This window comes from Sorex araneus, chromosome 3 (assembly GCF_027595985.1).
Source record: "Sorex araneus isolate mSorAra2 chromosome 3, mSorAra2.pri, whole genome shotgun sequence".
In the NCBI taxonomy this organism is placed as follows: domain Eukaryota; kingdom Metazoa; phylum Chordata; class Mammalia; order Eulipotyphla; family Soricidae; genus Sorex; species Sorex araneus.
Window position 1 is genome coordinate 18,035,402 of NC_073304.1, and position 144,179 is coordinate 18,179,580.

Genomic DNA, 144,179 nt, shown 5'->3' on the forward strand with positions numbered 1-144,179 from the left:
TCCTTCCTTCCTTCCTTCCTTCCTTCCTTCCTTCCTTCCTTCCTTCCTTCCTTCCTTCCTTTCTTCCTTTCTTTCTTTCTTCCTTTCTTCCCTTCCTTCCTTCCTTCCTTCCTTCCTTCCTTCCTTCCTTCCTTCCTTCCTTCCTTCCTCCCTCCCTCCCTCCCTCCCTCCCCCTCTTTCTTTCTTTCTTTCTTTCTTTCTTTCTTTCTTTCTTTCTTTCTTTCTTTCTTTCTTTCTTTCTTTCTTTCTTTCTTTCTTTCTTTCTTTCTTTCTTTCTTTCTTTCTTTCTTTCTTTCTTTCCTTCCTTCCTTCCTTCCTTCCTTCCTTCCTTCCTTCCTTCCTTCCTTCCTTCTTTCTTTCTTTCTTTCTTTCTTTCTTTCTTTCTTTCCTTTCTTTCTTTCTTCATTTCTTTCTGCATTTCTTTCTTTCCACATTTCTTTCCATCTTTTTGTCTTTCTTTCCTTCTTTCTCTCTTTCCTTCATATTCATTTTTCAAAAGCACCATTTTTATTCAGGGCTTACTCCTGGCTCTGCACTCAGGAAGCAATCCTGGCAGATTCAGGGGACCATATGGAATGCTGGGAACCAAACCTGGGTCAGCTGCATGCAAGAAAAGCTCCTACTAATTGTATCATCTTTCTGACCTGACCGTTTATCTTTATTTATAAATATATTCAGTTAATTACCCACTACCTAATTCTCCAAACCAATTTATTTTCAAAAACTATCATTTGCTTTTTTGGGTTTTGAATAAAAGGTCCACACATTTTCCCTAAAAATTTAAACACATCAACAGTTTATGCTACATAAAATATATAAATATTAATCGGGGAAGGAGAGAATAAGACAAGTGACATAAGCAGTATTAAAACCATTCTGTGTATTTTAAAAAATAAATCATTTTGCATTCTTCGGAACAATCCTGCTGAGGTAAGGGAATATGGAAAATTAGTAAAGAAATATTGTGAGGCCCAGCAAACAGAAAATGTAGAGGGAAAATGAACCTTTGAATTTAAGGTCCATAGTTTCCCTTAGCTGCCACCCAGATGAATATTCAGTCATTCAATAATCACTCTATTCAATGAGAAGAGGACATTGTCCTGAAGGTTTTATTGCAGTGATTGATTCTAGTGCTTCTGCACAAAATTCAAATGGTTTGGTAAGAAATTGACCTTGTGTATGGATTTCCTTTTTATCCTGTTGAATAAATAGGAGGTTTGAATTACATCATTTATTAGTGTTTAGTTAAAATCACTTGGCAAAAAAAAAATATTTTATTAGATCATCTCTGATAATGCAAAAAATATTTTATTAGATCATCTCTGATAATGCAACTGAAATATAAGTTGAAATTTGAAATACAGAATATTATCATTTTGGCAAGAGACATACATAGAGAGTAGGGTAGGGTTCTTGTCTTGTATACTTGCCCAGATTCAATGTCTGGCACCTCTTTAGTCTTCCAAACCCCATCAGAAATGATCCTTGACCATCAGTAATGTGGCCCACCCCCAAAAAACAATCAAATATTTTAAAATTAGCATATTATACTTTGATTCTCCAAATCTATAGTGGATCATGTATAAAAAAAATTCTCTTTCTTCTGTTCATGAACTTTTCATTTTCTACAAATAAAAATAAAAAGTAAAGAAATAAGATATTGTTTATAATGATTTACAAACATATTGCTTAAGAGATAGTAAGAAAAAAATGGAATACATATGACACCAATGGTGATGTTACAAAGAATGTTCACAATATTGAGCAACATGGAAGACAAGTTGATCTGTGGCTATGCTCAGGGATCACTCCTGACTGTGCTCAGGGGATCATACGTACTCCTGGGGAGCACTCCTGTTCAACTTCATGCAAGGCAAGCATCCTAACTCCTTTACGATCTCTCTGGCTCCAAAAATAAGTGGAAAAACTATAATACATCTTGATCCTTAAGTTATATAGGAATATAAAGGGGTTAGGAATCTGTATGAGATAGAATAGCCCAACTAAAGTTGATGAAATAATTAATTTAGGAGATTATCAGTCATATATATTCTATTCCTCTAACCAATTAAAAGTTCTGGGTACTCAGAGAGGTAAAAATGAGAAGAAACATGGAATTGGGCACACTCATGTTATATTTTGATAACAGTTACTGAAAATTTGTAAGTTTGTTAACAGCATATCCAGGAAAATGTGAAATGAAGATTATCCTTACTTTAAATTCTAATGTTAGCACCATGTGGGGATACAAGCAATGTTTGGTGATATATCTGTTTTGTTTTGGCATAAGGTTATAATCAGAGTCAATCATTCAACACCATTCATTGTAAACAGACTTCAGCATTGATTGTTAATAACAACAGCTAGTATTACCATGGTGTTACAACTATAACTATGATGTTATCTGATCATAACACAGTATTTCTTTTCTTTCCCACTCTTTGTTTCTTTTGATGGGAGAAGGGCACACCCCACGGTATTTGTGGCTTACTCATAGCTCTGTGTTCGGGGATTACTCCTGGAAGCCTCCAAGAATTATAGAGAATGCCAAAATTGAACCCAGGTCAGCTTTGTGTTAAAACAAGAGCCCTAACTCTTACCTTATATCTCCAGCACATAACTAGATATTTCAAAATTCATTAAGTATTTCATTCTCAGTCTTGACTAGTAATTCATTTTTTCACTCTTTTAATAAGTATTCAACCTATTCTATGGCAGCAACTAGGTAGACCTCAATTAACACAACTTATTAGAATTCTAAGACAAAGAATTAATCATAAGAAAAATATCATGAATACTGAAGCAATGAAATGATTGACTTATATTTAAACTTTCTGTAAAAATTTATTTATTTTGTTTGATGGTCCACACCCAACAATGCATAAGAAGTGCTTCTGGCTTCACACTTAGGAATTTCTTCTGGCAGTGCTCAGGGTACCACATAGAATGCCATGGTATGAACCCAGGGTCAGCATGTAAGAAAAGCAACTGTAGTGCTATCCCTCTGGCCCCAAAAAAACATTCTTGTATGATTATAAAGGAACATACATGACATGCTCTATGATAGTGAGCTTTCTTCAAAATGTTACAACAGCTAGGATAGAGAAGCTAGGATACAAAAGTTAAGATACAAAAGGTGGGATCAAAAAGTTAGAATAGAGAAGGACCACTATAACAAAGATAGTTGGAAATGATGACTCTGGACAGAAACTGAGTACTGAAAGTAGATATCACTGTATCACTGTCATCCCATTGTTAATATATTTGCTCAAGCGTGTGCCAGTAATGTCTTCGTTTGTCCCTATTGCGTGCTAGTGCAGCCCGATGGCGTCTACTTGCTCCAGGAACACAAAGAGCATGTTGTTGTTACTGTTTTTGGCATATCAAATTTGTCATGAGTAGCTTTCCAGGCTCTGCTGTATGGGGAAAAACAAACAAACAAACAAACAAATTAATAAAGAGGTGTGTGGCTGCAAATGTGGCTGCGCACTCCAGGAAAAATTGCATCACTCTCTTCTGGGAGCTTTGTTTTATAGTCTCTGGTTCTTGGCCGTTGATGAGATTATATGGCACCAGGGAAAATTTGTGGCTGTGACTGCCAAGATACTGGAAAACTGGGGATCTGGGTGGAGAAGGCCCAGTTCCGATCCGAGTAGGCTTGGAGATCTCAGCCACGTGTCCCGCACACCTGGGTTTCTCTGTATAGTAGGTAAAGAAATACATATGATAACCTTTTGGTACCTATATTGCAAACCATAATGCGCAAAAGTAAAGACAGAGAAAATGAGAGAGAGAAAAAGGAAAGACAGAGTGAGAGAGAGAAAGAAAAGTGCTTGCCATAGAGGCAGACTAATGTGGGGGGATGGCAGGTGGGAAAATGGGGACATTCGTGATGGGTAATGTATACTGGTGAAGGGATGAATGTTGGAACATTGTATGACTGAAACTCAATCATGAACAACTTTGTTACTTTGTATCTCACTGTGATTGAATTAAAATATGTGTGTTCATGTACACAGCACCACCAACCTCCACACATATGTTACAAAAGCATTATTTGCAGGGAGAAATGTCTTTACTACTACTTTCTAGGACTGTCTCATTCTTCTTGGCAAATTTTCTCTAAAATATTGACAATATATTCTGTAGCCATACTTTCCTTTCCTATCCTAGTTTATTCCAATTTGATATTTTTCTCCTTGAATTCCACATATGGTCCCTGAGTACAGCCAGTAGTAATCCCTGATCACAAAGCTAAGTACTCACGCAGTATAGGATCTTAATAATATCAATCTCTCTCTAAGTTATTAACATATCTTTTATAGGAAACTCTTAGCAAAAAGTGTCTTTGTCCTTTCTCAAAATCTTGATAGGTTCAAAACCTTTAATTTGGCACATAAATTCCATTAAGATCATCCTTCAGCGTCTGTCACTCAACTTGAAGAGTTCATAATCATTCAACTAAGAAAGAGGATAGAAAAATCTCTTCTCAAGGCTTCTTTCTCCCTTTTATCCAATACAGATCATTAATCAAAAAAAGCTTATTCCATTTTGGCTTTGTTTGCTGGGGAGAGAAGAAATCATCTTAAAAGTTAAACTTCATAATTCCTTACTTGCACTACTTCTCCCAGTCTTTGTGAGAGGATGAAATTTGTCTCAAAACACTTTTGTATTATTTCACTTAAAATTTGTACAATTTGTATTCAATTGTACAAATTTTGAACTCACTGACTTGAATCAAATTTTAGCTTTACACTGGTATAAAAACTGAAGACATTCTTCTCTGATATTTTCTCATTGGGCTGTTTTTGTAGCATATATTTTCAATCTTGTGACACAGTTATTTTCTTATCCCTATTACATTTCCAAAGATTGGAACTATTTTAAACAATATTCTATTAATTCTTCCAAGTTAATCCTTACCGAGCTCAAATTCAAATTCTATCTCTTCAAATGAATGGAAGGTCTTTGCCTGAAATTTTATTTCCTTAGAGTATAATACAAATACTTCTGAGAAGTATAACTACATTGACAACTTTTATGTAGAGTTTGAAATGTATTTACACGCAAACGTCTAGGTTGAATAAAATCTAATTTACTTTTTAGAGGTCTTAGAATTGTGCTATGAAAATTAATAGCCCATGAAAATTAAAAGATCCAAGCATCTGCATGTTCTTTACTTGTTTATATTAATCCCTATTTTAATGGAAGGGTTGGCTTGCAGTTTTACCTCCTCTTCTTAGACTTGAGACTCATTTCTCATGTACTGTTGTACAAAACATTAAAACATGTTCCTGAGAATTCTATGTTCAGACAAAGAACTACTGATTTTGCCTATAATGTCCAGTCATGACTAATATTTTGTCATCTCTTATTCATTTTAAGTAGAATGAATAAACACAAAAATTTTATAGTTATTGTATGTAGTACTGATGTAGCACTGTAACACCGTTGTCCCATTGTTCATTGATTTGCTCGAGTGGGCACCAGTAACGTCTCCATTGTGAGACTTGTTGTCACTGTTTTTGGCATATTTGCTAATCTGAACTTTTTATTTATTTGCTTTATAAAGAATAGCCTCACCCACCTCACCATAAATTTGCAAATAAAATGTTTTATATGGAAACTGTAATTAAATATTAATTTATATAAACCATATATTTACTACCGAGCTAAAATTTATCTCAATACTTAAAAAATTAATTATTTTATATTTTCAGTATACTTTACTTAACATATTATTGTTATTAGTTTAAATTATAAATTGACTTTGGAAAGACATGGTTATAGAAAGTTCAGCTGATAAAAATATTCAACTCATAAGAGTTTACTAAGGATGACTGGTAAAACTAAAAGCTAAAAAATTAAAGGCTAAAAAATAGTACAGTGGGTAGGGGTTTTGCCTTGCATGATACCAATCCGGGTTCAATATCTAGCCTAAGCCCACCAGGAGTGCTCCCTGAGCACAGAACCAGATAAGCCTTCAATACTGCTGGGGTGGCCAAAAAACAAAAACTTAAAAAATTTCTTAAATCTATTTTTTATCTACATAAAAGTGTAATCCTTAAAAAATAATATCTATGTTTAAACTCAAAGTGATTGCCATGATGAAATTAATTTAATTAATTAATTAAAATTAAATTAATTTTATTTGAAAGAGTAAGATGGCAAAATGACAACTAAATTTAGAGGTAGCACATCTCTACTTATATAAAAACTTTATATTATTAGTTCTGCTATAAAGAATATTTCACTGGGGACTTTAAAGATGAGAAATTAACGAAGATGCAGATCTGACAATACAATGGAAACATGTAAGAGAATAAAAGTTGTATTTTATATCTTTTCCTGGGGGATATTCTAATTTTTTTTAAGAGTGACAACCTCATTACATATGACAATGTGTTATCAATAATGGGATTCTCAGCAATGTTTCAACTGTGAAGTTCTTCTGAAATACTTTGAAAATGAGGACATGTTATTCACATCCTGTATCTTGGGCAATGCAGCAATGCTAGTATGTTGTAATGACTAGCTCTCAAGAATGCTTTCCATATGAATTTCCTAGGAAGAACTCATTTTTGAATTCTTGCTTTACAGAGTCTTATAAGTTCACTCCTTATCAAAAACTATCTACAGCTGACTCATATTTGTCTACTCTTTAATATTCAAAGTCTGTCTTTTCTGTCTCAACTTACACACGCACACATGCACACACACACACACACATAGAGCCACTGTTAAGTAGCAGTGATGTTTATTTTTTAATTTCATTTTTTGAACTATTCAAAATACATATTGTGGTTTTTAAAAAAAGTCTGTGTTTATTTATTTATTTATTTATTTATTGCCACACACAGTGGTGTGTAGGGGTTACTCTTAGATCTATCTTCATGAATAACTGAGAGGTGTTCAGGAGACCAAAGAGGATGCCTGAGCTCAAACCTGAGTAAATAACTTGAAGACAAATACACTACCCAGTGTAATATCTCTCCAGCCCCACTTTGTAGTCCTTGTGTTTGATGAAACATAAATTTTGATTTTAATTTTATAAATATTAATATACAAATTTTATCAAAAATATGTAAATTAATAGAAGGTTAATACTGAATTTAAACTTATGAAACCAACTTTTCTCTTAAATTTTGAGGATAACACCAAAATGATGGGTTTTTAAAATATGTTTTCACTGTTTACATATAAAATATATTTTATATCACCTTAACAAACATAATTATTACCATAATCATATTTTACATGTGGAATAATGTGACTTTGATCTAAAGACTTGTTAGTAAGCAATGTTTCTCAATGAACAGAGATATAACTTCTCTTCTAGCCAATAATCTGGTCAGGGATCACTGTATCACTGTCATCCCGTTGTTCATCGATTTGCTCGAGCGAGTGCCAATAACGTCTCCATTCATCCCTGTCGAGTGCTAGTGTAGACCAATGGCATATTAGGGCCTCTTTCAGGGTAAGGGGAACGAGGATCATCTTTGTTACTGTTTTTGGCATATCGAGTATGCCACGGGGAGCTTGCCAGGCTCTGCCATGTGGGTGAGATACTCTAGATAGCTTGCTGGGCTTTCCGAGAGTGACAGAGACTTTTGGAGTGGCCTCTAATCGCCTTTACATGTGTTTCCAGTCTACCTAATATAAGCTTTTGGTCGACTGACATGTTATAACGATCTGCACACTGACAAACATGCACCTGCCTGCATCTCTGGGCAGCAACTGGGGCATCCGCAGCCTCAGGTCAGGGAATAGGAACCTGATTATCAATGGAAGCATGTAACTAAAATCTAATACTCTGAAATTGTTTAAAATTTACCAAATTGACTGAGTATTTACTACATTCTCTACTGAAGTAACTAATTGTCCCTCTTGAATGAAAGAAAATACATTTTAACAGCCAATAATTCTCCAAACTAGTTCTTCTTAGAAAGGCTAACCATTCTTGGCTGGTGCAACCTGGTGGGTTGCTAATTAATAGCTAGTCATTAACTGCACTGCATTCCCCAGCAAAGAGTTTTATGATTTCTTCCCTTGATTGTTTGTATATAAATATCACCTGCCTTGTAACAAGCACTACTTGAAAACAGTGTTGCCTGATGTTAATTTCTTAACATAAAAGGAAAATAAGCAAATCTAAGGCATACCTTTATCCCAGAGGCCTAGATGGAAGTAAATACAGATTTAGGATATAAACACAAAGAAAAATCCTTGCAGTGACCCAGATGTTTTGCTAATGCCTATCATGATACTGCTATGCCACACTGACCTTTCTGACTCTGCTCTTTACTTTTCTGAAAAGGTCAAATCTTTCTTCTTCTTTGGACTCAATCAGAGATCACTAGGAACAAAGGATAAGGATTGAGAATTGCGATGACTAATTTTCTGTCTAGTATGGTTACAAGATAGTTATTATCTCTTGGTTTGAAGGTAGGATATTTTTTTCTTTTTAGGTCACACCTGGAGATGCACAGGGGTTACTCCTGGCTCTACAGTCAGGAATTACTCCTGGCAGTGCTGAGGGACCATATGGGATACTGGGAATCGAACCCAGGTTGGCTTCATGCAAGGCAAACGACCTACCCGCTGTGCTATCACTCCAGCCCCAAAGGTAGGGTATTTTTGAAAGGGAATAGCTTTTTAATCCAGTAGATTGAGCTATGAGGTCCCTTTCACCTACATGGTTAGGTAACACACACCTAATCTATAGGCACTGAGATGAATATAAGCACTGTGTTACACTGTATCACTGTCTTCCCGTTGCTCATCAATTTGCTCGAGTGGGCGCCAGTAATGTCTCATTTGTCCCTGTCGTGTTCAGGGTCAGGGGAATGAGGCCCATTATTGTTACTGTTTTTGGCATATTGAATATGCCACAGGTAGCTTGCCAGGCTCTGCCATGTGAAATGAATATAATAACAATATAAAGAGGAATTTTTTCTCTTAATTGGAAAATGGATCATTTTTGTATTTGTTTATCAAAGTTCCTAGTAAGTATGTCTCAGACTCTTGGATTTATCCCAGGAGACACTGGTTGCCAGGATATTGATTTGTACTGGGGTGTTAGTTGTCATGCAATGTTTGGAGCGCATAAGTGTATCAGAGAAAAAATTAAAAAAAGCAGAAATCAGAGCAGGGGCAGGGTGGAACGCAGGGTGGAACAGTTGGAAGAAAGTAGAGGATGAGATTTTTGTGAGCTTGTGATATTTGAGCAAAGAAAACAAAAAATCAAAAAGTAAACTATATAGGAAACTGTGAGAATAAAGTGCAGGACAGCAGAGGAAACTGCCTATTGCAGAAAGCATTAGGGATATTGGAAGACAGAATTGGCAAAGGAAGTGATTGTCGGTGACACACAGCAGAAGAGATTGAAGAAGTGAGATGTGCTGATTAAGTAAGGCGCGGTTGGAAGTCAAGGGAAGAACTTTGCCTTCAACCAGAAATATAATACACATCTGACAAAGGGATTTGTAGTAAGCAGATTCAGATGTTAGAAATATGGTCTTGATTTATTCAGATCAGACAATAGGCAAGTTAGGAGGCCCTTGCAACATCTCAGGGAATTGCTGGTACCCAGATGAAAGCAGAAGGGAAGGTGGCAGTGGAGTGTTGAAATGTTTGTTAAAAGTAAAACCATTAGCATTTTCTGAAGCACTGAAAATGAGCTGCAAAAGCAAACAAATCAAGGAAAGCCCGAAGTTCTTTTTATGATCATACCGTTAGATAAAGGCATGTGTTTTGAAGATTGAAGTCAACTATATTGTTGATGTGCTACAATCAACTGATCATGAAATTTTCATCTTGTAAGTAACACAGACTAGCTTAATGAGATTCAAATTCTATTAATGAGTACCATGAAAATAAACTTACTTTAACACCTGCCAAAGAAATTTGCTATTAACAAAAAAGCTGTGAAGAAAATAAAATCTTAATCATCCTGATTATTAAATAGGCTAAAAGCAGCAGTGCTTTGGAGCTCACCAACACTGGAGAGGGTGGAGTGTGGGTATTTCTTTTCAATTTACTTTCTTCCTATAAGTGGAACTGTTGGCCAGCCTGAGGATGTTCATATCCCACAGAAGTCATTGCATGCTAAAAACTCTATTTCACTTTTTTGCTTTTCTGCCCCAACTGGCTGCTGAACTCATTCACTGTGAAGGATGGAGCAGCGAGAGATTTTAATGTCGACTTTAAAATAATTAAACAGAGCATTGTGTTTACTCCGTGCTTTCTCAAACTAAAGAGTTTTGTCATTATTTGTATTACACTTGACCTTTTACTAATAAAAATAATTGCATCCTTCAAGTCATTTTCATTAACATGTCCATAAACTAATCTGATGTGCAATAGATAGCAGGGAGAGGTAAGAAACTAATCTGATGTGCAGTAGATAGCAGGAAGAGGTAAGTTGGAGCAGAATTTTCTTTAAAATGTCAGGGACTTGGAAAAATAAATAAATAAAATTGCAGGATCTTGAATATTGCTACACTGTGATACCTTATTGCAAGTTTTATCGAACAGTTTTCTCATCAATGTGAAAATGAATTAAGCTGGAGAAGTCTTATCCCATGGTTTCCCTTAATAAATGATGATTCTTTCTGTTCTTTTACTCCCCAGTGGCTTTCTTCAGTAGCAGTGGTTTGGCTCCAAAATAATTTAACTAGCTTTCTCATCATAAATTATTTAATATTTTTATCTTTGCTCTCTGCTTAATTCTTAAGTCAACTACATTGATACATATGATATAAAATGCACCCATAAAAGTATAGATCTATCCTTTTAAAATCTATACTTTTATAGATAGATAGATAGACTCCAGCTACAATCCTTAAAATTTATTCATGCCTTTGCAGTTATTAAATTCTGTACTGCAAAACATAGCCACTGATGAGCTTTCTATAACTACAAAACACTTTCAACTTCAGAACTTTCATACAAATTAAATTGAAAGTGGTGGTCTTAAACATGGTAGCCTCTCAGTATCTATATTGCAAACCATAATGCCCAAAAGTAGGGAGAGAGAAAGGGGGAAATTGTCTGCCATAGAGGCAGGGAGGTTTGGGAGGTAGAAGTGGATACTGGGGACTTTGGTGGTAGAAAATGTGCACTTGTGGAGGGATGGGTGTTCGATCACTGTATGACTGAAACTCAAACATGAAAGCTTTGAAACTGTATCTCACAGTGATTCAATTAAAAAGAAAGAGTATGTGGTATTCCCTATTTGATGTTCATCAGTGAAAAAGTTATAATTGTTCCATCTTCACCCTAAACCTAGGTATTTAAAAGTTAATTTTTAAATTTTAATTTGAATCAATGTCATTGTTGTATCTCATTGTTGTTTTAAGGATCCTTTTCCAAAGAACAAATGATAGTAAATATTTTGCATGTGTAGTGATGTTTATTGGTGCTTCTAAAGAATTGTTATTAGAGATGCCTCAGAAATTTGTATCAGGTAGGGCATCCTTTGCCTTGAAATCAGTCGATCAGGGTTTAGTCCCTGGAATCTCATATGATGCTCCTGAGGACTGCCAGGAATAATTCCTGAGCTCACAGTCAGGGAATACTCCTGGGCATTGGATGTGCTCCCTCTTCCCTAAAACCAACCAATAAAACAAATTGTCATTTGGCCATAGGGATATTACAAAAATTAAAGCACTTTCCTTGCTTGATGCTAACCCAAGGTCAGTCCTTAACACCTCACATGGACCTCTGGGTACCACTAGGAATAACCCCCGTGAAAAAGTGATCAATAGCATTTCTAGGATTGATCCCCAAACCCAAGCACCTCCCTCCCCACAAGAAAATAATTGCCATTTCATCTAACCTTGGTTTTATTTTCTAATTTTATTTTTCTTCTAGATTAATAATTTAATCTGGAAATTTTCTCTTTTTTAAGTTTCTCCTCAAATAGTTTCTTTTCTCTTTTTTCTATTACATTTGTTAACATGTCAATTTTATGGTTTAAGATGTGATGTTTTGCAAATGCCAGTAGATTGAAAGATATCTAATAATGTCACTTATATAGTTTATTTTTTTGCTCTTGTTATTTTGGAAATATTTACTAGAAAATTCTGAAAAAGTTTTATTTTTTTATCAGATCCCCTTTATCTCAGAATGTCATTAGGTATGTATGCATTTTAATAATATTTTTTGTATATTTGTTTGTTTGGGGTCCAAACCCATATGTACTTGTTCCTAACTCTGTTATCAGGGATCATTCCAGGCTGAGCTTGGGGGACTATATGTATTGCAGTGGAATGAATTCCAGTTTGTCATATACAAGTCAAATGCCTTACCTATTGTACAATCTGTTTCCTACTTTCTATATGCATTGACACTTTCATAACTATGAAGCATACTTGTTTGCTTCTTATATTTATATTTAAGATGTATTTTTACTTTGTTAACGTGAATCATCTTTCTTCAATGTACTGCCTATGTAGGATATATATGCTGCTATTTTCCATTGATTTGGCTTTTATACCTAAAATGTTTCTCTTTTGGAGAGCATGCAGTCAATGCCGAATTTGTATTTAATCTATCATCCACTGCATTTTGATTAGATAGTGATGAAATTTTATTTTATTTAGTTAGCTAGTTCATTAGTTATTGTCTTTGGGTCACACCTGGCTGTGCTTAGGCCTTACTCCTGGGATAATTACGTGTTCTGTGATAATTTATGGAGTGGCTTCTCTGGTATAATGTGGGGTGACAGGGATTGAAGCCAGGTTGGGCACATCAAGGCATGATCCCTACCCACTATACTATCTTTCCAGCTCCTGAATGTTGTCAGAATTTAATAAACACTGTCATGGTGTAGTCTTTTAGCATCTTCTTTGTTTAGCCAAGTAGCCTGCAAGGACATTACATTGACTCCAGCTTTTCATGTAAGTACAGAGTTAGGAGCAAATTTTTATTTTCCAGTGGTTCTTATTGTAAAATAATATGACACGGTACAGCTTTCTAGAACCTGAATCTCTATGTGATCCTAGACAGAACCACTGTGGGGCTTACCAACACCTCTGATCTGGGGCTTTGAGTTGATGAAGCTAGTCCTACCTTTGGAGTCCCAAACATAACGTTTATGAAACCTAGTCAAGGATTTACTGTCTCTCTGCTCTGCCTTCACATTCCTTCGTGTGTGTTTCAATGAGGTATTCTAAAAACTTCCTGCGAGGCCTGTCAGTAATAAAATCCCCCCTTTCAATTTTTCTTGTGAGCTGTGGTTGAACTCCAGCTCATCATCTGGTAACAAAACCATACATTTATTTAATCTCTCCGCATTTAATAACAATTTTTGATACTACAATACTTACACTTGCATTTTTTTTTGCCTTTTGGGTCACACCTGGTGATGTACAGGGGGTACTCCTGGCTCTGTACTCAGGAATTACTCCTGGCAGTGCTCAGAGGACCATATGGGATGCTAGAGATCAAACCCGGGTCGGCCGCGTGCAAGGCAAACCCCCTACCCACTGTGCTATCGCTTCAGCCCCTGCTTACATTTGCATTTAAAACATATCTTTTCACTGATTCTTGTATTCCAATATATTTACTATTAGATATTTCTTCTCTATTCCATTATTCCATATAAATTATCTTTAATTTATAGATTATAACTATATTTTAATTATTTTAATGTATGAAATTAAATCACATAATTTAAGGACTTAGGAATTATACATATGTATGTATATTATATTCTTGTTACTGATTCCGCTTTCTTAGAGTTAATATTTAAATTACTTTTCAAAAATATTAATCTTTGGAGCAGCTATAGTTTGTGCCACTGGTATTTGTGCTATGAATATTTCCATAGAATTTTAGATTTTTTCTTCCAACAGATACTAATATTTAAAGGCATTTAATCAAAAATGAGTAAACAGGGTCTGGAGTGATAATACAGTGGGTAGGGTGTTTGTATTGCATACGGCCAATCTGGAGTCAATTCCCAGAATCACATGTGGTCACCCAAGCACCCCCAGGAGTAATTCCTGAGTGCAAAGCCAGGAGTAACCCCTGTACATCACCAGTTGTGACCCTAAAGACAAAAAATAAACAAACAAAAGCTAGTAAACACTTGGTAAAAAGTGTAATGTTTATACACATATATACCCTTTCCAAGAATCTTTGTTACTTTCTGATATTCAACTTCCCTTCTGTTGTCATGTTCTACTTTTAATTTTTCTTTTAAGCATTTATATCTGACTTCTAACTCTAAGCTTTTGCTTATTTGAAACTTGCCAGATATAGAATTCTAGTTAGCAGCTCTTTATTTGGAATTTTATTATTTGAATATATTGTTTTGATATTTTGACCTTCATAATTCTCTTTCTATTTGCAACTTGTCAAAAATAAACTCTTCTCTGGCTTATGTCATTTTTGGATACTTTCCATTTCCTTTAATAGTTGGTTTCTAAAATTAATCCAGTTCCTATAATTATTATCTGTAGGAGTTTGAACAGCCACTTTACCCTGAAACGATTACCAATTATCAGATAGTTTAATCATGAATATAAATCCCTAGTTTATGCCAACATATAGATGACACTTCAGGTGTTAAAAAATGCAGAAAACCTGAGAAAATCCTGCACTATAAATTCAGTTCAAATTTTAGATATAAAAATAATCTGCTTCACAACACATATTTTTAAGCTTAGACAGAGCCTTTAGACTATGATAACATGCTCTGCTGCTTTTAATTTCTCCTTAAAGCCAAGAGATATTCATTTTATATGTGCTTTTCAAGCTCAGTATATATTTCACTGATGAGGGCAAAGAAGTGGAGACAACAGATGAAGCTTTATGCAGAAAAAGTCCGTATTTGGGAATATCTTTCAAGATATTTTAAACTGTTCCTTCCTCTAGAATTAGACTATTCTTGTGTTTAAAGTTCAAAGGCTAGCCCTGAATTGGTAACAAGGTAAATCTTGCATTTGCCTCTGGAAATTGAAGTGCATATCTATTGACAAAATGGAACTTTATGACTTTGACAAGGGGATGAGAAAAATGACGCTTGAATAAAAGCAACAGTGGGAATGAGCAAAGGCGATTTGCTCCATAAAGCCTTTGAAACACTCTGATGAAAGGCCTTACTCTAAGTGCATCAAAACAAAACCTGACAGTAGTGGTAAGAGCTATTATCCTGAAGTTACTGTAATTTGTGGGGTTGAAATGATAGCATTACCTCAGCGTATCAAAGGCTGAGGGGAAACAGTGTAAAGATAAATAGTTAAAAGCATTTTTTAACACAAGCATATTTATTCTCCATAAAATGAGTCAGATCGATGACCTATTCTTGATTTGACCTTGTTGCAAACATCTCCATGACCTTGTGAAATTCAAAGGATACATTTCTTAAGGATTTGTAAGAAAAATATTGATTCTCTCTTTTTGTCCTTTTTTCTTACTCTACTTTAATTAAGGTATTAACACCTTTGAAACCTTGTCATTTGAAAACATTTTCTATCTAATGTGTATGTTAGAGCCACTATTGAATACCTAGTAAAACCTACCCTTTGGATCAAAACATTTCAGTTTTGATGTTGACACTGTTCTATGTATTAAGCTGATATTAAGTATAGGTGTGCAATAAATTCGTTTTTAATACCCTTCCTCTGGTTTCGGTGCATGCCTTGCTGGACTTTCATCTGTGTGGGAACTCCGGGTGGTAGCTTAAAACACTTACGGTGAATTTATTACCTTCATGATCAGAGCCAAACAGGGACCTAAATAAACAGTGTCTGGGTTAATAGGTCTTTTGAAACAGCCTGTTTTCTCAAATGATATTAATGGGTCAAAGCACGAGTAAAGTAGATAAAGCATTTTTGCCTTGCACGCAGCCAAGCCAAGTTCGATCCCCTGGAATTTGTATGGTCCCCTGAGACTGCCAGGAGTAACTCCTGAGTGCAGAGCTAGGAGTAACCCCTGCCAAGTATGATCACAAAAGCCAAATAATAATAATTAATATATACATATTACTGAAGGATCTGAGAAAAAGTCATAATCAGTGAAGATTATGGGGACCTTGGGGGACAGATTTATTATAATTGTAGAAATGATGAAAAAAATTGAAGCTCTAAAAACTCTCCCACAGAATTATATTGGATTAAGAAGCATTTTATAAATTCATTCTTTGAAATAGAGTGGTAATGTGTACATGTGATAAATACATAGTCTTATATGGTATGTGTGCTATTTTTATATCTGTATCTTATCTCTAATCATTCCAAGAGTTTAAATGAAAGAATACATACCTTTTCTTCCAAATACTATTTTATACTATAAAAACATTAGAGGTGATTGTAAAAACTAATGATTTCAGAGCCAAAGATAGAAAAGTTCAAGATTTAAAAATATCTGTCAAATATATTCACAGAATGGTGAATAGAGCACCAAAGAAGAAGAGTTGTATCGTGAAAAAGAACAGTAAAAGGACATTCTGTTTTCTGGGCCAATCCAAGCAACAAAATATATTGATGGACATTATGGATTGTGGTCTGATGTTGAGGTCTTTAGTCCATTTTGATCTGATTTTTGTGCATGGTGTCAGGTCGAGGTCTAAGCCCATTCTTTTGTATGTGGTTGTCCAGTTATGCCAGCACCATTTGTTGAAGAGTCTTTCTTTGCTCCACTTCACAGTTCTTGACCCCTTATCAAAGATAAGATGATCATATATTTGGGGTTGTGTGTTGGGATATTCCACTCTGTTCCATTGGTCTGCGGCTCTGCCTTTGTTCCAGTACCATGCTGTTTTAATTGTACCGCTTTGTAGTAAAGTTTAAGGATGGGGAGAGTGATGCCTCCCATCATCTTTTTCCCAAGAATTTTTTTAGCTATCCATGGGTGTTTATTTTTCCATATGAATTTCAAGATTGCTTGATCCATTTCTCTGAATAATGTCATAGGTATCCTTATAGGGATTGTGTTGAATCTGTATAATGCTTTGGGGAGTATTGCCATTTTGACAATGTAGATTCTCCCTATTCATGAGCAGGGGATATGTTTCCATTTCCTCGTGTCCTCTTTTATTTCATGGAGTAGCATTTTATAGTTTTCTTTTTAGAGGTCCTTTACTTCCTTGGTTAAGCTGATTCCGAGGTATTTGATTTTCTGGGGCACAATTGTGAACGGGATTGCTTTTTTCATATCTCTTTCCTCTGTATCATTGTTTGCATATAGAAAGGCCATGGTTTTTTGGGTATTGATTTTGTAGCCTGCATCTTACGGTACAGGTCAATTGTTTCTAAGAGTTTCTTAGTAGAGCTTCTAGGCTTCTCTAGTAGAGTATCATATTATCTGCAAATAGTGAGAGTTTGATTTCTTCCTTTCCTAGCCGAATGCCCTTAATATTTTTTTCTTGCCTAATGACTATTGCTAGTACTTCCAGTACTATATTGAAGAGAACTGGTGAGAGTGGGCATCCTTTTCTTGTTTCCGAGAAGGTCGGCAAAACCCTCCACGATATCGAAGCTAAAGGTATCTTCAAAGATGACACAGAACTAAGAAATCAAGTAAAAACAGAGTTAAACAAATGGGACTACATTGATCTAAGAAGCTTCTGCACCACAAAAGACACAGGGACCAGAATACAGAGGTAATCTACAGAATGGGAAAGGATATTCACCCAATACCCATCCGATAAAGGATTGATATCAAGGTATACAAAGCACTGGTTGAACTCTACAAGAAGAAAACATCCAACCCCATCAGAAAATGGACCGAAGAAATGAACAGAAACTTTTCAAGAAAGAGATATGAATGGCTAAAAGGTACGTGAAAAAATGTTCTGCATCACTAATCATCAGGGATATGCAGATCAAAACTACTATGAGATACCACCTCACACCACAGAGAATGGCACACATCCAAAAGAACAAAATCAACCACTGTTGGAGAGGATGTGGAGAGAAAGGGACCCTTCTACACTGCTGGTGGGAATGCTGACTGGTCCAGCCCCTTTGGAAAACAATATGGACGATTCTCAAAAAATTAGAAATTGAGCTTCCATTTGATCCAGCAATACCACTTATGGGAATATATCCTGGAGAAACAAAAAAGTATAGTCGAAATGACATTTGCACTTATATGTTCATTGCAGCACTGTTTACAATAGCCAGAATCTGGAAAAAAACCCGAATGCCCGAGAACAGATGACTAGTTAAAGAAACTTTGGTATATATATATATATATATATATATATATATATATATATATATATATATATATACAATGGAATACTATGCAGCTGTTAGAAAAGATGAAGTCATGAACTTTGCATATAAGTGGATTAACATGGAAAGTATCATGCTAAGTGAAATGATCCAGAAAGAGAGGGACAGGCATAGAAAGATTGCACTCATCTGTGGAATATAAAACAACAGAGTAGGAGACTAATACCCAAGAATAGTAGTATATAATACCAGGAGGTTGGCTTTATAGCTTGGAAGCTTGCTGGCCTCACACGCTAAGGAAAAGTCATCCCAAATAGAGAAGGGAACACCAAGTAAAATGTGATTGGAGATCCTACACGGGGAGGGATATGCGTGTTGAAAGTAGACTAGAGACTGAACACGATGGCCACTCAGTGCCCCTGCTGCAAACCACAACACCCAAAAGGAGAGAGAGAGAACAAATTGGAATGCCCCACCAAAGAGGCGGGGTGGCGCGGTGGGGATGGGATCCAGGGGTGTGAGGGATACTGGTTTCATTGGTGGTGGAGAATGGACACTGGTGGAGGGATGGGCTCTCGAACATTGCATGAGGGAAAAACAAGGACGAAAAGATGTGAATCTGTAACTGTACCCTCACTGTGACTCACTACAAAAAAATAAAAAATAAAAAAAACAACAAAAAATATATTGATGGTAGTAAAATATCAGTTTATTCAAAAAATGAATAAAAAACTTAGTTCTATAATAAAATATATTATGGCCTTGAACCGAATATTGACTAATAGCTGTAGAAGGTTTGAAGGAACTGAATATCATCTGTCAACTATATTAATATCACCAGTTAGCATCAAGAACAATGAAAGAAATATAAGCATGAATAGTACTTATATGGTCTCAAAATAACTCAAAAATTTTAGGAGCCCCAAACCTTGATGGAATCAGAGTAACATTGTCTTTAGTGTGTGAAAAGTGGATATATTTCCCTTAGGATGAAAAGTAATGTCTCATATCTTGCATAGACCACTACCAAACATAAATTGCATTTTGCAATCTTTGGGGGATTATCCATTTCTTTACTGATTTCATTAAAGTACTGTGGTTTACAAAGTCATTCAGAGTTGTTGAGTTTTAGGCATACAATGTTTAAGCACCAGTGCCACCACCAGTGTCCACTTTTGTCCACGAGTATCCCCAGGTTCATTCCCACTGTACCCCCCCACCCCAACCCACCCCATAAGACTTTGACAGACCCAGTTTTGAATTCAGCTCTTGTATTTGAATCTTGTTTTCAGTGTTGCTGATTCTGTGTTTGAATCTAGCTCTGGCACTCCTCCACTTCACTGGTGTACCAGGGGTCCTTGAACCCTGCCTCTCATTACTTTTATCCATTTCTTCTAGCTACTTCCCTCAATTTCTTTCCCTCATTCATATTTGGGGGAGTTTGGAGGCAATATAGGCTGTTCATCTTTATATAATTTAGGTTCAAATATTGTTTTTATAAATTATTTCTTTACTACTTTTGTGTTTTAGTCAATCTTTTAGAGAATAATGTAAATTGTATGTTGGTAAATAAAAAATAAACTTTTAGTCAAATTTTCAAAGTACCAAATTTTGCTACATAATCATTCCAGATATTATGCCAAGTTGTCTCACCAAAATGTGAGATGTGATCAATATGTCAAATTTCTTTTTGACCTCTATAATTTAAAAATAATTTACTGCTGGGTCCAGAGCAATGGTGCAAAGGGCAAGGAGTTTGCCTTGTACGCGGCCTACTTGTGTTTTATCCCTGGCACTCCATATGGTCCCCCAATTCCTGTCAGGAGTAATCCCTGAGCTCAGAGTAAGGAGTAAGTCCTGAGCACCATAGGATGTGGCACAAAAAGCAAAATAATAACAATGTTAATATTTTATTTTGAACATCTTAGATATTAACTCTTTGACAGACAAGTGATGAGAAAATATTTTCTCCCAGTCTGTTGAGAGAATCTCTTTATTATAATTGTTTCTTATGCAGTGTAGACGTTTCTTAATTTGATGTAGTAACATTATTTATCTTAGTTTCCATTTGCTTGGCCGATGGCATCGAATTACAAAAGATGTCTCTAGATTCAATGTCATAAAAGATGCTACCTATTTTTTTAATAAATTTCATGAATTCAAGTCTGATAGAAAGGTCTTTAATTTTGAATTAACTTTTGTGATTGGTATGGAATAGGTGTCTGAACTTTTTTCTTCTTTTTTTTTTTTAATGTGACTGATCAGTTTTGTCAGCATAATATGCAGAAAAGGCTTCTTGCTCCATTTTATACTTTGTTCCTTTGTCAAAAAGTGTAGGATAATATTGGGTTTGTCCTTTCAGCCTTGCCATAGGGAACTTAGTTTACATTAAAGCTATGTCCTTTCTGTGTACAGGAAGACAGTTAATATTATGCTTTCTAACTTGGGAGCTGATTGACTCCAATAATATTTACTCCTGGGCAACTTCTTTCTTGACTCAGCTGCCCTTAAGTTCCTAGCACCCCAAAACCAGGGTCCCAATGAGGGACGGAATAGACTCAGGGCAAGCTGTGAGCTACCCTGGCATCAACATGGGCCAGGCCAAAGCACCACAATACTCAGTTATAAGTTGCGAGCACGGTCATAGACAAATGCTGTTATGATTCAAAAGTAACGAGGAGACTAAGACCCTACCTACAGGTTAGGAAGACTAACCTGGCCTGAGGACTGTGGTCTGGAATATATAGTGAGATGACTTTAGGAAGAACCAAACTTTAAGTTTGATATATCTCCTACTGTGCTCATACAGAATGACATTGCTAGAAATATTAGAAGTAGATTTACTACAACCAAATTAGTGAATTACTAGCAGAGGAAAGAAAAAAGCAACACACCCTAGATGAGATCCTGCCCTTAAGCAGATCTCCTAGTAATCTGGAGTAATTTCCTTAGATGAGATTTTATCCTTGAGTTAATCTCCTGAATGTGTGGCCTTACTTCTCTTTGTTGATTTGTTACAGTTCAACCCACTTTTGTATTACCACCTTATGTGATTGCTATATAAACTAAGACTATAAGAGAGGGGGTCAGAGTCAGGAGTAAGGGCCAGAGTCAGAAGTAGGGGTCAGAGTCAGAAGTAAGAGTCAGAGTCAGAAGTGAGACCTAGTGGAGCTCCTGAGATAGAAGCATAAGGGCTCCAGGGAGAGAAGCAGAAGGGCTTGGGAAAGAGATTAGGAGAGAGATAGGAAGAGACCAGAGGAGAGATGGCAGAGACAGAGTCAGAGAGACAGACAGAAGAGAGCACAGCGGCACACACAGAAGCAGAGCAAAGAGGAGGAGCCATCCTGATCCAGTCCATATATAGTGGCTCAAGAGCACTGAATGCGAGTGGCAAGAGAAAGAGAGAGAGAGCCGCCCCACAAGCTTGCGAACACACACATCATCGCACCCTTTCTATGAATGCACGTTTATATTTTTTTACAATATACATGTGTGTATATATATACATAGATGTATATATATATATATAAGGATATATCTCTAGGTTTTTAATTATATTCCATTTGTCTAAGGGTAAGTTCTTATTGCATTATCATATTACCTTGACCACCAATGCTTAACAAACAATTCAAAGTTGTGAAAAAGGAGCCTCTTATCTTTTTTCCTTGAGTTTTTTTGTAATTTGGGGGGATATGGGAAGCAGCATTTTTTCAGCAGCATTTTTTTTCTATGAAAAAATGTAACTAGTATATTTATAGGAACTTCATTGAATATGTATATTGCTTTGGGCAAGATTGCCATTTTAAATGATCAAATTCAAATTATCAAATTCAATTAATACTTCCCATCTTTGAATGGGAAAAAGGGGGTATTTTTCCATGCCCTTATGTCTTCCTTATGTTATTCTCTTATGTTTTTCCTTATGTTAACCATTTCCTTATGTTATTTTTTAACAGTAAAAATTAGTTTTCTTTACGTTGTCTATTATGTTTTTTGTTAAGCTAATTCCCAGGTACTTGATTTTTTTTTGAGATTCACTTTTAATGGAATTATTTATTTTCTTTATCACTCTTCTATTTTATTGTGCGTATAGGATTACCATAGATATCTGTCAGTCAGTTTTGTAACCTACTACATTACTGTACAAGTTTATTGTTTATAGGAGTTGTTATGTGGAATCAATAAGAAAATAAAAAGCAAGCAGCCCCATCAAAAAATGAGTAGTGATGAAAAGAAAGTTCTTCAGAAGGAAACCTGCACATGGTCAATATGTACATAAAACAATGTTCTAAATCATGGACTATCAGAGAAATGCAAATGAAAAGCACAACAAAATGTCACCTAACACCAGTAAGACTGACACACATCAAGAAGAATAAAAACTAACGGTGGAATACAGAGAGAAAGGAGCCTTCATCCATAGGTAATCAGGATGTACCTTAACTGCCTCCATCTTTTTGGAAAACAGTATGGATATCCTCCAAAATATCAAGAAACAGAGCTTCTATATGTCCAGTAAATTCACTTTTAAACATACCCAAAAGACCCCAAATTCTAATCAGAAAAGATATATGCTCTCTTATGTTCATTTCAGGAATGTTTAAATAGTCAAAATCTGCAAACAACCAGTGTCCAAGAACAAAGGATTAAAAATTGACATTGGCACATTAGGTGGGAGAGACTATATGAGCAGAGAAGGTTCTTGCTTTCCATGAGACCAACCTGGGTTCTCTTCCTGACATCCACTATGGTTACCCAAGAACTCTCTGGAGTGATCCTTGTGTGCAGAGCCAGGGCTAAGCGCTGAACCCTGTAGGGTTGGCCTACAAATTAAGACAAACAAACAAAAAACACTACAGTATATATCCACATTTAAATACTATAAAATGGAGTATCAGTTATAAGGGAAGATAAAATCACGCAAGTTTTTACTACTTGAATGTTACTAGAAGGTATCATAATGAAGGCAACCAGAAATGAAGGGCAGATAGAGAATCATATCCGTCATATGTGGGATACAAAAATGAAGTATACAGAGGAAATAATGAATGTACAAAGGCAACTGAACCTGAGACATCATCTACAGAACTAAGCGGGGAGAGGGTTGTATATAGGGTGGGAAATTCATTTACGGGAACTCTGAAAATAATTGTGGAAAGAAATGAGCACCCTGATTGGAAGATGTTGGGTTGGAGTGTTATATGACTGGAACACTATCCTTAACATATTGCAAATCATAGTGACTAAAATAAAAATTCTAATAATTACTTTTTACAAAACTGTCTTGGAGCAAGGTTATGATGAACTGAATATGTGCATATATTAAATACTCCAAATCAAAATATATCATTTATTTATGGCAGTTTATAGAATGTTTTTCTGTCTGAAAAAATAAGTTGCTGGGCTAGAGCAATAGCACAGCGGGTAGGGCTTTTGCCTTGCACGCGGCCGACCCGGGTTCGAATTTCAGCATCCCATATGGTCCCCTGAGCACCGCCAGGGGTAATTCCTGAGTGCAGAGCCAGGAGTAACCCCTGTGAATTGCCAGGTGTGACCCAAAAAGCAAAAAAAAAAAAATTAAAAATTAAAAAAATAAGTTGCTCATGAGTTCTTATTAGTGCATTATAGCGAAAATACATTTGAGAAAATTTGTTATTGTGTTGCAAAGTGGGGCTCATCAAAATTTAAAGATTTTTAATCTTTTAAATTTAAAGATTATCTGCTGCTATCTTTTCTTATCTGAACATGCCATCCTCAGTGTCACTCATATAAAATATATTGCATTTATTATTCTGGCACATGGATCATCTTCAGATCCACATAGTATACTAAATTTTTTCATTTTCTTGAAGTTCTTGGTGACTGTTTTATGTGATGTAAGGTCCCAACTCTTAGTCACCCAAGAACAGACACTTAATATTTCCACGGGGTGTCAGTTTATTTTTGTCCACTCATTGTCCAGAAATGGCACAACTGACCTGTAAAAGGCTTGTTTACATGCACTGGCAATGCATGTGTGCTCTTTTCTATACATATTGCAATGAATGTGTGCACCTGTGCAAATTCTAGTCTTGGTGCTAACAGTGCCTAAGAAGATAAATATGAATGCACATCTATAATGTCACTGGTGCTTTGTTTACTTTTTAAGCAGTGTGATAAAGAGAATTATGTGATTTGACAATTATACAATGGAAGGTCATAAACCAACCTTTGGACTGGAAAAGGAGGGTGTGACACTTGTGCAGTGACATTCATTAAGAGGTAAAGAGATGGTGGTTCATAGAAATGTTAAATTTTAGTGCTTTGCACATGCAATCTTCAATGTGGCAAGGCAATCTTATTTTAATATATTTTCAATAAATGCCATTTGTAGGGTATTGTTTTCTTATGTGGAACATTAGAATACAGAAATGGCTCAGAATATGGCATCTCTGTTCCTATGTGTTTCTTGATGCAGGTGTGGTGATAGTGGATCCCTGTGTTGGTCCATGACTCTCAGGTTCTTTACTATTTTTGAGAATGAAAATATTCAGTAATAAAAGTGCTTAGACTTAGAGTTTGAAAGTAGAAAAGTAATTGGAATGTAGAGTAGAAAAGAAAAGGAACTCCCCAAATGAGGAAAAATTTAGTGTAGACCTAAATTAACTATGGCTTTTTTGGTGCAGTTTTTATAGGAAAATTGGATCTTTGTTCTAATGGAAAATGCAGAGAAGTTAAAGATAAGTGTTTTTGTGTAGGTCCTTTTAAATGAAAATTGTGCATTTTTAGCATTTCTTGTCTTTCAGGGAAATGTTCTAGAGAATACAAGGATCAGAACAGTCTGGCCCTAGGACTTAGAGACATTTATCTTAGAGTCCCCTTGAGTCTAAACTCTGTGGCAGAATTTTATGAAGTTGGACAATTGCGAACTTCCAAATTATCAGAAAAGGCCCAGAGATTCACAGGAAACTGAAACATGTAGGGTAGCGTCAATCAAAAATAAGACTGCTCATAGAAGCTGGCAAGGAAAAACTGAGATTTCCTCTTCCATTCTCACCATGTCTGGGATCCACTAAACTACTCTGTATAGAACAGACACACAGCTACACCAATAATAATAGTGGGGTCAGTTTTTTGTTCATTAAAAAAAAAGAGAAAATTATAGCATGAAATTTAGAGAAGTTAAAAGAAAAAAAAAACGTAAGGAAAAAAAGCCGGGACCAGATTGGACAGCTGGTTGGCTTGCATTTGACCAACCTGAGTTTGATAACAGGCATCCCCTATAGTCCGTATATGATTCCTGAGTGCAGAGCCAGGACTAACTCCAGAGCATCACCAAGTGTGCTGCACCCCGTCCCCCCAAAAACAAAACAAGACAAAACAAAAAACAATTACTGCTCACACTGCTGTTGTTAGGTCCACATGCCCAGAGATGGACACTTTGAATCCTACATACGCAATTCCACCACTGTCCCAGGGCCCTGGGGATTTCTTATCTCTGAATCCCAGGCACCCTCCACAAAAGACCACTGGACCTTGGCCGCAGCCAATGGACCCAAACTGGCAGAAACAGGATCTGGTCTGAGTTAACTATGCATCCCTCCCCCTGCCCTGGGCCTCCTTTCTGTACCTTAGTGTAAACCCCTTCTAAAATATAAGCTAGGGCAATCTTCGTGAGCCCCTCTGGAGACCTGTGAGGTGCCCCCAGAAGCACTCTTTTTCCAATCAACCCCATTTCAGCCTCATTCTCCATTTGGACTCTTTCTTCCTTTCCATGAGCCCAGTTCTAATACTTTCAGTTCTAATACTCACTTTTCTTATACCCAGAAGTTTGTAATATATTAGCATATTTGGTCCTATTTATCCCATTAGGTTTAAGTAAACTGAGCACACCCAATGAAGGGCCAAAGAGCAGTTTTGCCCCAAAGTTTAAGGGCTGTTTTAGACCCCCAAGCCCCAAACCCTAAAGTCAAGTATTATCTTCTTTTGCTCTTTTCCCCTTACTTCGTTTTGGTTTGCTGATAAGGTAGAACATGTCTCAGGGAGTCACTCCCTAAGGGGTTTTACTCATCTTTTAAGCATCATAAACTAGTCCAACCCCATTCTGTCTTCCCTTTTGTATTTCTTTATCAAACCCTCCACTTGAGGTCATAGACAGACAGGAGGGTTGTTTTGAGGACTAGGTCTCCAGCATCCTCTGGCTCACTTTTTGTCACTAACAGTCACATCACTCTGTCCCTAGTTTGAATGACCCTTGAACAGCAGTGAAATTGGACCTATATTTTTATACTGTTATGCTGTGTCACACTCAACTTAAGTTTTGTATTTTGATTTTGTTTATAATTTGCCTACAGATGCATGTTTGTATTTATTTCAGAGAAAGTAACCTTTCCCCAGAGAGGAAGAAGCTTCTCATCAGGCAAATTGCCCTACTGCTGTAAACCTGAGAATTCCAGCTTGATTATCTTAAAGTTTCATTTTTGGAAGAGAATGAAACTTTTTGGAAGTTGCAAGTAGTTATTAAATTTTGGTAGGATTTGGCATGAATAAACCCATTTAAGCCATTTGTGTCTTCTAAAAAGATAGCTATTTTTGCCTCAATTAATAAACACATGGATATTGATGCTTTTCAGTTTGTCTATACTGTTGATTCAATATCTATCACTTTCAGCTCAGTATGACCCTATTGACCAGAACCAGATAAAATTTCTCTGAAAGAGAAACTCAGATATTTGTGGTGTTTGGAGAATAGATTGGTGTAAACTCCAAGTGCATTTATAGGAGATCAGAACACAGATAGATAGATGGATAGATAGATACACAAATTTTTAAACCAAGTGTGCATAGTGTAGTATATAATTTAATACATTAGTAAAATTATACAGCATGTAAATTGATGCATTAATAAAAATATTAATAAAATTAAAACGTAGCATTTTACTAAAATTACCAAAAATATATATATATGCCCAGAGGAATAGCATAGTAGCTTGCAAGCGTGTGGTTACCTGTTCAATCTTCAGTTGCCCAGGCTTGTGTCATCTTTGTGTTATCCTTGAAAAGACTGAAAGGTAAAGGTACTGACTGGATAAAGGGGCTTTATTAACAGTGAATCAACTTAAGTTGAGAAGAAGGTTCACCAACATAGCCTGGAAAAATCATCTCCAAAGGCAGAGAGTTAGACGGTCTGCTTTCGTATGTCCAACAGAGACTAGAGTGAAGTAACAGATTAGACATATTCTAGGGTTTGTTTGTATGTGCGTATGTGTTTTTTAGGAAACTAGTACATATTCATGAGGGATGATGTGGAGCGCATGCAATTAAGGAACATAATGAACATACAGAAAATGGTAGAGAAATGTCATCAGAAATACGTTTAGTAGGGTAATGAAGAACAAGGGTACTAGAGGTCGAAAGAGATCCCACAGCTGTCTCATCTGGCAGCACTAAACAATCTTGATTCAAACTCATCTTTTAAATACGTATTTATAGGACAATATTTATTGAAAATATTTCTCTTACAAATAAGTTTTAGAACAATAATTGCTCTTTTAAGGATTAAAAACAGATCAAATTGATCTTTTTTGGATTTTGTTTTGTGGCCATACCCCATGATGCTCAGGGGTTACACCTGGTACTTAGGGTATTTAGGAATTACTCCTGGTGGTGCTCCAGGGATCATATCGAGGATTCTGTGTATCAAATCTGGGAGCCCTGGATGTAAGGTAAGTGCCCTACCCTGGGTACCAGATTCAGGCGCCAAACCGATTTTTGTTTAAGAGAAAGTAAGTGCATTTTGCCTGAGCTCCTCCACGTTCTTAAGACAGCACTTTGATCTAACCAGAGTTAGTAGAATCCAATCTGTGTGGGTTCCTGATAAGCTCAGAGAGTTTAAAGAAGGGGTGATGTCAAAAATACGGCTGCTCATCTGTCTGAGTATCCCCCATACTTCACATGGTAAGTCAGATTGTTTTTTGTCATCAACCCTGTTAATAAACAATTTAGATACAATTCCCTGGGTTGTACTGAATGCCTTTTTTCCCCTTTCCAGATGTTGCACAGGCAGACGCTGTGCTATTACTCTCTTCGCTGTGGCTGGTCTTTATGACTATGAAAACTGTCTTTTAAATTCATTTTAATGGACAAACATATCATGTATGGATTTTGTCTGATGAAAAGCACATGTCAAAACATTGAATAAGACGATTTCCATGAGTTTTCTAACTATTATTTTATAGACTGTAATGTTCCCATAAAAAACAACATGTTTAAATGTGTTATCACTTCATAGTGAGGAATCACAAGGACTGGTGAGCTTTTGAGTGAACATCATGGGGTATTCTACCAGCGTAACATTTGTGACCTGCATGCTTCGACTCAGAGTACCGTCTCTTCTGAGCACCTGTGCAAACATGGCAACCATAGGCATGAAAATATCTCAGAGCACCAGAGCTGAGAATATGAGTAATATTATGAGAAATGTTTTGTGAGCAGCACAGAAAAGGAAAAAAATTGGCAAGTACCAAGACTCATGTGAGCAGTAACAACAGTAAAGAGAAGGGGGAAGAGAAGAAGAAATTAGGATTACAGGGTTGGAGAGTTAGTAGAGTAGATAGGGTGCTTGCCTTGTGTGGAGCTAACCTGGGTTAGAGGCCAGCATCCCATATAGTCCACCAAGCACTGCTGATTGCATTAATACAAAGTGCTCAACCTAGCTAAACAAAAAATTCTCATAAAAGTTACAAAGAAAAGGGTTGACAAGGCAGCTGGAGGGCAGTATACCCCGAAGCTGCTAAAATTCCCAATGCACCAATTTTCCCTTCTTATCTACAAATATACTGCATATGAAAGCCATCTCTTCTGTTGCTAATCTTCAAGCCATGCCCTTTGTTTTACCATGCATGCTCAATTTTCTTATATTTGTTCAGCTCTATATTTTCTGCTGGTGCATCCCTCCCGTTCTTATTTAAGTCAAGGAAAGATGATTGATAGCCAGCTCTAGGAAGTAAGTGTGGTTATTCTAGCACTAAGCATCCCACTAAGCCTCTTCTTTATAACTTTTTATTCTCTCTCTCAGCACAGTTCTCTCTAAAATGGAGGGTAATTTGCCTTGTGGCTATTAGAATGTGAGCAACTGAGATGGCCCTTTCACTTCTGCTTTTCAGATGACTTGCCTCTGGTCAACATTCAAAAGCTACTCAGAATAATCGTCAGCTATCTAAAAACATTTCTTTCCTAGCCAGGACGGTTTGGTTTGTTCTCCTCGCAGTAATACCAGTGAGCAGTGATACAAAACAGCTGTGAAAATCTTCCCTCAGTAGTTCAGGTGATGGAGAAGGTCAAAGTGAATACATGTTGGTGTTTTTTTTAGATGCACAGTTACATATTGTCTTGTATTTGGAACACGGGCCTTCCTGTTAAAAAGATAAACTGGTTAGAGCATAACAGAAAAATATCTAGAATTCACTGATGCACAATTCCTACTTCAACACCCACCCTGAGATGTTTCTGCTAGCCCCATCAGAGACATGCGACATGACCCATAGAAGCCAGTGAACACAGGTGCTTTAGGTAAATGGGACTCTGTCAGTTGGACTTGTAGTTCTGTGTATACAAAGAAAAAATAAAGAATGGCAGCATTTCTATTCACTCTACTCAGCAAAATACATTTTGAGAAACTTACACTCATCATAATATTTCCAATGGGGAGAAGTGACTCACTTTCATTTGTCTTTGTTGTTTAATTTTTCGCACTGGTAAATAACTTGAAATACTCATCTTCCTTTACTTGCCCCTGGTTTGGATTAACAGCAAAAACGATGGCTTCTGAAGACAATAGAGTCACCTTCCGCCCCATAATGATTCTTTTCTCCAAGATGCCACTTGTGTCTGGCAATTTCTGCCATGTGTATCTGCGTACCTCTTCAGCTGTGCCCTTGTCAGCATTTCCTCTCACTTTTCATCTGAATCACATTGAACATCTGCCCTCTGATGATCAGATGTGGCGATTAGCTTCTCATGGGCGCCTACTTCACCAGTCTCCCTGGCACTGAGCGCACATTGCGACTGGCATTAATATTGATGGCCTTCGTGTTACCAGCCCCTCGCTCCCCTCGCAGCAGTCTGTCCTCATTTCTCCCCACTTCCCCAGTAGTGATGATTGTCACCATGGCTGCTCATCAGACTTCCTTGGTCGTTAAGTTAAAATTGGCAGCCACGGCACCTGCAGTGCGATCTGTAGCTGTTACCTCGAACCGTTACATAAGCCAGAATCAAATCATTTAGCTGATGGGAGTCTTACCTGCTGCTAGAGACTTCAGCAGGAAACCCTCTGTAGCAATGCACAGGGGATTCTAAATACATGAATTAGGGACAGGGGCATTTTTCATATGGACTTAGACCATTGTCCCAGAAGTCATATCAATGTGGTTTTCATTGCAGAATTGGCTATGATGCTTTGGAAATTCAAACACACACATACACACACATTTGTCATTCTAAGAGGAAAAAGAATTCCTACTTCTATTTTCATGGGCTTTGAACTTACAATTAAAGAAAGCAAATTCTACAGATTTAATCACACAGTCTCTTGCTAAGAACTGATTAATATTAGGTTTGGGTTTTCATAATAATACTTCTTTGACAAAACTGATCCTTTGTCTTTGATCAAGACTGATCAGAAATGTATAGATATTTCTAAAAAGAAATATCTATATATTTTTTAGAATTCTGGAAAATTTTATCCCAGAATAGTATTTTGCCACATAGGTTTACTCCATTCCTCTCAGAGAGCCTGGCAAGCTACGGAGAGTATCCTGCCCACATGGCAGAGCCTGGCAAGCTACCCATGGTATATTCGATATGCCAAAACTAGTAACAACAATAGGCCTCATTCCCCTGACCCTGGAATAACCCCAATATGGCAGCGTTAAGGATGATGAAGAAGGAGAGGCTGAAAAATATCAGGGCCAAGCTAGGATGCCAAAATAAAGAGGGGCTAAAATGACTGTTTGCACTTTTAACACTCATACACTGGCATCAGAAGCATCCATCGAAGATCTGATGGTGCAAGCACAGAAGATCAAGTACGACATCATTGGATTGATCAAGACGAGAAGGCATCAAACACATCATGCCATTTTCAACACTGGAGAACTGTCCCTCAGAACATGCGACATCAGAGGCGTCCATAGTGTTGGTATCCTTGTCAACACGAACTTGGTCTTGAACAGTGATTCATTCAAATGCATAAGAACCTTAATCAGATGCTTATGTTTGAATAGATGTGGCTCTTGCTGGCAGTTTCTATCTTTGTCATCTATACACCAGTATCCAATTACACTGGAGAAGAAATTGAGAAGTTCTACATAAAGCTGGAGAAGTTATATAAAGAAGACTACTCCTTCTACAAGGACATTGTTGGTGATTATAATGCCAAGATAGGACCTAGAAGGTCACCCGAAGAATTCTAACTCGGGACCCACAGCCTAGAAGGGAACAAACAGGGTGAGAGACTGTCTGAGTTCATCATGTTGATCAAGACCATCCATGGTAACTCGCAGTTCCAGAAGGCTGAGTCTAAACGCTGGACATGGGAGTCTCCTAGTGGACAGTTCCACAATGAAATTGACCACATCATATTCAATGGACAATTTTGCCTGACTGATGTTGCTGTTGACCCAAAACTCCAAACAGGATCAGACCACCATCTCCTTCATGCGAAATTCTACTTCACGAGGTGGGGAGAAAGGGCTGCAAAGGTTAAGAGGACTTCGAGAATGACCACCAACTGGGAGCTCTTTGGCACAGCAATATGGGAAGATGCCATCATTGACAACATTGACAAGAAATATGATCAACTGGTTCAGCACCTCCCTGATTATGCGAGGAATGAAGAGAGAGAGCCACAAAAAGTCACCTGTCTTCCAAAACTCTCGAGCTTATTCGCCAACTTGGTCTGGCGTGAGCCTGAGGCAATCACAAGTTAATGTCTGAGCTCACAAAGCTGTGCAGAAAATCGATAAAGGAAGACCTCAAAAAAAGAAGAGCAGCAGAGCCAGCTGATGCAGCAGAAGCTGGGAAAAGTATTCTCAACACCTGCTTGTCCTTTGCCAACTATAAGACCAAGATACTGCCCTCTGACATCCTGATGGATCTATCACATCTCCCAGAAGGGCAACAGAAAAGATTATCCACGACTTCTACTCGTATCTCTTTTATTGCCACATCCACCTGCCCACATAACAAATTCTGCAGGATGTGTATGTTGTTCCCAGCATTCTCCCTTCTGAAATCCAACCAACCATTTTGTCGGAAAAGCATGTGACCCAGACAAGGTCAGACCCGAACACCTAAGAATCTGCCACCAGTATTCATCAATACACTGGCTCGGCTCTTCACACACTACCTGTCTGACTGCAAGGTTCTGTCGCAATGGAAAGCCAGCAGGACCATTCTGTTGTACCAGAAGGGAGACATCCATGACATCAGCAACTATAGCCCAATCTGGCTGTTGTCCGTGTCTACAAGTTATTCACTCGAATCATCCTGAATAGGCTTGGCAGAACACTAGACAAAGGACATCCATGTGAGCAAGCCAGGTTCCAAAAAGGATTCAGCACAATAGACTATATGCACACGGTGACCAAGCTCATTGAGGTTTTGCGAGAGTTCAAGATGCAGCTCTGTCTAATGTTCATTGATTTTAAGAAGGTCTTTGATTCTGTTGAGACTAAAGTGGTCACTGAAGCCCCGTCAAACAGGGTGTTCAAACCCAATACATCAGGATCCTCCCTGAGCTCTATTACGGATTCACCACTCAGATCTCACCATTCTACAAGGAAGTGATCATTGATGTAAAGAGAGGGGTTTGGCAGGATGACACCATTTCACCGAAACTCTTCAGTGCCACCCTCAAGAACATCATGTGATGACTTGAATGGGAAGGAATTGGAGTGAAGATAGATGGTCAGCAACAACACCACCTCCACTTCCCTGATGTCATCGTTCTCATAACACCAAATGTCAGCCAAGTGGCACGAATGCTGGCCGACTTCAACCGTGAGTGTGGCAAGGTCAGACTGCAGCTGAATCTCATGAAGACAATGTTCATGAGAAATAAACTAGTTTCTAATGTTCCATTTGCCCTCAACAGCACAAACATCTCCGAATGCAGCAGTTATGTGTACCTAGGTCGAGAACTTAACATGACAAACAACCTGGCACCTGAAATGCACAGGAGGAAGAGAGCAGTATGAAATGCCTTCAAGAGCATTGAATAAGTGGATAAGAGGAAGAAGAACCTCCCACTTGGGGCACATCTTTTTGACTCCACCAATCTTCCAGCACTAATATACGTTTCAGAGACCTGAGCCCTATGAAAACAGGATGAAAACGCTATTCGAGTCTCCCAAAGAGGAATCGAAAGAGCTATGCTTGGAGTATCAGGTTTCACTCAAGTGAGAGAAGGAATCCTGAGTTCTGACCTCCATCAATGATCAAGAATCAGGGATGTTTGTCTCAATTGCCAAGGCATTAAAAATCAGATGGGCCAGACACATAAAAGACCACGTGGCCGCCCACCTATGAGATAGTCAGACTTCTTCGACAAGACCCTGAATGAATGGCTTGAGACTCCTCTTGTTCCTGGACAGAGCAGGCACCATTGGACCACACTATCATGTGACAGGGACAAATGGAGATGCTACTAGTACCCGCTCATGCAAGTTGGCAAACAATGGGATGACAAGTTATACAAACGAAGATTTACTTGATTTTCTCTCTTGTTCAGTATTTTAAATCTGTTAAGCTTGGATGAGTATGTAAATGCTAATAAACTTATTTAATGAAATAATATAAAAGTAATATGAATAAAACATCTAGCACTATTAACAACTATATAGGCTTTAGTTGTGGTCATACTGGTTTCTGTAGGGCTCATAACCACATCCCTACTTCTATCTTTATCCAGTTCTGATATGATTGCCAGAGTGAGACACAAATTGGGTCATAGTCAGTTTCTACATGGACAACTTTATCAACTCCCTGTAACTTTAAGGATAAAACTATTATCTTTAACATACTACGTATTGTTTCATGCAAAGACCTTCAGCTTTTTCTCTCCCAAAACTCATTCTGGCTAGAGAAACGATTTTGAAGTGCCCAGATCTCCCCAGGTTTGCCTGGGTCCTGACCCCTGTAGCTATGACTTTCTGTGATATCATAGGGATAACATTCATTATCCCAGCTTAGATATTGACTGCCCCAACTAATTTTTTCTGATTCTACCCTATCCAGTGTTCAATATCCCCACCCTTGAGCAATTCTGCTTTACTTTTTACTATTTTAATTGAATTACCTTGAGATAAAGTGACAAAGCCCTTCATGATCAGGTTTCAGTTAAACAATGTTCCAACACCCATCCCTCTACCAGTGTACATTTCCCACCACAATGTCCTGTTTCCCTCCCACCACCCTACTACTCCCAAGTTTGCCTCTCTTTTGACTCACATGGGCTATTCTTTGTTTCCATTAAAGACCATCCTTGAAATATTCTTTGTGGAATTCTCTATTTTGTTTTACCTTATAGTATTTGAAGTCAACTTAATAGCAAATAATGTTGGAGTGATAGTACAGCAGATAGGATGTTTGCTTTGCATGCAGTTGACCCGGTTTGATTCCCAGCATCCCACATGTCCCCTGAACACCTCCAGGAGTGATTCCTGAATGCAGAGCCAGGAATAAACCTCGTGCATCGCTGGGTATGACCCAGCCCCCCTCCCCCCAAAAAAGCAAATGATATTGCATATGAATGGTTTAATTAATTAAATATTCAAATGTGTAGTATACATTATCCCTATTACAAATTGACGATGTGCAATGTAGAGATCGGGTTAGGGAAATGTACAGCTGTTAGGGTGCTTACCTTGCAGGAGGCTGACCCATTTCAATCCCTGGCACCAGTTATGGTTTCTTGAACCTATCAGTAGCGACCCTTGAGCACAGGGCTATGAATAAGTCTTGAGCACAGCTGGGTGTGGTCCAAAAACAAATAAAAATGGTAAAAAGCTCCTCTTTGTTGACTAAAATTCTAAAACTGTTTGTTTGGAATATGAAAATTTCTGAAAATTGCTTCAAGCTTTGATTTGCTATTTTGATAATTTATTGAAGACATTGTAAGTTTGAGCTTGTTTACCTGCTTTGCAAGTATAGCTCACTCATTAAACAAATAAAGATATCTGAAAAATTAAGATATTGCTCTTTTGATTTCCCAAAAACAAAGAGTAAAGATAACATTAATCAAATAATGGCTGGGGGCATAACATTCTATGTATTGTGCCCAAAGCAAGTGTTAGATGCTTACTTCTTTACAGCCAAGAATCTGCTTTTATCTATTGCTGAAAATGTGTTTTGTGCTACTAGCAATTTATATCATATTGTCTTAGGAATATCATTTTCAAGGGAGAAAGAAAGAAATAATGTCTCATAACCACCTAAAATAATTTTTGTGCATCAATATAAGAAGTTTTAATGTTTGTCAATGTGATGAATGATAAATATCTTTAATCTGAAGTTTGTCTTATTTCTGTCAAGCTTATAATCACCAAAGGGATACTCTCTTATTTTTTACTAACTTAGCTACTGACTTTCTTTTTAATATATTTGTAGACTACGCTGATAAATATCTACCATGGCAACCTAGGATTCAATCTTGTATTTATTTACTTCTGGTTAAACATCACCTGCTTAGAATATGGATCAGCTCTACATTAAATTTAAAACTTTTTTTTTTAATTTAGAAATAGGATTAGGGTAAGGAGTATGCAGGAAAAATGTGGATTAGTGTTTCCTCTAGGCAAGCGAGGTTTCAAGCTGAGATGAACCATGTGTGAGTCAGTGAAGTTGTCTAGATAGTGACTCTGAAGTGAAGATTTCCTGAGAGTCAGTCCTCACAATATTCTTGACTAAAAACAGCTCTCCATCTCTGTGAACCACAAGATGATCTTCTTTTTCAGAGCATGCAACATTTTTAGTTTAGATTTCATAAGTTTGTTTCCTAGCACATCATATACCAAGGGGAATGTTAAATAACCATTATCTTTAAAAATATATATTAACGAATCACTGTGAGGTACAAACATCTGTGCTCATGTTTCAGTCACACTATGATCGAGTACCCATCCCTCCACCAGTGCCCATTTCCACCACCAATGTTCCCAGTATCCCTCCCCCCATCCCTTCCTCCCCTGCCCCAACTCAGTGGCAGGCATTCCCTTTACTCTCTCTCTCCTTTTCGATGTTATGGTTTGCAATACAGGTATTAAGAGACCATCATGAATAACTATTATTTTAATGTTACCTGTAACAGTGTGGTCTTTTTAGGTATGCCATGCCATAGCAATAACTCATATGGGCATTTTTAATTTAGTTGTTTGCTTATATATTTATTTGTGTTTGTAGTCCTAGAAATCAAGTCTAGTGCTTGATCCATGTCATTCATGCCCATCACCACTCAGTGAAAGCTCTGGTATTCATCTGAGCACATTTTTTAAAGAATAAAATAATTGGGGCTAGAGCTATAGTACAGTGCATAGAAAGGACACTTGCCTTGCATGCAGCCAACATGGTTTTGATTCCTGGCCTCCCATGTGGTCTCGGGGCACCACTAGGAGTAACTCCTGAGTGCATATGTAAGAGTAACTTCTGAGCGTTATCGGCTGTGGTCCCCATAGAACAACCACAAAATTAACTAGTTAAAAATTAAATAAAATGATCCAAATAGATGGTACAGTGTGTAAGATGATTGTCTTGAGTGCAGCCTATCCAAATTTGGATAGGTTCCCCAGCAATCATATGATCCCCTGAGCTCAGCTAGGAGTGATTCCATAGTACAGAGCCAGAAGTAATCCCTGAACATCACCAAGTCTGACCTACAAATCAATCAATCAATCAATCAGTCAGTCAAGTTCAACAGGATTTATTGTCCAAGAATCAAAGGGTTTTTTACTCCAAAAAATTAGAAATATTCCTCTATGATATTGTTGTTTTATTTGTATTGTATTTTCTTTTACTATCGTTTTAAGCCTGGCAAGCTCCCTGTGGTGTATTCAATATGCCAAATGCAGTAGCAATAACGGATCTCATTATCCTGACCCTGAAACAGCTTCAAATTCTGCACCATTTGGAAGAACAAGTAAGGAGACGATGCTAGGATCTCAGGGCTAGAACGAATAGAGATGTCACTGGCACCCATTCGAACAAATCGATGAACAACAGGATGACAGTAATACAGTGACAGTGATCTTTTTTAATATAAGAGATTTAATAAAGAATAAATTAGTTAAACAACCTCAAAAGTAGATATTATGTACTGTTCATTTATAATGTGTCATTTTATATCACAAATAATACATAACTATTACGTATTCTACTAATATATAAGATATCATTTTATTAGTTTGCTCTAAAGTATTATAAGTTGACTACTACTTTAATTTTATATTTGAGTAAATTAAACTTTATATTAGTTGATTATTCAAGTAGATAGCAGTCTATTTGGTTGAGGAAGTAGACAAAGTCTATCAAGACTTCTAGAATTTACACATATGCAATCTAGTAAACAAGAGAGATCGATTTATTTCCCACCTTAAATTTTTGGAGGAAGTACTTCATTTTGTCCACCTGGATCAGAAATATATTTTGATAATCACCTGCACTGTATATTCTTGCTCATATTATTTCTTTCTAGTACTCCAAATATGACTAATTAAATTTTTACTTTATGTTGGATTACCTGATAATCAAATGTGCCTTACATGTTTTTTACTATGTTCATACTAAATATGAGATGCTTCTCATGTTATTTACTTCGAATTTACTCATTCTCTTTATTTTTTAAAATTTATCTTTATTTAACTATAAAATTGCAATTCTTTAAGTTTTCCTTCTGAAAGTTTTAGATATAATTCTAAATTTGGATACTTTAAAAGCTTATGTTGTAGTAATTATGAAGTTTCACAGACACTTTCAGAAATGTAGAGTGGTCACATGTGCCTTTCATCTCATTTCCTTAGAGGTTTCATTTTGTGTAGCTATACAGACAATTGAAAAACCAGAAAACTGACTATGGGAAGTGTATAGTTCTGTGTCATTCTACACATATGTAAATTTACATAACTACAATTGAATAATCGTGCTAAAGAGCTTAAATGAGCTAAAATCCCTTAAATTTCTTCCTATCAAACTTTAAGTAACAATATTAATTTCTTATCATAGTCTAATAGGTCTTTTGTTATTTCTTTCTCATCTCCTCACACATATTTTTTCTCCTAGCATCCATCTACCACTTAGCATTTAACTACAGTAGCTTCATATACTGCTTGTATATAGCAAGGTGGTTATATATGCCCTCTCAAGGAGAGGACCACCATGACAGTTTGAGTGGACCATAAAAGGATGGAATTTCTCTAGCTAAAGAGTTGAGCTTTTTGGGGCTGGAGTGATAGCACAGCGGGTGGGGCGTTTGCCTTGCACGCGGCCGACCTGGGTTTGATTCCCAGCATCCCATATGGTCCCCTGAGCACAGCCAACGGTAATTCCTGAGTGCAGAGCCAGGAGTGACCCCTGAGCATCACTGGGTGTGACCAAAAAAGCAAAAAAAAAAAAAAAGAGTTAAGCTTTCCAGAGAAAGTCAGTTTTGAATTCATGATGTCTGATAATTTTTCTTTAACTTATGTCTTCAAATTTTGTCACAAGTTCCTGCTCATAGTGAATTTGTTTTTTGCCTTGATCCTTGAGGACATAACCCACCCTTTGAGTCATTATGAAAGGAATTAAATTTAGCACTCTAATGTTCATTCAGATTTTCTGCCTTCCAGCTGCCCACTCTTCTCCCAATGCATTATCTCTTTCCACTAATTTTCGTTCAATATTGAAACTCACTTAGCATTTGGAAAAAAAAACAGAAGATCTTCTCCCTGGTATCTGCTCCTTCTTCAACAACACCTACGTGGTGTGGTGGAACATGAGTATCTTCGTCTACTACCTGATCTTAGGCTGGAGCAATAGCACAGCGGTAGAGCGTTCGCCTTTCAGTCTTTGGACCCGTGTTGGATTACTCCGCCCCACTCAGAGAGCCTGGCAAGCTACCGAAAGGGTCGCGCTTACACGGCAGAGCCTGGTAAGCTACCCGTGCATATTGGATATGCCAAAAAAAAAACCCAGTAACAATAAGTCTCACAATGAGCGACGTTACTGGTGCCCGCTCGAACAAATCGATGAACAACGGGATGATAGTGACAGTCACAGTGACTACCTGATCTTAAAAGAGAGATGTTCCAATTTTCTGCCTTCTAGAAGACCTCAAATTTGACACTTATTCTGTGTGCACAATCCAGCTGGTACCAGTGGACAAGGTAACTCCTGGGGACAGTCACTAATTTAAGTTGGCATTGCTTTCCTGGTTTTATGACCTCTTCTAATTTATTCTCTATTCTGTCTTACCCTCTCCCCAATTTATCATTTTATGTCTTTTGTGTGCATATAGGAGGACAATTCAGTATCTTTCATAACATTCAATTTTATAACGAACATTAGATATATTTTAAACCAGGGGGCCAGAGTGATGGTCCAAAGGGTAGAGCAATTGACTTGCATTCTGCCAACCCAGGTTGCATTCTGCCACCCCGTAGCATCCCATCGAGTCCCCTGAGCCCTTCCAGGAATGATTCCTGAGTGCAGAGCCAGGAGTGAGCCCTGAGTATCACTTTGTGTGGCCCTAAAACGAAAACAAACAAAGATGTACTTTCAATATTTAAAATCAGAGAGGTTGAAGATCACTTTAAATTCAGACAACTAAACAACAATTAAAGTGCTAAGATGATCACCACAGAATTAGTTATAGGAGATTAAATGTGGAAGCAACCCCAAATAGAAATATAGATGGATAAACAATGGCTAGCCCACTTGAGCCATTTCAATGTTTTCAAAAATAAACTTTCTAGAATGTTTATTTACAAATATAAGCATTATACAGCAAAAATGAAAATTGTAGGATATAAACATATGTTGCTATCTCAAATTAGAACACTCACAGACGGAAGCATATTACATGTGAACAGCATTTTCTAGTCTGGTGGTCAGAATATTGTTGATTTTATCTTGACTGTCTATCCTTCTTGCTATATAAAATAATAAAACTTATTTAACTTGTCTAAGCAGCATAATTTTGCTAACAAACTCAGAATAATTCTGCAACAAAAAGTTGTTGATTACACAGAAAACTGATACTATACCAGGGGATGGAGTGGTAGCAGAGCAACCACCTGGGTTGATCCCTGGCATCCATATGGTTCCCCAAATCCCACGATGAGTATTTTCTGAGCAAAGAGCTTAGAGTAAACTCTGAGCACCACAAGGTGTGGCCCCCCAAAACAAATATGAAAACAAAAGCTGATACCATATCTGGAAAGACCCTAGTAACAAACAGTACATTTCTTGTCTTAATCTTTGCTTCTGTATTTAAATTTTAAACAAATTAAGAATACGTTAACTCTGTTTACTATCATGTAAAAGAATACAGTTATTATAACAAAATTAATATTTTAAACTTAAATATTACAACAATGACTTCAAAGAACAAAATTAATTTGGGGTTTCCAAATTTCAGTCTTGTTACCTGATCCAGATGAAGAACTGTACTGGGTTATGAGTCTAAAACTGATATATATTCATGTAATATATGAAGGTAAGAAATACTAGGTTTCCTGGTAGAACTTTGCAAGAGGAAAAAGCCACAACAAATAATTGGGTGGAACAATAAGCAAAACTCCATCAAAGAAAGAGAAAGTCAAAAAACACTTGGGGGGGCTGGAGTGATAGCACAGCGGGTAGGGCATTTGCCTTGCACGCTGCCGACCCGGGTTCAAATCCCAGCATCCCATATGGTCCCCTGAGCACAGCCAGGGGTGATTCCTGAGTGCATGAGCCAGGAGTGACCCCTGTGCATTGCTGGGTGTGACCCAAAAAGCAAAAAAAAAAAAAACAAAAAAACACTTGGGAGAAAAAATGCTCTACATCACTTGTCACTAGAGAAATGCAAATCAGAACAAGATACCGTTTCACATCAACAAGATAGACACACAAAAAATAAATAGGTGCTGACATGGGTATGGGGGAAAAGAAACCTTCATTTACTGCAGATGGAATGCCAACTGAACGAGCCTCTTGGGAAAACAACATGCATGTCTTAAAAGAACTAGATATTGAGCTCCCATGTGAACCAGCAATTCCAGTTTTGTCATCTCCCCCAAGAGAAAAAAAAAATCAGAAAAGATATTTGCAACTATATATTCTTTGCAATACTTCTCACAATAGCCCAAATCTGGAAACAACCAAAGTATACAGGGAAAGATGGCTGTGTTAAAAACAAAACCAAAAACAAACAAACAAAACTATAGGACGTCTACACAATGGAATACTACTCAGCTACAAGAAAAGATAAAAACCATGGCATTTCCATTTACGTAGCTGGCTCTGAAGAGTATCTTGCTTAATAAAGTTAGTGAGAATAAGAGGAATAGATACAAAATGATCTCTCTCATACACAAAATATAAATAAACATAATAGGGGTATAAAAAATTACCAAAAAGAAAACAGAAACTGAAAACTTATCTTGGACAAGAAGCTACCACAGGAGAGGGAGGTGGGAAATTAAGGTAAGAAGAAGACACTGGGATGAAGGTGGAGAGAAATAGTATGGGGAGGGTGTGCAGAAGATTATGTTATTCTGAAAATCTATGGTTATCAATGTAGCAATATTCTAAACCACAGAACCCCTCATGACCCCCCAATAAAAAAATAAAGAGAAATACTGGCTTTTATATTTAGTTCCAAATATAATTAAATGAACATAATTTAATCCTTTATTTTAAATGCTGGCTTTTATATTTAATTTCGAATGTGAACTCTAGTACTGTATTTTAAATGCTTTTTACATCTAAAAGTGTGTTTTGTGCTTATAATCTCTGGTAACTAATGATCACAGTGGAAACTACTAAACAGCAAATTGCTATGGATTATTTTTGATTTGTATGGACTTAACTAACAGAGGTCATCAGATTCTTTTGTTTCTTCAATTATTGTCTCCCCCATTTTTATCAGCTATGCTAAGGCGTCATTGACAATTTCTACTTTAATATAGAAGAAATATATAAAAATAAGCTGCAGAATGCAACTAATTTACTTTCAATGCATTCTCTCTATGAGGTAATATTGCTGATACCCTGCCTTTTTGCTTATCCCTTTTGTGTAATGCATGATGCCAGACTATTTTTCACTTTGATTTGTGTGTCTGAAAAGATCAGCAAAACGTTGGGAGTTAGAAGTCAGCCTTTCATACTGATTTTTCCAAGCACAGCAACATAAACACTATCAAAGTAAAATCTAGAGATTCAGCATAGGTCCTAATATAATCAAATACAGAAGATGTTTCTGCGCCTAAAACCTAACATGATGCACAACATACTTTAAAATTTGCCTACCAAACCCACTGCCCTTGTAAATGAGCATGTCCAGTATGTATTAAAGAATGAGCAAGTACCAGGGCTGGAGCAATAGCACACTGGGGATGGTGTTTGCCTTGCACGTGGCCAAGCCGGGTTTGATTCCCAGAATCCCATATGGTCCAACGAGCACTGCCAGAAGTAATTCCTGACTGCAGAGTGAGAAGCAACCCCTGTGAATTGCCGGGTGTGACCCCCCACCCCCCCAAAATGAGCAAGTATCAAATTAGAATTTTTAACTTTGGAAAAATGACAACCAAATCACCAGATAGAAAAAAAATATCATCTGGGCTGGACAGATGGTACCCATAGGTAGGTCAACTGCCTTGCATATACATGATCTGGGTTCAATCTTAAGTGCCACACACATGGTCCCCTGAGCACTGCTATGAGTGACTCCTGAGCATAGGAAGTGAAGTAATTCCTGGGCAGTGCCATGAGTGATCTCTGAGTACAGAACAAGGAATAAGTCCTGAGCATCACCAAATGTGGCCCCAAGAGGAAAAAAAAGATTAAAATAAAATGAAAGGAAAAAAGGAAGAAAAAATAACACCCGAAACAATAGGCTAATTCAGTTCAGTCTTAAATTAGAATTCACTTTATCCTTTTTTAAATGAGAAAATGTGTCAAAATATAGTCCAAATAATTTCCTTAATTTCAAATACTTAACAAATGCTAAGTGTTTATTCCCTTTCACCATTCTATATTATCTTCATCCCCCTCAAAGCCCCCAAAGCTGAGAATTTTGCACAAAGGCGCCATATTGAAATATATTTCTGATCACTGCATCATTGTATCACTGTCATCTCGTTGATCATCAATTTGCTCGAGTAGGCACCAGGAACGTCTCCATTGTGAGACTTCTTTTTTTCTTTATTTTTAAAATTTTATTGAATCACCGTGAGATAGTTACAGGCTTTCATGTTTGGGTTACAGTCTCGCAATGATCAAACACCCATTCCTCCACCAGTGCAGATTCCCCACCACCAATATCCCAGGTATACCCCCCCTTTCCCACCCTCCCCCTGCCTCCATGGTAGACAATATTCTCCATACTCTCTTCTTGTTACTGTTTTGGACATACTGAACGAATACACCATGGGTAGCTTGCCAGGCTCTGCTATGGGAACGAGATACTCTCAGTAGCTTGCTGAGAATATTTCTGCACTTCTTCAAGTGAATTTCTTAACATTACCTTAACCTGGAAACTCATATTTTTCATTTTAAATATTATTTACCAAACCCTAGAGTTAGAGAGAAAATACTTAATGCAGCCTTCTCCAACTACTTTATTTGGATTAGATTTCAGAAACCTGTGACTCAATTCTAGACTCATTTTCTTGGGCAATGAATTCCTTTAACTTTACTGCACTGTAGCACAGAACTATCGTCCCATTGTTCATCCAGTTGTTCATCGATTTGCTCGAGTGGGCACCTTTGTGAGACTTGTTGTTACTGTTTTTGGCATACCAAATATGCCACGGGTAGCTTGCCAGGCTCTGCCATGAGGGTGGGATACTCTCAGTAGCTTGCTGGGTTCTCCAAAAGGGATGTAGGAATTGAATCCGGGTCTGTACATGAAATAAAATTAATATTTTTTTTGAAATGGCAGAGATATTTATTGCCTCTCAAATACATTAAGAGCATTAAGAGTAGGTATCATTATTTTTAGATACCTTTTAATTACATTGTCAAGCAAAATTATTTGTATTTAACCCTGTGTTTTGGGGGATTCTCAAATCAAGTTTTGTAGGATTGCAAAAGCTAACTTTTAAAATATACTTGCTATCTTTTCAATTTTTTACCTTATATTTGTGCAATTAATTGCAAAATGAGGAATCATTGAGGCATTAAAAATTTATTATGTCATTTTAAATTAGACTAAGAGATTGGGAGAATAAAAGTGATTTGTATAGTGAGAAATTTATAAAAGCACATCAAAACATTTGTCTTGCCTGCTGTCTTCTTTCTGCAAAATGAAAATGTGGGGATGGATGGATTGATAAAAAAATAAATTCTGACATACTACGTCTTCAAGTATTATAAATAGATATTTAATTCAAGTGTGATTACTTTTTGAAATAGCATTAATGTCTAATTCACACAGCACTGCATGTTTAAATATTCTTATTTATCTTTTTAGTGTTGTAGTTGTTATGGAGAGTGCATATTCCTGGCTCTATACTCAAAGGTCGTTCTTGGTGATACTCAGAGTGATATAGTAGGAGATGAAGTGGAGCACCAGGTCACTTTAAATCTCCACCCATGGGACACGTAGCCAATCAGAATGGACAATGAGGTGCTGTGGATGGGATATAGCAGCAGATAAAAGGAAGCCCCAAGCTCTCTCCCTCTCTCTCTCTCTCTCTCTCTCTCTCTCTCTCTCTCTCTCTCTCTCTCTCTCCCCTCCCTCTCCCTCCTCCTCACTCTTTCTCTCTTTCCATTCTCCCTCTCCTCTATTCTCTCTCCTACTCCTCTCCCTCTCTCTCCCTTTTTATTCTCTCTCATTCTCTATCTCTCCATGTCTGTCTCTTTGTCTCTATTTCTCTGTATCTTACTGTCTGTCTCTCTCGCGTGCAACACTCTTTCTCCTCTCTCTATTTCTCCCTCTTCCTCTCCTCTATTCTGTCTCCTACTCTCCCTTTCTCTCTCTCTCTCCCTTTCTATTTTCTCTTTTTCTCTGTCTTTCTCTCCATTTCTGTCTCTGTTTCTGTTTGTCTCTGCCCTCTGTCTCTGTTTCTCTGTCTCTAATTTCTGTCTCTTCCCTCTCTCTTTCTCCCTCTCCCTCTCCTCTGTTCTCTCTCCTACTGCCCCTCTCTTTCTCCTTTTCTATTCTTTCTTTCTCTGTCTCTCCATCTCTGTCTCTTTTTTTCTGTTTTTTCCCTCTGTCTCCATGTCTGTCTCTGTCTCCATCTGTCTCTTTGTCTCCCTGTCTCTGTCTGTCTCTCTGTCTCTCTGACAGTCCAACATTCTCTGATCTCTCTGCTCTCTCTGGTAGGGCTGTGCTTCCTAAAAACACGGCCCAGTACAAGCTGGCCGCATACTGCATAGGCCCAGACAGAGGCAGAATCCAGGCAGGGCTCAGATGCCTGTAACTTTCAGTTTAGGGTAGGGCTTGGTCGCCCAGGTAGTGAAAAGGTGCAGGAGTCTCACCCAGGTGCCCATGGCCTCCAGGACAGGACCAAAGGAACTGCTGAGACCCAGTTGGGAGGCCCAACAATGGGTACAGACGACAGGGACTCCACGCATGTGGCTGTGGCCAGAGGCAAAGGGGAGCACAGAGAGAGACGTCCAGTGACAAGACCTGCCACGGTTCCAGGGAGTCAATAGGCTGAGTCGGCCCAGATAGGGACCTCTTTGGGACAGGATTTGTGATATCCTCACAGATAACGGAGAAGCCTGGCCATCTGGGGAGAGAGCCGGGCCCATCTACTTTGTCTGCACAATAAACTCTAACCTTTAAAGAGTTGTGCATGCAAATGTTTCGTACAATTCTTGAGAACCCCAGTTCAGGAAAATTGTCTTTTGCTCTCACAAGGGACCCGTAGGAGGAGCCAGGAATTGAATCAGATTCAGCTACCTGCAAGGCAAGAACCTTTACCACGGTGTCATTTCTGACCCGTGAACTGCATTTTTATAAATTCTTTTTTGTTTTGATGATTTTTTATCATTCATTTGTAGTCTTTAGTGATTCAGTTTTGAAGTTTTCCAGGTATTTACATCATATAATTTTTAGAACATAGCAAATAGGTACAAATGAGACTTTTAAGGAAAAATTTTTAAATGGAGAAGAAATCACCAGTATTGCCACGAGTTCCCCAACTACTGAGTCAGACTAGCCTCTGAATGTTACCAGACATGGTCAGGGACAAAATATAAGAAATAAAAAGTGAATTAAAAATGATAAATGCATAATTTTCTACTCAAACATCATAGCTTGTTGTTTACACAAAATAGATGTGGAACAACAACTATATCGTGTTGGGATGACCTTTAATTTGGTGTCGATTTATTTATTTGTCCATGGAATCCAAATCATTTTGAAGCTTGGCTTATGCAAAGAATTTGATGGCTAAAGAATGTCAGAAAAAATGGGCTGTGGGACTGGAGCGATAGCACAGCGGGTAGGGCGTTTGCCTTGCACGCAGCTGACCCGGGTTCGATTCCTAGCATTCCATATGGTCTCCTGAGCACCGCCAGTAGTAATTCCTAAGTGTAAAGCCAGGAGTAACCCCTGAACTTCTCTGGATGTGACCCAAAAAGCAAAAAGCAAAAACAAAAAAAAAGAAAAAGGGGCTGGAGCAATAGCACAGCAGGTAGGACATTTGCCTTGCACGGGACAGACTCAGGTTCGATTCTCAGCATCCCATAAAGTGCCCCAAGCAGTGCTGGGAGTAATTCCTGAGTGCAAGAACCAGGAGTAACCTCTGTGCATTGTTGGGTGCTACCCAAAAACCAAAAAAAAAGGAATATCAGAAAAAGAGTCTGACATTTTATTTTTCTTAAAATAACTATTTTAGTGTATCTGGTTAAAATTTCAGTTAACGTTATCTCACAAAACTCAGCTTTCAGACGCAATAGTAGAGACTTCAACACCGCACTGTCTCCTCTGGACAGATCAAGAAGATTAAAACTCACCAAGGAAATACCGGATTTGAAGGAAGAAATAGAAGAGAGAGGGCTAATAGATCTATACAGGGCTTTATATCCCCCACATTCTTTTCCAGTGCACATGGGACATTTTCCAGAATAGACCATGCGCTGGGCCACACAGCATACCTCAACAGAATCAACAAGATAGACATTGTACCAGCTATCTTTTCAGACCATGATGCACTGAAGATAAAACTTAATCATGGACAGATGCAGAAAACCAAATCAAACACCTGGAAATTAAATAGCTCGATATTGAACAATGAGTGGGTCAGGAAGAAAATCAAGGAAGAAATCAAAAGGTACCTAGAAACAAATGAGAATGAAGACACGAGCTACCAGAATCTGTGGGACGCAGCTAAAGCCGTTTTAAGGGAAAAACTTATAGCTCTGCAAGTATAACTCAGGAAGGAAGAAAGGGCCCACATAAATAACTTGACTTCATGGCTAAATATTTTAGAAAAGAACCAACAAAAGGAGCCCAAACCAGGCAGAAGGAAAGAGATAATAAAACTTAGAGCAAAAATTAACAACATGGAAACCCAAAAGACAATCCGAAAGATCAATGAAACCAAGAGCTGATTCTTCGAGAAAATAAACAAGATTGATAAACCACTAGCAAGACTCACAAAGAGAGAGAGAGAACCCTTATAAGCCGAATCAGAAATGAAAAGTGAGACATCACAACAGAAACCAATGAAATTCAAAAGATCATCAGAGACTACTTTGAAAATCTCTATGCCACGAAATAAGAGAATCTAGAAGAAATGGATAAATTCCTTGACTCCTATAATCTCCCAAGGCTGAACCAAGAAGACCTGGAGTACCTGAATAGTCCAATTAACATCAAGGAAATTGCAATGGTAATCAAAAATCTTCCCAAGAACAAAAGCCCAGGTCCAGAGGGATTCACTAGCAAGTTCTTCCAAACATTTAAAGAGGACATTTTGCCAGTCTTTCTCAAGCTTTTCCAGGAAATTGAAGAAACAGAAACTCTCCCAAACAGTTTCTATGAGGCTCATATCTCCCTAATACCAAAAGCAAACAAAGACACCACACACAAAAAAAAGAAAACTACAGGCCAATATCCCTTATGAACACAGATGTGAAGATTCTCAACAAAATATTAGCAAATAGAATTCAACAACTCATCAAAAAGATCATACAATATGACCAAGTGGGATTCATCCCGGGGATGCAAGGATGGTTTAACATCCAGAAATCAATCAACATAATCCATCATATCAACAAAAGAAAAGATAAAAATCATATAATCATATCAATAGATGCAGAGAAAGCATTTGACAAGATCCAGCATCCGTTTATGATGAAAACACTCGCCAAAATGGGTATAGAAGGGACCTTCCTCAATATAGTCAAAGCCACTTATCACAAGCCTATGGCAAGCATTGTCCTCAATGGGGAAAAACTAAGAGCCTTCCCTCTGAGAACAGGGACTAGACAAGGATGCCCACTTTCTCCAATTCTGTTTAATATAGTACTGGAAGTTCTTGCAATAGCGATTAGGCAAGAAAAAGTTATTAAGGGCATTCAGGTAGGAAAGGAAGAAATCAAGCTCTCACTATTTGCAGATGATATGATACTATACCTAGAGAACCCTAAAACCTCTACCAAGAAACTCCTAGAAACAATAGACTCGTATAGTAAAGTTGTAGGCTATAGAATCAATACCCAAAAGTCCATGGCTTACCTATATGCAAATAATGAGAGAGAAGAAAGTGACCTGAGAAAAGCAATCCCGTTCACAATTGTGCCTCAAAAAATCAAGTACCTCGGAATCAGTTTAACAAAGGAGGTAAAGGATTGTACAATGAAAACTATAAAACACAACTTCAGGAAATAAAAGAGGACACGAGGAAATGGAAAGACATCCCCTGCTCATGGATTGGAAGAATTAATATTGTCAAAATGGCAATTCTCCCCAAAGTATTGTACAAATTCAATGTGATCCCTATAGGGATACCCTTGACATTCTTGACATTCTTCAAAGAAATGGAGCAAGCGCTCCTGAAATTCGTATGGAACAATTAGCCCCCACGAATAGCTAAAGCAATCCTTGGGAAAAAGAAAATGGGAGGAATCAACCTCCCCAACTTCCAACTCTACTACAGAGTGGTAGTCATTAAAACAGCATGGTACTGGAACAAAGGCAGAGCTGCAGACCAATGGAACAGTGTTGAATACTCTGACATACACCCCCAAATATATGATCATCTAATCTTTGGTAAGGGAGCAAGAAATGTGAAGTGGAGCAAGGAAAGCATGTTTAACAAATTGTGCTGGCAAAACTGGATGGCTACATGCAAAAAAGTGGACTTAGACCTCCATCTATCACCATGTACAAAAATCAGATCAAAATGGATTAAAGACCTCAACATCAGACCAGAATCCCTAAGGTACATTGAAGATAAGGTCGGCAAAACCCTCCACGACATTGAAGCCAAAGGTATCTTCAAACCTGACATGCCACTGGCCAAGCAAGTGAAAACAGAGATAAATAAATGGGACTATCTCAAACTAAGAAGCTTCTGCACCTCAAGAGAAACAGTGACCAAAGTACAAAGACAATCTACAGAATGGGAAAGGATATTTACACAGTACCAATCTGATAAAGGTTTGATAACAAGGATATACAATGCACTGGTTGAACTCCACAAGAAGAAAACTGCCAACCCGATCAAAAAATGGGGTGATGAAATGAAGAGAAAGTTTTCCAAAGAAGAAACCGGAATGGCTGTGAGGCACATGAGAAAGTGTTCCACATCACTAATCATCAGGGAGATGCAGATCAAAACAACCATGAGATATCATCTCACACCACAGAGACTGGCCCACATCCCCAAAAACAAAAGCAACCGGTGTTGGCGTGGATGTGGGGAGAAAGGGACTCTCCTTCACTGCTGGTGGGAATGCCGACTGGTTCAGCCCTTTTGGAAAACAATATGGACGATTCTCAAAAAGTTAGAAATTGAGCTCCCCTTTGACCCAGCAATACCACTCCTGGGAATATATCCCGGAGAGGCAAAAAGGTATAGTAGAGATGACATCTGCATTTCCATGTTCATTGCCGCTCTGTTTACAATAGCCACAATATGGAAAAAAACCAGAGTGCCCGAAAACAGATGATTGGCTAAAGAAACTCTGGTATATTTACACAATGGAATACTATGTAGCTGTCAGAAAACATGAAGTCATGAAATTTGCATATAAGTGGATCAACATGGAAAGTATCATGCTGAGTGAAATGAGTCAGAAAGAAAGAGACAAATATAGAAAGATTGCACTCATATGTGGAATATAAAGTAGCTGAGAGGTACAAGCTTACAATGTTGCGATTCCTGGCAGACATTTCTCTGCACTTAGTTACTAAAATACTAAAATACAGAAATCCAAAACTATGCTGCTGCTAATGCGGCCTCCTGACCTCATATCTCTTCATTCTCAGCAATGAAAACAAATTACCAAATGCTTTCTTTTCAGCAGATCGACTTTAGGGGGAAGAAACTCCAAATCAATAATAGTGAATTTTTTTGTTGAAATATTGAATGTAATCAAAGTAAAGTGAAAGTAAAGTGAAATTTACCAGTTACACATGCGGGGTTGGGGGCTGGGGAGGTGGGGGGAAGGGGGGAGGTATATCGTGATTCTTGGTGGTGGAATATGTGCGCTGGTGAAGGGATGTGGGTGTTTGAGCATTGTATAACTGAAACTTAAACCTAAAAGCTTTGTAACTTTCCACATGGTGAATCAATAAAAGAATTTAAAAAAAATAAATAAAATAAAAATAATTGTTAGTATTAAAACAAAAAAACTCAGCTTTCAGAATGGTTAATGCAAGACTAAAATGTTTTTTTTTTTTTTGGTTTTGTTTTGGGGGCCACACCCAGCAATGCTCAAGGCTTACTCTTGTCTTTGTGCTCATGAAACAATCCTAGGGAATGTTGAGGACCATCTGAGGGATAGGGGACAAAATACTGGTGGGCTGCACACAAAGAAAGCACCCTACCCACTGCACTACCTCTCTATATCTCCAGCGTGAGGAGGAAGTTGTCAGAGAAACCCTAACAGGCTTTCTTCTGGAAAGCTTATTTTTCTCAGAAATCCTTATATATATGGATTCTCCTTTGTCCTTCCATGCCAGAACTCTGCCTGCTCTCCTTTATGAAATGAAAGGCCTAGGTTTTACTCACCATTTATTTACTTACAATAAACATGAATAGACTTATCTCAATAAGGAAGTATCTCCCTGTCTTTACTCTTTCTCCCTACCCTTTTTCTATGTCTCACTGGACATATTTAGACTATTCTAAACGTTAAAAAAATTACATATAAGATGGATGTAATAGAAAGTATAAATAAACTTGGCAGTTTCAACAGCTATACCTATGTATAAGGCCCAGGGTAATTACTACCTTATGTCTTTAGTGAAAGTATCTGATATCCTGTACTCTATACATTTTTATAGTGAGAACTATTTTAAGAGAGCCAAATGTTATAGTTGTAAATCTTATGTTATTTCTGAATAATAATAACAATAATGCATTTGCCGCTAGCTCATAACTCCCATAAACACTGGGATTTTCTTTTTGCTTGAATACTAATGATATAAGCAACCTATTGGGAGAAGTGGGATGGCAGTTATATAGCATCAGTGCATGGCCAGAAAACCATGTTGTAAAAGCTAGAATTTTCAAGCTTACCTCTTAAAATCAGAGGAGACAAGAGGAGTTGGAGATTAAATTCAATTACTACTGTCAATGATAAATTTGACAAAGCATTTCTTTAATAAGATTCAAGTTTTTTCTTGGTTGCAAATGCACCAATTTGTTAGACATCTAGCACGTCCCATTATGCCTTGGAAACTGTTATTTCTCACATCATCTTAGGCATCAATTCCACTTGGCTATTCCTCAATTTTTTCCTTTATCAGTTAAACTATTTATGGAGTAAAATGATTTTATGTGAGGCATTTCAACAAGTTGTCAAAACTGTGTGTAAATAACCCCAAATTTCTCACTTGTTGATTAAATGTGTGAATACAGCCCCATGATTTTGGAACCAACACTTCTTATTGGTGACTGTCTTATGAGACACACTTAATCTGAATAACTCTAAATAGTTTCAGGATTTGAATGAGTTGTTTAATAACTTACTGGTATTGGAAAATTGGAGAATTGATTTCTCACCTAAGAAGAAGCTCATATACCTCTGATTTCACTTTCATAGGATAGAATAGAGATCTTTTATTGCACTTCCTGATCTTTATAACTTTGTGGTACAATCAAGGGGGGGGCATATATAATTTATGAGCATTTGGAAACTTTGAAAGTCTCTTACATTGTATGGAAAATATATTGGGGATCTAATCTAGCACCCAAGACATTTTGTCAAGAACTTCACAGAATAAGAACTCTTCTCATGCTAAGCTTTCGTATTTATTATCATCTGCTGAGAGAAAGGATTATAAGATTTAACCTTATGTCAAAATAACAAACATTACCTTGGTGTAGAAAAACACTATGTCTGAACCAACCTATTTCTTAGTATTCTAAGAGAATTTTATTAAATTAATATTGTAACATTTAGGGATACTATGATGCTATCTTTAGTGGATTATAACGCAAAAAGACCAGCAATGGCCAATTCAGAACACAAATATCACAAGTTCATGGATAAAAAAATACATTATTATCAAATTAATTGTTTTCTGACTAATGGTGTTAATGACTGACAGGATCCTTAGCATTCTGCAAAGTTTTACCTCCTTCCAAATATTTAGTTACATTTCCAAGGTGCATTTTGAGTATTTTGTGTTGTTTTAGCAGATATTGTATCTATCTTTTGGGATATCATAAATTCTCTTGTTGGTCTATTGATTCAGAAATTCCTTGGTGGATTCACTGCTGTTGTTTTTTCTATTCTTTTCTTGTTTTGTTTTGTTTTATTTTTTATTTATTTTTTATTTATTTGTTTTTCTTGAATCACCATGTGGAAAGTTAGAAAGCTTTCAGGCTTAAGTCTCAGTTACACAATGCTCGAACACCCATCCCTTCACCAGTGCACATATTCCACCACCAAGAACCACAATAAACCTCCCCCCTCCCCCCAGCCCCCAACCATGCCTCTGTAGCTGATAAATTTCACTTTAATTTCTCTTTACTTTGATTACATTCAATATTTCAACAAAGAACTCACTGTTATTGTTTGGAGTTTCTACCCCAAAGTCGGACCTGCTGGAAAGGAAGCATTTTATAATTTGTTTTCCATTGATGAGAATGAAGAGATATGAGGTCGTGTAGCCACAATAGTGGCCGCGAGGTTTTGGATTTCTGTATTTTAGTATTTTAGTAACGAAGTCCAAAGAAATTTCTGCCAGAAGTTGCATCATTGCTAGCTCGTACCTCTCTGCTACTATATATTACACATATGAGTGCAATCTTTCTTTGTCTGTCTCTTTCTTTCTGACTCATTTCACTCAACATGATAGTTTCCATATAAGTTGATCCACTTATATGCAAATTTCATTACTTCATATTTTCTAACAGCTGCATAGTATTCCATTGTGTAGATGTACCAAAGTTTCTTTAACCAGTCGTCTGTTTTTGGGCATTCCTGTTTTTTCCAGATTGTGGCTATTATAAACAGTGCTGCAATGAACATAGAAATGCAAATGTCATTTCTACTTTACCTTTTTGCCTCTCCGGGATATATCGCCAGGACTTGTATTGCTGGTTCAAATGGGAGCTCAATTTCTAATTTTTTGAGAATTGTCCATATTGTTTTCCAAAAGGGCTGAACAAGTCGGCATTCCCACCAGCAGTGAAGAAGAGTCCCTTTCTCCTCACATCCATGCCTACACCAGTCACTTTTGTTTTTTTGGATGTGGGCCAGTCTCTGTGGTGTAAGATGGTATATCATTGTTGTTTTGATCTGAATCTCCCTGATGATTAGTGATGTTGAGCATTTTCTCATGAGCCTCTTAGCCATTTGGATTTCGTCTTTGGGGAAGTTTCTGTTCATTTCATCACCCCATTTTTTGATCAGGTCGCCAGTTTTCTTCTTGTGGAGTTCAACCAGTGCCTTGTATATCTTTGATGTCAACCCCTTATTGGATGGGTATTGGGTAAATATCCTTTCCCATTCTATAAGCTGTCTTTGTACTTTGGTCACTGTATCTTTTGAGGTGCAGAAGTTTCTTAGTTTAATGTAGTCCCATTTATTTATCTCTGTTTTCACTTGCTTGGCCAGTGGCATGTCAGGTTTGAAGATACCGTCAGCTACAATGTCGTGGAGTGTTTTGCCAAACTTGTCTGCAATGTACCTTATGGATACTGGTTTGATGTTGAGGTCTTTAATCCATTTTGATCTGACTTTTGAACATGGTGATACGTGGAGATCTGAGTCCATTTTTTTGCATATGGCTGTCCAGTTTTGCCAGCACAATTTGTTAAACATGCTTTCCTTGCTCCACTTCACATTTCTTGCTCCCTTACCAAAGATTAGATGATCATATATGTGGGGGTGTATGTCAGAGTATTCAACACTGTTCCATAGGTCTGCAGCCCAGCCTTTGTTCAAGTACTATGCTGTTTTAATGACTACCACTTTGTAGTAGAGTTTAAAGTTGGGGAGGTTGATTCCTCCCATTTTCTTTTTCCCAAGGATTGCTTTAGCTATTCGTGGGGCCTTATTGTTCCATACGAATTTCAGGAGTGCTGCTCCATTTCTTTGAAGAATGTCAAGGGTATCCTTATAGCGATTGCATTGCATTTGTTAAATGCTTTGGGGAGTATTGCCATTTTGATAATATTAATTCTTCCAATCCATGAGTAGGGGATATCTTTCCATTTCCTCGTGTCCTCTTTCATTTCCTGAAGTAGTATTTTGTAGTTTTCATTATACAAGTCCTTTACCTCCTTAGTTAAGTTGATTTCGAGGTATTTTATCATTTGTGGCAGAGTTGTGAACAGGATTGCTTTTCTCATGTCACTTTCTAATCTCTCATTATTTGCGTACAGGAAAGCCATGGACTTTTGGGTGTTGATTTTATACCCTGCAACGTTACAATACAAGTCTATAGTTTCTAAGAGTTTTTTGGTAGAGGTTTTAGAGTTCTCTAAGTATAACATCATATCATTTGCAAATAGTGAGAGTTTGATTTCTTCCTCTACTACCTAAATGCCCTTAATACCTTTTTCTTGCCAAACTGCTATTGCAAGAACTTCCAGTACTATATTGAACAGGAGAGGAGAGAGTGGGCAACCTTGTCTCATCCCTGACCTCAGGGGGAAGGCTCTTAGTTTTTCCCCATTGAGCATGATGCTTGCTGTATGCTTGTAGTAGATGGCTTGGACTATATTGATGAAAGTCCCTTCTATACGCATTTTGGTGAGAGTTTTCATCATAAATGGGTGCTGAATCTTTTCAAATGCTTTCTCTGCATCTATTGATATGATCATATGGTTCTTATCTTTTCTTTTGTTAATATGATGGATTATGTTGATTGATTTCCGAACATTAAACCGTCCTTGCATCCCCGGGATGAATCCCACTTGGTGGTGTTGTATGATCTTTTTGATGAGTTGTTGAATTCTGTTTGCTAATATTTTTTTTAGAATATTTGAATCCATCTTCATCAGGAATATTGGCCTGTAGTTTTCTTTTTTTTTGTGGTGTCTTTGTCTGCTTTTGGTATTAGGGAGATATGAACCTCGTAGAAACTGTTTGGGAGGGTTTCTACTTTTTCAATTTCTTGGAAAATCATGAAAAGAACTGGCAACAGGTCCTCTTTAAATGTTTGGAAGAATACGCTAGTGAATCCATCTGGACCTGGGCTTTTGTTTTGGGGAAGACTTTTGATAACAGTTTCAATTTCCTTGATATTAATAGGACTGTTCAGGTATTCCTGGTCTTTTTGGTTCAGCCTTGGGAGGTTGTAGGAATCCAGGAATTTATCCATTTCTGCTAGGTTCTCTTGTTTCGTGGCATAAAGCTTTTCAAAGTAGTCTCTGATAATCTTTTGAATTTCATTGGTTTCTGTTGTGATGTCCCCGTTTTCATTTCTGATTCTGTTTATAAGAGTTGTCTCTCTCTCTTTCTTTGTGAGTCTTGCTAATGGTTTATCGATCTTGTTTACTTTCTTGAAGAACCAGCTCTTGGTTTCATTGATCTTTCTGATTGTCTTTTGGTTTTCCATGTCATTGATTTCTGCTCTAAGTTTTATTATTTTTTTTTTCTTCTGCCTGGTTTGGGCTCCTTTTGTTGGTCCTTTTCTAAAATATTTAGCCATGAAGTCAAGTTATTTATGTGGGCCCTTTCTTCCTTCCTGAGGAATGCTTGCTTTTTTTCTATTCTTAATTTTTTTTTTTTTACTTTTTGTTGTTGTTGTTGTATCACCATGAGCTACAGTTACAAAACTTTCATGTTTGAGTTTCAGTCATACAATGATCAAACATCTGTCCCTCCACCAGTGTGCACTTTCCACCACCAATGTCCCCAGTATTCCCCCGCATCCCACCCCTTCCCCTACATATATGGCAGACAATCTCCCTTTTAATCTCTCTCTACTTATGGGCATTATGATTTGCAATACAGATATTGAGAGGCCATCACGTTTGGTCCTTTATCTACTGTTAGCACACATCTCCCATCTGGAGCGATGCCTCCAACCATTCTTAACTAAGCAGATAACTCTCTTATGTTACTGCGACTATGTGTGATATCATCTACAACTTTCCCACTAAACCTATTGACTACTCAAATCATCAAAGCTGTATGTTGCTCCATGATAGTGCAAGGGACACAGCAAAATTCCTGTATGTTTAATATGATCACGTGAACAAAGAATAATTGAATCTTGGTCACAATGTTTTTCTGTTTAATCTAAGCACTCAAACAATTTCTACTCAGTTACAGTTTTACACTATCTGAACATAGGACAAAAAGGTAATTTTCCAAGATCCATCAGGCTAGACTCAGAAACCCTTTCCACCACAGTAAAGGACCGTTTCTTTACTCCTTAACTTTTGTAGAATGAACATCTCAAGGTCAGTGTGATCATTATTCTCTCTTATGTACAACCAGTGTTTGTTTTTAATTTGAGACTGGTAAATAAAGCTTTAATGGGATTTTAATGGCATGTTGGACACACTTCAGTGTCCAGAGATGCAGCATCATATTCAGGAATGTCATTATCTAGATTAATTATCAATAGTGGACAGTTATCATTAGAGCAGTGTGAAATAAGAGGTTATAAATGAAATTTGCCAGGCACAGAGACCAGAAGAAAACATTTGATTTTCAATGTCTAAACTCTTCTGTGATGTGTGAATTTTGTTATTGTTCTTTCTGAACAGCTGCATAATATAAAGCTAGAGAGGGATTTAAAATTGTATAATTTATAAGGTCAAGTTACTCTCCTTAAATTGTTGGGTAATCTGTTTGTGAGGTAAAGGAAGAATACACACTTTTCAGTGCATACTTTTTTCAGAATTCTATTATGCTCCGACAAAATAGTTGAAGTGTGTTTTGACAGACTATTTGCTATTTACTGTTTGCAATATCCACTCAGGTTAATTTGATATCAATGTGTAAAAAGTACTCAGTACACTCAAGAAGAAAACAATTTTGAATAGGAAATTATTTTATTCCTCTATCAATGGTTTTCACACTCTATAACATAATGTATATAATATTTTCCTAATTATTAATCTTTGATTTATATAATTAGCATAATTCTGTAGCTTTTAACATAATATTGCATGGCATGTTTGGAACAAAAAACTATATTGTGTTTATTTTGAAATGAAAGTTTGAAAACAAATCTATGTATCCAATTTTATGGAACCTAAGCATCACAACAACATATAATAAATATAATGCATTTTATTATTGAGAAATTCAGGTTCCATAAAATTGCATGGGTATTGCATTAGTATTACATTAAACAGAGAAGCAGTGTCTAAATCATAACTTCCAGTATCAGTGCTGAAGAGTGAAATAATGCCCTGTCTTTGAGGACATTTTAGAGGGCAATTATACTCAACATCTGTAGTTTTAACAATGTACATTACTCATTTGAAGGGATGACATTGAGAATGGCTTTGACCAAGTTTAATCACTGGCAATGCCAAGTATGCCTTCTTTGTTTTATGACAAAAAGTGATCATTAAGTGAACCCTGATTTCAAATATGTAAAAAGTCAAAGGAAAACCAAGAGCACCCGAGAATGATTTGAATAGTTTTCTCAATCCTAGATACATTCCTTATTATTATTTGAACCTATTATTTTAGTGTTTCTAGGTCTCTAACTTTTAATTCTTGAAATAAATATAACAAATGTACTCTTTACAATATATTATTGCAAATATGGGTTAAAATTATTTCTCAGAGTAGATATAAAACTTATTTGATTAACAAGGAAATTGCAAACTACTGCCAGGCTGTCTTCACTGGAGCTCCCTAGGAGGGGTGTGGGTTGAGTTTCCCTCCCCAACCCAAGCAGATCCCTGTAGCCAAAAACCTCCAGAACCTACCCATAGCCATACTCAAGGCCACTCTCCACATGGTCAAACAAGCCTCACCCATGAAGGAACCAACAGAGGAACCCAGGTATGTGGGACTCATGGCTGAGATCCCTAAGCCTACTTGGATTAGGACTGGGTCTCCTCCACTCATATCCCTTGTTTTCCAGTAGCTTGGCAGTCACACCCACAACTCCCTCCCCTCCCCCACCCCACACTATGTAATCTCATCAAAGACCAAGATCCAGAGACTATAAAAAAAAGCTTCCAGAAGAGAGCGAGAGCGACACAATTTTTCTTGGAGTGTGCAGCTCCATTCATAGCTGTGCGACCTCTTTATATTTATTTATCTATCTATCTATCTATCTATCTATCTATCTATCTATCTATCTATCTATCTATCTATCTATTTATTTATTTTTTTATTCATTCGCCCCTCTCAGAGAGCCCAGCAAGCTACTGAGAGTATCTCTCTGGCACGGCAGAACCTGGAAACTTCTGTGGTGTATTCGATATGCCAAAAGTAGTAACAATAAGTCTTACAATGGAGATGTTACTGGTGCCTGCTCGAGCAAATCAATGAGCAACGGGATGACAGTGATACAGAGATTTATTTATTTATTTATTTATTTATTTATTTATTTATGTATTTATTTATTTATTTATTTGTCCACATGTAGAGCCTGGTAAGTTACCCGTGATGTATTTGATATGCCAAAAACAGTGACAACATCGTCTTCGTGTTCCTGGTGTGAACAGACACCATTGGGCTCTACTAGCACGCGACAGGGACAAATGAAGACGTTACTGGTGACTGATTGAGCAAATCGATGAACAACAGGATGACAGTGATACAGTGAACAAGGTAATATAATAGTCTCTTTCATTTCCATCTCCTTCATTTCCTCATCCCACAGATACAGTAAGTATACAGCTACATATAGAGCACTATTCTTTAAGAGGAATTTAGTACTAGCTGGCTAAATGATTTCTATATTCAGGGAGATAGTAGAACAATAAAAAATGCTCCAAAACAAAGGTAATTCAGAATAGGTCTCCTATGGAAAGTATGGTGTATGTGTGTGTATGTGTGTGTGTGCATGTGTAGGTGTGTGCTTATTGGTTGTGGGGGCACACTGAGACAATAGTGGTGGGAGCAGACACGCTGCTGCAAAGTGTATAATAATAAATTGTTTTATGGAAGCAACTTATCATTAACAGTACTCCAAATCACAGTGCCTAAAATTCATTTTCAAATGAAACAAAAATGCACATCTGCCGTAAGCTCTATATAGATCACATTGTCATCTAATCAAAACCAAAAGCCCCAACTTTTCACCTATCATGAGAGTGTTTAGACAACACATTATTCACTCCATCTTCATGTTTCCTTTCCAAGAGATGAGTCCCCCAAACACCCAGCCTTGAACATTAGTGGAACTTACAGTCATGAATCCTACAGAGTACAGGAAAGAAAGATATTTCCTAACAGGTACATGAAAGTATTTTGGTCTATGCCCTATGATCATAAACACTGATAAAATTCATTTTTATATGTCCTGTTAATTCATCACAAAGAATCATGAACAAATAGTAAAGATAAATGAGTCTTTTCAATAATTGTTTCTGATAAATGGGTTATAATGATAATGGGCCCCTATGTTATATCATAGACAAAGGTTAACTAAAAATTGATTTAACACTTGAATTTAAAACCCAGTGCTGTTAAATTCTTAGTTGGGTGTCAGGTACTGGAGTGTTTTTGAGGAGCTTCTTGAAACTGGTCTTGGGAATACATTTTTTTTTCCCATTTAACACTAAAAGCAAAGACAGTAAAGGTAAAATGAAATCAATAATCACAATAATTTGAATTGATTTAAATGATAATGCTTCTGTGTAGCAAAGAAAATCATCAAAAGCCAAAGAACAGTCTACCTGTTCTATTATAAAAAGTATTTGCAATCCACAGATAGAATAAAAAAATTAATTTATCATTCAAAATATGCCAATATTATATACAATTTTCTAACAAAATATTTTAATAGATCATTAATGTTAAACATGAGTTCAATAAACATTCTTTAAAAAATATACATATGACCAACAAATACATGGAAAGTTCTTCAATATTACTAATCAGGAACATTAAAATTAAAACCACAGTTAAATATATTTTTGTATAGTTATTTTGCCACAAAAAGGATGCATGACAAGTGGTGAGAATGTACTTAGTAGACCATTTATGAGTTTTGGGGTTGCAATAGATTGGTACAACCATAATGGATATTAATACAGAGGTGATTCAAGAACAAAAAATAGATCAAACCACCACATGATCCCACCATCTCACTTTTGGTCATGTATCCAAGGGAATTGAAATTAGTATCTCACAAAGATAGATGCACTTCTATATTTTTGCAGCATTATCCACAATATCTAAATTATGAAAATAAACTTAGTGTACATTCCTACATAAAAACATTATGAAAATGTATTTGACATATAATGGACTCAGCCTTATAAAAATAATAGTAAAATAGGGCCACATATAAAGCTCAATGAAATGAGTGCCTGTAGGTATGTTTTGTAGGCAGGAGACAGGGATTAACCCTCAGCACCACATGTTTCCCTGATCACAGACAGATGTGCCCTTCAGCAAAACAAAAATTCCCCGTTTGCAATAGCAGGATGAACTTACTGGACTGTATGGTAAGTGAAGAAAATTAGGCCAAAAAAAAAAAAAAGGTGACTGCATGCTACTTGTGGAATTTTAAAATTTTAAAGTGGACTTTACAGAAAGAAAGAGAAAAATTGTTTGCCATTGGTTTAGGAGTCAGAGAAGTAGGAAGAAGTAGTCAAGGAGTAACACATTTTTGCTTATATGAAGCTAAATTCATAACATACTTAATATGTTTGATTGAAATGTTTATTTTAAATTTGATAAAAATAGAATTTAAATGTTATCATCATCATCATCATCATCATCATCATCATCATCATCATCATCATCATCCCGTTGATCATTGTTTTCTTGAGCAGTCTCAGTAACCTCTCCATTCGTCCTGTCCCTGAGATTTTAGAAGACTCTCTCTACTTGGCCTTCCCAACGGTGCCTCTTTCAGGGTCAGGGGAATGAAACCAGCTTGTTACTGGCTTTGGCATATGAATACACCATGGGAAGCTTGCGAGCCTCTCCCATGTAGGCAGAAAACTCTCAGTAGCTTGCCAGTTTCTCCCAGAGGGAGAAGTAGGTTAAAAGATATCACTTCTTGGAGCTTGCTTTTAAGTCTCTGGATGTTGGCCATTGATGAGATTACACACATCTGGGTTCCTCTGCTGGTACCTTCATGCGTAAGGCCTATCTGAACATTTGGAGAGGGGTCTTGAGCATGGCTGTGGCTAGGTTCCGGAGGTCTTTGGGTGCCAGGAGCTTTACTCGGAGCGGGGAGGGAAGCTGGAGCCCATCCCCTCTGGGGGTCCCGGGGAAGACAGTCAAGCGCGCGGGCAAGAGACTCTTGTTCTGATAAAAGTGGTAATAATGAAAGCAACAATAGTAAAAGAACGTAAAATGTGAAGTGAAGACTATTCCTTTTACGTTGTATGCATATCTTAAATCTGTAAACATCCCAGAATTTTGTTTCTACAGTATGCCTCAAAAAAATTGAAAGGGAGCAATAGTGGGCCAGCTTTAAGTTGAAACTACATCAAGTACTATACTAAATGGAGTTTTCCTAACTATTTTACAATTTGCTCAGAAGCTTACAGTTTGTGACCTTAGACAAACTGTTGTAACATCAATAATGTAGAAACAATATGTGAGAATGAATTTCCTCCTACAGGTTTCGGTTAAACTCTGCACCTTAATAAAGCTCTTGTGCTTTTTTGTGCTTTCAGTTCTAACTAAAGGAATCCCTATTCCATAATATATCCACCTTGATACGGGATCTCTATCACAGAAAATATGACTTTACTTGACAATATTTATATCATAAATATTGCAGTTAGTTAAAGGTTCCAGCCATCCTACTGACAATTTTGTGCAATTCAGGGTAACATAACATATATAACATAAGGTGAAAATAAATATATAGTTTATATGTGTATAGTAACTTCACTTTTTTGTATCCCAGCAGTAATTGTAGGGTAGAAAGAATGATAAAACTGCATGTTTTAAGTTTAATGTATAACATATTTATCTGATGGTAAAGCATATTTGCATGATACATATTCTAAAGAAACTTAAATTAACATTAAGCTATATGATTTTCTCAGTGACTTTTTAAAGAGTTTCTTTCTGCAGTTGGTATTATGTTATATAAAGTCCCTGTAAATTTTAATATTTAAGTTTAAGGCTATAGATCATTGAATAAAGTGCCAAGAAAATTAAGTGTAACCAACTAGCAAAATGCTGCAAGTGAATTTGAAGTTCTCTAGAGAACATGTCAGTCAGCGATGTGCTTTCAGCTGAGCTCAAGTTTTCTGCCTAAGCACTTCATAAGAAGAGTTACTGGGATCCCTTATATTACGAAATTATAGCTCTTCTTTGATGAAAGAGAAAATCTGGTGGGTTGATGAAACCAACTCATTCAACAAATTATATTTTAAGTATCTTATAAAAGTATAAGCACGACAGAGCTTGGCAAGCTTCTCGTGCTGTATTTGATATGCCTAAAACAGTAACAACAACGAGTCTCATTCCCCTGGCCCTGAAAGAGCCTCTAATATGGCACCATTAGGAATGACGAGTGAGGAGAGGCTGCTAAGTTTTCAGGGCTGGACGATTGGAGACGTTACTGGTGCTTGCTTGAGTAAATGGATGAACAACGGGATGACAGTGATACAGTGATAAAAGTATAAAGATATACAGAATGTATGTAAAATTGATACTAGATTCATCCTGTCTGATATAGAAACTTTGGCTCAAAATGGAAAATTAAAAATAATTTGTGAATACACATTTGTCTTTAGTTGGCTATTTAGATTTTATCAGAGCCTCAGAAGGAATTTGGGATATAAGAAGAATCATACTACTGACATAATTTCAATTACTTTGAAATAATGGCTCTCACTAACTATGTAACTAACTCTTACATACCTTCATAAAATTCATTGCATTTATGAGAAAACTGAAGAAAATATCAAACAATAATAAGTTGTAGATTCAAATGAGCCAGACATGTCTTTGTCAGAGAAGAACTATGCATTATAGCAGAAAATTCTGATATGGCAAAAGAGCTTTGGGTGGGGAATAAAAAAATACTCTTGAGTTTAGTTATTCTTAAATCTAAACTTTGGGAATTTCAACAGCTTTTCTGAATAAAAATATATATTCAGTTCATGGATTTTTCAGGATAAATTATAGAAAATCCAGTCTAATTTGAATTTCAGATAAAGAAGTGTCGTAAGTACCAAATATTTCATGAGACATACATGCACTAAAATATATCTTTTTTATGTTTCTGAAATTTAAATTAAATAGGAAGTCCTGTATCTTACATGACCACACTACCTACTATTATGAAGAATAAGGACTGAAAGCATCAGAAGGTGATTTTCCATTTCTTCCAAGAATTTACAATCAAGGTTTAAAAGAGACAAGAAGTACACATGAAACATGTTACGAAAATATTGACCATTGAAGTGGGTTGGTGATGACTCAAAGTCTTTTTCTCCCCAGAGTCCCCATCTTCTTCTTATTACATATACATTCTACAAATTGGGTACATATGTTGTCTTAGTAAAATGTAGGACAATCCCTATCTTCCATTGTCTAATTTGTTGATTGAAAAAATATGAAGAGGATCAAGAGTCTGCTTAAAGTGGATCTGTCAGAATCCCCCTATAGTTTAAAAAGATCAAAGGTTTCTCTGAAAACAGCAGTCATAAAATTTAGAAAGGCATATAGCAAGTGTCTCCAAATCATGATTCAGTGGCTATCAGAGAGCATGTGTTCTTCACTTAGAAATTCAAGGTTCAATGTACATATATCTAAAAGAAAAAATTAGAGACAGTATGGCAAGAAATGTATTTATTTAAATTATAAATTAATCCAAATTAGAAAATACAAAGGGTTCTCTCATCAAATGGAATCTCCCTTGATCACATTTTAAAATTAGTGCCAGGTTTACTATTTTTTATGTGCACATATCTGATGAAATTTGAATTATTTCTCTATATAGGTACTGTGAGCATTGGTTAATAGATTTGTAGTTAGCCAAAAGAGATTTTACCCCATCTTCAAGTCAGATAAACATAATCTCATTTGGCTGTAGAAACTATCATCAATCAGGAATAAACAACTCTAGATGAAGACAATTTGAACTAATTTTAAGAGGAATATTACCTTTAAGATGTATTGCTATTGCTTGAGAAACATGTACAAAGGTGGTTTAGAAAAGATAAAAGAAAAAGTTGATGCAGTATGCAAATTCTCTATTAACGAAATGCAGATTATACAAGAATGAGTAGAATATTTGAATATTCAAATATTTTAATATTTCAAATACTGCTGTTTAAAAGTTTAACATATTATAAATTTTCAGCATCAAGATACAAGTTATACTATGGTAATAATCTTCAACATGCAATGACAATATGAAAAAAAATACCATTTCACTGGGGCTGGAGCGATAGCACAGTGGTTGGGCGTTTGCCTTTCACGCGCCTGACCCAAGTTAGATTCCTCTGCCCCTCTCGGAGAGCCCAGCAAGCTACCGAGAGTATCGAGCCCGTGTGGCAAGCTACCCGTATTGGATATGCCAAAAATAGTAACAATAAGTCTCTCAATGAGAGTTACTGGTGCCCACTCAAACAAGTTGATGAGCAATGGGATGACAGTTACCATTCCACTCTCAGATCAACTGTGACTCTCTTAATCTCTCCATAGTCATTTTAAGTCAAAACTGTTAGAGTCATCATCTTTATTGTCATCTGTGAGTTTCAAAGGAAAAAGCATCATGGGGTGCGCAGAATTCAAGAGTTCTATGGCCGAAAGCCACCTCTCCAGTCTGGCCCATGGCAGCTATGGACAAGGAAGAAGCAAGGGGACGGAGAAACTGGGAGCAGGCTGCCCGGTAGACAGTTTATTTCTCTCTCCTTCCCAGAGTAGTTCCACTTTTCCCTCACAGCATGATCGTAGTCATAGTTTTGGTCGTAGTCCCAGTGATCACAATTCCAGCATCCTAGTCTCCTCGCAGACCTCCAAGTCCTCTCCTTCATTATTTCCTCCCTAATTTCACCATAGTCCTATAGTCCTCTCCTTCCATTCATTGTTGTCATCTCTTTCTTCGTCTAATCCCCAAAGATCTCAAGGTCCCAAAGTCCCAAAGTCTCAGTTCATTATCTCCTCCCAAGCCGTTGACGTTCTAGTCTCCTCTTACCCCTTACAGCATAGTTATAGAGAAATCCTGAAGGATGGGGATACACAAAGTTGGCGTTAAACATTGTAATAACAACAAACAGATGTAAAATCACTCCGTCAGGAGATTAACTCAAGGACAAAAATCTCATCTAAGTGTTCAGCACTCCAGATAACTTGGAGTAAGGGCAGGATTCCATCTAGGGTATATTGCTTTCTCCTTTTCTCAGTGAGTCACTGTCACTGTCACTGTCACTGTCATCCCATTGTTTGTCGATTTACTCGAGCAGGCACCAGTAATGTCTCTATTCCTCCCAGCCCTGAGATTTTAGCAGTCTCCCCTTACTCATCTTTCCCAACGATTGGGAGCTCTTTCAGGGCCAGGAGAATGAGATTTATCGTTACTGTTTTTGGCATATCGAATATGCCACAGGTAGCTTACCAGGCTCTATCTGTGATTTGTTGCCTACTGTCTGAACTCCATCAAATACGGTGTGGTAATTATGGAAAATGGGTAGGAAGTGTGTGCGGCTGTGTGGTCCTGGAGCATGGCCGTGGTTGGGTAGTGGAGGTTGGCTGCCAGGGCTGTGTCTCTTGGATCCTCAGCTAGTAATCCATTTAAACAGTCATTGTAAATTTACTTAAAGTATTTCTGGTTTTTTTTTTATGAACACAGTAAGATATATATTAAGCTTAAAGATAGGCTCTTCCTGGGGACATCTCGCTATATATTCCAGACCACAGTCCTCAGACCAGGTTAGTCTTTTCTAACCCCAGCAGGGTTCTTATTCTTTTTTTTGGGGGGGGGGGTCATGACAGAGTTCGTACCTTGATCATGCTCTTAACTTATTATATGTCTGGCATTTAGCTTGTCTCCTTTCGATGCCAGCGTAGTTTTTAGCTTGCCCTGGGTCTATACCTCATTGTTACCCTGCTTTTGGAGTGCTAGGAACTAAGGGAAACTGAGGCTTAAGTAAAGTAAATATGGATGCCCAGAAGTAAATATTATTTTGCAGTCAACTCTCATTTTACAAAGGATAGCATGTACTATCTTGCTCTGTCTATACAAAAAGGACATTGTTAAACTATGCAAATGACATAAAGGAAAGTGAAAAGCAACATAGGCTTATTAGTGCCTCAGGAATTGGAATTGGGTGTGCCTCAGGGGCACTGTTGTGGGAGTAGCTCAGTAAACCTAAGCTCTATGTGGGAGGATCAAAGACAGCCCAATGTTCTCCAACAGTCATTGGTAGCAAACAAGAAGGAAAATTAAATTATTCTCTAAAAATAAATCTTAGGCTTCATTGTGATCTGGTTTCACCCATTATTTTTCTCAAAATTTAACCCTTAATTATAAGTGCTATACAGCTTCAGGAAGTCAGAGAGACAAGATACTAAGCCTAAAGTTAGAAAATGGAGAATATTTAGTTAACAATATTAAGAACAAATAGAATAATCATTATGGTCTCAGCTTTTAGGGACAGTGTTAGATAGGCTAAGCAGGCCAAAAACCAAACACACAGTGGGCAGAGTCAGTACATAAACCTATTGTGAATCACAAATGCTACATGTTTAGAAACATGTATAGAAAATAATGTTAAAGTGACTGAAATAAAAAAACAGCATCTTCTCTGTCATAAACATATATTCTAATCATATATATATCAATCATATATATGTATATGTATGTATGTATATATGTATACATACATACATATATATATATACATATATATATAGGAACTAGTCCTTTCAGGTGTAGAACAATGATCACCACAGACACAATTACTGCCTCAAAACAGATTCAGAATACTAAAATATTGAATCTCTGACATAGACAAGTGTTAGAAAATCCAAATCTATATAATAAGAGTAAATATGAAGGCTGCATGCATTCATATCTATGAAGAAAAATCATGTATAGAAAAAAGATAAATAAAATCTCCCAGATTTTGATATTAGAATGATGAACAAAACAGTACAAGAATAGAAAAGATAGTGAATAAAAAGAAATCCTGTGCATATGTTTTAATCCAAACATGAGCACACACAATAATGCTGATTTAAATATATTTAAGTGGTTTACTGCATTTCAGAAGAAACAAAGGAGCAGTCCTGAGTATGCAGGATTCAATACAGTGCATCGCTCACAAACAAAAGCTTATTTTGTGCCAATCACACACACCATCAAAAGAAACTGTTCAAAAATAAAGCACGATGATGAAACGGTAAATAAATCTAAGGAGAACTCTTTGAATATTATATTATTTAGAAACTCTAGCATATAGTTACTTTAGTATGTTCTATGTCCCTATATTAATTGACAATATCAATATGTCAACAACTTCCACTCTGAAAAATTCTTTATAGTTCAGCAATAGAGACCAGAGCAATAGTACAGTGGGCTGGGTTATTGCTTTGCACATGGCACACCTGCGTTCTAGCCTCAGCATCCCATATGGTCTTCCAGGAATTGTCTAAGGTACTTTCTGAGTGCAGAGCCAGGGTAACCTCTAAGCATTACAGGGTAAGACCCCAAAACTCCACCATCCCCACACAAAATGGCTGTTGAAGTGATCCCTATGTGGTCCACTTTCTAGGCACTTAAAAATATCCCAGCTAAAGTAATGCCCAACGTAATAGCAACATTTTTGTTTTTGCTAATCACTGCATTTTCTTTATAATAAATACTTCATAAATTGCAAAAAAATTATGGAAAAGTACTGAAAAATTAACAAACTGATCCCATTTTTTCTTTTTTAGAATGACTTGTTTACTTAAAATATAAACCAGTTAATACCAAAGAGAAAGCTGAAATATGCAGAAAAACTAGTCTCAAATTAGGACTCCATGAGGGAATGCAATGTTTTAAGGGGAGCAGAGGATGCCTTGATAAACCTTGGCCTCAGAGTATAGAGAGGAGAAGGAAAGAAAGAGCAGAGAGGAGAGGAGGAAAGACAGATGAGAACTAAAGAGGAGGGAGGTCTGGAGATTAAGGTACAGGGAGTATTAAGGAATGATACAGCCAAATATCCAAGCCATAAGGTCAACAGTACTGATATCAAGAGACCCAAACTTTATCAACCAATGTGGTCTGTATTTAGACAAAAATTTTATAGATAAAGAGTCTAGCTTTTGAGGGAAGCATATTATGTGGGGAGAAGTTCTTGTAAATACTCCAATAGTGAAAATAATTTGTCTATTCTGTGTAAATCAAATTAGGGGAAAGATAATCTTATTCAGCGAGGTAGGAAATTATTGTTATTATTATTATTATTATTATTACTATTATTATTTTGCTTTGGGGGGTCACACTCAGCAATAGACAGGGTTTACTCCTGGCTCTGCACTCAGGAATTACTCCTGACAGTGCTCAGGGGACAATGTGGGATGCTGGAAATCAAACCTGGGTCGGCTGCATGCAAGGCAAATGCCCTACATGATGTGCTATCATTCCAGCCCCAAAAAATTATTTTAAAAAATAAAAATCTTACATTTTACAAGTTATAAAAAGGAAATAAGAGATTTATTTTTGGAGGTTCTGGCCATTGGCAATGAGATAAAATCTTTTTTATTTGCTTGTTTTGTTTTGTTTTTGTTTTGGGGCCACACCTGATGGTGCTAAATACTTACTCCTAGTTGTGCACTCAGGGAGGACTTCTGCCAGAGCTCCAGGGATCATATCGGGTGCTAGGGATTAAACCAGGGTTGGTGGCATGGAAGGCAAGTGCCCTGTCCACTGTATCAATGTTGGGGAGGAGAAGTGGCCGAGGCACACTTTTAAAGAAATTATTGTATTCAAATTTGCTTCTAACACAGGCAATGTTTTATAAAGCAATTCTAAAAAAGGTGATGCTTTATAAAGCAATTCTAACAAAGGCCATATTTTATAAAGCAATTTTATACTAAGGAAGCATTACTGTTTACTAGAACAGAATACTTATTTTTTCTTTTATCAAAAAAAGGAGAATTTTGTGAAGAAAAGAAATTCAATGGGATTGAGGAATGGAAGCATGAAAATCAAATGAAGTTGATGGTTAGTATCTAGTATCACAGATATATTTTACACCCTTTCTAAGAATATCTAGTCTTAAGAAGTTTGAGATGACAGTAATACTAGATGTTTAATAGACCAAGGGAATCTCTTTTAAGAATGTGCACTGTCATTTTTATTCAATCAAGCTTAATATTTACAAGTCAAGTACAATCTGTGAGATGTCAGGATTCAGGGTCAGGTCATTAAAAACTCTGGTAGCATGGTGGTGCATTTATTGAGACATAAATTCATGTTTTACTGGCACTGCCACAAAGGAATCAGAAAGAATACTGTGGGAATGCTATCCATAATCTGGGGAGAAAGACTTTTTTTTTGTTTCTATTTAAAAGCCTCTTAAACTTGTTTGTCTCCTTTTCCTTTATTCAATAAAAATATTGGCCTTATCTATTCTAAAATTTAAGGATTTTTGTAAAAAAAATGTAATTAATTCTCCCCTATATTTTGAAAGGCAAAGACAGGAGGTTATATTCAAAATTTTTCAAAGGAGGAGAGAGACAAGACAGAGATCAGGGATGAAACTTATTCTAGTCTATAGAGTATTTCAGACCAAAGAGTCTACAAGTAGAATTTCCTAGTTTCCATTTTAAGTCCAGGAAGATGATACAGAAATAACAGTGCTCAAACTGTGATAAGATTATTGGTTTCTTATAAAATAAGAGTGGCCACCTGTATCACCTGTATCACCTGTCGTCCAGTTGCTCATCAATTTGCTCGAGCAGGCACCAGTAACGTCTCCATTCGTCCCTGCCCCATGCTAGTGTAGTCCAATGGCATCTGCTCACTCCAGGAACATGAAGACTCTCAAACCGTTCATTCAGGGTCTTGATGAAGAAGTTTGACCAACATGTAGGTGGGAAGTCAGGTGTTCTTTTTTCATCCCATGGAATCCAGTCGGCAACAGCTCTAGTCCAGTGGTCATCTCCAAATCTCATTACTTGTCTGGCCCATCTGATTTTCAGTGCCTTGGAAAACAAGACAGTGTCCCTAATTCTTGGTAGTCAATGGAGGTCGGAACTCCAGATTCCTTCTCTCACTTGAGTGAAACGTGATATTCCAAGCATAGCTCTTTTGATTCCTCTTTGGGAGACCCAAATAGTGTTCTCATCTTGTTTTATTAGGGTCCAGGTCTCTGAGGTGCATGTTAGTGCAGGAAGAATCATGGAGTGGAAAAGATGTGCCCGGAGCCAGAGTTTCTTTGTTCTCTTAACAACTTCTTCAACGCTCTTGAAGGCATTCAACTTCGCTCTCTTTCTCCTGCGCAGTTTTGGCACCAAGTCGTTCCTCATGTTGAGTTCTCGACCCAGGTACACATAGCTGCTTCATTCAAAGATGTTAATTCTATTGAGAGCAAATGGAATATCAGGAACTAGTTCGTTTCTCATGAATATTGTCTTCATGAGATTCAGCTGCAGTCTGACCTTTCTAACCTCACGATCAAAGTCGGCCAAAATTTGTGCTGCTTGGCTAATGTTTGGTGTTATGAAAATGATGTCATGAGATAAACGGAGGTGATGTCGTTGCTGACCATCTAATTTCACTCCCATTCCTTCCCATTCCAGTTGTTGCATGACGTTCTCGAGGGTGGCACTGAAGAGTTTCAGTGAAATTATGTCTCCCTGCCGAACCCCTCACTTTATGTCAATGATCACTTCCTTGTGGAATGATGAGATCCTGGTGGTGAATCTGTAATATAGCTCACAGAGCATCCTGATGTACTGAGTATGAACGCCCTGTTTGGTTAGGGCTTCAATGACCGCTTCAGTCTCAACAGAATCAAAGTCTTCTTTAAATCTATGAACGTTAAACAGCGGCATCTTGAAGTCTTGCGAAACCTCATTAAGCTTGGTCAATGTGTGGATATGGTCGATGGTGCTGAATCCTTTTCAGAACCCGGCTTGCTCACATGGTTGTCCTTCATCTAGTGTTCTGCCAATCCTATTCAGGATGACTCCGTGAACAACTTGTATATGACAGACAACAGGTAGATCGAACGTTAATTGCCAATGTCGTGGATGTACAACAAGAGTAGCCACAAAAAAGTCAAAATACAGCAGGTATAATAGTCTGGGATAAACTGCAATGATAATCATTCAACAGTCTTTGTTTTTACAACAAATATTCATAACAAATTCATTCTACATGGTATTGGTTCCTATTTCAAACTGTTCCTACAGTTAGTCAGAAATGTAGACCTGAGCATCTTCTCATAATTTGATTGTTCATATTTATTGAAAGGGAGGAAAAGAGGGAGGTGAGAATTAACACGTCCTCTGCTTTGCATCAGCCACATATCAGGCCTGGTCATTTTGCTCACAGTTCTTTGGACAGAATCTGTCATATGTACTTATTTTCAAGGGAAGAATGATAGTTCCAGGATGAAATATCCTTAATACAGCCGAATATTTGCTGAGCATTACTGTCTCTATTACAGATACCTGAAAGAAAGGAGCACAGTTCATATATTTTTAGGGTCCATAAGCATACTCAAAGAGGACTAAAGAGCAGGCATCTGACCAATTGTTCCATAGTCTAACATGAAATGATGCCTCTGAACATTTCATTCTGCATGAATTGTCTGGGAAATTTGCAGCATCTGGAGTATTTAATAACTCCAATTAAAAAATATTGGCATGGAACAAAACAAGAGACTGAAAGCCTAATAATTTTAATTATAGCATATCATGTATATGCAATATAATATAATATAAATTATCAAATATTAATATAAAGTAATATATAATTATGTATATTACCTATGTGAACTGCTAGAGTAATTTACAATTATTTCTGTTAAATAAAGCCACATAAGTTCCTATAAAACAAAACAAAAATTTTCAAATGTTTACCTCTGCTATCTGAATATCTAACATTTAAATCCAGAAGAAATAGTCTTCTGTTTATCAAAATATTCTATTAATAGCATCATCATCATCATCATCATCATAATTAAAATTAATAAATGCCTATGCAATATGTGAATACTAGAATGTTAAAGAATTTGTAATTTATTCTTCTTTTGTTATAAGATGATGCTTCCAGGAAGAATTAGGTAGGCAGAGAATCTAGTAAAATCTTCTTGAATGTGTTAATAAGAACTCATAAATTAATGCAAAAAATATTTTCTGAGAGCAAAGTTGTTAGCTATATAAGTTTTTATACAATTGTTCCTGGTATTGCTCCATTAGGTAAAGCCAACTGAGATATCCAATATTGTTGGATAGATTATGATTATTTTTCATAATTTATTTGTGAGTTAAGAGAAAAATTTTCCTGAACACTTTATCTTTTGTTGCAGACCAAAAATGATACATTCAGACAAATAAGAAATACTCTGAAAACCCTTTCATAGTTTTCTGGAATTCTTCCTCTTGAGTTTTATCAGATCTAGCTCATCTTAGAAGATGTCTTTTAAAAATGTCTCTGGGGGTATTTTATTAATGCTGATTTTTTTGAGTGAAACTCCATACTGGAAAGTGATCTGAATTAAGTTAATCTGATTTAATAATCTGATTCTTGGTCTTGACTAAAAGGTATTGTGAAGAATTTACATTATTTCTTTCATTAGTTCATTTTTAATCTTTTTAAATTATTTGAACTATTGTTTAGAAAAAGCATTTATTCTTCTTTCTGTACTTACTGTCTTCAATATTAGAGAAGTTACAATTAGAATTTAATGGAACTTTCTGAATCTTTCTCATCTTCCAGAATGCAGCTTCAATGCCACTTATTCAGGAAAATATCCTTAATATTTCCAAATATGATGATTATATTACCTACTCAAATAACACCCTACACTTTTCATTGATATGTCCATTGCTATTAAGGTTATTTACTTAAAGTTATTTTCACCTCACCAACTTGAATGGGAAGGCATATAAAGTGTGCCTATTGTGCTCATTGCTATAGTTTTAGTAGCTGGTATAATACATAAGAAAGATGTGAGCATAGTAATTTCACTGTTTTTTTTATGTTTGGGTCACACCTGGCAATGCACAGGGGTTACTTCACTCTGCACTCAGGAATTACTCCTGGCAGTGCTTGAGGGACTATATGGGATGCTGGGAATCGAACCTGTGTTGACTGCGTGCAAGACAAATGCCCTACCCGCTGTGTGTTGCTCCAGCTCTCACTTTTTTCTTATAGTCATGGCTAAAAGACTATGTTTCCAGAAAATTAAGACTAACTTGTTTAGTCCCTAAAATTATCCAGAAATCTGTTTTTTTTTTCTAGATGGAGGTTGGGGGTGTTCATACTGGCAGGTAATCAGAGACCATGCCTGGCGGTACCAAGCAGGTTTGTAGACACAGATGCATGCAAGGCAATCACCTTAACTTCTGTCTGAGCTCTCCAACCTAATGGCTGATTTATTATTATAATTTAATTTGCTCCTGTAACCAAAATTTGAATCAGATATCTTTATGATTAGCTTTAATTCATTTTTACAAGTAGAAATTTATTTAGTTTTACGCTGTGTATTCCACCAAAAATAGTATAGAATATGCTAATATTTACAAAATTGGCTTATTAACTTCAGACTGTCCTCTCTAGATTATAAGAAATATGGGAGATAAAGTAGAGAAAATTATATAATTTTAAAATTGTTAAAATTATCAGCCAGAGAGAGTACAATGCATAAAGCACATGCCTTGCATATATATATATATATATATATATATATATATACGTATAAATATATATGTGTGAGTGTGTGTCTACTGAGAATAGTTTGAAAAAACGTTAGAACAATATTCAAATATATGCTTCAATGTCTTCTGATTAAAACTTTATTAAATACCTCATTTGCTAGTACAAATACCATATTTTTACCTCTATCACCACCTTTATTTTACCACATAGCACATATTACTGCATTACATACACAAATTTAAATATTTTATTTTATTATTTCAATATACCATACATCCTATAGAGGAGGGATTTCTGGCTCATTTTTTAAACTTTTACACTATGTAATGTCATAATCTAAAATTTTTCATAAACATAATGGATATACAGTTTGTGAAAATCAAGAAAAGATTAAAACCAACAGTTTTGGAAGATAGATATCCATTGGGAAAACAGAAGCCAGGATACCGAAAAATAAACATCACTTCCATTGATGGGAGGCAAAGATGAGTGAATTTATGTGTGTCCCAATTTGGACTGATAACAGGGGTCAAAATAACCCAAATATCTGTCTTCATAAAGATTGTCTAGCCAAAAATTTGTAGCTTTAAAAACCATCCATCGTACAACAACAAAAATGTAGCTGATGTCCATTTAGTAAGACAGTGATTCTCATCATATATATATATATATATATATGTATGTGTGTGTGTGTATGTATGTGTGTATGTGAGAGAGGGTCATCAATTATGCATCTTGCAGCTGCCACTCAGAAGCTGGCGGTTACAAAATACCAATTTTTTAAAAAATAAATCCATTTTCTGTTTCTTTAATAGTTGTTGTCCTCAAGGGTCCAAGTATATTATGTGCATAGAAGAAGAGAATATATATCATAAAGCAAAAAAAAAAAAAAAGAAGAAGAAACAACATGGATCTTCCCCAACCCTATAAAAATCTTAAGATTTAGAAACTATAAAATCCAATCCAAAATCCCTATGGGCAAAAAAGAAAGTATTCATCGAATAATAACATGAATAACTACCCAAACGTAACTGAATAAAACAATGTTATATTTCAGAACCACTGAACTGCCGACATAAGTGATGATTATGTATATCAGTGGAAAAACATATACTACGCAGAGATTGTATTTAAAACAACTAAAATTTTTCTCAATGCTGCAGACATAGCACAGGGGCTCGTCTTAACCATGGCACCGCAGAGCTCCCCAGCGACACTGGATGTGGACCTTGAAGGTCTGGAGCACTGCCTTGCGAGATGCTTGCTCCCTGGCAGGATCAGGAATGGCCGCAGGTCCCCTGAGACTGCTTAGATTCTCAGCCACCCCCTCACCCTTTAAAATTTAATATTACATTGGAAAGTTAAATATGTCTAAACCCTATGGCCCAGAAATTATATATACATTTATATATCCTATATAAGATGGTTGGCACATGTAAGAGTATTAAGTGTATCAACAAGCTGTCATGCTACCCAATCATTACAGGCAGATTGATCTCTGATCTCTGGACTGAATACCCTGGCCTTCTCAGCTCTCTTCTGTGATAGGCTCAACAGCTGCCTCTCCCTCCCCCCCAACTGAGATCCTCCAACCACAGAAATGGCCCAGAGCCAGAGTTCCTGGAGGATGCTGTAATATGACACCTTCAACTTACACAGTACTAACAACTCAATAAGAGCACAACAAATTTGATGGGAAAGGTAAGTAGAAACCCATCCAGCTCAGTGAGCAAGAAGAATAACACAGAAGGTTTAACCGGAACTGACTAGCTCAGTAAATTCCCAAACACTTTTATAACACCATTGTGAGATATAACAATTACCACAAATGGACCTTTATTGATCTATTTTCTGATCATTCCTTTTGCCATCTTGTTGTAACAAGCAATAGGAGGTAATTTTGTTTGTGTCTGCTAACGGGCAGGCTTTGGGGAGTGGTGGGAAAGTGGGGATATTAGTGGGGAGAAAGTCACACCAGTTGGATTGGTGATGGAACTTTGGACTCGTGAAACAATTATATCGCAAACAACTTGTTAACCACATTTTTTTAAGTGAAAAAAAAACAAAAAAATATTTAGTGTAGCATGACTTAATTTATACATAACTGGAAATAGGCTAAATTTTCATGTGGAAGAATTGCTTACATAAATATTGGTATATTTATATAACAGAATCATGTTTAGCAGTAGAAGCTAATACTCAACAGCTACATGTGAGAGTATGTTATTTCTCTAACATAAAATAAAAATTGGATTTTGTAAGATTCAGTTATAATATTGAAGAATGTTCCTAAAATCATTTGCAGTGGAGAAAACTGATATTTATGAGGAAAACTCAGACAATTTTGATGTCAAGTGCAAAGAGGGACCCAAAGGGATAATGAAATGTTCACTAAAAGAGCAGATACTTCAGCTAATTTTCCATCGATGGGAATGTGATTAGAGAGTAGTTGATGGAAGGAAGATAGATGAGTTGTGGTGATATTCCAGGAAAAAAGCAGAAACATTTGCAATGGAATGGGGGGAATTAAGAATTAATAGGGGAATTGAATAATAGTTCAAGGATGGCAGAGAAGTTTGCGGTGGGAGATGAACCAACTGGATGCTTCTACAACATTGATATTCTGTTCACCTGGTATCTATTCTGTTCACCTGGTATTTCTCTTTCGCTGCTGAATCAACAGCTGCTGATTTCAGCTTAACAAGAAAATTCTAGTGAACAAAAAAGAATGCTCAACATTTGGGAAGGAAGGGCCTCCCCATGTAGCCTGGTGCATGAAAGACTAATGAAAAAGAGGTAGCAAGGCACTAACTCAAACAAAGCCTTGGACTTCTGATATTTTAAAGGACATACAGAAAAGACTTTAATGGGTACTTTTTTTCTTTTTTTCTTCCTTATTTTTTTTTAGTTAACCCATCCCTGCACCAGCGCCCTGAGTACTTGAAATGTGAAGTAGCCAGAATGTTTTGTGATGGGAGTACTCCAAAAAAAAAAAAAAAAAGAACTAAACAAACCAAATGCAAACATGGGCATAAATAACATCAGATTGATATTAATGAAGTAATACCTTTTGCCCACTAAGGAATCTGCTAAATCAGTTTTTAAGTTTTTTCTAAATAAAAGAAATTAACATTTTATAATTGATGTTGGAGTATGCCTTTAATTAGCATCATTAGTCAAATTTCCTTTTGATTTTTTGTCTTTTCTAATTAATTATTCATACATATACTCTTGGAATTGTCCAATGGTTATCAATTATTCACCAACTAGATTTTAGTCCTGAAAACAGGTGTTGGATTCGTAGGTACCATTTCATATTGAAATTTGAATAAATGACTCTATGAAAATTAAAACAAAAGCATCTTGTAGGGGCTGGAACGATAGTACAGCAGGTAGGGTACCTATCTTTAATGCAGCCAAACCTGCTTCCATCCCTGGCATCTCATATAGCCCCCTGAGCACTGCCAGGAGTAATTCTTCAGTGCAGAGTATGCCCTGAGCACTGATAGGTATGGCCCCCAAACCACTAAGCAAACAAAAAGAAAATAAACAGTAGAGGTGCCTGAGTCAATATACTATAAGGTCTTTCTTCATCAGAACGTGCAGAACAATCAAATGATCAGTCTTGTAAAATGCAGGTGTCCCATTTCTTCTACTTGTTGATATTTCAGGTTTATTTTCTTGTTGAGTGAAAACAGAAATATTGAGTATGTAGAGTCTAGTAACTCAAGAAGGCACAATTATTAAATTCTAAAACCCTCTGGCATTTAGTAATTTGGAAGCATTCATGTAAAGAATGGTAAATGAATAGGTAAAGTCTGGGTTTAAAATCATGAATCATTAAACATAATAATGCCAAGGAGAACTAAATTCTAATATAATCAAAGTGTATATTACAAATTTGCTGCCTGGGGGCTTCCTCTTTTTCAATCAATCAAAAGCTTATATTTAATTGAATTTGCAAATTATTGCTCAAAATTTGCTAGAGGGTCTATATATTAAGTAAAATTATGAAATAACTGTATTTATGGGTCAGAAATGGTAATGTATCAGCAACTTTCAGTGGTTCAACCTAACATCTAGGTTATATACTGGCCATCAGTCTTGAATCAAAAGAAAATCTTACCTTAGAAGTTGCAGTAGTTTCATTAGCATATGAGGAATTTTCTATTGTGATTGATATAAGATATTCTTCCTAGCCACTTAGTTATATCTTTCCCTGTGGTCAGATGTTGAATTACTATCTCTACATAAAAGAAATGACCTGCATAGACCAAAATGGTGTGGTTAAAAAAACTTGAGTATGAAACCAAATAAATCTTACAAATAACTTCTTTAGTATTAACTAAACATTTCAATTGGGCAAGTTATTTAAATCATTTGAACCCCACTTGTCTCTTCTATAGACTAAACATTATATGCCAATCATGGCTTCTATGCAGATGAAATAAAATATGGAATTAAATATTTAACAGTGCACATCATATTGTGATTCTAAATTTTGTATTCACTCTATATTTTGGTATTCTTTTTTGCAATGAATACAAGCAATAGAATCTGTAACATGGTTTAAATACCAATTTGAATTTACATATATAAAGTGTACAGGAAAAGACCAATCACATGGTTAATGTCGTATGTAAGGATTTACTTGTACAACAATAATAATTACTTATATTATGGTATCAGTATTAATGCCTTTATAATTAATATTATTATGCTGTGATTGCTATTATATAAAATACTTGTTTCTTACCCTTAATCAGTAGTTTGCACTTAGCTGACAAAATATCTCAGAAACTTTTAACTATTATTTGTTTCTGAAATGAATCTATGAGTATAGACATATGCATGAATTTTTCTGCATTTGTGTAAAGAACGTTTTATAGGTCTTTGTGATTCTTGGTAGGAGTTATATCTCTATCTTTGACTTTACAAAAATATAACTGAAAATGCCATTTTTCTCTTGAGAAACCAATACTCTATGCAACATTTTTGAATGCAATTTGAACACATTATTTAGGCAACAACTCTTCATTTATTTGGTAATATAAAGCACTGGACCCAATAGCAAATGAAAAATTTTATCACAATCATTTAATTTGGGAATTGGAATTGGTAAAGGGTCTTAGAAATCCATGGAACGTCTGAAACAGTTTAACAAATCAGGATACTGAAGCTTAGAGAGATTGGAATGGCTCTGTTTCTGAAAGAAACCTAGAGATAAACATTCTCTGAATAAATTTTTCAGACACCGTAGAGCAACGCATAAAAGGCTATTTGCTTGCTTAAGATTGCTTTCTGGTAAACCTATCTAAGAATACAAAACTTTTTAATTATTATATAACTCCTATAAGAAAAAGTACTTTATAGTACATAGAAAATCTTCTTAACATTCCTTAAATATTCTCTGTGATTTTTACTGCAGCATTCTAGAACCAAGTTTAATTTCTTTTCTTTTTTTTTAATCATAAGATCTTCTATGAGCTTATCTAAATTTAGAGAAGTAATTAGAAGGAGAGATTGTATGAAAAATTGTTCTTGTTCTCATCAAAATCAGTCTAGAGTATGCACTGCTACAAAATTCTGCTTATAAAATGATGTTGCTGCAAACCTATCCTCTACAGTAAAGTCATTTTAATGCATTTCTGTTCTGTCTTTAATAGTCTTAGTAACAGCGATATCTTACACTATTCATAGTGTCAAAATCTAGTGGACATTTCACTATCAGTTTCACTTGGCTAGGTATAGACACAGAATTCACCTAAAATGCTATATGGCATTTTTAAGGTCTAAGTAATTTTAGTCAGCTTCTTGTTTGTCCTCTTCCCATTTTAACACCCTTGACTGAATTTATGGATTCTTTCAAACACATAGTCATATTGATGTTCATCAGGTTTAATAAGAAAGCTATTTTCAAGGTTGTAAACTTAATTTATTGTGGAGTAATGGTCACTGTCATTAATATTTTCCATGCTTAATATCACTGATTTTATTGCTCCAAACTTAGTTTGCAATAAAAGAATAATGCTGACAGATATTTGTCTGTCTGCTTATACATGTTTGTGAGATTGTACCTGCAGGAATGTATATGTGAAACTCATTGTTTCCAATATATAACCAGGTTTTGGTGAAAAATATAAGATCGAGATAAGAATTTTTTCACACCTTTATATTATTTATCTTCATCAGTGACATTATTAATAACATAATTCAATGACAATCCTGGAAAATGTCTTTGCTACTTTTATTTCAGCACAGGGAGAAGTTTGCGAGTTACAAATGAATGTTTGACTACATAAAGTCTCAAAGATTTTTCTTATGTTTCTTTGTGTTTGTGTGGAGTATGTTTATAAAGTATAGACTAAAAGCATTGTTATATTTTTATTAAACAAGCTGAAGTTAACATAAAAAGCAATGAGAAAAATTATTCTTTTGTCTACAATTTAGACCCATATCAATTAAGGTATTGGGTGAACAAATATAAATAGAGATGTAGTAAAATGATTCTCATTTAAATGTAAATATATTAATCCCTGAGTGCTTTAATTGGAAGAAAATTGATTCTATAGAGTACAGACAAACTGTTAGTTTACCTACTGGACATGGATATATCTAATTAAAGAATTCTGACAGAAAAAGAATATACTTAAAATGTAAATATGCTAAGGAATAAGGAATAACCCGGCCCACCCGGGTTGGAGTCCCAACATCCCATCTGGCCCCCCGAGCACCACTTGTATCACTTGTATCACTTGTCATCCTGCTGGTCTTCCATTTGCTTGAGCGGGCGCCAGTAACATCTCCATTTTTTTCCTGCCACATGCTAGTGTAGCGCAATGGCATCTGCTCGCTCCAGGAACAAGAGGGTTTTGATGAAGAAGTCTGACCATCTCGATGGTGGGCAGCCACACGGTCTTTTGACTCCCGTGGAATCAGTTGGTAACAGCTCTAGTCCAAGCACCATCAGGAGTAATTCCTGAGTGTATGAGCCAGGAGTATCCCCTGTGCATTGCTGGGTGACCCAAAAAACAAAAACAAAGAGAGAGAGAGAAAGCGAGATTGAGAGAGAGACTAGATTCATGGAGATTCCTAGAAGCAAGTTATTTTGGATTAAAGATACACAAAAACCAAGATTCACTAATCTTGAAGCAGTATGGATTTCCATTGATAATATTTAACATTCACTAATCTTGAGGTAGTAGGGATTTTAATTAATAATTAGTAATTTTAAACATTCTTTTAGTTTATATACATCTTAAAAAGAAACCATACTAAGAAAATATGATGTTTCAAGAGAAAGGTAGAATTGTTCTTGGTGAAATGGAAGTGTAGGGCCCTCCTTCAATTTTCCTTCCAGGCTAACCTTAAAATCTTTACAAGGGAATCTCAAAGCAGCCAGTGTGAAAAGCATACATCTAGACCAATGTAGTCATCTTAGTGTTGAAGAAAGTAAGTACAGTAAAGATTAAGTGTTTGGTTAAGGTCAGGTATAGAAACTAAACCAAAACTAAATCCCTTGTCTTTGAAGAAAACCATAGTCCTGCTTCTAGGAAACTTTATTCAAAGCTTCAATTCTATGTAGTCTTCTCATGCTCCCTTAAGATTCTGGGGGAGACTGTGAAACTTTATTTTATGCTGTTCTTAGCCTATTAGGAAACAAGGTTTTGACTAGATTGGTCTTTGGAGTTCTTATGTTAACTAGATAGTGTCCAGCAATCCATCAGGGAGTGAGTGAGAGAGAGAGCGAGAGAGAGGGAAGGAGAGAGAGAGAGAGAAAGGGGGGAGGGAGAGAGAGAGAGGAAGGGAGGGAGGGAGGGAGGGAGAGAGAGGGCGAGAGCTAAAAACGAGATTTTTTAAGATCTGCAAATTTGATGCCGCCAACAGGTCAACCTGTACCTATGGGGCGAGTGCATCAGAATGTTGATGGTGCCTTCAGACTTACAGATAACCTGAAATTGCTGCTGTGCCTTTGGCCAGACCCCAACAACTTGGGGCCAAGTTTACCAAGAAATTAAATGGCCAAAATTTAGGTATGTGGGAGATACACCCACAAACCACCTCTGACTCAGCTATATAAGCTCACAGCCTCTGCCACTCTCGGAGAGCCTGGCAAGCTACCCTTGATGTATTCCATATACCAAGAATAGTAACAGCACGTGCTCTTCATGTTCCTGGAGCGAGCAGACGCCATTGGGCTACACTAGCATGCAACAGGGATGAATAGAGACATTACTGGTGCCTGCTCGAGCAATCCATGAGCAACAAGATAATAAAATTATTATTCATTTTTTTTTACTTGGAACCATATAAATATCATAAAGGGAAGACACCTGACATTTTTATCCAAAATGTCTTTGTTGTTAGATAAGCTTCTAAAGATACCCATTGCATTCTTCATTTTCTACTGAAGATTTGAAAATGCTGTTGGAGAATTACTCCAACAGGGGAATTTTCAAAGTTATTATTTTTCAGCACTGTACTAAGTTGTACCAACTTCCAAGACAGTCTTTATTTTCAGTTTACTCTTGTGAAAATATACTAAATAGTAGCACTGCACTGCAGCACTGTCGTCTCGTTGTTCATCAATTTGCTCGAGCGGGCACCAGTAATGTTTCCATTGTGAGACTTGTTGACACTGTTTTTGGCATATTGAATACATCACGGGTAGCTTGCCAGGCTCTGCCATGTGGGTAGAAAACTCTAGGTAGCTTTCCGAGTTCTCCGAGAGGGACGGAGGAATCGAATCTGGGTCAGCCTCGTGCAAGGCAAACACCCCACCTGCTGTGCTATTGCTCCAGTCATATTAAATAGTACAATATAATAATGTACTTTCACGTCACAAATACAATGCTTCCTTCTAAGTCTAATAGGGTTAAATTTACATTGTAAAATTCTCTATATTTCATTGTCATTTCTTAATTTTTTGGCATTTTCTTACTTCATACATTATAATAACTAGACTTAAAAATCCTATTTTTCCCAAAAGGTGAAGGTAAGAGTATTTGTCCCTTTATACAGGGTCTAAAATATTGATATTATATTTTCACCATGCCAAATACTTACATATCTATACAAAGTGTGGCATGAATATTAAATGGTAAAGATTATTAATTTATTAATAGTTTTCCTAAAATTATGTAAATATCTCAAATCAGCATACCCACAGAGACTTTTATTACGTAACTCACCTTCATTAAAACTCACTAGGAAACATATTTTAATCAAAATAAAGTATCTCACATTTGTACAATTGGTACTTTTCATTAGTTCTTATTTCAGTGATATGAAGCAACTACTATCATCTTCAAAACAGCTATTTTATAAGATTTTAGAGCTTCTAATGTGGGTTTGCATCTAATTTCAAGAATGAGGTAAATGTTGGTCATTTATATTTTTATGCCATGCCAATTATGTTGTGATTTGTACCAAGACTGTCATCCAGCATGACAAAGCACCTGCTACTACCTATTTTCACTCCTATAAAAGTGCCTGACTGTGAAGTTGCTAAAGATCACATTATATATAAGTTCTGCAGATGAAAAGGCCAGTGGAAAGCTGTAAACTGAAAGGTCATACCTGATGTGACTCAGAATAAAAATAGTTCAGTTGTTGTTAATTAAGTTATCACCCATCTTGTGAAATCTACATGCACTTTGAAGATGATTTCAGTGTTGCTTCTCACCAAAGGAAAAGGTTTAATCTGCTCTGAATAAGTCGTTAGCATGTTGTCTGACTTAAACCTGAACTCCATTTACTTATTCTGTGATTCAGACACATAGGTTTATATAAGAAATTAGTTGTGCCTCTTTTTAATATATAAGACATTAGTACCCCATAACATTTCTGGGTAAGATTAAAAGTCTAAGTATTCTTTGGCACGGTAAAAATGTTCCTGGAAATTATTTTGCCATTTATAATTTTCTTTTGATTGTTTTAGCAAAGGTGTGTTCAATCTTATGGATAATAATGTACTAACTCGGTTTTTGTGACATTTTTGTAAAAATTACAAAAATTTCTAAATGAGGGTCAGGGATATTTTTACTATAATTACTTGTGGAAGATTCCATCAAAAAGAGTAAAAAGAAACTTTTCTCTCAATGAAAATATATATACCAATAGTTTTATAATAATGCCATATGTATTATGGTAAAAAAGGTGGCAGATGTAAGTTTTAAAGATCTTAGTAGCCATATTTAAGAATATAGTACAAAAATAATTCAGTTTAATTGAAGAATTTTTGTAATTTATTGTATCCAGTGTGTTATCATTTTCCATATTGTACTAAATCTCTTTTGAAATGCTCAAACAATATATTTGTCCAGTTGTTATCTTATTAAATAATGTACTACTGCATGAAAGTTGTAATTATTTGTACCCATATTGAAATGAAAAACATTTCACAAAACACCCAAATCTTCACTGAAATTTATATATTGTATATTACTTATCTAGAAAGCTACCTAAAATTATAAAACAGTATGAACAGTGATGTGAATAAATGACCCCGCCATAAAAATTTTAAGTTTATAAAGACTAAACTCAGATGTGCATGGATTTATTAATCTATCTCGCATGTGTAACATTTAAAATCTAATCAAGTGTTTCAAACACTGGAAGTCCAGTATACAGAAACTCAGACTGCTGCCTGCAAAAGGCCCCGCAGAGTTTTTTTCTTGAAGCAGTTCACATTGCATATATTGGTTTGTACTCTTCTTGCTTGATTTTATACAAAACATATAGTTTTTAAACCATTTGATTGATTCCTGGGTGTTGATAAATGCAAGACATTAGCATGGTTCCAACACTCTCTAGAAGATAGTCCAAGAGTAGCAGTATTCCCCGAGGTCTACATATCCCATTAATCAATATCTAAGGCAGCAGAGAAACAACTCTAAGGTAAAAGAACTAAATCCCTTTATTATAAATCCATTCCTCAACAGGATCTTTTCAGCAGACTGTTAATTTGAAATTCAGGGAAGAAATAAAAAATTGCATCTTGTCATGTAGCTTGAGATAAATGGATGTGAGCCCTAGCCTCATCGCCCTGGGACCTTACTCTCCTTTATTTCAGTGACCTTCTGGGATAATTATGGTCACCATTTACAGAGTTTATTGATTAAGTAATTAATAAATGATGATAAACCCAGGCACTTTTAAGTATATGCATCTCAGGAGCAATAACGGAACAGCAGAGCAGGTGTTGAATGCTAACCTGGTACCTGTATAATAGCAAAGCCAGAAGAAACTGCAGACAGCATGATTATTCCAATATCTGGTATACACTGGAAAAAATTGGAAGCATCCAAGCCTTTACTCTCAGCTGCCCATGGTTTGCAACATTCTAAAACAGGTTCTCGAAGATATTTCAAATAGTGACTAATCACAAGTGGAAGACTGAAAAATATCAGCCTTCAACATATTTTCACACAAAATGTCTACGTTTTTTCTTTATTCCCTTTATTGTTCTAAATAAGTTGTTGCAAATTGACAAATTGTTGGAAATCTCTTTTCTTCTGAATATTCCCAAAGAAAACCATTAACCTTTTTAAATTAAAAAAGGTATTGAGGTAGCATTATCTAACACAACATTCGCTTTTTAAATAAAAAAACAATAATGAGGTAAAATTATTTTACACAGCTATGTTTTAGGAGTACAGTTTCACACCTCTTCAAAATAGATTAACACAATAAAACTATAGCATGTGGCCAATATACCTCCATTACAGTCCAGCGGAGGCCCTTTCACTTTAATTCTCCCATTTTTGGCTCCCTGACCCTGTATTCAAACTCAGATCTGCAGTCTGAGTTCAAGAATTTGTTTTCTTTAATTTTTATATGTTTCCTTGTTTTGCTTCTTTTAATCTCACATATGAAGGAGATCACCGAGGGTAGGGTGTTTGCTTTGCACAAGGCTGACCCAGGTTCAATTCCTCCGTCCCTCTCAGAGAGCCCGGCAAGCGACCGAGAGTATCCTGCTTGCTACCAGAGGCATAATCCAAAAACAGTAACAAGAAGTATCCTGCTTGCTATGAGAGGCAAGCTACCAGAGGCATAATCCAAAAACAGTAACAAGAAGTCTCACAATGGAGATGTTACTGGTGCCCGCTTGAGCAAATTGATGAACGAACTACAGTGCTACAGTGCTATGAAGGAGATCATCTGATATTTGTCATCGTTCTGATTTATTCCATTTAACATGACCACCCTCCAATTTCATACTCATTGCTTGCCAAAGGCAAGATTTTATCTTTTCTAGTGGCAAAGTAGGATTCCATTATTTGTTTATAGAATGTCTTTACTTCTTTGTTTTTGCACACTTTTCTTGTTTCCATACATTAATTATAGTAAATAGCCCTCCAATGAGGCTAGGTTTTAATTAGGCTTTATTTTTTTTTTTTTATACTTGGGAGACATATATGGTACAATTGTTAGATACTATGATAGGTTTGCTTAAATATTTTGAGACACTCCCATACTATTTTTCAGAGACTTGAATTAACTACCACATTACCTTGAACACACTGGGTCTCATGTGATCTCACTAGCTAAACTCAGTCTGATAAGTACTTGAATGGAAGTAAAATACAATTAGAGAAGGTTTTTCTAATTTAAATTTAAAGAGGAAATGGTAAGATTTTAAAAAAATACGTTAGAAAATTTACTTAAGTGGATATTTTGGTATTTATATGCAGATAGTAAAAATTATGTAAGTGTTAAAGAGGAAATGCTAAGACTTAAAAAATGCTTTAGAAAATTTACTTAAGTGGATATTTTGGTATTTATATGCAGATAGTAAAAACTATGTAAGTTTAAGAAGCAGTATATGTGTTTAATATTTTTACGGTTCACTGTAATATTGCTTTATTGCAGAAATGTATAAGTTAAACAGTTTCCTGTTGAAGAACCTGGATAGAACTAAAACAGAAGTATATATTTAAAACAATCTCTTACAACTCAGACATATGTATTTATTACTATACACATTTCATCTGGGTCACAAAATTTTATTTGGATGAATATCCTTATATTACATACACAAACGAACCAAAAAGCATAATATCTTAGCAACCGGCAATTTTGATATACTATATGTTATTGGGTTTTAAGTACTTACATAAAGGCACCACAAATCTTTATGAAATCAGAAATTATTATCAGTTAGTTCTTTGTTTTTAGTCTTCAAAATTCTTGATCCATTTTTATTTGGCTTTTTAGCGTTCACTTAAATTTGGAAAACTAAAAGCTCAGAGACCAGTGTGGACAGCAGAAGCATGACTAACATTTGCTTCAGTCATGCAGAGAATAAAGAAGCAGAACTGTGAACAATTGACCCTGTCAGGGAATGGGGCCCTGGAACATGGTCTCTATGTCCCATTACTATTCATAGATGCTTACTATAGTTATAAAATATTTCACCCTTACAGAAAATTCAGGAGACAAAGACAACCACAGGCAATAAACTGTCCATCCAGGTCATTATTATATCTTAATATGTTTGATATATTGGCTTCAAACTTTTTTATCCTGATTTTTGGTTCCAGTGTTTGGTTTTTGGTGTTTGGGTTTGGATGCCATATCTAACAGTACTTGGGAGCAGTACTCTGAGTTTGGGGTTTACTACAGTTGGTGCTTGGGAAACCAATAGGTCATGGGGATAAGAGCAGGCATTCCTCATGAAAAACATAATTTGTACGAGTCTCCAGACCTAGTTTTATACTTCTTAAATGAAATATTGCTGTGAATTTCTGAGTATTATTTCCTAGACACATTTCTCACTCTAGTCCTAAAAATAGATCTGCTACTTTTAATTTGCTCTTTTGTAATCTATGAATGCATTTGTACAAATAACCATATTACTTGCATGTCTTAGAAATTTTTATAAATGGCCCTTCTAAATTTTTATGAATAGTCTGTGTTTCCAGATCATTCCACAAGTTGCTTATTTTCTATTTACATTGTTTTATAATTTTATATAAATTTATTCTCACGGTTCCTGCTCAGTAATGTTAGTTGCCTATTTGAGTTGCACTTCATAAACATTTCATAATATTTATATATTATCTAATTCCTGGTAAGTAGACTTTTTCTTAATGTAGGAGTACTGCTATTTATTCAGTCACTGATTAAGCTAATTGAGCTTGGCATGAAGTTCACTAGTAGAGATTTTGTGATCTTTTAAAAGTATTTCAAGTAACATTAAAATGAGAATTCTACTAACCCACTTGTTTAAGAGAACCAGAGCTCTTTGTACAGATTTTGCAGATTTTTTTATATCATTATCTACTTTTTGACTTTTTTATCTTTATAATATTTATATCCAATGGTGATGAGGAAGAAGCAGGCATTCCTGGTTTATTGGTATTGGCTTTAGTGTATATTCCAACTATTTGGTGCTTACACTAAGATTGACTGTATGAAAGAACCACCAGGAACATTCATAAGTATTCATAATTCATAATACTTGCGTGACATCAGTATTGCAAATACTTGGTAAATTATATAACTCTTACACAAACTTACCAGTTATGTTGACTTTATTATTTTATAGTCTCTGGATCTTGGCCGTTGATGAGATTGCATGGCATGGGGACAGTTTGTGAGTGTGACTGCCAAGCTCCTGGAAAACTGGGGAGCTGGATGGAGGAGGCCCAGTACCAATCTGAGCAGGCTTGGAGATCTCAGCCACGAGTCCCGCATACCTGGGTTCCTCTGTTAACTCCCTCGTAGGTTAATCTTGTCTGAGTGTGTGGAGAGTGGCCTTGAGCATGGCTGTGGCTGGGTTCTGGAGATTTTCGGCTGCTGGGGTTCTGCTTAGGGCAGGGAGGGAAAATCAACCCGCCCTGCTCTGAGATTAAGACAGCCTGGTGAGGAGATTCTGCCATGGTATAATTAGTTTTAAATAATTATTATCTCAGGACTGTATCGATAGCACAATGAGTAGGGAGTTTGCCTTGCACTCAGCTGACATGGGTTTGATAGCTAGCATCCCATATGGTCCCCTGAGCACCACCATGGGTAATTCTTGAGTGCAAAGCCAAGAGTGATCCCTGTGCGTCACTGGGTATGACTCAAAAAGAAAAGAAATAGTTATCTCTTGACATAATAGTTTTCCCTGAAAGATTATATTTTCTAGTTCCACCAAAGTCACTCCTGCCCATCAATAGCTCTCCTCCAAGAAAGCTGAAAGCAAACTCTGTATGAAAGCCTCCAAGGCCAGCTAGGATGAGTGTGTTTTGTCTAATCACTCCAAACACAAAATTATATTTCCTACATAGAATCCTGAGTCAGAGAGGGAAGATTATAAATCAGGAAATTTATAACAACCCCAAAATGTCATTTAGAGAGAAAAATAGATATGGATACTGGTAGACTGGAAGACTGCTTCATCAGCGGAGCGGAGAAGGCAGATGGAATAGAGAAGGGATCACTAAGAAAATGATGGCTGGAGGAACCAGTTGGGATGGGAGATGCATGCCGAAAGTAGATAATGGAACAAACATGATGACCTCTCAGTGTCTGTGTTGCAAGTCACAATGCCCAAAAGTAGAGAGAGAGTGTGGGGAATATTGTCTGCCATGGAGGAAGGGGGAAGGTAGAAAAGTGGGGGGTACACCCGGGATATTGGTGGTGGGGAATGTGCACTGGTGGAAGGATGGGTGCTTGTTCATTTTGTAATTACAACCCAAACATGAAAGCTTGTAACTGTCTCACAGTGATTCAATATTTTTTAAAAAATTTATTTATTGAGTATACCAAAGTATTGTATTCGTACAGAAGTAGCTGTTTTCACTTTAGATTTTCTTTCTTCCCTTGGTTTTGTGCTCCTGAGCATGTAATGATTTTGTGTTTGTCCATGTGGCTCCTGAATCTTTTCTATTGCCTAACATTTTGATAACAGATTTTGATTCCCGGCCCAATGTTCACATTAGAAATACTGAGATGTGTTCAGAGGCAATAGGCAGCTATGCTCAGGATCCAAAGAGCATATTGTCTCTTGTTCTACTCATTAAGCCTATTTTTTCCACACAAATGTGAACCTCAATCCATGAGATATAGCCCTTTGTTCTACTAGTCTGTGTACTCTGAACACTCGGAACAGTAGTACATTATGTACATGGAACAAATGTTCCAACTTCGTAAATAATCAGAGACGAGACTATTTTCCTCAGAAAAGACGTTATCAACCTTCTATTTTCCAACCACATTTCCATCTGTGGAGCCAAACTCTCTGATGTGTGCAAAGTGCCCGTGGAACTCAGCGGGATAAAGCTTCTGTTGCCTTGTAGCAATTTTCAATTCTTCCTGAAGTTCTTCAAAGCTAGACAATTCAACTGCAACTCCCACAGCTTCATTCCTCTCTGGATTTTGTGTTCTTTAAACTATGCTTGTTTTGGTAGTTTTGCTTTCTCTTTCTAAATACTCCCCACCATTCAAATATGTTTATGAAAGGGCAACTTTTGAAAGCATATATGGGCTACAATGACAATGAATAGCAATTGAATTCTCTTTTAATTTCTTTTTAAGGCTGTGTTCCCACCACTCCGATTTTATGTCTTTATTTTTCTCCTGTATTCACTGCAGATGAGAAAGGAGCTTTTCTAGTTTTGCAAGCTTCATAACTCACGTATTTAGCTGTCTTAGCTATATTTAATAAGACTTTTTTTTTCATATGAGGGATCTACTAGTTTTGCTTGGGAGACGGTTAGATTCTGGTTCTGTGAAACAGGGAAAGGCAGTGTAAACTTCAGTCAAGTTTATCCATAAATCAGAACTGCATTAACTAGGCTTCCTCCTAAGACACTAGGCAAACATATCTGTGTACTAAATATAAATATTCAACCAAAGAAAACTCAATCTTGCTATCTGAGGAAACTTTATTACTCTAATTAGTAGTGCCAGTTTTGTTTATCTTTTCAATTCCTCTCTAGTTTTTTTTTTTTCCTCTTCTCTCCCTTCTCCCCATTCCTGTGTGTGTAAAAACTAAAACAAAACAAAACAAAACTCATTGGTGTAATTGTGACTGAGAGAGTATTTAACCTAGTTAGGGCTGACCTTTATTCCTAGATTTCACATTATTATTATTATTATTATTATTATTATTGCTTTTCGGGTCACACCCAGCAATGCTCAGGGGTTACTCCTGGCTCTGCATTCAGGAATTACTCCTGGTGGTTCTTGGGGACCATATGGGATGCCAGGAATGGAACCCAGGTTGGCCACGTGCAAGGCAAACACGCTACCTGCTGTGCTATCATTCCAGCCCCAAGATTTCACATTATTTAAGAATACCTTTCAGGGAGCTGGGGCAATAGCACAGCGGATAGGGCATTTGCTTTGCATGCAGCCGACCCGGGTTCGATTCCCAGCATTCCATATGGTCCTCTGAGCACCACCATGAGTAATTTCTGAGTGTAGAGCCAGGAGTAATGCCTGTCCATCGCCAGGTGTGACCCAAAAAGAAAAAAAAAAGAATATCTTTCGGACCAGAGAGATAACACAGGTTATAGGGCACTTGTCTTGCATGCAGAACAAAAGGTTGGATGAGTGGCATGCCATGCGGTCCCCCAAGCCAGGAAAGTGTTCCCTGAGCACAGAACCAGGAATAGTCTCTGAGTAACTATGGGTGTGCCCAAAAATAAAAGTAGAAAGAAAATAAAATAAAGGAGAAGAAAGAAAGAAAGAAAGAAAGAAAGAAAGAAAGAAAGAAAGAAAGAAAGAAAGAAAGAAAGAAAGAAAGAAAGAAAGAAAGAAAGAAAGAAAGAAAGAAAGAAAGAAAGAAAGAAAGAAAGAAAGGAAGGAGAAAGAAGAATGAAGGAGGGAAGGAAGGAAGGAGGGAAGGAAGTGAGGAAGTGAGGAGGAAGGAAGGAAGGAAGGAAGGAAGGAAGGAAGGAAGGAAGGAAGGAAGGAAGGAAGGAAGGAAGGAAGGAAGGAAGGAAGGAAGGAAGGAAGGAAGGAAGGAAGGAAGGAAGAGAGAAAGAGAGAGACAAGCCTTTTTGGCTGTCCTATCTAAGTTAGATGACACAGTTCTCTCAAAGAACCTTTATAGAACTTAGGAGATTTGATGGCACAGCGCATCCTATCCTTTGATGATCATTGTCATATCTCTTTAAAACAGAAAAGAAACATATTCTGTGTATTTGATAGCCCCTTTTCCATAATTCACTCTTGAATAAACTTCATCTTCAAGATTCCTCCTTTCTTCTCTCTTAGACACTTCTGTGATTTCTTTACTTCTCAATCCCTCACACGGAATCTCAATCACCTGACTGAACTAGGCATTGAGGGCAATGTGAAAATCTGAATACATGTGAGATTTTTACATTTCTAAACGATTACCTAGGATTTACATATTGGCAATGCACATGTTTCAAGCCATTGGCACTGGAAATCATTCCACATGGAGTGCCATGTCCCAGGAGTCTGGCTAAATCCCTCTTTTGCTCATTCCACCCACCGCCTATTTAAGATGGCATCTGGCAGCACAATTGTATTTTATTATTCAGAGTAGATTAGCTCTTGATGGTATTGCACCTACCTCATCCTCCAGGCAGTAACTGACACATCAGGGGCTGTAGATTGTTTGTTTCAGTTCTCTGCTCCCTCTCAGCCCACCGAAGCCTCCCAACATAAAAAAAAAAATGACTCCTTTTCTGCATTTTCTTTCAGGGCACATTCTTAGCCTGACATTCCCCAATCTAGTTCAGCTGAGCAGAAGGGAGGTAGTGTAAGGATTTATGATCCTCCAGTCAAAATAATGGAAGGACTGTCTTTTCAATTATATGCATTAATTAAATTAAAGATGAGCATTACTTCTAATGAAAAACTGGGTTCTAACACTAATGGCAAGGTTAGTTTCTTCAGTGTGGCCTACATTCTTCTCTTAAATTCTTCATTTACTAGAGGTGGGACTTTCACTGGTGCCAATAGAATTTTTTTTCCCTATAGAAAAGTAGGAATGTGGCGTTAGGAACTTAATCATTTTTATGACAAAATTTGTGTTTTATTGAATATAAATAGGTAGGCCTCGTTATGTTAGCAATTTTATAGTACTTAAATACCAATAATTATTCAAACAGATTTATTGAAGTTTAATGGCAATGTAATAATAATGTCGGTATGTTTTATATGCAATAGTTGTTACACCTCATTAAACAGGTTGGTAAATGATCCATTGCTGTTTAATTAACATGCAATGACTGTGTTATTAAATCTTAAACTGTAAATTAAATCCTGATTTGAGACACTTAATTTTAAAGTGTGATTGAAAACTTCTTTGGGCATGAACCTCCAGAGTCCCTTTTATTTGCCACGGTTCCTTCCTGCCCTACGCATATCCCACACTACACCATGGAACTGGAAAATGGCTGCACTTAATTTGCTTGGTTAATTTCTTTTTCCTTAATGGTCAAAGGCATTCTATTCTAGTAGGTGAGCAAACTGTGAGTGAAGAATGCATTTTATTCTAAATCCAATGTCTCACACATGGAAGATCACTTTAAAATATTTAGGGAAAGAAATCACCTTACAACCATCCACTCATTTATTCATAGCAAGATATATTGCAAGTTGAGCAAGCTTTATTCATCTCTGTACATGCAGAATACTCCATGATGCCACTAGGAGTTACAACCAGCTGGGTGGAGCTTTTTAAACCTTGCTGAACAAATTGACATTACAAAGAACAGCCTGGGTCAGAGTCATTTCTCTAGTTTTTATAGTAAGAAACAAGCCATGTCAAGTTGTATAGGTATTTCAGAAATTAACTGATGAGCTCTATTAGATATTATGCTAGAGTTTTCGTGATAGTGACCCAAAGAATAACATATATTTTCTATCTAATATTTTGCATGCAAACTCCTTGGAGTTTTTTATCTTATAACATACAAATAGGTTTATCATATTAGAATGTATAATCTATGCATCTTTCCTCCAATGCTAATCGATATTTTTAATAGATAAGGTTGTTTTTCCAAAATCTGTAGATATACTTAGAGTGCTAGAAAATATAAAAATTTAGACTTTGGTATTTCACAATATTTTAGGGAAGATTTTCAGGCCATGCTAGGCTGTGCTTTGGACTTACTCCTAGTCCTGAGCTAATGGATAATGCCTGGCAGTGCTCTAGGGGCCATATAGGTTGGCAGGTAATGAATTAATCCATGTTCTCCATGTGCAAGGTAGCCTCCTACCACTATACTCTCTGTCTGGTCTCATTTGAAATATTTTAAAAGATTTTTGTCAGCCGATTTATATATATATGCATATATATATAGGATTATAGATGTTTATTCTGAATCTGTAGTTATAAAATTTAAACTAATAAAAATAATAATTGAAATATTTTGTAGAGAAACACAATAGAAACAAAAAACCAAAAATTTTATCCTGAAATCTTGAAAACTTTAAAGTAAATTGTTTCCCGAATTTTACCTTGATTAAAACTTCATGCTCACATACTTACGTCTGCTTCTGAAAAACTTTGTGAATACTTCAGTCACCATCTTATAGTCTACACATCTCTTAGATTTACAACTCTCCCAAAATTCAACTCAATATTGATTACCTACTGCAGATCTTCTAGTATACCTATAAGGCATTCTTCTTAGTTGGGACTTCGTGCTATTGAGAAAGTATAACTAATGTACTAGTGACTGAGTAGAATAGTATGACACATATTTTTTCCACAACTACCCTTCTATGTTGACTATAGGTGAGTGCAGGTCCAGTCATAGCCATTCATGTTGAATTATATGTCCCATTATAGTGAGAGACAGTCAAATATGGATACATGTTTGCTTTGACAATACTGTGTATAAAATCCTCATTGGTATTCCTTCTCTACAATTGTATTCATCCTATGGCTTTGCCTGTGAAAATATACTTGATCTTTGAACTTTCTTCTTCTCTTTATCTATGCCATCTTATAAAAGGGGCTACTATGAATTCCTTGATATCAGTATAATTTCATCAGAGTATTAGATGTGAAGAGAAGTAAATATTTCATTGTTCATTATGTGGCAGGGCTTTCTCCGGTCAGTATACAAAATAATTCCATTTGTGCCAGAGTTGTTTGTATACCCATTGTTGGAATTTGTAAATATTTCCCAATGCATATAAGCTGGATTTATGTATAAAGCAACATAATAGTTCATCACAATCCAAATACAGGGGTATAGTGACCTCAGAATCCTTCAAATAAGTGTAGTATTTAGAAAAAGCAGTTTTGATAATAATTGCTACCACTTTCAAGCTAAAAACTTATTACTGTAGAACTGTATTTATTTAAATATTTATTCCATTTTAATTTTGAAATAAAATTTTTACACTGAATAAGATATTTTATGTTAAATAATAGTTACACATTATCTACACATGTATTTGATCCTTTTCTATATTCACTAGTTAATCTATAATTAATAATATAATATACTATATTAATCTAAAAATAGATTCAATGAAACTTTGATTTCCTGGGGCTGAAGCAATAGCACAGTGGGTAGGGCGTTTGCCTTGCACGTGGATGGCCCAGGTTCGATTCCCAGCATCCCATATGGCCCCCCCGAGCACCGCCAGGGGTAATTCCTGAGTGCATGAGCCAGGAGTAACCACTGTGCATCGCCAGGTTGGACCCAAAAAGCAAATAATAAATAAATAAATAAATAAATAAATAAATAAATGTCTTTAAAAAAAAACAAAAAAAACACTTTGATTTCTTTTGCAGCTCAAATTGTCTGTCTAGAATAGTAAGTGCTCAGTATATATGTATGGAATCTATAAAAATTTCTCTTTTTTAAAATATAATTCCAGTTAAGTAAAAGATGTATTAAACAGTTAAGTCTCAACATTGAGATTATTGAGGTCTACTCTATAATAACTCTATACTGTAGCACTGTCATGCCATTGCTCATCAATTTACTTGAGTGAGCACCAGTAATATCTCCATTGTGAGACTTGTTGTTACTGTTTTTGGCATATCGCATAAGCCATGGGTAGCTTGCCAGGCTCTTTTGTGCGGGCAGGATACTCTCAACAGCTTTCCAGGCTCTCTGAGAAGGATGGAGGAATCAAACCCAGGTCAGTTGTGAGCAAGGTAAATGCCCTACCTGCTGTACTATCACTCCAGCCCTAATTATATACTATATAATACAAATAATTTTGCACTTAAGAAAGCAAAAAAAAATGCTAAGGGACTCGTCCAGATTACTAGGGACAAATAGTAGAGATAGTAACAAAACTAATGTACTATCATTCCCAATTCAGAGTAATTACTCTCCTACCATAAAACGCTTTTTAAAAATCACTTAAGTTTGTGAAGTTAAGTAATTTGGTAGTTTCTAATGTACAAATAGATAACTGGGTAAATAAAGGCTAAATTTGAAAATATATTTATAAAATCCTCCTGTCGCATTCTCTCTTTTTTTATGTCCTTTCCTTCCAGAAAGGGAGATCTAAATAGAGTTGCATGATTTTGTACCATATTTTGTACCACATTTTGTACCACAATTATTTCTATATGTACAAATTTTTGATGGGTTTAAAATGCTTAGAAAACAATGAACTAGAGGTTATGTACTCTCAAATAGTCTTATTCTCAATGTCTGGAGAGAATCCCACTGGATTCAAGTGACTACTGTATTCCACGCTACATTTCTTAAGAGAAAAACATGTCCATGCAAAATTCAAAACACTTTACAACCCCGTTCTTCTATATATAAATATATGATATGCAGGTCATTGATTAATATCATAGCAGGAGTAGTTTTGCTGACCCACTATGAATAGACATGGTTTTAATGATCAATACAGCAACAAAGAAAGAAAACCTCCTCTGGAAACTAATGTAGATAAAACACAGACAACTAAATGTCTCTTCATGACAATCAATGAAAATGTCGGTGAGAAATGCAAAAGTCAAACAGGAAAACCTATTCAAATGATGAAAAGGTGACTGCCAAGAATCCCAATTTAGCAAAGTTAATCACCACCCCTCAAATAGGCAAAGTCAAGATATTTGTGACTGCCTAGCTAACCTACCAAAAAATCTCAAAAAAGTGAAGCATAAATGAATTTAAATATATTATAAGTTTTAAATGGTCAAACTACTAAGAAATAACCAAGGAGAAATTCAAAATGACCATAGATCTGAGTGAGTTTTAGATAAAGTATCAAAGGCATGATGCATAAAATAAATAATTAAAAATATGGACTTTAATAGATTGAGAAAAATACATATAAGATTGAAAAATTGTGAAATATCATAATTAGAAAATAAGAAAACGGGGGCAGGAGTTAAAGTACAGTGGGTAAGGTATTTGCCTCTCACACAGCTGATCAGGTTTGATCCCCAGCATCACATAAGCTTCTCAGAGAACTTCCAGGACTAATTTCTGAGTACACAGCCAGAGGTAACTCCTGTGCACTGGCACGTGTGGTCCCCAAACAGCAACAACAAAGAAGAAGAAGAAGAAGAGGAAGAGAAGGAAGAAGAAGAAGAAAGAAGAAGAAGAAGAAGAAGAAGAAGAAGAAGAAGAAGAAGAAGAAGAAGAAGAAGAAGAAGAAGAAGAAGAAGGAGGAGGAGGAGGAGGAGGAGGAGGAGGAGGAGGAGGAGGAGGAGGAGGAGGAGGAGGAGGAGGAGGAAAAGGAAGAGGAGGAGGAGGAGGAGAAAAAAGAAGAAAGAGAAGAAGATGAAAAAAGAAGAGAAGAAGCAGAAGTAGAAGAAGAAAATTCAATAAATAGAGTGATAAAGAGTAGTTGCAAAAGACACAGCTTGCAAAGCATTGTTATTCAAGATTATAAAAAACTCAAAACTGACCTAAAAGAAAACACCCTGATCATAAATTGGAACAGAATTAATAAATATCTCACCAAAGTGTATATAGAAATGATATATGAATATATGTAACACATCCATCTTTTATCTAATTAAAAACTACGGATTGAAAAATAAAAGTGCCCTTAACTGCAATATAATGGGTGAAATTCCAAGTGCAAGGAAACATGTGAAGCAAAAAGAACTTATATTTGGCTAGGTAGAATTAAACCAAAATTTTGGACACTTTGGAAGACAGTTATGAAGTTCTTAATAAAATAAACATTCCCTTATCATATGATCCAGCAATTATACTCATTAATATTTATTCAAATAAGCTGAAAATTCTATTTGTAATTTACCATATTTAGAAGTAGTCAAATCCTTTATTCAGTGTTAAAGAAATGGTCTATAATCACTTGTGTCACTTGTCATCTGATTGATCCTTCATTTGCTCGAGTGGGCGCTAGTGAGGTCTCCATTTGTCCCTGTCACATGCTAGTGTAGCCCAATGATATGTGCTCTCTCCAGGAACAGGAAGAGCCTTAAATCATTTATTCGGGGTTTTGATGAAGAACTCTAGTCATCTCCTTTGTGGGTGGCCTTTTGAGGTCCCATGGAATTCAATCGGTGACAGTCCTAGTCCAGCAGTTATCTCTGAATTAATTGCATTACGTGTCTGGCTCATCTGATTTTCAATGCCTTGGCAAACGAGACAGCGTCCCTGATTCTTGACCGTTGATGGAGATCAGAATTCCGGATTCCTTCTCTCACTTGAGTGAGACGTGATAGTCCTAGCATAGCTCTTTCGATTCCTCTTTGGAATACCTGAATAAGGTTCTAATCCTGTTTTCGTAGGGCCCAACTCTCTGAGGCATATGTTAGTGCAAGAAGAATGGTGGAATCAAAAAGATGTGCCTGGAGCAAGAAGTTCTTTGTCCTCTTAACCACTTTTTCGATGCTCTTGAAGGCATTCCATGTTTCTCTCTTCCTCCTGTGCAGTTCTGGTGCCAAATCGTTCCTCATGTTGATTTATCGACTCAGGTACACATAGCTCCTGCATTTGGAGCTGTTTGTTCCATTGAGAGCAAATGGCAGAAACATCAGGGACTAGTGTGTTTTACATAAACATTGTTTTGCTGAGATTCAGATGCAGTCTGATCTTTCTAGACTTGAAGTCGAAGTAGGCCAACATTTGTGCCGCTTGGCTAATGTTTGGTATTATGAAAATGATGTCGTCAGGGAAGCAGAGGTGGTGTAGTTTCCGACCGTCTATCTTCACTCCCATTCCTTCCCATTCCAGCCATCGCATGGTGTTCTTGAGGGTGGCACTGAAGAGTTTTGGTAAAATGGTATCACTCTGCCGAACCCCTCTCTTTACGTCAATGATCACTTCCTTGTAGAATGGTGAGATCCTGGTGGTGAATCCATAATACACATCGCAGAGGATCTTGATGTACTGAGTTTGAATGCCCTGTTTGGATAGGGCTTCAATGACCCCTTCAATCTCAACAGAATCGAAGACCTTCTTTAAATTGTTGAACATTAGGCAGAGCATCATCTTGAACTGTCGCGAAACTTCAATGACTTTGGTCACTGTGTGGATATGGTTCATCATGCCAAATCCTTTTCGGAACCCAGCTTGCTCACATGGTTGTCCTTCTCTAGTGTTTTGCCTATTCTATTCAGAATGACTTGAGTGAACAATTTGTAGATGGATAACAAGCATATTGGGCGATAGTTGTCGATGTCATAGATATCTCCCTTCTAACCTAACAGAATGGTCATGCTGGTTTTCCATTGGGACGGAACCTTGCATTTGGACAGGTAGCATGTGAAAAGCCAAGCCAGTGTATTGATGAGTACTGGTGGCAGATTCTTCAGCCCTATTCATGTGTTCAGGTCTGACCTTGTCCGGACTGGGTGCTGTACACGTCTTTACTGATGAAGTGGAATTTCAGAAGGGAGGATTTCAGAAGGGAGGACATTGGGAACGACATATCCATCCTGCAGAATTTGGTATGTGGGCAGGTGGATGTGGCTGTCGAAGAGGTCCAAGAAGTCATAAATAATCCTCCCCATTGCCCTTCTGAAAGATGTGATAGATCCGTCAGGATATCAGAGTGCAGTCATCTTGGAATTTTAGTTGGCGAAGGACAGGCGAGCATGGTGAATACCTTTCCCAATCTGCCTCATAGGCCGACACTGCTGCTCTTCTCTCTTTGAGGTCTTCCTTTATCGCTTCTCTGCACAGCTTTGCAAGCTTGGATGTTAGCTTCTGGTTGCTGAGGTTCGTGACAAACCAAGTTGGCGAATGAGCTTGAGAGTTTCTGAAGACTGCGTCTGTTTATGGTTTTCTCACTCTCGGCATTTTTCATGCAACCATGGAAGTGCTGAACCAGTCGATCCTATTCCTCATCGATATTGTCAAGGACGGCATCTTCCCACATTGCCGCAATAGTGCCAAAGAGCTCCCAGCTGGTGGTCATTCTGGGAGTTATCTACTTAAACTTTGCAGTCCTGTCTTCCCGCTCTGTGAAGCAATATTTTGCATAAAGGAGATGGTGGTCCGATCCTGTTTGAAATTTTGGGACTATAGCAACATTGGTCAGGCAAAAACTTTGATTGAATATGATGTGGTCATTTTCATTGTGGAACTGGCCATCAGGAGACTCTCATGTCCAACATTTAAATTAGGCCTTCAGGAACTGTGAGTTTCCATGGATGGTCTTGGTCGACATGATGAACTCAGACAGCCTTTCACCCTGTTCGTTCCATTTTCAACCATGGTACTCATTGTGGAGTTCTTCAGATGACCTTCTTGGTCTTATCTTGGAATTAAAATCACCAACAATGATCTTGTAGAAGGTGTAGTCTTCTTTATATCACTTCTCCAGTTGCATGTAGAACCTCTCAATTTCTTCTTCATCGTAGCTGGAAGTTGGTGCATAGACGACAAAGATAGAAACCGCTGGCAGTGAGCCACATCTATTCAAGTGTAATTGTTCAATTCAGGTTTTTAGGCATTCGAATGAATCGATGCTCACGGCCAAGTTTGTGTTAACAAGGACACTGACACCACCAACCCCTCTGTTTTCGCATGTTCCAAGGAACAGTTCTTCTCCAGTGTCGAAAATGGTGTGATGTGATTGATGCCTTCTTGTTTCAGTCAGACCAATGAAGTCATACTTGATCTACTGTGCTTGCAACATCAGGTCCTTGATGGATGCTTCTGATGCCAGCATACGTGCATTGAAAGTACAGACAGTCATTTTAGTCTTTCTTTGTTTTGGCAGTCTAGTTCGTCCCTGAGATTTTATCAGCCTCTCCTTGCTCATTCTTCTTAACTCTGCCATATTGGGGGTTCTTTCGGTGTCAGGTAAATGAGGCCCATTATTGTTACTGTTTTTGGCATATTGAATATGCCACTGGTAGCTACCATGTGGGCGGGGTACTCTTGGTAGCTTGCTGGGCTCTCCAAGAGGGATGGAGGCTTTTAGGGCAGCCTCCAATCACCCTTACTAGTGGTCTCATGGTTCAGACCATATTTGGATCCCATCAAATATGGTGCAAAAATAATAAAATAATAAAACAATGATCTATAAAGCTAACAAAAATCATGTAAAAATATGATAGCTCATCACTAAGTGAAATAAAATGATCTGAAAATGCTAAATGCTAGATAACATTCTAGAACAGTCAAAATTATGGTGACAGTAAAATGAGCAGTACATGCTGGGGATTGGAAGAGAAGGATAAATTATCAGAGAATGGATGAATTTTAGGGAGGTGAAACTATTTTGAACACTGTAATAGTAGATGCATTTTATGCATTTCCAGTGTTACCCAGAGTGGGTGATACTGCACCCTGAATGTGTTGGAATGCTAGGGAGTTGCAGAGAAATCTCAACTGTTACAGGGAGTCACTGGATAATATTGTTCTTCAAAAGGGGGTAGTGACCAAATAAATTTGGGTACCACTACTCTAGTCTATAAAGCAAAAGTAAACAGTAATGGAAACTGTGAACTTCAGGTGGTAATGAGGCATCTGTCAATCTATGTACATGAATTGCAATCATTTTATGGGCGATGTTAAAAGTACAGAAGCAGGGTTTATATAAATTCTATTTTTACCTTTTGTGGGTGTGACTGTCAAGCTACTGGAAAACTGGGAACCTGGGTGGAGGAGGCCCAGACCCGATCTGAGCAGGCTTGGAGATATTAGCCTCCGGTCCCGCATACCTGGATTCCTCTGTTGGTTTCTTCATGGGTGAGGTCTGTTCGAGTGTGTGGAGAGTGGCCTTGAGCATGGCGGTGGCTGGGTTCTGGAGGTTTTTGGCTGATGGGGTTCTGCTTGGGGTGTGGAGGGAAACTCAACCCCCTCTGAAGGGGCCCTGGTGAAGACAGCCTGGCATGGGGGGCAAGAGATTCTGCATCACTCTCTTCTGTGAGCTTTGTTTTATGGTCAATCTGCCCCCTGGTGCCATGTAATCTCATCAACGGCCAACATACAGAGACTATTATGAAACAGAGATCCTGGAAGAGAGCGATGCAGAATCTTGCACAGGAGAGCCGGGCAAGCTAGGCATAGCACATTCAATATGCCAAAAACAGTAACAATAATGGGCCTCATTCCCTTGACCCTGAATGCAACAGGGACTAATGGAGACATTACTGGCACCCACTCGAGCAAATCAATGAGCAACGTGATGACAGTGATACAGTGATACAGTGATATTTCCAACTCCTGTTAACTTTTCTGTGAGTCTAGAAGTGATATGAAAAATAAAGATTATTTAAGTCATCAAGTAAATTTAAGTGTTAAATAGAAATAAACGTTTTTACAAAGAAACAGAAAATCCTTTCAACAGACTCCTGTGAATGCCATAAATATGCATGATATTTTGTTATGTTTTGTCACAGACTCAAAAGCTGGAACACACATGGGTTTTGTCTTAAAGATGCTCCCAGTTCATTGTTAAGATGAAACATATAGATATCCAATAGTGATAATCCTAAAGAGTATTAGGTAAGGATCTATGATCCTTCAAAATAAACAATGCTTATCTCTTACCAGCAAAGTTGGTTGATGGAGGAGACATAAAACTTTGGCCTCTGAAAGACAGAGGGACTCAAGAATAAACTGTGGAAAGTGCTCCTTGGTGGCAGGAACTGAAAGGAAATGTGTGTTGTTTTGAGGAAATTTTCAACCTGAAATTAAGAACTCAGGGTCTAAAGAAAGCTAGAGCATGGGAAACACAGAGTGAGATATGGGAGTGACCAATCCCCTGTGCAGGTGGAAGAGTGAGAAAGAAACCTCATCCAGGTTGGAAGGAGATGCTTTTTGTCTCTGAGACTAGAAGAGAATGGATGACTAGTCATGCTAAACAAATAGAGGTTGAAGGAAAAAAATTTAAAATGTGGTTAAGCCATTTCTTTGATAAAATATGAGGCAAAGATTGTGGCAAAACCTCAGAGTAGTCCCAACATAGACTAAGGTTTCTGATTAGTAGAAAAGTTTCAAATATATATATAGGAGACAACGTGACAACTGCCAAGTACACATTTAATGATTCGGGATGCTCATGTCCAAAGGAGGATGTTGTTATTTCAAACTGGCATTCCCAGGTAAGGGGGTAACCTAGAGGGCAGGAGAACTGCTCCAGGCCATGTTTGCTCCAAAGAGCACCTTGTTCTAATTTACACAGAAGTGCTGGATAAGTTAAAGAAATTTCAAACAAAATTGATGCGTGGTTTTGATTAAAGGCATGTACTGTTAAGTAGCCCTAAAATAGATACATGCTTAAGATCCTTAAGATACACACTCTCATGAGAATGCAAGCTGGCAATTTCCCCTTTCTGCCTGAAGACAAAGCAGCCCACAGCCGTACTCTACACCCTCTGACTCAAAAAGGGCTCCACAGCATAACCACAACAAACTGCCAAACTACGAAAGTGTCTCAGACCTATAGCTCATTGACTATGTGGCAGAGACCCCCTCAAATTTTCATAGTACTGTCAGCCCAGTAGTATCACAGCAAATTTTATTGGATAGTCACATAAAATACCACTAAGCTCAATGAGTCTAAAAAAAAAAAAATAGAAGGCTCAATTAGTACTAACCAGCACAGTAAATCCTGAGGCGATAACTTTAGGAACATATTTGTGAGATTAACAATGATCACAACTTGACTCTTCTTGATATAAGAATTGATTGTTATATTGGCCTCTGTGTTGTAGTGAACAATATGAAGTGAAACTGATTGAGTCTATCAGCTAGGGTGACAGGTAGGAAACTAGGGTCATTGATGCAGGGAAGCACACACTACTAGTGGGATTGGTGTTGGAACACTGAATGCCTGGAATAACTGTATTAGGAACAACTTAATAAATCACGGGATTATAATTCATGATTCTAAAAATGCCTTTGGGATATAAATGTATCGAGAAACTTCAGAGTTTCTCTTTTATGCACCTTGAGTACAACTTCTAGAGCACAGAGTCTTTCAGAATCAACACACTAGAGTTTTGTAGTCGAAACAAGTCACTTTGAACAAGGAGGATTTCTGTCCTTGATAGTTACTTGGCAACATTCTCAGACTATTGAATGGACTATAATATGCTAATATACTTAAAACGTGGGTATAATTGGATAAGTGTCACTTTAGTCGAATGTTTTGTTCCAGAATCATAGTCTGGTTGAACTTCTTATCTTGAAAACGTAGCCAATGTTTTCTGGAAATTCTTAACGAGTTGGCTGGTAGGCAAATTTTAAATAAAATATATTTTCCCAGATGCTTGGGTATTTTAAGTAAATTTGGTCCTTTCATGGAGCAATTCAAGTTGCTGCAAAGTTTAAAAGGCAGCTTTTTATTTAGATTGGCATAATTTCAATACTGGGGGCAGAACGCATGCACATCTTGCTTACAATTCTATGCATCAGAGACAAACATAATCAATCATTCTTTACCTTAGTGTAGAGAGGAAATTTTATAAAAATAGCAAAAAAAAGAATATATTGCCTTTTGTAATATCTCTTTGTTATTCTTCAATATCAAATTATAGATGGTATATTTTTTACTTCCAGATTTTATAAGTTACAGGCTAATAAAGTTAAAGTTGCTTAAAATGATAATTATCTCAAAGGCATGTAGGTGGATCTCATAAATATCTTTTCTACCTAGGCTTGGTGAGCAATACAGGAGAAAATCCAATAATACAGATAATGTGGCCTTCCTAAAACACCAGAATGAGCACAGCAAAGTGATTTTCAACTAGTGCCAATCAAGAGTGCAGAATGCAGTTTTAATTTTGTAATATTTATTTTCTGGACAGTATGATAATTATATATTCTAGTAAGTTTTTTATTTTTTTGACACACACCCCATTAAAATATATGCTGAATATCACTGGCTATAATAAGACAGAACAAATTAAATGACATGGATAATTTCTCTTGTTAAAGAGCAAACATCACTGGTCTATGCATACAACCTATTACTTGCTACATGTTCTGGATCATCAGATGTACATAGAAGCATGCACCTTTCTCTATCTCAGTGTCCAGAAAATTAATGCATAATGTCAATCCCAGCTTTTCTTGTCTTTAGAAATACATTAGACTGTTAAAGGCAAGATTATATAAACTCTATCTTCACTAATTCTCATATCCATTCTACAAGCAGAAGTTTGCTACACTGACTTCAGAAATTCTTATCACAATAATTTAGGATCTTGCTTTATTTTTCTGCCTCATAACTATTTTAAGTCTTCCTGTAATTAGAGCATACATAAATCCTTACTTTACTAAGAATTCAGCTATTTTTCATAAGATTGTCATTTCAGCACTGTGGCCATTGTTTTTCTACCAAAAATGACAACAGACCCTATTATCCCCCCAAATCATTTCTTTAAAATATCAAAGGCATTGCTAAGAAAATATTAGATGCGACAATACTGTCCCATTCTCTCCCTTCCATTTTCCCTAAACACAATACTAGCTGTGAAACTGTCATACACAGCGTGACATCTCCTAAAAATGAGTTTAGCCCAGCATCTTGTCAGATGGTGCCCATGTTTTGTGTTTTCTGATCTCCTAAAAAGAACAAACAAATCCTGAGCGTAGGAAGATACTTAGGTGGCTTCTAGGGAAGCTGTCATTTCCACTGTAGCTTTGTTCTTTGCTGCAGAGACAGGCTGATACTAAAAATTGCTAGAAGAAAAGCGAAAATAGCATCACCAGCATGTTGATGAATGTTAAGGAAAGAAAATGGTCTATAAAACAAACAATATTATGGATGCAGATATAATTTTGAGTAAGAATATTGAACATTTTAGTGAATATGCTGAGTTAAGAGGATGTGTAAGTATATGGTCTTGTGTGAAACTCTTTTATTAGTGAACATTTCATTTGATCCTTAGGCCCTGGTTAAAAAATTTTCAAATACTTACCTGAAATAACTTCTCTGTCTATAGAAATCTTGAGACAAAGGCAAAACGTGTGTGTGTGGTGTGTGTGTCTTGTGTTAACATTTGCTGCAAAACTCTTTAACATGCTAGAGATGTAAGAAATTCTCTTTTCTACAAATTACATAAGCATAAGCACATATATTAAAATATCTATGGAAGCAAGCTCAAGTTGCATTGCTAATATAATTTTTTAAAGACAGCAAGAAAAAAATGAAAGATTACACAATATCCACAAAAGAAAGACTTGAGCCATTAAAATAATCAATTTGACTCTAAAGAAAAATATTCACCATATATTGTTAAATAAATAGCAAACTCTAGGATAAAATGAAGAATCTGATCCTAAGTTGTTTAAAAGACCAAAATAAAATTGTAGTTGAATATATGATGCATACTCATAGACTTAAAGTATGAAGGCAGAGAAATACTTATACTACATACTCTTATGTATTGTTTGAATTTGTCCAAGCAAGCATGTTTATCTTGTTTAATTTAATCAAAATCAAGAAAAATGAGTACACTGTATTTTCAGAATAAATGCATGTTTGCATAGTTCAGATAAGGAAAAGTGTTAGACTTATAAAAAGTCCCTTTTTATTTATCTTTTAGTTCTCCTGGCCATTTTTAAGAGGATGGATAGATAGATAGATAGATACATAGATACATAGATAGATAGATGCATAGATACATAGATACATAGATACATAGATACATAGATAGATAGATAGATAGATAGATAGATAGATAGATATTTGGTGAGTTCAGAGTGAGTTATTTATCATTTTCTTTTGCTTTGAAGTCAAGAAATATCTATACTTCTTTCTCCACATACCTCCTTTCTTCACTCCCCTTTCTCCATGTGGTTCATTATTAAAACATCTTGGAATTGGCATAATAAAACCACAACAGTTGTCACTTGCCTTTAAACTCAATGATTAAAAGGAGAATGGAATTAGTGTACAAAGTATCCCAGGTATGTGTGTTCAGAGGACTTTGTTCAAATTTGGCTCAACCAGCTTCTGCAAAGTAGCTCCAAAGCAGCAGAGGAAGAGAATGGAAGTAAGCTAGTCTTTGTTTTATTTTGAGTTTTTGGTGTTTTGAGACACAGTTGGCAGTGCTCAGGGTTTACTCCTGATTCTTTGCTCAGGAGCCACTTCTGGTGGTCCTCAGGGGACCATAGAGCATAGCCTGGGATCAAACCTGGGTAGCCCGCATGCAAGCAAGTTCCTAACCTGCTATACTAGGGAAGTAAGGGAAAGTTATCTCTTTTCCCCCCAAAATATTTCCTCACTGCAAATAGTATTACATTCACAACTAGTATGCATCAGTGCATAAGAAGGCAGAAACACTAAAGGGTGCTTATTGTGTACATAAACAGAACGGGAACATTTAGGCAAAGCTTGTTCTTTGTTAAGCATGTTATAGAAAGGGAATCCAACTCAGGTTAGCCACACTTTTCAACACATGCTGAATTTACTTGTGTCACAGTACAATTGCCTTTGTAAGAAATGTACATAGAGTTCCAAGTGCATCCACATGGCATTTTCAAATGTGTTTTACAACTTTTTCCATGTGCTTGGCAAGCTCTGGCAAAGAATAACTTAACTACCCATGTGTTTAGCATGCCATTACATATTGCAATTTTGTGAGAGTTGGAAACAAATGAGTATTTCTCTTATAGTCTTGAGAAAGATTATATTCAGATACTGGATTCAGAGAAACATTAATTTTAACATGCACAATGTGAGAGCATTGATTCACCTACGCTATGTATTTTGCAGTGCATTTCAGGTGCACTAACATTTTCACTATACATATTGACCTACTAAATTAGCTATCCTACTGAAATTATTTCAATTGATATGTTATTGTTATTATTGCATTACTTAATATAAGCGTCTGGGTGCATTTTCTGGATCCAGTTCCTCCTTGATTCAACGCATCTTATATCTATCACTGCCAGATTAATTTTGCTTACGCCCTACTACGTAGAGTTCTAAAAACTTCCATGCTTGCCTCTAGCTTTCGCACTAAGAGAAAATCCCATAGTCTAGTTAGTGGAAGCTGGTCATTAAAATAATTAAATTTGCCATTTGGTTTTTACTGTTTCTTAACATATCTTTCACCTGAAATTCAGTTTGTCTATTTACCCTTGCTTTCTGAATTTCAAGCAACTCTTTTTTTTTTTTTTTTTGCTTTTTGGGTCACACCTAGCGATGCACAGGGGTTACTCCTGGCTCTGCACTCAGGAATTACCCCTGGCGGTGCTCAGGGGACCATATGGGATGCTGGGATTCAAACTCGGGTCGGCCACGTGCAAGGCAAATGCCCTACCCGCTGTGCTATCGCTCCAGCCCCCAAGCAACTCTTAATTTGTATTTGGTTGGTAAAAAGCCAGTAAAGATTTCATACTTGACTGAGATATTGAATTTAGTTTAAGCTAAAGTTTTCAGATGTTTAAAAAAAATATATCTCTATTTATGTTCTGTTGCAAAAGAGCAGTAGGAACACTGTAATTGATAAATATTTGATAATTCTCAAGTTTTTGCCCCAGTGGGTCATAAATCAAACCCTTACATGTCCAGTTTTGGCAATGGGTACTCTCTGACATGTAGAATGAACCTTGATTTGGGCCAAACGTGTTTGTTCAGGGAACTACCAAGCCTATTGTCTTGCATGCAACCTCTTGCTTATCCCCTTCTTACTTTGCCAACTCCAGTCCTCCTGAATTGCGTTTTAACCGGTAAAGATTGTGCTACAGGAATATTGTTATAGGACAAGATCTGGGAAAGTCAAATTGTCACTCTGATCCCATCCCCCCCTGAAACACCAAGTACCTCTGCTCTTGTTCCTGACCGTGGGCTTCTGCATCCTGAGTAAGTTTGTGTCTTTTGTTAAAGGTAGGATAAGTCCTGTAAGGTTGATAGTTCTCAGGCTGGAGTATCAAAAGCTCCCAAACGTGGGCAGCCTACACTTGAGTGGTGAGAATGAAGAAGGTTCCTCATTATGAAAAACTAAAGAGGGGAATGTTAGTTCCCACTTAGCCGGAGAACCGCCATAACAGTTCTGTGGCCTTCTGAGTGACCCAGGCTTCTTCCAGGATCAAGAAAAGCAGAAAAACCAGATGCTTTTTGTCAAAGATTACATCTCCAGAATAAGATTAGGTCTCGGAATGTAAGTGTCAGGGAGGTGGGCTGGATGTTGCAGCCAAAACAACAACAGCAAACTAGATGTGTACTCTGTAGGTAATAGAAAATTGCTGAGTAATCCATACTTGCCAGAATGAAATAATAAGAACTTGCTGACCCGAGTGCTCGGGGTCCTTGTTGAACCCCTGTGTTCAGCGGACACTTGGACCCCAGCTAGTTGGAACAATAAACGTCACTGCGTGATTGGCATTATCCCATCTGTTCTCTGTCCTTGAGGGTTGGTTGACTCCACACTCTAATAATATTTTAATTCTTATTGTCTTATCACTTTGTTCTTTCCAAGTATGCCACTGGTCCTCTAGCATAGATTAGAATGAAATATTTTGATTATGGAGAAGAAAACAGTAGGAGCTTCTGTTTCTGTAATGCATATACTTTTGTTAAATATAAAGCCCCAGAAATGGACATTGATCTTCTAGATTTTAATATCATCTCCTTTATGGCATTTATAAACTCTACTTGAAAACTGTCCTTGGATTCCTCAGGAATAAAATAACATCAGACTGACTTTGCAGAACCCTTAGATAACTCAAATGAGATACTATACATAAAATGCCTGATGGTATAGGAGATCGATAGATGTTATTGAAAATAATTAGCAGCAAGGATGTTATCTATGTTGATTACTGCATAATTTTTCTGCCTTTTCATATAATTTTAAATAAATACTATTTGGGGGGAAAAATGAGAATACTTTAATGGGAAGGTAATTGAATTTTCACCCAAAATTTTCTGACTTTGACACCTGTGCCATTTTTATTAAAGGCTCTATATGCAAAAACTTTGATTCTTTATTCTTTAATTTCCTATTCTTTAACTTACCTATTAATCAAGGGGGTATACTACACTATCTCTACAATTTTGTCATACTAATATAGTTATCTATTTTTTAAAATATGTACACTGTGGCTAATACGAAGAAGGAAAAGCACTCATTTTAATGGTCCGTGGTCAGTTCTACTTGTATCTGTCAAAAATACTAAGTTAGACAGTGGAACTAACCCATGTTTGCATTGTTTGTAAACAGATATCAATTTGTCTCAGAGAAAGAGAGTGCAGCAGTAATTATTGTGGTTGGTAGTGGTGTTGGGGAAGGCGAGGATGGACAGAAAACAGTGTGGGATTCTCTTCAATGTGAATGAAAACTCTCTAGGAGTCAAATCCAAGCTAGGAAAATATTGTTGGCTGACACGCAGGAAGAAGAAAATGACTCTTAAAGCACATTCTAGATAGGAAATATTACTTCCTATCCTTAAATTTCACTCAGCCAAATCATGTGGCTTAGTATGTTTCAATGGGGAGTTTTCCCCAAAATTCTATTTTTGACTTTCACACTTATTTTCTGAGACTGACATGCTGCTTACTGTGCTAAGGATAGCACAGCGGGTAGAGCATTTGCCTTGCACGCGGTCAACCTGAGTTCAATTCCTCCGTCCCTCTCGGAGAGCCTGGCAAGCTACTGAGTGTATCCCGCCTGCATAGCAGAGCCTGCCAAGTTCCCTGTAGCATATTTGATATGCCAAAACCAGTAATAATAAATCCCACAATGGAGACATTACTGGTGCCCTCTCGAGCAAATCGATGAACAATGGGACGACATTGCTACTTGCTTCTTGCAGTGCTACACTTATTTTCTAATGCCTGTTTCTCATTATCCACTGAGCATCTCCTAATATTATATTAGAATTTCAATAATTTATTATGCTGAACCAGAATGCCTAATTTCCTTGTGAAGCCAGTTCCATTTTCACTTTCATATGTCTAAATACTTCAAAATAAGTTTAATTTTTTTCTTATTTCCCATAGAACCACCCTGTAAAGTCGAATGATTGCACTTTTGGATTTTGCTCACCTTTGCACTATTATTTTTGGTTTTTCTGTAATTTATTACTTTAGGCCTCTTTTCCCATTTGCTGTTCTCTACCACAGATTATACCATGCAGACCATTGAAATAAATTTTCACTGTCTTTCCATCTGCTGAGAAACATATTATGGCTTCTCATCATCTAAAAAAAAAAACAACGTGGCTAATATCATATTAAAACTGTCCACCAGATACAAGATCTGGCTTATGTATATTATTTCAATTTATTTAAATAAATTGAGAGTAGTATAATTTGTTTAATAGTACGAATTATTTGGTAGCATGTGTCCTAGAGAGGTTTCACCCATAGGACATAGACTACAATTTACCTTTCTTCATATTTATATTCTTCTATTTTACTTTTCGTTTTAAGTAGTTTATATATTTTTTCTATCTTTCAGAAAGGGTACATTTTAGGAGTTTCACAACACATGTTTAAGAAGGAGAAGAAAAGCATGTGAATAATGGGAGCATATGTGAGCCAGAACAATTGTGTAGCATTTTACAAAAGTCTTTCAAAGCATTGTTTTATTTATTCCTTACTTCAATTTTATGGAGTAACTGCAATTATCCTCATGCCATGCATGAAAAAAAAAATGTGGCTTTAAAAATATTAAGAGAAAGGATCGGAATGAAAAATTCTGATGGTTAATCCAAAGCCTGTCTATCCCTTTCTATTTCATATTTATAAACTATTTTGATTGTACATTAGTTTGGGGTGGGGGAGGATTACTCTTATTTTTTGTTTATTTCTTGTTTTATTTTTAAAATTTCCCTTTGGTGGTTCCAGAAACTGAATTCATACCATCACACCTTCAAGGTTAGTACTCTATTACTGAGCTATCCCACTAATCCCAGTCACTCAAGTGCATTTATAACTTTGATCTTCTTGGATTGAGGATTGTCTGATCTGTGTACCTTCTTGGATTTTTGAATTTTCTGTGTGGCACTTCCTGAAATTGTGAGGTCTCATTATTAAATAAATTAAGTCTACAAACAAATAGCTGCTGATATGCAAATGTCTTTCTTTGACTGTACATGCTTTAGAAGTTAGAGATGTACATATTTAGTATTTTCCAATTCATGTCGGTCATAGAATAAGGTATGGCATTCTCATAATTATGGCATTTTGAAATCTACCTCCAACATTCCACACTAGTAACAGTTCTAGGGAACGATACTCAAATTAAGTAATGCAAAACAAAATAGGAAACCAAGTGACAATTCTTTATATGCTCCAATAATGGAAACAATACATTGAATATACTTGACTGAGATTCACTGTTACTTATCAATAAAGTTATGATTCTGAGGCAACAGTACAGCATGTAGGTTGCTTGCTTTACATGTGGCTGACATAGGTTTTATCTCTGGCACTCTATCTGATCACCAGCCAGCTGGTGATTCCCAAGCAAAGAGCCAAGAGTAAGTCCACAGCACAACTGGGTGTGGCCCCCAAACCAAAACTAAAACTAAAAATAAGATAAGAGCTTGGTAGATATGTATTTATTAGTTGCAGTTTTTGGAGATGGGAGCATACTTGGCTTTGCTCAGGGATTTATCCTGGCCCTTTGTTTAGAGATTACTCCTGGTGGAGCTAATAGGACCATGTGTGGTGCCAGATACAAATCTAGGGTCTCCTTCCCATACCTCCCATATACTCTATCCAGTCCTATTGGCTGCATTTAAATATTTTCAAAGGCTAGAGTAAAATTCAGCAGTGTTCCACCATTTTCTATTCCTCAGCTAATACAGGTAAATTCCTACTGGAAAAAGTTAGAATCACATAAAAGTATCAACTGGAAATGTTCTAGCATTAACTATTCTGAAAAGAAAAATTAGAGTGGGAGATACATAAAGTTAAATTTGTTCACACTAATCTAAAAATAAAATGCCAAACATAAAAGTAAAAAAGTTCTACTTCTAGGATAGAGAAAGCTGGTAAATTGATAAGCAAAATATCCATTTAAAGCCTTGGCGATTTTATTAAATTATGTTCATGGAAGAAGCAAAGAATTTCTATGATTCCTTGTGTATTATACAATAAACCAATTCAATTGCATATTTTTAAATCAGGATATTTTTATCTCTATAAAACAATAGTCTCACATTTCTAACATTCTTTCCAGGAATGACAAAATAAAAAACGGGATTATTATCTTCTGTTCAAAAATCTTTTAATTTATGACTGAAATATTATTCAAGCAATAAGAGCTTCTTAAATTGTCACCAAACTTTGGATTCTCTTTAGTCTAAGTTAAGGAAACGATGTATGACCATATTAAAAAGAATTAATACTTATCTGAAATACACATCTGGAATTGACAAAGGGTCAGTTCTCATTAATGCAATTTGACTAATAGATGACCAATGTAAAATATATAATTTTAGCTGTAGCTCTCTATTAACAAATAACCAATGCACTGTATCACTGTATCACTGTCTTCCCATTGTTCACTGATTTACTCAGTGGGCACCGGTAATTATCTCTATTTCTCCCAGCCCTGTTATTATAGCAGCCTCTCTTTACTCATCTTTCCCAATTGATTAGAGGCTCTTTCAGGGCCAGGGGAGTGAGACCTATGGTTACTGTTTTTGGCATATATACATATATATATATTTGGTTTTTTGGCAACCAATGAACTATAGTTCCTAATTGTCACTCTTCTTTATATGCTCAATATCTAAAAGGCCTAGAGCAGAAAGAACAGGTGGTAATAGGACTTTCATGAACAACAGTAAGAAGAGACTCAGAAAAGATAAGACTCATCTAAGTAGTGAACTTAGTACAAAATTTGACCCTTACTATTATGACTGTAATATCTCCTCCTCCCAAAGTTGCACTACCCTCAGGAAAGATTAGAGTACTTTTAGCTTATTTTTAAAACCAATACACCCAACAGACTACATGAAACCTTAACTCCTTATCTCTATCACATCAGCTAACAAGAATGCCACAACAAGAATACTTTACTTGGATTTGAAGGAATAATTTTGGTTGAAAACAAAGGGTTCTGTTCCTCTAGAGTTTTGGTTGGTTGAAGCAAGTTTGTGAAGTTCAGAGAGAATGGAATAAAATACATTAGTTTCTCTACAACAAAATCATCAGGGATAATCTTTGGAGTGATTTCAAAGAGCATACAGAAGTACGATTTCACATATTTAACTCTTTTTCTAAGGATGTTTTAATAAACATATTTCCAAATATGTTTATTACTGGAAATCAGTGGAGGCCACACAAGAGGATTTCACAACACAGAACAGTATCATTTGGATAGCACTGTTCCCCTGTTCAAGTATCTCAAGATAATTGCTGAGGTGGTATTTATAGTATAAGTTTTACCTTTTTTTGTGAACTCTATGTTGGACAGAGACAAAGCAGGAAAAAAAAACTGTAATAAATCAACTTGTCAAAGAGATAATGGAGATCTTTTCATGAAAATCTCCTTTGCAAGAGAAATGCGAATTAGAACATTGAAGATTTCAATGATTCCAGTGTGTGTTCCATAGGACTTAGGTCAACATTATAAGGGAGTTTCTCAATGAAAGCAGCAACGCAGGTATCCAAGAGGGAGACAATGGGCAGTGTGGAAAAGAAAGAGAAAACACAAAGAGGCAAAGAAATGTTTATAAAACGAGTCCCACCTCCACAGCTGTGTAAATACGGGAGGCTTCTATGAAGTCAAACTTCTCAGCCTTGAGCCCCCCCAGTGAAGGAAATCACTTTAATAACTATCATCCAAGTGCACAAGTAATCCTTTTATAAATAGTTCCTTTGTGAATTGTATTAATAGTCATGTATGAACCCTTTCACTCTGAAAGGTACGTTTGAAGGTGTTGAGGCAACTTCAGTGTGGAGGCTGTCGCTTTTGGGGGAAAGCTGTCCCTTCTTCAGGGGGGCTGTCAAGTACAAGCTGTCAATATGAATAAGAGACCCCGGGGGCACTTAATACCAGGGGGTGTGAGGATAAATATCTGAGGAGAGAACTTGGAGTTAAAGTGCTAGGAGCCCTTACTTTTCTTTCATTCTTTTTTTTTTTTTAATTAGAAATTCCATCTAGTAGTTTCTAGCCTACAGGGACTGTTGAAGCCAAATCGAGAGGAATGTGTTTACAGAATGACTAAAATCTGGAGGGTCAGCCCCAAAGCAACATCCATAACGAAAAACCAGTTTGACTTCAAATTAGTGTCATTAATTGTGTTTAAAAATAAGTTAACATCATCTGAGAATTTCTCACCTCAAAGTTTTCCTCTGCCCTCCTACTTCATTAGTTGAAGAGTAGTTAACACATAACTGAGAAGAGACGAGGGGGGAGGAGGAACTAACACAAAACACTCTTCCCCGGAATGACTGTACTTGTTAATGGGGGCTAAGGTGTTTGGTCTGTGTTCCTGGAATGCCCGAGGTAGACGAGCCCACACTACCCAGCTGAAGCCACTGGAACCACCTCAGTTCATAACTTTCACACCACTCTGTGTTTTCTTTGGGGTTTCCTAAACTCAAAGCCTGTGATCTTTGGAAATGGTTTTGTTTTCCCATGGTCTCCAGTTGGGCTTCCTAAAGAGCAGTGCCCTGGCAACAGCTTTCTTTCCCAGCCTAACTGGAACTCCCAATAACAGACCTTTGTAATGGCTCTAGCTCAGGGGCAGGATTAGAATATTTGTCCAGGAGACCTGGCCTTTCTCAATCTCACACCTTTGAATTTTGAAAAGAGGAAAACCGGTTATTTGGGTTTAGACAAGACATTTGATTTTCTTCCTGACCTCTAGGTCGACATCCTGGAAATAGCAAGGCAACTTTGTTTTTGAATACTCAGTGATGGTAGATTCCAGCGGAGAGAGCTGGATTCATCTCTCAGTTCCCATCTATTCAAATTGGCTTCACAGAACAACTCTCCCCGTTCATTTTGGGCTGTTATAAAATATACTTCAGTTTGGGTAGCTTATAGACCACAGGAATTTGGAAGTTTTAATTCATTGCGCCAGCATGATCGGGAGGTGGGGGCCTCTTCCCGGTTACCAACTTTTATTTGTTCTTTCACATGGTGAAGGGCAGAGCGGTTTCTCTGGGGTGCCTTTTAGAAAGGCGCTAATCTTGTTCAGGAGGGTTCTACTTCTGTGACCTAATTCTCAAGGTACTACCTCCTAATACTTACATTCTCTGTGGGGGTTAGGGTGGAACCTATGAATGCGGATGGGTCACATTCAAACTATTTCAAGTTTAAAGCGATCTGCCCTGAGTTATGGAGTAATGCTCTGCTCATGTGATGGGGAGAAAGACAGGGAGGTGGGGAAGGAACCACTTAGTGAATGATGGTTGGAGGGATCACTTGGGATGGAAGATGCCTGCTAACATTAGACCGTGGACTAAACACGATGCCCGCGTGGTACCTGTATCGCAAACCATAACACCCACTAGGAAAGAGAGAGTAAGAGGGAATGTGCCTGCTATGGAGGCAGGGGTTGGGAAGGAGTGGGGGTGGGGGAGGGATACTGGGAACATTGGCAGTGGAGGATGATGGGCTCTAGTGGAGGGATGGGTACTCGCACATTGTTTGACTGAAGCACAATCATGGAAGTTTGTAAGCCTGTAACTATATCTCACAGTGATTCATTCAAATAAAAAAGAACAAAGAGAGAAAAACAAGGCAGACCAACAACAACAAAAGCTATCTACCCTGAGAAATCAATGAAAATTCACCAACCAATTCACCAACCTGGAAACTTAATAAAACAATAACTGCATCAAGCAAATTTTCTAAAGAATATACCAGATATAATGGAATTAAACTAACAGATTGATAGATAGCTTAATTTCATTTTACACATGCACACACACATACACATAGTCTTTATATGTCCCAATGCATATATTATCTTCTATAGTAGTAATAGATTTTCCACAACAAATCAGAAACTTAGTATGATAAGCCACAAAAGACATTAAAAAAAAAACTTAATGAAACTAATCTTTCCAGATAGGTTAATGACTATCATAGCTACCCACAGTGTCCTACTATGATTTCATGGTAGTTGTCACCAGAGAAATTCATGCACTTGAACGAAGACCATTTAAATTACAGTTAGTGACACTAAATATTTTCCTCTCACATCAAAGATAAAACTGATTTGCCTGGAACATTTTAGATGCAAACATTCCATATTTTACTATTATGGTGTTCATTAGTAAAATGACAAGTGTTAATGATGGTTCTATGGCTCACTAATGAAATTCTGTATAACAACTAAAATATCAAACTCTGTTCGGTATAATATAGTGAAAAGATTGGGTTTTTATTTGTTTTTAAGTTGTCTTAAAATTTGAAAAATGTTAATAGAAATGTCATCTATCCCCCCATGAATATGATATGAGAGAATCTAAACTGAATCAAAACAAGCACATAGCATGCAGTGAATAATCTAACCCTAGTTCTCTGTGTACCTTATTTGGGTGTTTGTGAACACTCCAGTCCAGCATATGGGGGTATATTAAATGTGAATATTCTCCAAATACATCATAAAATATATGGTTCAAAAATTATTCCCTGTCCATAGGCATAATTACATAATACTGAATGCTCAGAATGCTTAGAATTCCTTGACATTGCCCAAAAAATATGTGTATGTGTGTGTGCATGTGTAAAATGAAGTTAAACTATCAATCTGTTAGTTTAATTCCATTATATCTGGTATATTCTTTAGAAAATTTGCTTGATGCAGTTGTTGTTTTATTAAGTTTCCAGGTTGGTGAATTGGTTGGTGAATTTTCATTGATTTCTCAGGGTAGATAGCTTTTGTTATTGTTGTTCTGCCTTGTTTTTCTTTCTTTGTTCTTTTTTATTTGAATGAATCACTGCGAGATACAGTTACAGGCTTACAAACTTTCATGATTGTGCTCCAGTCAAACATTGCCAAAAAAAGGCATTATCATGCCTTTCTCTTAGCACTTTACTTAAAACTAAGGTCACTGAAAACTTACCAATAACATTATTGTTATTGGTAAGTTTTGTTACCCTTGGTACCTAAACAAACAATGTCAGCAATTTGTAGGCTGGCCATAGTGAAGGGTTTGTCATCTTTTACATTTATGAAGATATATTTATAATACAAATACATGTATATTTGTGAAATATTTAAGTGAATGTGTATATCTAAGCTTATAATATGAATTAACTCTCAAAGATTTACTTGAGCAAAATTACTTTTGAGCATATGCATGCGTACATGTGTATGTGTATAATTAAGTACATTATAACTTACAAAAGCCGTATGAATTGGGACTGTGGTATATTGATCTAAGAAATAAATACTGATTTTAAGTGCAAACTTCCATAAACTAAGTAATTAAGAAGAGCAAAATTGGGGCTGGAGCGATAGCACAGCGGGGAGGGCGTTTGCCTTGCACGCGGCCGACCCGGGTTCGATCCCCGGCATCCCATATGGTCCCCCAAGCACTGCCAGGAGTAATTCTTGAGTGCAAAGCCAGGAGTAACCCCTGGGCATCGCTGGGTGTGACCCAAAAAGAAAAAAAAAAAAAAAAAAAAAAAAAAAAAAAAAAAAAAAAGAAGAGCAAAATTATTTTATAAAATGTTTTTTATTATTGCTCGTGGCTAACTTGTCTCAAAAGTATTGACAATAGAATAAAATATTAAATCTCACGTAAGTTGCCTAAAAATCAGGTATTATAGAATTCTGTGCTATTAGTTACAATGAAAGATTTATTAAAGGTGAATTTTTATTTTGTTTTAAACTTCCTGAAGTTGACTTAAAAATAAAAAAACACATGTAGTAAAATGGCAACTGTAAAAGTATATTACAGCACATAATATATTTTATATATCATGCTTTCAAATGACAAAATACTCCCCATAAATATCATTTAATTCCAAGATTAAAATTGGACACATATTTTTTTGATCAAGCTTATATATATACAAAATTGAAGAAGGAATTTGTTTTGAATTGTGCTATATAACTATTATTTAATAAACTGTATTAAAAACCACAGAAATTTACAGAAGATATGGAATTCATTCTTCAGATTATCTTTAATTATTATGACTTACAAGCATAAATGAAACCTTTCATTGCTAAACTTTTATGAAATATTTGTAGTTATGTGCATGTATATAAATAAAATCTTACTTATGCACTAACAATATAAAAGGAAAAACAACTAAGTAGAATTTTCACTTCAGAGCAAAAAAAAGTATGCTTTCATTGTAGTCTAAAATTTATTGTTATTTGAATGGTCATAATTATTTATTCTCTGAGAATTTATTTAAAATAGTGTAGGGGCTGGAGGGATAGCACAGCAGGTAGGGCGTTTGCCTTGCACTCGGACAACCTGGGTTGATTCCCAGCATCCCATATGGCCCCATGGACACCGCCAGGAGTAATTCCTCAGTGAAAAGCCAGGAGTAACCCCTGAGCATTGCCAGGTGTGACCCAAAAAGAAAAAAAATAGTGTAATAATAAATGTACATTTGAAATAAAGATGATGAATACAGATGATATGTTACAGGATATGTCCAATTTATATGGATAGAACATTCTTTTTAATTGATGAATCGATATGTTGTTTAAGGAAAAATTATCTTGAGCTTGTAAAGTAAGTTATATTTTAAAACATTATTTGTATTACTTAATTTTCAAACTTCAGAAATATTGTTAGGCATAATTATTTCCATTTGTATCTATTTTATTGAGAAATAATTCAGATTAAATAGCAATCCATTTAAAACAGAATTGGATAAACTAAACTATGTTGTAAAATGCTATGCAGTTGAATAATACCTTCATATTCTATCACTAATCATCAGGGAGATGCAGAGCAAAACAACCATGAGATACCACCTCACACCACAGAGACTAGAACACATCCAAAAGAACAAAAGCAACCATTGTTGGAGAGGATGTGGGTAGAAACGGACCCTTCTACACTGCTAGTGGGAATGCCGACTGGTTCAGCCCTTTTGGAAAACAATATGGACGATTCTCAAAAAATTAGAAATTGAGCTCCCATTTGACCCAGCAATACCATTGCTGGGAATATATCCCAGAGAAGCAAAAATGTATAGTCAAAATGACATCTGCACTTATCTGTTCATCGCAGCACTGTTTACAATAGTCAGAATCTGGAAAAAACCCGAGTGCCCAAGAACAGATGACTGGTTGAAAAAACTTTGGTACATCTATACAATGGAATACTATGCAGCTGTTAGAAAAAATAAAGTCATGAACTTTGCATATAAGTGGATCAGCGTGGAAAGTATCATGCTAAGTGAAATGAGTCAGAAAGAGAGAGACAGACATAGAAAGATTGCACTCATCTGTGGAATATAGAATAACAGAGTAGGAGACTAACACCCAAGAATAGTAGAAATAAGTACCAGGAGGTTGACTCCATGGCTTGGAAGCTGGACTCACATTCTGGGGAGAGGACAACTCAGAGAGAGAAGGGAACACCAAGTAAAATGTGGTTGGAGGCCATGCGGGGGAAGGGTGATGCGTGCTGAATGTAGACTAGAGACTGAACTTTATCTAAATAGAGTTAACTGACTAGGAAGGGCTTACCTCTGCTGCATTTAGCTATTCTAGAGATCTCAACACTTGTCTGCAAATATGACTTTTGTATGCAAATTAATTAACTCAAACCCCATTAGCTTGAAAGCCTTCAGTCTCAGGTCTTCTCCCCAAGCATTTATTTCCCTGTCCTGATCATCAGTTTTAGTTCTACATATCCTGCTCGGCTTGCTTGTCCATTTCTTTTGAGAAATACATGTGCAAAGCATTCTCCCCACTTAGTTTCTCTCTGAATGTATTTCCAGTGATCCCCTTGGTACTCCCTGGTTTAGCTCTGTGACCCTCTGCTGGGTAGTTATATCCTGCCTTTTGGGAACTCTGAGTAAAATATCTTTTTAACAACAGCTGTTTCCTCATCTGCTGGACTTTAAAAAAATGGAATAAAAATGAAGTTAAAATAGGATTTTTGTGTTTGCATTGAGAACTGAATACGTCTGTGCACAAAGCGGTGTCTGACAACTTGACCATCTAGATTATTTCTGCAAGTAAAACAAGAAAAATAAGCACAACCAAGGCAATCCAACAATTTATTTCTGTGTTTTTCATTACCACAAAATTCAAAGTTTTTCAGTGATTTTTCTCTGCTTTTAATTTTCCAAAATTTAGAGTCTTCATGATATCATTTTGATGCTGGTGGGGTCCCCAGGTAGCTTATGTGAACCCGAGAGGGGAGAGACAGCTGCCTCCAGAAGCAGATCTTCCATTTTTTGGTCTATCCACCTCTGCCACCAGGGGAAAAGCTGGGGAACTCTACGACTGTGAGCCTTGCTTCTTCTTCTTCTTTTATTTTTACAGCAGATTTTTTTAAATTTTTTTATTAGTGAATCACTGTGAGGTACAGCAACAGACTAACAAACTTTCGTGCTTGCATTTCAGTCATACAATGATGGAGTACCCATCCCTCCAGCAGTGCCGATTTTCCACCACCAATGATCTCAGCATCGCTCCCACCCCCACGCCCCCCGCCCCCTGCCTCTATGGCAGGACATTCCCTTTTTTTCTCTTTATCCAGTTGGGTGTTGTGCTTTGTAATAGAGGCATTAGTGGCCATTGTGTTCAATCCATAGTCTACATTGGGCAAGCATCTCCCAACCTGAGTGGGTCCTCCAAACAGCCTTTAGTTGGTGGTGTTCCCTTCTCTATCTGAGCTGTCTTTCCCCCCAGCATGTGAGGCCGGCTTCCAAGCCATGGGGCAACCCCCTGGTCCTTATCTCTATTATTCTTGGGTGTTACTCTTCTCTACTCTATTACTTTATATTCCACAGATGAGTGTGATCTTTCTATGTCTATCCCTCTCTTTCTGACTCATTTGATACATCTACACAATGGAATACTATGCAGCTGCTAGAAAAGATCAAGTCATGAAATTTGCATGTGTGGGGTCCCATCCTGTCCCGCAGGGAGGACCCCTCGTGGGGCTAAGAAGGGGACGTAACCGAATGAACAGATGCAGAGCCAGAAGGAGGAGGAGAGAGTTTATTCACAGCAGTTACAATACTTATACCTCTTGGTGGGAGGGGGTGGTATGCATGCTTGGACCCCCATAGGAACAGTAGTAGAATGTTGATCAGGCATGGCCTTTGGCTAGTGAGACAAATGGTGAAATGATAAGATCACAGGAATCCCAAGCAGCGTCCGCTTGACTAGACGATAAGAGCCAAACTCTGTAAGATGGCTCCCTACATGCATGTAAGTGGATCAACATGGAAAGTATCATGTTGAGCCTTGCTTCTTGCAGGAAAGGAAAGTCAGTCCTAGACCTTACCCAGGACTTTCGGGTCCTTGTCTTTTCTTCACAGAAAAGAATTTCAGGAAAAAAGGAGTAGTGAAATCTGTAGGTTTTATTTGGATTTTTATTAGGAATAGGGGCATGAGTCAGAGAGAGAGAGAGAGAGAGAGAGAGAGAGAGAGAGAGAACACAGGCTTTTCTAGAGTGAAGAGGGCACCCCAGTACATAATCTAGCACTTGATTAAATCCCAAAGTACACAGCTCAAGAGGGAAAATGAGGGCCACATGTGCACTTGGGCACCACATACACTCAGTATCAACACAAAAACACAACTAGCACACAGATTTGGCAGTACATGTGCACACTTCCTTTGCTCAAGTTGGCATTTATAGGGGTTCTCTCAAGCTATCCAATAATGGGCTTTGCTGCCTGGGTAAGAATTCTCATTGCTAGGATTGTTGCCAAGGGGTAGAATTGGGAGTAGTTGCTGGTTGTCTTTGATATTCCTTTCCTAGCCTCATTTCCTGCTGGAGGGTCTCTCCGAGCATGGTCCAGTTTTCTCTGGGTCTGTGCTGGCTCTAGATAAAGATCTTATCAGGCCTCAATTCCTGTGTCCACAAAGTAGACTTTTGCAGCCTTAGGACTATTTTTTTTTATTGTTTCCCAAGAATTCATTGTCATGGGGACCCTTTCCCACCTACCTGACTACCTGCTTCAATTTTGAAGTCAGTGTCTTAAATGGCTTCCCAAATGATGCTGGTTGACTATTTGAGGGGCGAGGGAAGTTAAAGCTTTGATACAGTAGCCTTGAATATAATGGCTCTTCACTCTCCCTCCTTCCTCCTCCCCCTTCCAAGTGCCTAGTGTTGAATGAGGCAGTTAGGGTTAGTAAAAGTCTTTCTTGAGCACCTGCACTACATGAGCACAAGCATTCCACTAGGCAGCTGTCAGGATGCCTTCAAATCTACTTGATCTCCATGGTATGAAATTGGATCCTTAGTTTTTAGGAAACTTTCTATGTTAGAGGACTGCTAAAGATTGCTCATTGCTGTAAAAGGAAAATCATTCCTGACTTCAACCAAGGTTCCACCAGTTTCTCAAGTTTGTTGTTCATCACCTGCCCTTCAATATTGCACAAATCCACTCCTGTCATCTAGCACTTGGTAGCATTGTCCTTGAGTAGGACTCCCTGGCATGACCCAGGTGTCCTTTTCTTCTGACTGATAGAAGAATTAGGAGATATATCCCTAGTATCCTTGTAGCCAGGGTTCTGATGCAATGAACTGGCACAAATTTACCCTCTGAAGGCAAGTGGGATGGATGCCTGCTTCCAGCAAAGTTTGACTGTGGTTCCTGAAAATTAGGTCACAGACATGTAGGGATTCCGAGTCATGAAGAGTCTACTCTGGTGTCCCACTCTGGCATCAGTCGAGGCTGTGGGCATGTTCCTGTCAAAGCAGACACTGAAAAAACATCTTGCTTCCAGTCCACATTAGGGAACATCACAGCAATAACAGTTCTCCTTATAAGAAGTTCTATGTTCTACTAGGATTTATTCTAGTGGCCCAGAGTCAAACCTGCTCAATGGAGCCTTTATAGTCATCCTATTGAGACCCTATTTTAAGACCCTTTCTGTCTAATGTATCTATGTTAGTTCCTGTTTTCTGCAGTGAACTCAGACACATGTGACTGAGACAGGTATCTGAGACACATAAGGGTTCTCAGGCCTAGGTACTTCATGTACTTTGCAAGTTAAATAAATGACAATCTGAAAAATCACTGAGTTGCTTGAAACTCTGTCCTGGTCTCATTCCCAATACATTGTTGAGGAGTCACTACAATGTCATCCTCTGCTGACTTTTCTAGTAAATAAATGTTGATTCAACAAATGTTGATTTGTCCAACTTTCTTAATATAATTGGCATAGAATATTATGAACCTTCCATGGCAACAGTTAAACCCTCCGTGGCAAATTACCCAAACCTTCCATAATGACCATACATCTTTGAGTATGAATTAGAAATTCTTAGAAAAGAATTTCAGTAGGAAATATTGAAATAAAACAGTTTTATTTTGGAAATAGGAGAGAGGTGTGTGGTACACCATTTACATACCATTCAGTTTGAGATCAGAGGAACACCAGATTTTCAGAGGTAAGAGTATCCTATGAAGCATGGCATAAAGCAAAGGGGTTACACATCAAAAATTGAGATATTGAGATAAGGACTGTCCTAGAATGGGGACTCCTACTATTTACCTTTGTAAATGTGTTTTTATAGGATTTTTTTCCTAATCTATTTGGTGCTTTCTGTGTAGAAAATAACATGTTGACAGGGTGTTCTCAAGGGGACTGTGAACTTTCAGTAGTCTTTCAAATTCTTATTATGGCATTTTATTCCCGCTATAGTTTTTTCCTCAATAGAGGTCACAACAGAGAACAAATGACACTCTATAGCAATGTTTTATTTTCAGGAGAGTAGACAATATTTTCTGAACCTTAGTCAATAAATGACATCATATAGTAAATATTACAAAATGGGTTTTGCATTAAAGTTGTTTTCAAGCTAACTCTGGACTTACATGAACACATATCAGGTAGGGGAGGCTCAGTTCTAGTGCTGGCTATTTAAGTGAGTTAAATGTGTTATTGACTAGGATAAAATTTTCAATTTGCATTGTGTTTATTGAGAGGTAAACTCATTGAAGTCAAGGAAGATTGATGTATTTCTGCTGAGATGCTCTGTATTTTCACTCATGTAACCTATTTCCCATTATTTTGTCCAGAACCATACTAACATTTTAAAACTCTCCTTTTGCTATCCAGTCTATTAGAGCTAGTTTTATTTTATCTTAAAAAGTAGTTCTATTTTCCTCATTCTTTTTATTTATGAGGTAATCTTTAATTGTACTTTGCAGAATGTGTTCTTTTCTGTGATTAACATTGCTTTCCCTTCATTACAGGCAAACGTCTAAGACTCACAGGGTAAACTTTGTTGTGTAAAAGCCTATCTCAGACCCTTCGTCCTCTTTAGCTCAACGTTTTTGAGTCTCTGCATGCACCCATAGAACAGGGTTCAGTGAAAGACTGTGTGATCACCTCCCTGGAGCCCTCCCTTTTATTTTGTTGTTATAGATTCCCAAACTTCTTTTTTTTCCTTATTTTTGAGGTCAAATACTAAAGTACCTGTCACCAGTAACACACTTATAGTTATAATATATTAATGATCATTGACTACAGACTAAAATAATGGATAATATTTAAATAATTCTCCTACCAGTGTTTGTACTTTGCATGAGATCTGCTTGGTGTTGATACTTTTCAGTAATATTTATGTATATATATATATATATAATTTAAATTTAAAGCTTCTTTTGAGAACTTTAAACTGTTTTAGGGGCTGGAGAATGGATAGCAACTAATTATTTAATTAGCAAAACATTTTTCCCACTATACTAAGACACTGGTGTTAAGTCAATTAAATTAATTTGTAGAGTTAATAAGAACTAGCAATGGGGCTGATTCAAGTCCTTAGTAATATGGTGATATATATTTATAGAATTGCTCATTTTATCTGAGAGTATAAATTTTAAATTAACTATGTATTTATTGATATCCTGAAACTAAGCAGTTACACTATAAGCTGTAAAATAAATCCTATACTTATGGTTTTATCAACACACTGTTTAGTTTAGAAACACAGTGTTAGCATAGCATAGCATAGTAAGAACTATACATTTCAGATCACCAATATGTTCACTGCAACAAATATATAAATATAAAAAGAAAATAGACCCCACCGTTGTGCTCAACCCTTATCATCCTTATATAATAGGATGATATAGTATCATATAGTATCATGTTTATCACGATATTATTTATATTCATGATAGTATCATATAGTATCATGTTTACCATGATACTATTCATGTAGTATCATGTTTAATAATAACAGAGAAATGTGAATATGTAATGAGCAATAGATGAATTTAAAAAGAAATTCCAATATTTCATAGATGGAACTTGATTATCAGCACAAGCTGATAATAGGAGAATCATAGAAATAGGTGAATTATTACAGCATAGTGGCCTCATTTTTTTTTTTCTTTTTGGGTCATGCCTGGCAATGCACAGGGGTTATTCCTGGTTCTGCACTCAGGAATTACTACTGGCGGTGCTCAGGAAACCATATTGGATGCTGGGAATCGAACCTGGGTCAATAAGAATATATTATGTGATGATATGTCTGAGTCACCCGCCGATGCCTAGTTAATAATATATCTCTAACACTAGAGTGAGACATTCTCTTAACACTAGTACTAATTGTGAAAATATTATGCTCTTGACTTTTTCACTTGTTTCTATAGAATTTGTGGTATAGTATAGTGTTATGTTGTCATTTTTGGGGTGCTTTTACGTTTAATGCTAATACTTGATCCTATCAGGAGGTTTCAATTATAGCTCTTTTATATCCAGAAATAGTAAATGGTCTTGAAAAGACAAGATCGGGATTTCAAAGCTACTTAGTAACTTTAACTGCATTTACTGACAGTGATGAAAAGCAATTTGAATAAGATGCATATTCAATACTACTTTTTTCACCCACCAGGTAACAGATAAGATATTTAAACTAATGTTCCTGGCATCATGTGGGGTAACTTTAATGATCAGCATGCTGGAAACAGGTGTCAGCCTACTTCTCTTTCACTTCTTCTTCTGCCCCGCCTCCTTTGCCCATCTGTTTTCTCTTTTCTGCAGATTAACATATGTATGCTTTGGTCTGTAATGAGCAATTTGTTCACTCTGGTTTAAGGGAAAGGGCTATCCACAATCTTTGAGAATTTAGAATGAAGAAACTTAATGTTTCACTGTCCCTATGGCACCCACTACCTTGGTGATTTGTAGATTGGTGCGGTGAATGAGTATGCCTTTGTAATGAGCACTAAAATGCTGCTTCCTACAAGTCCTTTATTCTTTTTCTTTTTTTCTTTGAAATTACACTGTACTTTTTTGGAGTTTTTGAAGGTAAAGAGGAAGAGAAGGTGGGAGAGAGTGGAGAGTACCGTGTTCAAGAGCAAACCCAGGTACATTCCAGCATTAGACATGAAGGCATGAAACTGCACGTCTCAGGAGGGGAGATGCGGGTGACACATGTGTTTAGGCACCACATATGCTCCGCCACATGGGCACAAGCAGCACCTGGGCTCAGAGAGCCTATGTGCCTCTTACAAGGTCAAAATTTGGTAGCTAATGGGAAGGGGGGGGGCTGGAGGAGTAGCACAATAGTTTAGAACAGAATCTCTTAAACTTCTTTGTTTGTTTAAGAAATGCAACATAGGGGCTGGAGTGATAGCACAGCTGGTAGGGCGTTTGCCTTGCATGCGGCCAACCCGGGTTTGATTCCCAGCATCCCGTATGGTCCCCTGAGCACCGCCGGGGTAATTTCTGAGTGCAGAGCCAAACTGCATCATGACCAGAATGACCCTTGTGCATCATCATGGTGTGACCCAAAAAGCAAAAACAAAACAAAACAAAAAATAAAAGAAATGCAACATAGCTGAAGACTGCCAGAAACACCTCAGATCCATTATCTGTTTGATCTGGGATTTGTTTTTGGATGTCGCACATTCAGGAAACTATAACCATTGCCAACTTGCTCCCAACCTTTACTGTCAGTTACATGACTCAGAGTTTAACAAGCAAGTGCTTATAGCACCAGCAGACGGTCAGAAGTTCAACCGTCCAGAGTCCTTTATATCCTACTCACACGGCAGCTCCTCAGTCTGCTCTCCCCTGCGACACAAGCAATTTCTGCATCCCCCAGAGCCATCCATGCTGTGTGTAAATTCCTGGAAATCATTGCAACAAATGTAAAAGCAAAGAAACAAAAAGGTGTGAGTGCCATGACCAGGAGGCACAGCCTCTCTCTGCCAGTACCATATGCACAACTTGTCTGGGTAACATAAGCGTCCTCAGCCCGCTGAGCCCATATGCAAGTGCTGACTCAAAAGTGAAAATTTGCATGAGCACTGTGGCCCAGTGTGCAAGTATAGCAAGCTCATGTGTTATTTCTGGTGAGCAACAGAAGCCTAAGAATACGCAAGCACACCAACAAATGTGTGTGTAACTAAGTCATCACATATCAATGATAACAATGATAAGGAAGAGAAAGAGATGGGGAGAAAATAACCATAAGTAAGAGTTCCAAAGGAAAGAGGAAAAAACATTTTTTTTAAATTTGTTGGTGACAAATTGGTATATATGTATGAATGATTTACCTTTCTTTTATTTCTGGAGGAATAATTATTGAAAGCATATCATCTCACCAATGTTATCTCATACTTTCTGTTCTCTTTGGCCCTGCCATTTTAATTTTTGGATTGATTACATAGGCTCAAATATTAAGAGGGGCAGGAAAAAGAGACTACCAAAAAATTTCAAGGCAAAGTATGCATGCCATTTTTAGGATCTAAGAAGCAATTTTTGGAACAACTCTTTCTGTTATTTTAGAACAGATCATTGTGATATTATTTCTAAATATCTAGTCTTAACCCATATATCCTATTATCAATAATGTTTTCATAGCCATACTCCATAAACACAGAGCCTCTGATATTACTCAACCAGTCACAAAACTTTAATGAATTTCTATTACACTTAAGAGGGAAGCAATAATTGAAGACTGACTCTTCTATCTCTAAACTCTGAGCAGTGAGAATACAGGAAGCATAAATTATTCACTCAATCATTTATTCATTCATGCTCACATAAAACATTTATTGAGGACCAACTATGTGCCAGGCATTGTTTAGCTATTTGAAGAGAGAACAGTAAGTGTACATGGCAGATACAAATCCCTGTCTTTATAAATCCTGCCTTTGTGGAGCAAGGAAGGGAGAAAAAATAAGCAATGAACAAATAAGCAAGTTTACTTTACCATGGTTAGAAGATGATAATGATATGCAGAAAAACAAAGCAGAGGTTGTCCCCTGGGGGATGAGCAATTGGTTCTAAATAGGATTATCTGGGAGTTCTCACTAAGACTCTTCTGTTTACAAGCAGCCTTAGGAGGTCAAAAGAAAATTTGCAGGACTGTATCTTAGAAAGGATCACCCCCAGGGAGAATGACTCATGGAGGATGTTCTCAGAGCAGGGAGCCTGCCAATCACATTTCCTGAGCAGCCAAAGGATCTGACTGAAGCTAAGTGAGCAAGAGAAAAGGGAGGGCAGCTAAGGTCAAAGAGTTAAGTGGGACAAGAGCAGGCCCAGTGTAAGGACACTGGCCTTGACTCTGCATGAAGTAGGAAGTGATTGACAGATTTCAAGCAGGAGAGGAGTGAGGGCTGCATTTCAATTTAACATGATCACTGTGCTCTGTTTTGAACTGACTCGAGAGCGATCTAGGGCAAATCAGGTTAGATTGGCGGACAGCTGGAATGCTGCAAGCAAATACACAGGATTAGGAATGGCTTCTGTGGGGCCCTCTTAAAATATAAAGACATTAAAAATGCTAAAATGTTGACAACATAGGTACCACTCAAGTCTAAGGGTTTATGAACTATTTTCTTTAATCACTTCTTCTTGTAAAAGTTTTATGATAGAAGAGAAAAATAACTCTTCTAGTCAAGTAAGCCAAAAGTTACGGCTGGAGAAATTGCACAGAGGTGAAGGTACCTGCCTTGCATGCAGTTTGGATAATGGTTCAAATCCCAGCCACATACTTATGACCTTTGAGCACAGAACCATATAACAGCTGCCTCTCCCACAAAAAGAAAACTGAAACTTCTATTTATTGGAAGTTTAGGTGGACATAATTTGTCTTTTACTTTTGACAATGTAGAACAAAAATTTCCAATGCCATAACCTCTTTCACATAACCTCTTTCTTTTTTTTGTTCTATAAATATTTAATATCATTCATTTTTAATATAAACAAAATTTTAATCCATTATTAAAAATTTATAAAATCTCAGCAAACTGGCAGTAAACAAGCATTTCATAATCTAGTAGAGGGTGCCTATAAGCACCATGAGAGAATGCCATACTCAGCCACGTAATACCTGCATTGCAAACCACAACATTCTAAAGGAGAGAGAGTAAAAGTGAATCTGCCTGCCACGAGGGGGGTGATGAGGGGGGAGTTATTATTGGGATCATTGGTGGTGGAGAATGGGCACTGGTGGATGGAGGGATGGGTACTACATCATTGTATGACTAAAACATAAGTACAAAAGTTTGTAAGTCTATAACTATACCTCATGGTGATGCATTAAAAAAAAAGAAAAAGAGAAAACATTTAAAAAAATCTTTAAAAACGAACAAACTTCTTTCACTTTTCTTACCTAAGCTCAGCTTGTTGAATGAAATACTTCTTCCTCTCTAACCCTCTGAGGTCCTATCCTTGAACTTTGAGAAATCCACTTGATACCACAAACACTGGTCCAATTTGGTTTCATCTGTTTCCTGCTAATTCTCAGTGACCATTACTGCTTTTCATCAGTCCTTAGTCACTAGATAAACCTGGGTAATAACGGTCATCTTGTACAAATGAAAACCAAGATGCTTTCAAATCTTTCTCCTTGGTGTGAGTACTGATACTTGTGGGGTTCGGCCAGAGGTAAAAGTTGTTCTGGAGATGATTCTAGAGATAAGGCTGCCAGAAGAATATCTCATATTTGTAGCTTCTGTCTACCTCTGGCATGTATGAGAACACAGATTTCTCTCTCTGCCACTAGAATTCAGCTCAGTTATTTTCTGTTTCATTGGGAGTGAGGGAGTTGGTCCCCAAATACTGTGCTCAGAGATTATTTTGGCTATGTCCTTAGGGATTCATATGACTGTGCTCAAGGTATGGGGAAGGGGATTGAATCTCTTAGCTACATGTAAGGCAAGTATTTTATATGTCATGTGATCTCATTGTTTCACAACTCAACTATTTTTTCCACCAATCTTCAGAGTCATAGAAAGGACTTTACAAGCAGGGGGGAGGAGGGGAGTGGTGGTGATCTAATTTAATTTTTATAATTTCCAAGTTAAATTTACTTTTAGATTGTAGTGAGAAGAGAGAAGTTTCTTTAAAATCTATGATACAATCAAGATGATTTGATGATTGAACATGGCTAAGGAAAGGAAAAGTAGGAAGGAAAGCACCATAGTTTTAGCACAAGATACTAAGACAGAATTATTTTGCTTTGATTTACTTTTAAGTTATTTATAAGATGGAAGATTTTAGGGGAGAACTATTGAGACTTAGAATTGATATTCAGTTTATGTTAAATTTTTCAATGGGCAGTTGAAACACAGATACCGAGGTCATGAAGGACAGCTGAAGGGTAAGGGAAAGAATCAAATAATCCACAGTATGTATCAATGTCATCATCATGTTACATAGTTTCTATATATAAAATTTGATTTATCAATTTACCTCAAAGCAGAGACATGAAACAGAGCTGGGAAAAGACTAGAATGAAGATCTAATTTGTAAGTGTTCCAAATATAGATGGGACAATGTCACAAACTGGAGGACAGAGAACTGTCAGTGGAAGTAGTGATGAGCTCTATGGGAATACTCTCATTTGCTGTTCCCTTATACCTTCTGGCCATATGCCTTTTGTTGTGATGTTTGGGATTATAGACCTTGGAGAAAGGCAATTTATGTTGGAATATTTCTATTTGGGAATTTTATTTTCTTTTTTGGGGGGCTAGGGGGTAGATGAGAAGAACACCCAATTGTGCTCAGGGCTTTCTTCGGGCTGAGAGCTCAGGGATCAATCCATAATAGGGCTTGTGGACCATATTTAGTGCTGGGACTAAACTAGTCGATGTGTAATGCAAATGCCCTACGTGTTGTACTATTGCTCTGATCTGGAAACTTGATTTTCTAGGGGCAAAAGATACTAGAATAGAGGAATAAGCAGCAAAGCAACAGTTGTTTAGGGTCTTTAGAAAAAACTGAGTGAATTTGAACGCTACACTATATTATCTCACGTTTATAAGATGCACAGGGCAGGAAAAGGCAGTTGTTAAGGTATTTTGGCTATTAATATTAATTAATGAATTGACTATTTTTTTTCATCTCACTTGAAAATGTAGAGATGATGTCAGATTAATTAGAGTATAGGGCCTGCTAAAGAAACCCCAATGATTAGAGTTGCGTTTTTTTTTTATCTAAAAACTTAATTTTCCCATGTTTCCTTCAAATAAAATTACATATAAAATGACTCTGAAAAAAATAAAGTCATGAGAATGTGTTGGATTAAAGGACTACAGGTGGGACTGGAGCGATAGCACAGCAGGTGGGGCCTTTGTCTTGCACGAAGCCGACTAGGGTTCGATTCCCAGCATCCCAGATGGTCTCCTGAGCGCCGCCAGGAGTCATTCCTGAGTGTGTGAGCCAGGAGTAACCCCTGTGCAACGCCGGGTGTGACCCCCCCCCCGCAAAAAAATCAAAATAAGTAAATAAATAAATAAAAATACTACAGGAAAGAATTGTAAAGATTGTATCATATATTGATAACGTATCCTAAAGGGTCTGAAAATTTAGAAATATTAGAAGGAAAACTAGGAAGAGATCACTAGCTCGTGAGGTAGGAAAAAGAAATGAGACAGACTGATTCTTCAATGTAAGCAATAGATGATTAACTGTCATGTGTTGCTAATACATCAAATATGAAGACTGAAACTTAATCACTAAATTAAAAATAAATAGGCTTTATTGATGATGTTGATAAATAGATGTGGATAAACACCTCCTTGCAATGTGGAAAATGGATTACATAACTATCGCGTGGCTCATTTGTCTACGCTATCTGGGTGATGTAGCCTGGGAAAGCATGAACACAGGTGACTTGAGTTTGAGCTCTTCAGAACAAGGAGATTAATTAGAACCTATTAATAAGAACTTGGTAGCAAATAAATTAATGATGTGGAGGAGACTCACTGAATTATTTTAGTTGAAAAGCTCTGGTTCCTAGATTTATAAAGTCTGGGCTTCTGGAAAATATCATATGAACTATGTAACTATTTGAGGATTGAATGAAATTGCTTTATTATCTAAAACCGCCTGGCTGTGTGAGATAACTATCCATTCCAATTAGTCATTTTCTTACAACTTGAGCCAGTAAACATATGTGCTGCTGGAGCAAAGGACATAGAGTGCTTCCACCTCACTCATGCTACTTGATTGCTTATGTGCTTAAAATTATTAGTGAAACATGGTGAAAGATTTAGTGAAAAGTGGTGAAACATCTCTTTGAGCACAACTTGAACATTCCCTCCTTTATTTCAGCTGAATGATGATGCAAAGGAAGAATGAAAGAGTACACATAAATCCTTCTGGGATATTTGCTCTAAATGGAAGTAGAAAAAGAGACAGCTATGAGGAAGGTAAGTAGTCAGGGTATGTTTTCGTCCTTATTTTTTATGAATTTATTAATTATGAAATTAAAAATTTCTCATTTCTTACGAATTATGTAGAAGAGTTAAAATAAGAGGAACTCCGACCAGAAATGCTTAATATGCTTACCCATATCATGGATTTGAACATTTGTACATTATTATTTGTAAGAACTCCAAGCTGGGAACTATCAAAGTATTCAGCAATAGAACAATATGTTAGTATAATCACATAGGGGAAAGGATAGTAAAGAGGATGAGCCTTTTGCAGATGTTTGCAACAATATGTATGGGCAACGTAAACTTAATGGTGGGACAAATAAGTCACCAAGAGCAGGTAAAGTATTAAAGTACTATATATGTATATATAGATATATATGTATATATATGGCATATATGTAGTATACTGTGTATATAATATATTTAGAGAAGATGAAAAATGGGGAAAAAACTTGTTATAAGTCAAGGTACTATTTTTCTAGCAATAATATTAATTAGAAAAGGACAGAATGGAAATTTTTAGAGTCTTTCAAATTTTTATTTTCTGACATGATTCACTGAGTTTTACTTTTCATTTGTTGATTTGTGGTTCAGGCATTTACCTATACTTTAAAAACTTTTTTTTTTCTTTTTGGGTCACACCCGGCGATACACAGGGGTTACTCCTGGCTTTGCACTCAGGAATTATTCCTGACAGTGCTCAGGGAACCATATGGGATGCTGGGAATCAAACTCAGGTCGGCCACATGCAAGGCAAATGCCATACGCGCTGTGCAATTGTTCCAGCCCCCAACTTTTCTTAAAAAAAAAAAAAAAGAAAGGAAAAGGGAAAAAATCCCAAGAGCAACCATGCAGTAGTTCAACATTATCTTTACCCCAGTTTAGGGCCTAATTAAAGTAAACCAATATAAATTATAAGCCCTTTAAGAATAATTGTAATATGAGATTACTATGCAGCTGGTGGTAGAATGTGTGTTGTAATATTAATTGCCTGAAACAACTCTGTAAATCACAGTGTCTAAATTAAAAAGTAAAAACAGTAAATAATAAGGGAAAAATAGTATATAAGAAAAGAAGAATGTACTGATGTTTATTTTTCTTTATTTTCCTCTCTCAGCCCCAAGACTGGAAACTCTGACAGTTAAGCAGTTTCTCTAAGAAGGATGACTTTGTTGGTGATGCAACATTAGTCATACTACTTAGATAAAATCTTAACTGAACTACATCTCTATCAAAGGAGATTCTTCTATAAATAGCCATGCAGTATTTATGGATCTCGTTATGATTAGCAAAAGTAGAAGATATGAGACAGAGACCCACTCTCTGTTGCAAATTGTGGTTTTCCCCCCAATTCACTGTATAACCAAGAATCGAACACAAGACCTCATAATAAAAAATTAATTAATTAATTTAAAAACCATGTGCATAAACACTGAACTGCATCCCAAACTGCCTCTGCAAATACATTTAGAATCAAGAATTGGTTGGGGGCAAAGATAATTGAGTACGGAGAACCTGTATCTACATCCTCCTAAAATCACCGCAAACTCTACTGAAGAGATACATCAATAACTGAAACGTACTTGAAATGAAGACAAGGAGGAACAGAGGATAGCTCCCAAACAGACTGATATTAGAGAGGCACCCTCTCACCAAGAAAGAAATTACACCACAAAGGAACAAGCCTCAGTAAGTTCGAGATATTTTAGGGATAGAATTGATGCGCTAAGCATATAGGACCACAATCCCACAATCAATACCTACAACTGAATCGTACATTATCTAGAGTGTAACCACTGAAGAAAATCACAGCAATCTTTCCAATCTTTCCAATGTGCATAAGGTCTGATACATATCTGATAACTATCATAACAGGTTACCTGTGGAAACGAGAACATTGAATATAGCCATCAAATTAATTTAGAAGTTACAGATGGTAAATGGTAAGAATAGCATTCCCAAACTCTTTGATCTGGATTTAAGAGTCATGTCATTTCACATCTCAGTTCATTGTATCTCTATAAATAAGCTTAAACCATTTTCCAACTATTTTTTTTAAAAGCTCTACTGTTAGTCAATATATGAAACATATGTGTGGAAAACAAAAATAGTTTTCACATGTAAATGATGGAAATGGTTGGGGCACAGCCCAGGTATTTCCCAGGTGAAATCTGAAACCAACATTCCAAGCCAAGGGCATGCAGGGAAGAAAGGAGGCAAGCCACTCCAGATTGGTCTATAGCAGGTTTTCTGTGTGTTTTGGTTTGGTTTGGCTTGCGTTTTAGTTGAAGCAACATGGTTGACAACATTGTTATTGGTATGGTTCCACACATAGAACTTCCAGGACCACACCCTCCACCAGAATGTCTACTTCCCTCTTTCATCAGCCCATTTCCTCTTTCCCCAATACACCCTCCACCTCCCCCACAGTGAGCTTCCTCCCAGGAACTCGTTCTCAGTTTCTGCTTCCCTTGCCCATCTGTTTCTCCTCTACCATGTTTCTTTCTATCCCACATATGAGAGAAATCAATTTGTCTCAGTTCCTCTCCTTCTGGCTAATTTAACTCAGCATGATGCTCTCCAGAGCCCTCCAAGTTGTTGCAAACTGCATGGTTTCATCTTTTCTTCTAGCCTAGTAGTATTCAAGGGAATTTACTTAGGAGCTATTGTATTGGGAGCTATAAGATGACTTATAGCTTCTGCATCTCCTTGAAACCCCCCCAACCCCCCCCAAAAAATCCTCAAATGTTTATTTAGGGAATTTATCACATCAGTCATATGCGTAGTCCAGATGAACTCAACAATACAATTCACAGGACATATTTTACAAGACTTAAAGCTGTTAGAACAGCTTTGGAAATACACATTCCATAAGTAATAAATGTCCACTTGCCAGGATTTAGCTGTGTAAGTGTTAGGATTTAGTTGTGTAAGGATTTAGTGTTATGTGTTAACCTCTGTTGGTTGTTTTCGTAGTAGGAACATAGCAAAACAGAAGATCTATCCATTATTTTTTAAAAACAATACTGTATATTTTACATAATGAGGTAACATTCATATAACTACCATTAATAATGTCACCTTGGTTTAAAATGATCAATTCTAATCTAAATTTTCACTTTTATACTCTGCCATATTCTGTTTACAGAGTATTTGTATGAATTCTGTATGAATTATTAATAAAAACTGAAGTAATGTAGTGAAAAAGATAGCACTTATCAATAGAATCTAGTATCTCTTTTACCTCAATTTAACTGTTCATCTTTTTTATCTCTCAAAAATCCTCAGGCTTCATAATCGCTTTATCTGTCAAGCTTGACTTTGTTCCAAGGTCTTCCCTTTTAACAAGGAATGTAGTGAATTTGTTTCTCCACCAAATAAGGGACTCAATCAAAAAGGGTCAATTTATGCTGATTTAGATATTTTAATTACATCTGCTATTTTGAAAATTTGCATATATTATTCACAATGCAACAAAATGCTTTTACTTTAAAAATAGCATGACCTGTAGACATGTCATTTTTATCCTGTGGCTACTTAGTGTTAAGAAAAATGATGGACAGACTGAGAAATTTCTGCAATTACTGCTTCAGTCATATCTAACTGAATGTATGTTAAGGGAGAATGAAAGCAGGAGATTTCAACTGTTCTGATATGATTATTTTTTTCTTTTTCCAAATCTGTCAGTGACTGTAATAGAATTGATATAATCTCTGAGCTGCTTGTCTACCATGACTTACACATTTTAAATTTAAACTAACTTCCTTTTTTGTATGTATCTCTATTTCCTAAAGCAATGGACTAGTAAACGGGAAGGCATATACCATGAAATGGGCAGGTAATTCTTTCCGTATAAACATCTTGAAAGATGACTCGATGAGATAAACAAATCCAAAAGCAACCAAATAAACAGAAAGAAAGACAGAAATAAAAATCAACTACTATGACACAGTTATAGCAAATAGTGGAAATTCATAAACAATGTATTTCACATTGCACAGTACTTGGAGTAAGAAAATCACTGTAAGAAAGTTTTGATTAATGAGATACTCAAGAGGTTAATTGAACTAAATTTTGACCTGGATTTCCTTAAAAAGGCCAATTATAACATTTATATAACTCAATCCATAGTCTTAAAGAACATGTTAAGAGTGTTTATTCTATCTTTCACTCTGTTTTCACTCATCATTATTCTGTTTTGATTTGTTTTTCTAAGATGAGGTGTTTAGCTTAGGGTCAAAAGCCTAAACTTATTTTAGGATGAGAAACTAAAAAGCCCTCATCTTTACAAGCCAATCTGGCATTGCTTTAATTGTTAATATCTCCAAAGTATTAACATTTAAGATAAACATACTGGCACTTTCACAAACCAAATACTCTTACCCAACTCCAATGAATGCCCCTCTCAGTTTGCCATTGAAGCTTATAGTTTTAATTTTAAAAGCTTTTTTCTCCCCAACAATGAGTATTATGACTTCAGAACTCTCTTAAACATGCTAAAGGAACTTATTTTGTTGTTTTCTCTCCTTAAATTAGGTTAACATTTCTTCATTTATTATAGAAAAGCTTCATCACTTTGTCAAGTAATTAACATATTTGAGCATGTTAATTTTGTGTAAATGTGTAACATATGTTAATAGGAAGTAATATTATATGATATGGAGAAATAATTCCTATACTTAATGACTCAAAAATCTTTACATCGTAAATAGATTTAAAAAGAAAACAAAACAAAACTTGTGTCCTAAAGAGTTTTGTATTTGTGGGCACATTATCTACTTTTGTCATCAAGATTCTTGAGCTGCAAAATGGAAGTATTAAAAATACTTAATGTTATTATGTAACTGATAGTGGACTAGGACATGAGATGAGTTGAAGTGTGTCTGACTTAATAGTAATCATGTTGTAACTAAGAATGTCTGCATGGGTAAAAGAATAGCTATTTTTAAAATTGGTTGTTCACAACCTATGAGTATAATTCAACTAAATCTCCTAAATGATGTAATTTGCTATTGGCTAAAATGATGATTATTTAACAAAGTTATAAATTGTGCAATCAGTCAAGATTTTTTAAGTTAATTCTAACAGTCTTTCCATATATTTATACACAGTCTGATTTCATGTTCTTCCCAGAGTAAGTTGAACTGGATGCATGTTAGCATGCATGATGCTCTCTGGGCACATTGCCACCATTTCTTTAGGAGTATTTTATGATTGAAGCAGTAATATAATGAAAGAGCTTTTTAATAAAGTCATTTTTTTTTGCCTTCAGGGGCTCATTATTCTGACTCCAGGGAAGTTTTATTCATTTTCTCGATATTGATGTATTATATACAGACCTCTTTTCAGCTAGAAACTGATCTAGAACCAGAGAGAACAGACACAAATCTGGGAAAGAATTTCCTGCATGTGCTGAGTCTAGAAGGATCAATGAATTACTACCACAAGCAGAGAGAATATGAAGCCTTGGTAAGTGACAACAGATGAGGATTTGATGAGATTCTAGGGTTTTCTTCCAGTGAGTGAAAGAAAACCCAGATGATTTAAAATACAAATATAACTAAGAAGAGGCAAACATGATGGAAATAATACAAATTAAGTGAGGTGAACTCATGTGAATATAAATCACATAGAAAGATTCACTTTTATTCAGTCCTTGGTCATTTTCGCATTATCCAATTCTGTTTGCTTCAATAAAACTTTTTTTTTAAATTATCATCATCATCATCAGTCGCTTTGCGGCTGCACGATACCTTTAGCCTTCTTCTCCCTCTGGGAGAAACTGGCAATCTTCTGAGAGTTTCCTGTCCACATGGGACAGCCTTGCAAGCTTCCCATGGTGTATTCATATGCAAAATCCAGTAACAAGCTGGATCTCATTCCCCTGACCCTGAAGAGCCCCCAGTGCAACATCATTAGGAGGGCCGAGTCAAGATGGACTTCTAAGATCTCAGGGAAAGGACGAAATGAGATGTTACTGAGCCCACCTGAGAAAGCGGTGATTAACGGGATTTCGTGATCATCATCATCATCATCATCATCTTGTTGATTGTCGACTTTCTCGAGTGGTCTCAGTAACATCTCCATTTGTCCTAGCCCTGAGATTTTAGAAGCCTCTCTTTACTCGTCCTTCCCATTATAGGTGCCACATTATAGTCTCTTTCAGGGTCAGGGGAATAAGACCCATCATTGTTACTGGTATTGGCATGTGAATTCGCCACGGGTAGCTTGCCGGGCTCTCCCATGCGGGCAGAAAACTCTCAGTAGCTTGCCAGGTTCTCCTAGAGGGAGAACTAGGCTAGAAGATGTCACGCAGCCACTTTGCAGCAGTGCACTTAAGAGAGATTGGTTTTATAGTCTCTGTATGTTGGCCGTTGAAGGGATTACACAGCAAGGGGGAGGCAGTTTTGGGGTGTGACTACCTAACTACTGGCAAATGGGGGATCTGGGCAGAAGAGGCCCAGTCCCGATCCGAGCAGGCTTGGAGATTTCAGCCATGGGTCATGTATGAGGCTCGTCCGAATGTGCGGAGAGGGGCCTTGAGCATGGCTGTGGCTGGGTTCTGAAGGTCTTCAACTGCTGAGGCTCTGTTGGGGGCAAGGAGGGAAACTCAGCCCACCCTCTCTGAGGGGCCCTTGGTGAAGACATCCAGGCTCGGGGCAAGAGACTCGATGTTGCTCTCCTCTCAGAGCTTGGTTGTATAGTCTCTGGATGTTGGTCTTTGATGGGATTACACAGAGCCCGGGGCAGTTTCTGGGTGTGACCGCCTAGCTACTGGTATATGTAAAATTAGCTATTTAAAAATCTCTAAATATTACATTTGCAAGATATTAAATAACAAAAGTCCAGCCAAGTAAATTATATAAACACAATCTGATTAGGTATTACATTTTTTAAGATACTATCTTACATTTTGGAGGGAGGCTGGGCTGCTTCACAAGCAGTGCTTGTAGGGCCTGGGAGCTACTCCAGGCATTACTTGGCTAAAAGTTTTAAAGATTACTTATTAAGTAACATGGAATTTATAAGTTTTTGGAGGCTAGAGGTATAGTACAGTGGATTAAGGCACTTATTTACATGTGGCCGACCTTGCTTTGATATCTGGCACCGCACTCCTTGAGTTTTGTGAGACATGATCCATGAGCACTGATCATTACCAGGTGTGACCTATAACAACAACCAAAAAAATACTAAGGTATATATAATTATGGCACTTGATATTTGTAATTGTAATGCATGATAGTATTAAAAGCTTATCTTGGATCAAAGAGAGAGATCAACAGGCTAATAAGCACATGCTATATATCCGGCCAGATCCCATTTTTTTAATTAAACAAGAAAAAATTTATTTTTCTTTAAAAATATTCTCTCAGATATGGAATGATAATACAATGGTTAGGACATTTGCCTTTTATACAGCCAACCTGAGTTCTATCCCTGGCATCCTATATGGTCCCCTGGCACCACCAGGAGTAATTTCTGAGGTCAGAGACAGGAGTAACATCTGAGTACAGTTGGGTGTGGCCCCCAAACAAACAAAAACACTCTCTAAAATCAAAGTTTCTTGTCTTGCACACGCATATGTGTGTGTGTGTATGTGTGTGTGTGTGTGTGTGTGTGTGTTTGTAATTGTACCTAAATTTTAGTTTTAGCTAAACATGTATGAAAGTTAGTCTTCTTAAATTCAGTTTATTTCTTGAGTCAGGTGCAACTACTACTCATGGCTACTCAGGAACTACTCATAGCTGTCATGCTCCGGGGACCACATAGTGCAAGAAATTTAACCCGACTTCATATATGCAAGGCCAGTGCTCTACAACTGAGCCACAGTTCCTTCCTTGCATTATTCCCAGACACTCCCAATTCCCTGCTTAAATACCTTAGAAGTGAGAAACACTTAAATACCTTTAAGTGGAAGACTGAAAAATATGCACTGGCCAAAATATATAGCTATTCTGTAGTTCTAAAAGTAGCTCTATATTTTCAGGTATTCTCATCCCAACACTTACCTACCCTCTGCCCTTACCCGTCAATAGGGATTAATTAGTACCTGGAAAAGTCAGGCTGACACTTCAGAAATCATTAACTAATCCAGAGGCTTTATTCATTTCATGAAGGTAAAAGATCCTCTAATGACAATAGAAGAAGGAAGCTTTGTTTATGCACTCATTAAAACTGAAAGACAAAAGAGAAATATTTACCTTTGGTAAGGAGTTTTGCCATGAAGAGAATAAACCTTCAATTTATTGAACTCCCCCACTGTCCGCTCTTAAAATTTGCCTGCTCCCAGTACAGTTTGCTCAAGCTGAGGCCTGCCTGTCTCTTTCACAGTGACACCAGCATCTGACACATTCAGGGAGGCGAAGCTATAATCTGAGCCAAGATCCTAATTATAAAGTACACAAAAGAATGCTAAATTTGGCCTGAGTACAAAAAGAGAGGATTGTTCTTTTAACACTCAGTTCTAAAACTTGATCTTCTTAATCTTCTCTGGTGATTGTAACAACATTAGAAAAAAACACTATTTAAAGGATTAGTAAACATTGTTAAGAAAGACTTGGCCCAGGGATGATATTATTTTTTGTTAAGAAATCTGGTTCTCCGAGCTGGAGCGACAGCACAGCAGGTAGGGCATTTGCCTTGCATGCGGCCGACCCCCCGGGTTTGATTCCTGGCATCCCATATGGTTCCCTGGGCACCACCAGGAGTAATTCCTGGGTGCATGAGACAGGAGTAACCCTGTGCATCACTGGGTGTGACCCAAAAAGCAAAAAAATAAAAATAAAAAGAAATCTGGTTCTCTAGTGAGGCATCCCACATCATTTATCCAAATTTACTGTGCTTTTATTTATTTATCTATTTTGCAGTAGGCATCATTTGCCTAAGTGAATAATTTACATAATGAGTATTTAATTATTCAGTTCAAGCATCCTTAATAATATGAAGTTGCCTTACATATGCATATATATGTTTATATATCTATATATGTATATCTACATATCTACCTATCAATATTTATCTGTTATTTTTATTTTTTTGCTTGTTGGAAGCACAATTCTTTTGCCTTTAGTGAAATTGCCATAATTAATATAGTGATCCAAGGCCTTCACTTTTGAAGGATTTGTTCTCCACG